This window comes from Phyllobates terribilis, unplaced genomic scaffold (genome assembly GCF_046119375.1).
Source record: "Phyllobates terribilis strain yellow unplaced genomic scaffold, ASM4611937v1 Scaffold_5__5_contigs__length_657084704, whole genome shotgun sequence".
NCBI lineage: Eukaryota > Metazoa > Chordata > Amphibia > Anura > Dendrobatidae > Phyllobates > Phyllobates terribilis.
The window spans coordinates 344,173,794-344,317,972 of record NW_027362765.1 but is presented as its reverse complement, the minus strand read 5'-3'; the positions used below and the strand labels follow the sequence as shown (position 1 = coordinate 344,317,972).

The window sequence follows — 144,179 nt, the reverse complement described above, 5'->3', positions numbered from 1 at the left end:
ACAATGTATCACTACTCCCATCATCCCTGACCCCAGAGCTCATAATCTAATCTCCTATCACACAGTGTATCACTACTCCCATCATCCATGACCCCAGAGCTCACAATCTAATCTCCTATCACACAATGTATCACTACTCCCATCATCCCTGACCCCAGAGCTCACAATCTAATCTCCTATCACACAGTGTATCACTACTCCCATCATCACTGACCCCAGAGCTCACAATCTAATCTCCTATCACACAGTATCACTACTCCCATCATCCCTGACCCCAGAGCTCACAATCTAATCTCCTATCACACAGTGTATTACTACTCCCATCATCCCTGACCCTGGAGCTCACAATCTAATCTCCTATCACACAATGTATCACTACTCCCATCATCCCTGACCCCGGAGCTCACAATCTAACCTCCTATCACACAGTGTATCACTACTCCCATCATCCCTGACCCCAGAGCTCACAATCTAATCTCCTATCACACAGTGTATCACTACTCCCATCATCCCTGACCCCGGAGCTCACAATCTAATCTCCTATCACACAGTGTATCACTACTCCCATCATCCAAGACCCCAGAGCTCACAATCTAATCTCCTATCACACAATGTATCACTACTCCCATCATCCATGACCCCAGAGCTCACAATCTAATCTCGTATCACTACTCCCATCATCCCTGACCCCAGAGCTCACAATCTAATCTCCTATCACACAGTGTATCACTACTCCCATCATCACTGACCCCAGAGCTCACAATCTAATCTCCTATCACACAATGTATCACTACTCCCATCATCCCTGACCCCAGAGCTCACAATCTAATCTCCTATCACACAGTGTATCACAACTCCCATCATCCCTGACCCCAGAGCTCACAATCTAATCTCCTATCACACAATGTATCACTACTCCCATCATCCATGACCCCGGAGCTCACAATCTAATCTCTTATCACACAATGTATCACTACTCCCATCATCCCTGACCCCAGAGCTCACAATCTAATCTCCTATCACACAATGTATCACTACTCCCATCATCCATGACCCCGGAGCTCACAATCTAATCTCTTATCACACAATGTATCACAACTCCCATCATCCCTGACCCCAGAGCTCACAATCTAATCTCCTATCACACAGTGTATCACTACTCCCATCATCCCCGACCCCAGAGCTCACAATCTAATCTCCTATCACACAGTGTATCCCTATTCCCATCATCCATAACCCCAGAGCTCACAATCTAATCTCGTATCACTACTCCCATCATCCCTGACCCCAGAGCTCACAATCTAAACTCCTATCACACAATGTATCACTACTCCCATCATCCATGACCCCAGAGCTCACAATCTAATCTCGTATCACTACTCCCATCATCCCCGACCCCGGAGCTCACAATCTAATCTACTATCACACAGTGTATCCCTACTCCCATCATCCCTGACCCCAGAGCTCACAATCTAAACTCCTATCACACAATGTATCACTACTCCCATCGTCCATGACCCCAGAGCTCACAATCTAATCTCCTATCACACAATGTATCACTACTCCCATCATCCCTGACCCCGGAGCTCACAATCTAATCTCCTATCACACAATGTATCACTACTCCCATCATCCATGACCCCAGAGCTCACAATCTAATCTCCTATCACACAATGTATCACTACTCCCATCATCACTGACCCCGGAGCTCACAATCTAATCTCCTATCACACAGTGTATCACTACTCCCATCATCCCTGACCCCGGAGCTCATAATCTAATCTCCTATCACACAATGTATCACTACTCCCATCATCCCTGACCCCGGAGCTCACAATCTAATCTCCTATCACACAGTGTATCACTACTCCCATCATCCCTGACCACAGAGCTCACAATCTAATCTCCTATCATACAATGTATCACTACTCCCATCATCCCTGACCACAGAGCTCATAATCTAATCTCCTATCACACAGTGTATCACTACTCCCATCATCCCTGACCACAGAGCTCATAATCTAATCTCCTATCACACAGTGTATCACTACTCCCATCATCCCTGACCCCGGAGCTCACAATCTAATCTCCTATCACACAGTGTATCACTACTCCCATCATCCCTGACCCCGGAGCTCACAATCTAATCTCCTATCACACAATGTATCACTACTCCCATCATCCCTGACCACAGAGCTCATAATCTAATCTCCTATCACACAGTGTATCACTACTCCCATCATCCCTGACCCCGGAGCTCACAATCTAATCTCCTATCACACAGTGTATCACTACTCCCATCATCCCTGACCCCGGAGCTCACAATCTAAACTCCTATCACACAATGTATCACTACTCCCATCATCCCTGACCCCAGAGCTCACAATCTAATCTCCTATCACACAATGTATCACTACTCCCATCATCCCTGACCCCGGAGCTCACAATCTAATCTCCTATCACACAGTGTATCACTACTCCCATCATCCCTGACCCCAGAGCTCATAATCTAATCTCCTATCACACAGTATATCACTACTTCCATCATCCCTGACCCCGGAGCTCACAATCTAATCTCCTATCACACAGTGTATCACTACTCCCATCATCCCTGACCCCGGAGCTCACAATCTAATCTCCTATCACACAGTGTATCACTACTCCCATCATCCCTGACCCCAGAGCTCACAATCTAATCTCCTATCACACAGTGTATCACTACTCCCATCATCCATGACCCCAGAGCTCACAATCTAATCTCCTATCACACAGTGTATCACTACTCCCATCATCCCTGACCCCAGAGCTCACAATCTAATCTCCTATCACACAGTGTATCACTACTCCCATCATCCATGACCCCAGAGCTCACAATCTAATCTCCTATCACACAGTGTATCACTACTCCCATCATCCATGACCCCAGAGCTCACAATCTAATCTCCTATCACACAGTGTATCACTACTCCCATCATCCATGACCCCAGAGCTCACAATCTAATCTCCTATCACACAATGTATCACTACTCCCATCATCCCTGACCCCGGAGCTCATAATCTAATCTCCTATCACACAGTGTATCACTACTCCCATCATCCCTGACCCCAGAGCTCACAATCTAATCTCCTATCACACAGTGTATCACTACGCCCATCATCACTGACCCCAGAGCTCACAATCTAATCTCCTATCACACAGTGTATCACTACTCCCATCATCCCTGACCCCAGAGCTCACAATCTAATCTCCTATCACACAATGTATCACTACTCCCATCATCACTGACCCCAGAGCTCACAATCTAATCTCCTATCACACAGTGTATTACTACTCCCATCATCCCTGACCCTGGAGCTCACAATCTAATCTCCTATCACACAATGTATCACTACTCCCATCATCCCTGACCCCGGAGCTCACAATCTAATCTCCTATCACACAATGTATCACTACTCCCATCATCCCTGACCCCGGAGCTCACAATCTAATCTCCTATCACACAGTGTATCACTACTCCCATCATCCCTGACCCCAGAGCTCACAATCTAATCTCCTATCACACAATGTATCACTACTCCCATCATCCCTGACCCTGGAGCTCACAATCTAATCTCCTATCACACAATGTATCACTACTCCCATCATCCCTGACCCCGGAGCTCACAATCTAATCTCCTATCATACAATGTATCACTACTCCCATCATCCCTGACCCCAGAGCTCATAATCTAATCTCCTATCACACAGTGTATCACTACTCCCATCATCCATGACCCCAGAGCTCACAATCTAATCTCCTATCATACAATGTATCACTACTCCCATCATCCCTGACCCCGGAGCTCACAATCTAATCTCCTATCACACAGTGTATCACTACTCCCATCATCCCTGACCACAGAGCTCATAATCTAATCTCCTATCACACAGTGTATCACTACTCCCATCATCCCTGACCCCGGAGCTCACAATCTAATCTCCTATCACACAGTGTATCACTACTCCCATCATCCCTGACCCCGGAGCTCACAATCTAAACTCCTATCACACAATGTATCACTACTCCCATCATCCCTGACCCCGGAGCTCACAATCTAATCTCCTAACACACAGTGTATCACTACTCCCATCATCCCTGACCCCGGAGCTCACAATCTAATCTCCTATCACACAGTGTATCACTACTCCCATCATCCCTGACCCCAGAGCTCACAATCTAATCTCCTATCACACAGTATATCACTACTCCCATCATCCATGACCCCAGAGCTCACAATCTAATCTCCTATCACACAGTGTATCACTACTCCCATCATCCCTGACCCCAGAGCTCACAATCTAATCTCCTATCACACAGTGTATCACTACTCCCATCATCCATGACCCCAGAGCTCACAATCTAATCTCCTATCACACAATGTATCACTACTCCCATCATCCCTGACCCCGGAGCTCATAATCTAATCTCCTATCACACAGTGTATCACTACTCCCATCATCCCTGACCCCAGAGCTCACAATCTAATCTCCTATCACACAGTGTATCACTACTCCCATCATCCCTGACCCCAGAGCTCACAATCTAATCTCCTATCACACAGTGTATCACTACTCCCATCATCCATGACCCCAGAGCTCACAATCTAATCTCCTATCACACAGTGTATCACTACTCCCATCATCCATGACCCCAGAGCTCACAATCTAATCTCCTATCACACAGTGTATCACTACTCCCATCATCCATGACCCCAGAGCTCACAATCTAATCTCCTATCACACAATGTATCACTACTCCCATCATCCCTGACCCCGGAGCTCATAATCTAATCTCCTATCACACAGTATATCACTACTCCCATCATCACTGACCCCAGAGCTCACAATCTAATCTCCTATCACACAGTGTATCACTACTCCCATCATCCCTGACCCCAGAGCTCACAATCTAATCTCCTATCACACAATGTATCACTACTCCCATCATCACTGACCCCAGAGCTCACAATCTAATCTCCTATCACACAGTGTATTACTACTCCCATCATCCCTGACCCTGGAGCTCACAATCTAATCTCCTATCACACAATGTATCACTACTCCCATCATCCCTGACCCCGGAGCTCACAATCTAATCTCCTATCATACAATGTATCACTACTCCCATCATCCCTGACCCCGGAGCTCACAATCTAATCTCCTATCACACAGTGTATCACTACTCCCATCATCCCTGACCACAGAGCTCATAATCTAATCTCCTATCACACAGTGTATCACTACTCCCATCATCCCTGACCCCGGAGCTCACAATCTAATCTCCTATCACACAGTGTATCACTACTCCCATCATCCCTGACCCCGGAGCTCACAATCTAAACTCCTATCACACAATGTATCACTACTCCCATCATCCCTGACCCCGGAGCTCACAATCTAATCTCCTAACACACAGTGTATCACTACTCCCATCATCCCTGACCCCGGAGCTCACAATCTAATCTCCTATCACACAGTGTATCACTACTCCCATCATCCCTGACCCCAGAGCTCACAATCTAATCTCCTATCACACAGTATATCACTACTCCCATCATCCATGACCCCAGAGCTCACAATCTAATCTCCTATCACACAGTGTATCACTACTCCCATCATCCCTGACCCCAGAGCTCACAATCTAATCTCCTATCACACAGTGTATCACTACTCCCATCATCCATGACCCCAGAGCTCACAATCTAATCTCCTATCACACAATGTATCACTACTCCCATCATCCCTGACCCCGGAGCTCATAATCTAATCTCCTATCACACAGTGTATCACTACTCCCATCATCCCTGACCCCAGAGCTCACAATCTAATCTCCTATCACACAGTGTATCACTACTCCCATCATCCCTGACCCCAGAGCTCACAATCTAATCTCCTATCACACAGTGTATCACTACTCCCATCATCCATGACCCCAGAGCTCACAATCTAATCTCCTATCACACAGTGTATCACTACTCCCATCATCCATGACCCCAGAGCTCACAATCTAATCTCCTATCACACAGTGTATCACTACTCCCATCATCCATGACCCCAGAGCTCACAATCTAATCTCCTATCACACAATGTATCACTACTCCCATCATCCCTGACCCCGGAGCTCATAATCTAATCTCCTATCACACAGTATATCACTACTCCCATCATCACTGACCCCAGAGCTCACAATCTAATCTCCTATCACACAGTGTATCACTACTCCCATCATCCCTGACCCCAGAGCTCACAATCTAATCTCCTATCACACAATGTATCACTACTCCCATCATCACTGACCCCAGAGCTCACAATCTAATCTCCTATCACACAGTGTATTACTACTCCCATCATCCCTGACCCTGGAGCTCACAATCTAATCTCCTATCACACAATGTATCACTACTCCCATCATCCCTGACCCCGGAGCTCACAATCTAATCTCCTATCACACAATGTATCACTACTCCCATCATCCCTGACCCCGGAGCTCACAATCTAATCTCCTATCACACAGTGTATCACTACTCCCATCATCCCTGACCCCAGAGCTCACAATCTAATCTCCTATCACACAATGTATCACTACTCCCATCATCCCTGACCCTGGAGCTCACAATCTAATCTCCTATCACACAATGTATCACTACTCCCATCATCCCTGACCCCGGAGCTCACAATCTAATCTCCTATCATACAATGTATCACTACTCCCATCATCCCTGACCCCAGAGCTCATAATCTAATCTCCTATCACACAGTGTATCACTACTCCCATCATCCATGACCCCAGAGCTCACAATCTAATCTCCTATCACACAATGTATCACTACTCCCATCATCCCTGACCCCAGAGCTCACAATCTAATCTCCTATCACACAGTGTATCACTACTCCCATCATCCCTGACCCCAGAGCTCACAATCTAATCTCCTATCACACAATGTATCACTACTCCCATCATCCATGACCCCAGAGCTCACAATCTAATCTCCTATCACACAATGTATCACTACTCCCATCATCCCTGACCCCAGAGCTCACAATCTAATCTCCTATCACACAGTGTATCACTACTCCCATCATCACTGACCCCAGAGCTCACAATCTAATCTCCTATCACACAGTATCACTACTCCCATCATCCCTGACCCCAGAGCTCACAATCTAATCTCCTATCACACAGTGTATTACTACTCCCATCATCCCTGACCCTGGAGCTCACAATCTAATCTCCTATCACACAGTGTATCACTACTCCCATCATCCATGACCCCAGAGCTCACAATCTAATCTCCTATCACACAATGTATCACTACTCCCATCATCCCTGACCCCAGAGCTCACAATCTAATCTCCTATCACACAGTGTATCACTACTCCCATCATCCCTGACCCCGGAGCTCACAATCTAATCTCCTATCACACAGTGTATTACTACTCCCATCATCCCTGACCCTGGAGCTCACAATCTAATCTCCTATCACACAATGTATCACTACTACCATCATCCCTGACCCTGGAGCTCACAATCTAATCTCCTATCACACAATGTATCACTACTCCCATCATCCCTGACCCCGGAGCTCACAAGCTCACAATCTAATCTCCTATCACACAGTGTATCACTACTCCCATCATCCCTGACCCTGGAACTCACAATCTAATCTCCTATCACACAATGTATCACTACTCCCATCATCCCTGACCCCGGGGAGCTCACAATCTAATCTCCTATCACACAGTGTATCACTACTCCCATCATCCCTGACCCCAGAGCTCACAATCTAATCTCCTATCACACAGTGTATCACTACTCCCATCATCCCTGACCCCGGAGCTCACAATCTAATCTCCTATCACACAATGTATCACTACTCCCATCATCCCTGACCCCAGAGCTCACAATCTAATCTCCTATCACACAATATATCACTACTCCCATCATCCCTGACCCCAGAGCTCACAATCTAATCTCCTATCACACAATGTATCACTACTCCCATCATCCATGACCCCAGAGTTCACAATCTAATCTCCTATCACACCGTGTATCACTACTCCCATCATCCCTGACCCCTGAGTTCACAATCTAATCTCCTATCACACAATGTATCACTACTCCCATCATCCCTGACCCCAGAGCTCACAATCTAATCTCCTATCACACAATGTATCACTACTCCCATCATCCCTGACCCCGGAGCTCACAATCTAATCTCCTATCACACAGTGTATCACTACTCCCATCATCCCTGACCCCAGAGCTCACAATCTAATCTCCTATCACACAATGTATCACTACTCCCATCATCCCTGACCCCAGAGCTCACAATCTAATCTCCTATCACACAATGTATCACTACTCCCATCATCCCTGACCCCGGAGCTCACAATCTAATCTCCTATCACACAATGTATCACTACTCCCATCATCCCTGACCCCGGAGTTCACAATCTAATCTCCTATCACACAATGTATCACTACTCCCATCATCCCTGACCCCTGAGTTCACAATCTAATCTCCTATCACACAATGTATCACTACTCCCATCATCCCTGACCCCGGAGCTCACAATCTAATCTCCTATCACACAATGTATCACTACTCCCATCATCCCTGACCCCGGAGCTCACAATCTAATCTCCTATCACACAATGTATCACTACTCCCATCATCCCTGACCCCTGAGTTCACAATCTAATCTCCTATCACACCGTGTATCACTACTCCCATCATCCCTGACCCCGGAGCTCACAATCTAATCTCCTATCACACAGTGTATCACTACTCCCATCATCCCTGACCCCAGAGCTCACAATCTAATCTCCTATCACACAATGTATCACTACTCCCATCATCCCTGACCCCAGAGCTCACAATCTAATCTCCTATCACAAAGTGTATCACTACTCCCATCATCCCTGACCCCGGAGCTCACAATCTAATCTCCTATCACACAGTGTATCACTACTCCCATCATCCCTGACCCCAGAGCTCACAATCTAATCTCCAATCACACAATGTATCACTACTCCCATCATCCCTGACCCCGGAGCTCACAATCTAATCTCCTATCACACAGTGTATCACTACTCCCATCATCCCTGACCCCGGAGCTCACAATCTAATCTCCTATCACACAGTGTATCACTACTCCCATGATCCCTGACCCCGGAGCTCACAATCTAATCTCCTATCACACAGTGTATCACTACTCCCATCATCCCTGACCCCAGAGCTCACAATCTAATCTCCTATCACACAGTGTATCACTACTCCCATCATCCCTGACCCCAGGAGCTCACAATCTAATCTCCTATCACACAGTGTATCACTACTCCCATCATCCCTGACCCCGGAGCTCACAATCTAATCTCCTATCACACAATGTATCACTACTCCCATCATCCCTGACCCCAGAGCTCACAATCTAATCTCCTATCACACAATGTATCACTACTCCCATCATCACTAACCCCAGAGCTCACAATCTAATCTCCTATCACACAATGTATCACTACTCCCATCATCCCTGACCCCAGAGCTCACAATCTAATCTCCTATCACACAATGTATCACTACTCCCATCATCCATGACCCCAGAGCTCACAATCTAATCTCCTATCACACAGTATCACTACTCCCATCATCCCTGACCCCAGAGCTCACAATCTAATCTCCTATCATACAATGTATCACTACTCCCATCATCCCTGACCCCAGAGCTCACAATCTAATCTCCTATCACACAATGTATCACTACTCCCATCATCCCTGACCCCAGAGCTCACAATCTAATCTCCTATCATACAATGTATCACTACTCCCATCATCCCTGACCCCAGAGCTCACAATCTAATCTCCTATCACACAATGTATCACTACTCCCATCATCCCTGACCCCGGAGCTCACAATCTAATCTCCTATTACACAGTGTATCACTACTCCCATCATCCCTGACCCCAGAGCTCACAATCTAATCTCCTATCACACAGTGTATCACTACTCCCATCATCCATGACCCCAGAGCTCACAATCTAATCTCCTATCACACAATGTATCACTACTCCCATCATCCCTGACCCCAGAGCTCACAATCTAATCTCCTATCACACAGTGTATCACTACTCCCATCATCCCTGACCCCAGAGCTCACAATCTAATCTCCTATCACACAATGTATCACTACTCCCATCATCCCTGACCCCGGAGCTCACAATCTAATCTCCAATCACACAATGTATCACTACTCCCATCATCCCTGACCCCGGAGCTCACAATCTAATCTCCAATCACACAATGTATCACTACTCCCATCATCCCTGACCCCGGAGCTCACAATCTAATCTCCTATCACACAGTGTATCACTACTCCCATCATCCCTGACCCCGGAGCTCACAATCTAATCTCCTATCACACAGTGTATCACTACTCCCATCATCCCTGACCCCAGAGCTCACAATCTAATCTCCTATCACACATTGTATCACTACTCCCATCATCCCTGACCCCAGAGCTTACAATCTAATCTCCTATCACACAATGTATCACTACTCCCATCATCCCTGACCCCGGAGCTCACAATCTAATCTCCTATCACACAGTGTATCACTACTCCCATCATCACTGACCCCAGAGCTCACAATCTAATCTCCTATCACACAGTGTATCACTACTTCCATCATCCCTGACCCCAGAGCTCACAATCTAATCTCCTATCACACAATGTATCACTACTCCCATCATCCATGACCCCAGAGCTCACAATCTAATCTCCTATCACACAGTGTATCACTACTCCCATCATCCCCTGACCCCGGAGCTCACAATCTAATCTCCTATCACACAGTGTATCACTACTTCCATCATCCCTGACCCCAGAGCTCACAATCTAATCTCCTATCACACAATGTATCACTACTCCCATTATCCCTGACCCCAGAGCTCACAATCTAATCTCCTATCACACAGTGTATCACTACTCCCATCATCCATGACCCCAGAGCTCACAATCTAATCTCCTATCACACAATGTATCACTACTCCCATCATCCATGACCCCAGAGCTCACAATCTAATCTCCTATCACACAGTGTATCACTACTCCCATCATCCCCTGACCCCGGAGCTCACAATCTAATCTCTTATCACACAATGTATCACAACTCCCATCATCCCCTGACCCCAGGAGCTCACAATCTAATCTCCTATCACACAGTGTATCACTACTCCCATCATCCCTGACCCCGGAGCTCACAATCTAATCTCCTATCACACAGTGTATCACTACTCCCATCATCCCTAACCCCTGAGCTCACAATCTAATCTCCTATCACACAATGTATCACTACTCCCATCATCCCTGACCCCGGAGCTCACAATCTAATCTCCTATCACACAATGTATCCCTACTCTCATCATCCTTGACCCCAGAGCTCACAGTCTAATCTCCTATCACACAGTGTATCACTACTCCCATCATCCCTGACCCCAGAGCTCACAATCTAATCTCCTATCACACAATGTATCACTACTTCCATCATCCATGACCCCAGAGCTCACAATCTAATCTCCTATCACACAATGTATCACTACTCCCATCATCCCTGACCCCAGAGCTCACAATCTAATCTCCTATCACACAATGTATCACTACTCCCATCATCCCTGACCCTGGAGCTCACAATCTAATCTCCAATCACACAATGTATCACTACTCCCATCATCCCTGACCTCGGAGCTCACAATCTAATCTCCAATCACACAATGTATCACTACTCCCATCATCCCTGACCCCGGAGCTCACAATCTAATCTCCAATCACACAATGTATCACTACTCCCATCATCCCTGACCTCGGAGCTCACAATCTAATCTCCTATCACACAGTGTATCACTACTCCCATCATCCCTGACCCCAGAGCTTACAATCCAATCTCCTATCACACAATGTATCACTACTCCCATCATCCCTGACCCCGGAGCTCACAATCTAATCTCCTATCACACAATGTATCACTACTCCCATCATCCCTGACCCCAGAGCTCACAATCTAATCTCCTATCACACAATGTATCACTACTCCCATCATCCCTGACCCTGGAGCTCACAATCTAATCTCCTATCACACAGTGTATCACTACTCCCATCATCCCCTGACCCCGGAGCTCACAATCTAATCTCCTATCACACAATGTATCCCTACTCTCATCATCCTTGACCCCAGAGCTCACAGTCTAATCTCCTATCACACAGTGTATCACTAATCCCATCATCCCTGATCCCGGAGCTCACAATCTAATCTCCAATCACACAATGTATCACTACTCCCATCATCCCTGACCCCGGAGCTCACAATCTAATCTCCTATCACACAGTGTATCACTACTCCCATCATCCCTGACCCCAGAGCTCACAATCTAATCTCCTATCACACAATGTATCACTACTCCCATCATCACTGACCCCAGAGCTCACAATCTAATCTCCTATTACACAGTGTATCACTACTCCCATCATCCCTGACCCCAGAGCTCACAATCTAATCTCCTATCACACAGTGTATCACTACTCCCATCATCCATGACCCCAGAGCTCACAATCTAATCTCCTATCACACAATGTATCACTACTCCCATCATCCCTGACCCTGGAACTCACAATCTAATCTCCTATCACACAATGTATCACTACTCCCATCATCCCTGACCCCAGAGCTCACAGTCTAATCTCCTATCACACAGTGTATCACTACTCCCATCATCCCTGACCCCAGAGCTCACAATCTAATCTCCTATCACACAATGTATCACTACTCCCATCATCCCTGACCCCGGAGCTCACAATCTAATCTCCAATCACACAATGTATCACTACTCCCATCATCCCTGACCCCGGAGCTCACAATCTAATCTCCAATCACACAATGTATCACTACTCCCATCATCCCTGACCCCGGAGCTCACAATCTAATCTCCTATCACACAGTGTATCACTACTCCCATCATCCCTGACCCCGGAGCTCACAATCTAATCTCCTATCACACATTGTATCACTACTCCCATCATCCCTGACCCCAGAGCTTACAATCTAATCTCCTATCACACAATCTATCACTACTCCCATCATCCCTGACCCCGGAGCTCACAATCTAATCTCCTATCACACAGTGTATCACTACTTCCATCATCCCTGACCCCGGAGCTCACAATCTAATCTCCTATCACACAGTGTATCACTACTCCCATCATCCCTGACCCCGGAGCTCACAATCTAATCTCCTATCACACAGTGTATCACTACTCCCATCATCCCTGACCCCAGAGCTTACAATCTAATCTCCTATCACACAATGTATCACTACTCCCATCATCCCTGACCCCGGAGCTCACAATCTAATCTCCTATCACACAGTGTATCACTACTCCCATCATCCCTGACCCTGGAGCTCACAATCTAATCTCCTATCACACAATGTATCACTACTCCCATCATCCCTGACCCCAGAGCTCACAATCTAATGTCCTATCACACAATGTATCACTACTCCCATCATCCCTGACCCTGGAGCTCACAATCTAATCTCCTATCACACAGTGTATCACTACTCCCATCATCCCCTGACCCCGGAGCTCACAATCTAATCTCTTATCACACAATGTATCACAACTCCCATCATCCCCTGACCCCAGGAGCTCACAATCTAATCTCCTATCACACAGTGTATCACTACTCCCATCATCCCTGACCCCGGAGCTCACAATCTAATCTCCTATCACACAATGTATCACTACTCCCATCATCCCTGACCCCAGAGCTCACAATCTAATCTCCTATCACACAGTGTATCACTACTCCCATCATCCCTAACCCCTGAGCTCACAATCTAATCTCCTATCACACAATGTATCACTACTCCCATCATCCCTGACCCCGGAGCTCACAATCTAATCTCCTATCACACAATGTATCCCTACTCTCATCATCCTTGACCCCAGAGCTCACAGTCTAATCTCCTATCACACAGTGTATCACTAATCCCATCATCCCTGATCCCGGAGCTCACAATCTAATCTCCAATCACACAATGTATCACTACTCCCATCATCCCTGACCCCGGAGCTCACAATCTAATCTCCTATCACACAGTGTATCACTACTCCCATCATCCCTGACCCCAGAGCTCACAATCTAATCTCCTATCACACAATGTATCACTACTCCCATCATCACTGACCCCAGAGCTCACAATCTAATCTCCTATTACACAGTGTATCACTACTCCCATCATCCCTGACCCCAGAGCTCACAATCTAATCTCCTATCACACAGTGTATCACTACTCCCATCATCCATGACCCCAGAGCTCACAATCTAATCTCCTATCACACAATGTATCACTACTCCCATCATCCCTGACCCTGGAACTCACAATCTAATCTCCTATCACACAGTGTATCACTACTCCCATCATCCCCTGACCCCGGAGCTCACAATCTAATCTCCTATCACACAGTGTATCACTACTCCCATCATCCCCTGACCCCGGAGCTCACAATCTAATCTCTTATCACACAATGTATCACAACTCCCATCATCCCCTGACCCCAGGAGCTCACAATCTAATCTCCTATCACACAGTGTATCACTACTCCCATCATCCCTGACCCCGGAGCTCACAATCTAATCTCCTATCACACAATGTATCACTACTCCCATCATCCCTGACCCCAGAGCTCACAATCTAATCTCCTATCACACAGTGTATCACTACTCCCATCATCCCTAACCCCTGAGCTCACAATCTAATCTCCTATCACACAATGTATCACTACTCCCATCATCCCTGACCCCGGAGCTCACAATCTAATCTCCTATCACACAATGTATCCCTACTCTCATCATCCTTGACCCCAGAGCTCACAGTCTAATCTCCTATCACACAGTGTATCACTAATCCCATCATCCCTGATCCCGGAGCTCACAATCTAATCTCCAATCACACAATGTATCACTACTCCCATCATCCCTGACCCCGGAGCTCACAATCTAATCTCCTATCACACAGTGTATCACTACTCCCATCATCCCTGACCCCAGAGCTCACAATCTAATCTCCTATCACACAATGTATCACTACTCCCATCATCACTGACCCCAGAGCTCACAATCTAATCTCCTATTACACAGTGTATCACTACTCCCATCATCCCTGACCCCAGAGCTCACAATCTAATCTCCTATCACACAGTGTATCACTACTCTCATCATCCATGACCCCAGAGCTCACAATCTAATCTCCTATCACACAATGTATCACTACTCCCATCATCCCTGACCCTGGAACTCACAATCTAATCTCCTATCACACAATGTATCACTACTCCCATCATCCCTGACCCCAGAGCTCACAGTCTAATCTCCTATCACACAGTGTATCACTACTCCCATCATCCCTGACCCCAGAGCTCACAATCTAATCTCCTATCACACAATGTATCACTACTCCCATCATCCCTGACCCCGGAGCTCACAATCTAATCTCCAATCACACAATGTATCACTACTCCCATCATCCCTGACCCCGGAGCTCACAATCTAATCTCCAATCACACAATGTATCACTACTCCCATCATCCCTGACCCCGGAGCTCACAATCTAATCTCCTATCACACAGTGTATCACTACTCCCATCATCCCTGACCCCGGAGCTCACAATCTAATCTCCTATCACACATTGTATCACTACTCCCATCATCCCTGACCCCAGAGCTTACAATCTAATCTCCTATCACACAATCTATCACTACTCCCATCATCCCTGACCCCGGAGCTCACAATCTAATCTCCTATCACACAGTGTATCACTACTTCCATCATCCCTGACCCCGGAGCTCACAATCTAATCTCCTATCACACAGTGTATCACTACTCCCATCATCCCTGACCCCGGAGCTCACAATCTAATCTCCTATCACACAGTGTATCACTACTCCCATCATCCCTGACCCCAGAGCTCACAATCTAATCTCCTATCACACAATGTATCACTACCCCCATCATCCATGACCCCAGAGCTCACAATCTAATCTCCTATCACACAGTGTATCACTACTCCCATTATCCCTGACCCCAGAGCTCACAATCTAATCTCCTATCACACAGTGTATCACTACTCCCATCATCCATGACCCCAGAGCTCACAATCTAATCTCCTATCACACAGTGTATCACTACTCCCATCATCCCTGACCCCGGAGCTCACAATCTAATCTCCTATCACACAATGTATCACTACTCCCATCATCCCTGACCCCAGAGCTCACAATCTAATCTCCTATCACACAATGTATCACTACTCCCATCATCCCTGACCCCAGAGCTCACAATCTAATCTCCTATCACACAATGTATCACTACTCCCATCATCCCTGACCCCAGAGCTCACAATCTAATCTCCTATCACACAATGTATCACTACTCCCATCATCCCTGACCCCAGAGCTCACAATCTAATCTCCTATCACACAATGTATCACTACTCCCATCATCCCTAACCCCAGAGCTCACAATCTAATCTCCTATCACACAATGTATCACTACTCCCATCATCCCTGACCCCAGAGCTCACAATCTAATCTCCTATCACACAATGTATCACTACTCCCATCATCCATGACACCAGAGCTCACAATCTAATCTCCTATCACACAGTGTATCACTACTCCCATCATCCCTGACCCCAGAGCTCACAATCTAATCTCCTATCATACAATGTATCACTACTCCCATCATCCCGGACCCCAGAGCTCACAATCTAATCTCGTATCACACAATGTATCACTACTCCCATCATCACTGACCCCAGAGCTCACAATCTAATCTCCTATTACACAGTGTATCACTACTCCCATCATCCCTGACCCCAGAGCTCACAATCGAATCTCCTATCACACAATGTATCACTACTCCCATCATCCCTGACCCCAGAGCTCACAATCTAATCTCGTATCACACAATGTATCACTACTCCCATCATCACTGACCCCAGAGCTCACAATCTAATCTCCTATCACACAATGTATCACTACTCCCATCATCCCTGACCCTGGAACTCACAATCTAATCTCCTATCACACAATGTATCACTACTCCCATCATCCCTGACCCCAGAGCTCACAATCTAATCTCCTATCACACAGTGTATCACTACTCCCATCATCCCTGACCCCAGAGCTCACAATCTAATCTCCTATCACACAATGTATCACTACTCCCATCATCCCTGACCCCGGAACTCACAATCTAATCTCCAATCACACAATGTATCACTACTCCCATCATCCCTGACCCCGGAGCTCACAATCTAATCTCCAATCACACAATGTATCACTACTCCCATCATCCCTGACCCCAGAGCTCACAATCTAATCTCCTATCACACAATGTATCACTACTCCCATCATCCCTGACCCCGGAGCTCACAATCTAATCTCCAATCACACAATGTATCACTACTCCCATCATCACTGACCCCAGAGCTCACAATCCAATCTCCTATCACACAGTGTATCACTACTCCCATCATCCCTGACCCCAGAGCTCACAATCTAATCTCCTATCACACAATGTATCACTACTCCCATCATCCATGACCCCAGAGCTCACAATCTAATCTCCTATCACACAATGTATCACTACTCCCATCATCCATGACCCCAGAGCTCACAATCTAATCTCCTATCACACAGTGTATCACTACTCCCATCATCCCTGACCCCGGAGCTCACAATCTAATCTCCTATCACACAGTGTATCACTACTCCCATCATCCCTAACCCCTGAGCTCACAATCTAATCTCCTATCACACAGTGTATCACTACTCCCATCATCCCTGACCCCAGAGCTCACAATCTAATCTCCTATCACACAATGTATCACTACTCCCATCATCCCTGACCCCAGAGCTCACTCTAATATCCTATCACACAGTGTATCACTACTCCCATCATCCCTGACCCCGGAGCTCACAATCTAATCTCCTATCACACAATGTATCCCTACTCTCATCATCCTTGACCCCAGAGCTCACAGTCTAATCTCCTATCACACAGTGTATCACTACTCCCATCATCCCTGACCCCGGAGCTCACAATCTAATCTCCTATCACACAGTGTATCACTACTCCCATCATCCCTGACCCCAGAGCTCACAATCTAATCTCCTATCACACAATGTATCACTACTCCCATCATCCCTGACCCCAGAGCTCACAATCTAATCTCCTATCACACAGTGTATCACTACTCCCATCATCCCTGACCCCTGAGTTCACAATCTAATCTCCTATCACACAGTGTATCACTACTCCCATCATCCCTGACACCGGAGCTCACAATCTAATCTCCTATCACACAATGTATCACTACTCCCATCATCCCTGACCCCAGAGCTCACAATCTAATCTCCTATCACACAGTGTATCACTACTCCCATCATCCCTGACCCCTGAGTTCACAATCTAATCTCCTATCACACAGTGTATCACTACTCCCATCATCCCTGACCCCGGAGCTCACAATCTAATCTACTATCACACAGTGTATCACTACTCCCATCATCCCTGACCCCAGAGCTCACAATCTAATCTCCTATCACACAATGTATCACTACTCCCATCATCCCTGACCCCAGAGCTCACAATCTAATCTCCTATCACACAATGTATCACTACTCCCATCATCCATGACCCCAGAGCTCACAATCTAATCTCGTATCACTACTCCCATCATCCCTGACCCCAGAGCTCACAATCTAATCTCCTATCACACAGTGTATCACTACTCCCATCATCCCTGACCCCGGGGAGCTCACAATCTAATTTCCTATCACACAATGTATCACTACTCCCATCATCCCTGACCCCGGAGCTCACAATCTAATCTCCTATCACACAATGTATCACTACTCCCATCATCCCTGACCCCAGAGCTCACAATCTAATCTCCTATCACACAATGTATCACTACTCCCATCATCCATGACCCCAGAGCTCACAATCTAATCTCCTATCACACAATGTATCACTACTCCCATCATCCCTGACCCCAGAGCTCACAATCTAATCTCCTATCACACAGTGTATCACTACTCCCATCATCCCCTGACCCCGGAGCTCACAATCTAATCTCTTATCACACAATGTATCACAAATCCCATCATCCCCTGACCCCAGGAGCTCACAATCTAATCTCCTATCACACAATGTATCACTACTTCCATCATCCCTGACCCCGGAGCTCACAATCTAATCTCTTATCACACAATGTATCACAACTCCCATCATCCCCTGACCCCAGGAGCTCACAATCTAATCTCCTATCACACAGTGTATCACTACTCCCATCATCCCTGACCCCGGAGCTCACAATCTAATCTCCTATCACACAATGTATCACTACTTCCATCATCCCTGACCCCGGAGCTCACAATCTAATCTCTTATCACACAATGTATCACAACTCCCATCATCCCCTGACCCCAGGAGCTCACAATCTAATCTCCTATCACACAATGTATCACTACTCCCATCATCCCTGACCCCGGAGCTCACAATCTAATCTCCTATCACACAATGTGTCACTACTCCCATCATCCCTGACCCCGGAGCTCACAATCTAATCTCCTATCACACAGTGTATCACTACTCCCATCATCTCTGACCCCGGAGCTCACAATCTAATCTCCTATCACACAATGTATCACTACTCCCATCATCCCTGACCCCGGAGCTCACAATCTAATCTCCTATCACACAATGTATCACTACTCCCATCATCCCTGACCCCGGAGCTCACAATCTAATCTCCTATCACACAGTGTATCACTACTCCCATCATCCCTGACCCCAGAGCTCACAATCTAATCTCCTATCACACAATGTATCACTACTCCCATCATCCCTGACCCCAGAGCTCACAATCTAATCTCCTATCACACAATGTATCACTACTCCCATCATCCCTGACCCTGGAGCTCACAATCTAATCTCCTATCACACAATGTATCACTACTCCCATCATCCCTGACCCCGGAGCTCACAATCTAATCTCCTATCACACAGTGTATCACTACTCCCATCATCTCTGACCCCAGAGTTCACAATCTAATGTCTTATCACACAATGTATCACTACTCCCATCATCCCTGACCCCGGAGCTCACAATCTAATCTCCTATCACACAGTGTATCACTACTCCCATCATCCCTGACCCCAAATCTCACAATCTAATCTCCTATCACACAGTGTATCACTACTCCCATCATCCCTGACCCCAGAGCTCACAATCTAATCTCCTATCACACAATGTATCACTACTCCCATCATCCCTGACCCCAGAGCTCACAATCTAATCTCCTATCACACAGTGTATCACTACTCCCATCATCCCTGACCCCAGAGCTCACAATCTAATCTCCTATCACACAATGTATCACTACTCCCATCATCCCTGACCCCAGAGTTCACAATCTAATCTCCTATCACACAGTGTATCACTACTCCCATCATCCCTGAGCCCAGAGCTCACAATCTAATCTCCTATCACACAATGTATCACTACTCCCATCATCCCCTGACCCCGGAGCTCACAATCTAATCTCCTATCACACAGTGTATCACTACTCCCATCATCCCTGACCCCAGAGCTCACAATCTAATCTCCTATCACACAATGTATCACTACTCCCATCATCCCTGACCCCAGAGCTCACAATCTAATCTCCTATCACACAGTGTATCACTACTCCCATCATCCCCTGACCCCGGAGCTCACAATCTAATCTATCACACAGTGTATCACTACTCCCATCATCCCTGACCCCAGGAGCTCATAATCTAATCTATCACACAGTGTATCACTACTCCCATCATCCCTGACCCCGGAGCTCACAATCTAATCTCCTATCACACAATGTATCACTACTCCCATCATCCCTGACCCCAGAGCTCACAATCTAATCTCCTATCACACAGTGTATCACTACTCCCATCATCCCTGAGCCCAGAGCTCACAATCTAATCTCCTATCACACAATGTATCACTACTCCCATCATCCCTGACCCCGGAGCTCACAATCTAATCTCCTATCACACAGTGTATCACTACTCCCATCATCCCCTGACCCCGGAGCTCACAATCTAATCTCCTATCACACAATGTATCACTACTCCCATCATCCCCTGACCCCGGAGCTCACAATCTAATCTCTTATCACACAATGTATCACTACTCCCATCATCCCCTGACCCCGGAGCTCACAATCTAATCTCCTATCACACAGTGTATCACTACTCCCATCATCCCTGACCCCAGAGCTCACAATCTAATCTCCTATCACACAATGTATCACTACTCCCATCATCCCCTGACCCCGGAGCTCACAATCTAATCTCCTATCACACAGTGTATCACTACTCCCATCATCCCTGACCCCAGAGCTCACAATCTAATCTCCTATCACACAGTGTATCACTACTCCCATCATCCCTGACCCCAGAGCTCACAATCTAATCTCCTATCACACAGTGTATCACTACTCCCATCATCCCTGACCCCAGAGCTCACAATCTAATCTCCTATCACACAATGTATCACTACTCCCATCATCCCTGACCCCAGAGCTCACAATCTAATCTATCACACAGTGTATCACTACTCCCATCATTCCTGCCCCCGTAGCTCACAATCTAATCTCCTATCACACAGTGTATCACTACTCCCATCATCCCTGACCCCAGAGCTCACAATCTAATCTCCTATCACACAGTGTATCACTACTCCCATCATCCCTGACCCCAGAGCTCACAATCTAATCTCCTATCACACAGTGTATCACTACTCCCATCATCCCTGACCCCAGAGCTCACAATCTAATCTCCTATCACACAGTGTATCACTACTCCCATCATCCCTGACCCCAGAGCTCACAATCTAATCTCCTATCACACAATGTATCACTACTCCCATCATCCCTGACCCCAGAGCTCACAATCTAATCTATCACACAGTGTATCACTACTCCCATCATTCCTGCCCCCGTAGCTCACAATCTAATCTCCTATCACACAGTGTATCACTACTCCCATCATCCCTGACCCCAGAGCTCACAATCTAATCTATCACACAGTGTATCACTACTCCCATCATCCCTGACCCCGGAGCTCACAATCTAATCTCCTATCACACAATGTATCACTACTCCCATCATCCATGACCCCGGAGCTCACAATCTAATCTCCTATCACACAATGTATCACTACTCCCATCATCCCTGACCCCAGAGCTCACAATCTAATCTCCTATCACACAATGTATCACTACTCCCATCATCCCTGACCCCAGAGCTCACAATCTAATCTCCTATCACACAGTGTATCACTACTCCCATCATCCCTGACCCTGGAGCTCACAATCTAATCTCCTATCACACAGTGTATCACTACTCCCATCATCCCTGACCCCGGAGCTCACAATCTAATCTCCTATCACACAATGTATCACTACTCCCATCATCCCTGACCCCGGAGCTCACAATCTAATCTCCTATCACACAATGTATCACTACTCCCATCATCCATGACCCCAGAGCTCACAATCTAATCTCCTATCACACAGTGTATCACTACTCCCATCATCCCTGACCCCGGAGCTCACAATCTAATCTCCTATCACACAATATATCACTACTCCCATCATCCCTGACCCCAGAGCTCACAATCTAATCTCCTACCACACAATGTATCACTACTCCCATCATCCCTGAGCCTGGAGCTCACAATCTAATCTCCTATCACACAATATATCACTACTCCCATCATCCCTGACCCCGGAGCTCACAATCTAATCTCCTATCACACAATGTATCACTACTCCCATCATCCATGACCCCAGAGCTCACAATCTAATCTCCTATCACACAGTGTATCACTACTCCCATCATCCCTGACCCCGGAGCTCACAATCTAATCTCCTATCACACAATATATCACTACTCCCATCATCCCTGACCCCAGAGCTCACAATCTAATCTCCTATCACACAATGTATCACTACTCCCATCATCCCTGACCCCGGGGAGCTCACAATCTAATCTCCTATCCAGGGGCGGACACAGACTGTAGTGTGCCCCTGTGCAAGAAATTTTGGGGGCCCCCCCCCTGCCCTTCATAAGGCAACAAAGTTATGTAAACATAACCCCCCATGTGCATCTCTCATCCCCCCCATGTGCATCTCTCATCCCCCCCATGTGCATCTCTCATCCCCCCCATGTGCATCTCTCATCCCCCCCATGTGCATCTCTCATCCCCCCCATGTGCATCTCTCATCCCCCCCATGTGCATCTCTCATCCCCCCCATGTGCATCTCTCATCCCCCCCATGTGCATCTCTCATCCCCCCCATGTGCATCTCTCATCCCCCCCATGTGCATCTCTCACCCCCCCATGTGCATCTCTCATCCCCCCCATGTGCATCTCTCATCCCCCCCATGTGCATCTCTCATCCCCCCCATGTGCATCTCTCATCCCCCCCATGTGCATCTCTCATCCCCCCCATGTGCATCTCTCACCCCCCCCATGTGCATCTCTCATCCCCCCCATGTGCATCTCTCACCCCCCCATGTGCATCTCTCATCACCCCCCCGTGCATCTCTCATCCCCCCCATGTGCATCTCTCACCCCCCCATGTGCATCTCTCATCACCCCCCCGTGCATCTCTCACCACCCCATGCATCCCTGATTCCCCCCACTCCTAGTTAATTAATTGTATTTAAAAAAAATAAAACTTGTTATACTTACCCCCATGCAATCCCTGCAGAATCCTGGCGCTCGTCCACGTCGCTGCCACCAGGCTCTCCTGACGTTCGGCCATGTGACGGCGCCACATACATAGCCATCAGCTTTGTTTTGGCCAAAAGATTTTTAAAGCCGCCACCACGATAAGGTAGACTCTTCTGGGCGGGCCCTACTCTAACCTATTAAAATTTTCTTAAAATATCCAATACTCTTTTTAGATATATTTTTATTTAGTTTTCTTTAAGGGAATGTGTCATATACATTTTTTTTTTAAATGACCAATAATACCACATACAGGGAATACCGCCACACCATGACCAGACCACATATTACCACAACATAGTGACCGAATAATACCACACAGAAGGGAGAAAAACTGCCACACCATGACCAGACCACATATTACCACTACATTACTAATATTACCACCACATTACTAATATTACCATAAGTGTCATTATACACGGGAGCTCTATACATGGTATGTATAACGTAAGTGTCCAGGTAATCTAGTGATCACCAGTGAAATTATACACAGGAGCTCTGTATATAGTGTCAGTGTACAGGTAATACAGTGACATTATACACAGGAGCTCTGTATATAGTGTACAGGTAATACAGTGATCATCAGTGACATTATACACAGGAGCTCTGTATATAGTGTCAGTGTACAGGTAATACAGTGATCACCAGTGATATTATACACAGGAGCTCTGTATATAGTGTCAGTGTACAGGTAATACAGGGATCACCAGTGACATTATACACAGGAGCTCTGTACATAGTGTCAGTGTACAGGTAATACAGTGATCACCAGTGAAATTATACACAGGAGCTCTGTATATAGTGTCAGTGTACAGGTAATACAGTGATCACCAGTGACATTATACACAGGAGCTCTGTATATAGTGTCAGTGTACAGGTAATACAGTGATCACCAGTGACATTATACACAGTGTACATGTAATAGACTGACTCACCGGTGACGTCTCTAGGTGAAGTCCTTCATCTTCGCTTTTCTCCTTCATCCAGCACAGACCGCCATCACGTCTTCCAGCCAGGACTCGTCTCTGCATAAAATAACACAGTTATCTAGAGCACATTCCCCAACTTCTACATTACGCAGCTGAATACAGACGTGCATCCACCATCAATATATGGTTAGTTATTAGTCAACCCACCATTCCAAATATAAATTGTAATCCACCACTGTGCCCCCATTAACTGTAAATAGGCACTTAATATATAATTTAATTAGAACCTCTACTCTTTCCGCCAATTTGTTACCAGTCACACTCCTGCATCCGCAACGCCCCCTACTCTATACTTCCTGCTCCCCGCATTCAATATTTACATGCACCCCCTGCCCCAATTCATTATATCAGGTCCGTGCTCTCCCCACCCCATCATCATTTATCATTTACTCTCCCCCACCCCACATTCGTTATGTGCAGCTCATTATCCCCCTACTCCCAATTCCCCCATGTGCAGCTCTCAAACCCCCCCATGTGCAGCTCTCATCCCCCTCCATGTGCCCCTCTCTCACCCCCTCCCCCCCACATGTGCCCCTCTCTCATCCCCCTCCCCCACATGTGCCCCTCTCTCATCCCCCTCCCCCACATGTGTCCCTCTCTCATCCCCCTCCCCCACATGTGCCCCTCTCTCATCCCCCTCCCCCACATGTGCCCCTCTCTCATCCCCCTCCCCCACATGTGCCCCTCTCTCATCTCCCCCCACATGTGCATCTCCCACCCCCCCCCCCCACACATGTGCATCTCCCATCTCCCCCACACACGTGCATCTCCCATCTCCCCCCCCCACATGTGCATCTCCCACCCCCCCCCACATGTGCATCTCCCACCCCCCCACACACACACATGTGCATCTCCCATCTCCCCCCCCTACACACATGTGCATCTCCCATCTCCCCCCCCACACACATGTGCATCTCCCATCTCCCCCCCACATACATGTGCATCTCCCATCTCCCCCCCCACATACATGTGCATCTCCCATCTCCCCCCCCACATACATGTGCATCTCCCATCTCCCCCCCCACACACATGTGCATCTCCCATCCCCCCCCCACACATGTGCATCTCCCATCCCCCCCCCACATACATGTGCATCTCCCATCTCCCCCCCCCCACACACATGTGCATCTCCCATCTCCCCCCCCACACACGTGCATCTCCCATCTCCCCCCCCCACACACATGTGCATCTCCCATCTCCCCCCCCACACACATGTGCATCTCCCATCTCCCCCCCCACACACACACATGTGCATCTCCCATCTCCCCCCCCACACACACATACATACACACATACACACACATGTGCATCTCCCATCTCCCCCCCCACACACACACATGTGCATCTCCCATCTCCCCCCCCACACACACACATGTGCATCTCCCATCTCCCCCCCCAAACACACACATGTGCTTCTCCCATCTCTCCACTCCTAGTTAATTGTATTTTAAAAAAAATAAAACTTGTTATACTTCCCCCCATGCGATCCCTGCAGAATCCTGGCGCTCGTCCAAATCGCTGACAGCAGGTTCTCCTGACTTCCGGCCATGTGACGGCACCGTCACATGACCGGAAGTCAGGGGAATCATGAAGGCGCTGCTGCAACAGCGCAGCTCAGCGCTGAAATGTCCCGGACCCGGCGCATAGCATGGGGCCGGGGGCCCCATGAGGAGAGAGACGCACAAGAGGGGGGCCCCCGAGGGGGCCCCTACCGGCCGGGCCCCATACTAGAGTCAGGGCAGTCATGCCCTGATGGCGGCCCTGCTGGAGGCTGGAGGGGCCCCCTCTCCCTCGGGGCCCCCGTTCAATGAACCGGCTGCACGGGCGGTAGTTCCGCCCCTGCTCCTATCACACAATGTATCACTACTCCCATCATCCCTGACCCCAGAGCTCACAATCTAATCTCCTATCACACAGTGTATCACTACTCCCATCATCCCTGACCCCAGAGCTCACAATCTAATCTCCTATCACACAGTGTATCACTACTCCCATCATCACTGACCCCAGAGCTCACAATCTAATCTCCTATCACACAGTGTATCACTACTCCCATCATCCCTGACCCCGGAGCTCACAATCTAATCTCCTATCACACAGTGTATCACTACTCCCATCATCCTCAACCCCCGGAGCTCACAATCTAATCTCCTATCACACAGTGTATCACTACTCCCATCATCCCTGACCCCGGAGCTCACAATCTAATCTCCTATCACACAATGTATCACTACTCCCATCATCCCTGACCCCGGAGCTCACAATCTAATCTCCTATCACACAGTGTATCACTACTCCCATCATCCCTGACCCCAGAGCTTACAATCTAATCTCCTATCACACAATGCATCACTACTCCCATCATCCCTGACCCCAGAGCTCACAATCTAATCTCCTATCACACAGTGTACCACTACTCCCATCATCCCTGACCCCGGAGCTCACAATCTAATCTCTTATCACACAATGTATCACTACTCCCATCATCCCTGACCCCAGAGCTCACAATCTAATCTCCTATCACACAGTGTATCACTACTCCCATCATCCCTGACCCCAGATCTCACAATCTAATCTCCTATCACACAGTGTATCACTACTCCCATCATCCCTGACACCAGAGCTCACAATCTAATCTCCTATCACACAGTGTATCACTACTCCCATCATCCCTGACACCAGAGCTCACAATCTAATCTCCTATCACACAGTGTATCACTACTCCCATCATCCCTGACCCCGGAGCTCACAATCTACTCTCCTATCACACAGTGTATCACTACTCCCATCATCCCTTACCCCGGAGCTCACAATCTAATCTCCTATCACACAGTGTATCACTACTCCCATCATCCCTGACCCCAGAGCTCACAATCTAATCTCCTATCACACAGTGTATCACTACTCCCATCATCGCTGACCCCGGAGCGCACAATCTAATCTCCTATCACACAGTGTATCACTACTCCCATCATCCCTGACCCCAGAGCTCACAATCTAATCTCCTATCACACAATGTATCACTACTCCCATCATCCATGACCCCGGAGCTCACAATCTAATCTCCTATCACACAATGTATCACTACTCCCATCATCCCTGACCCCAGAGCTCACAATCTAATCTCCTATCACACAATGTATCACTACTCCCATCATCCCTGACCCCGGAGCTCACAATCTAATCTCCTATCACACAGTGTATTACTACTCCCATCATCCCTGACCCCGGAGCTCACAATCTAATCTCCTATCACACAGTGTATCACTACTCCCATCATCCCTTACCCCAGAGCTCACAATCTAATCTCCTATCACACAGTGTATCACTACTCCCATCATCCCTGACCCCAGATCTCACAATCTAATCTCCTATCACACAGTGTATCACTACTCCCATCATCCCTGACACCAGAGCTCACAATCTAATCTGCTATCACACAGTGTATCACTACTCCCATCATCCCTGACCCCGGAGCTCACAATCTAATCTCCTATCACACAATGTATCACTACTCCCATCATCCCTGACCCTAGAGCTCACAATCTAATCTCCTATCACACAGTGTATAACTACTCCCATCATCCCTGACCGCAGAGCTCACAATCTAATCTCCTATCACACAGTGTATCACTACTCCCATCATCGCTGACCCCGGAGCTCACAATCTAATCTCCTATCACACAGTGTATTACTACTCCCATCATCCCTGACCCCGGAGCTCACAATCTAATCTCCTATCACACAGTGTATCACTACTCCCATCATCCCTTACCCCAGAGCTCACAATCTAATCTCCTATCACACAGTGTATCACTACTCCCATCATCCCTGACCCCAGATCTCACAATCTAATCTCCTATCACACAGTGTATCACTACTCCCATCATCCCTGACACCAGAGCTCACAATCTAATCTGCTATCACACAGTGTATCACTACTCCCATCATCCCTGACCCCGGAGCTCACAATCTAATCTCCTATCACACAATGTATCACTACTCCCATCATCCCCTGACCCCAGAGCTCACAATCTAATCTCCTATCACACAATGTATCACTATTCCCATCATCCCTGACCGCAGAGCTCACAATCTAATCTCCTATCACACAGTGTATCACTACTCCCATCATCGCTGACCCCGGAGCTCACAATCTAATCTCCTATCACACAGTGTATCACTACTCCCATCATCCCTGACCCCAGAGCTCACAATCTAATCTCCTATCACACAATGTATCACTACTCCCATCATCCCTGACCCCAGAGCTCACAATCTAATCTCCTATCACACAATGTATCACTACTCCCATCATCCATGACCCCGGAGCTCACAATCTAATCTCCTATCACACAATGTATCACTACTCCCATCATCCCTGACCCCAGAGCTCACAATCTAATCTCCTATCACACAATGTATCAATACTCCCATCATCCCTGACCCCGGAGCTCACAATCTAATCTCCTATCACACAGTGTATTACTACTCCCATCATCCCTGACCCCGGAGCTCACAATATAATCTCCTATCACACAGTGTATCACTACTCCCATCATCCCTGACCCCAGAGCTCACAATCTAATCTCCTATCACACAGTGTATCACTACTCCCATCATCCCTGACCCCAGAGCTCACAATCTAATCTCCTATCACACCATGTATCACTACTCCCATCATCACTGAGCCCAGAGCTCACAATCTAATCTATCACACAGTGTATCACTACTCCCATCATCCCTGACCCCGGAGTTCACAATCTAATCTCCTATCACACAGTGTATCACTACTCCCATCATCCCTGACACCAGAGCTCACAATCTAATCTCCTATCACACAGTGTATCACTACTCCCATCATCCCTGACCCCAGAGCTCACAATCTAATCTCCTATCACACAGTGTATCACTACTCCCATCATCCCTGACCCCAGAGCTCACAATCTAATCTCCTATCACACAATGTATCACTACTCCCATCATCCCTGACCCCGGAGCTCACAATCTAATCTCCTATCACACAATGTATCACTACTCCCATCATCCCTGACCTCGGAGCTCACAATCTAATCTCCTATCACACAGTGTATCACTACTCCCATCATCCCTGACCCCAGAGCTCATAATCTAATCTCCTATCACACAGTGTATCACTACTCCCATCATCCCTGACCCCAGAGCTCACAATCTAATCTCCTATCACACAGTGTATCACTACTCCCATCATCCCTGACCCCAGAGCTCACAATCTAATCTCCTATCACACAGTGTATCACTACTCCCATCATCCCTGACCCCAGAGCTCACAATCTAATCTCCTATCACACCATGTATCACTACTCCCATCATCACTGAGCCCAGAGCTCACAATCTAATCTATCACACAGTGTATCACTACTCCCATCATCCCTGACCCCGGAGCTCACAATCTAATCTCCTATCACACAGTGTATCACTACTCCCATCATCCCTGACCCCAGAGCTCACAATCTAATCTCCTATCACACAGTGTATCACTACTCCCATCATCCCTGACCCCAGAGCTCACAATCTAATCTCCTATCACACAGTGTATCACTACTCCCATCATCCCTGACCCCAGAGCTCACAATCTAATCTCCTATCACACAGTGTATCACTACTCCCATCATCCCTGACCCCGGAGCTCACAATCTAATCTCCTATCACACAGTGCATCACTACTCCCATCATCCTCAACCCCCGGAGCTCACAATCTAATCTCCTATCACACAGTGTATCACTACTCCCATCATCCCTGACCCCGGAGCTCACAATCTAATCTCCTATCACACAATGTATCACTACTCCCATCATCCCTGACCCCGGAGCTCACAATCTAATCTCCTATCACACAATGTATCACTACTCCCATCATCCCTGACCCCAGAGCTCACAATCTAATCTCCTATCACACAGTGTATCACTACTCCCATCATCCCTGACCCCAGAGCTCACAATCTAATCTCCTATCACACAATGTATCACTACTCCCATCATCCCTGACCCCGGAGCTCACAATCTAATCTCCTATCACACAATGTATCACTACTCCCATCATCCCTGACCCCAGAGCTCACAATCTAATCTCCTATCACACAATGTATCACTACTCCCATCATCCCTGACCCCAGAGCTCACAATCTAATCTCCTATCACACAATGTATCACTACTCCCATCATCCCTGAACCCGGAGCTCACAATCTAATCTCCTATCACACAGTGTATCACTACTCCCATCATCCCTGACCCCGGAGCTCACAATCTAATCTCTTATCACACAATGTATCACTACTCCCATCATCCCTGACCCCAGAGCTCACAATCTAATCTCCTATCACACAATGTATCACTACTCCCATCATCCCTGACCCCAGAGCTCACAATCTAATCTCCTATCACACAGTGTATCACTACTCCCATCATCCCTGACCCCAGAGCTCACAATCTAATCTCCTATCACACAGTGTATCACTACTCCCATCATCCCTGACCCCAGAGCTCACAATCTAATCTTCTATCACACAGTGTATCACTACTCCCATCATCCCTGACCCCAGAGCTCACAATCTAATCTCCTATCACACAGTGTATCACTACTCCCATCATCCCTGACCCCGGAGCTCACAATCTAATCTCCTATCACACAGTGTATCACTACTCCCATCATCCCTGACCCAGAGCTCACAATCTAATCTCCTATCACACAGTGTACCACTACTCCCATCATCCCTGACCCCAGAGCTCACAATCTAATCTCCTATCACACAGTGTATCACTACTCCCATCATCCCTGACCCCAGAGCTCACAATCTAATCTCCTATCACACAGTGTATCACTACTCCCATCATCCCCTGACCCCAGAGCTCACAATCTAACCTCCTATCACACAATGTTTCACTACTCCCATCATCCCTGACCCCAGAGCTCACAATCTAATCTCCTATCACACAGTGTATCACTACTCCCATCATCCCTGACCCCGGAGCTCACAATCTAATCTCCTATCACACAGTGTATCACTACTCCCATCATCCCTGACCCCAGAGCTCACAATCTAATCTCCTATCACACAGTGTACCACTACTCCCATCATCCCTGACCCCAGAGCTCACAATCTAATCTCCTATCACACAGTGTATTACTACTCCCATCATCCCTGACCCCAGAGCTCACAATCTAATCTCCTATCACACAGTGTATCACTACTCCCATCATCCCTGACCCCGGAGCTCACAATCTAATCTCCTATCACACAATGTATCACTACTCCCATCATCCCTGACCCCAGAGCCCACAATCTAATCTCCTATCACACAATGTATCACTACTCCCATCATCCCTGACCCCAGAGCTCACAATCTAATCTCCTATCTCACAGTGTATCACTACTCCCATCATCCCTGACCCCGGAGGTCACAATCTAATCTCCTATCACACAATGTATCACTACTCCCATCATCCCTGACCCCAGGGCTCACAATCTAATCACCTATCACACAATGTATCACTACTCCCATCATCCCTGACCCCGGAGCTCACAATCTAATCTCCTATCACACAATGTATCACTACTCCCATCATCCCTGACCCCAGAGCTCACAATCTAATCTCCTATCACACAATGTATCACTACTCCCATCATCCCTGACCCCGGAGCTCACAATCTAATCTCCTATCACACAATGTATCACTACTCCCATCATCCCTGACCACAGAGCTCACAATCTAATCTCCTATCACACAGTGTATCACTACTCCCATCATCCCTGACCCCGGAGCTCACAATCTAATCTCCTATCACACAATGTATCACTACTCCCATCATCCCTGACCCCGGAGCTCACAATCAAATCTCCTATCACACAATGTATCACTACTCCCATCATCCCTGACCCCAGAGCTCACAATCTAATCTCCTATCACACAGTGTATCACTACTCCCATCATCCCTGACCCCGGAGCTCACAATCTAATCTCCAATCACACAATGTATCACTACTCCCATCATCCCTGACCCCGGAGCTCACAATCTAATCTCCTATCACACAATGTATCACTACTCCCATCATCCCTGACCCCAGAGCTCACAATCTAATCTCCTATCACACAGTGTATCACTACTCCCATCATCCCTGACCCCAGAGCTCACAATCTAATCTCCTATCACACAATGTATCACTACTCCCATCATCCCTGACCCCGGAGCTCACAATCTAATCTCCTATCACACAATGTATCACTACTCCCATCATCCCTGACCCCAGAGCTCACAATCTAATCTCCTATCACACAATGTATCACTACTCCCATCATCCCTGACCCCAGAGCTCACAATCTAATCTCCTATCACACAATGTGTCACTACTCCCATCATCCCTGACCCCGGAGCTCACAATCTAATCTCCTATCACACAGTGTATCACTACTCCCATCATCCCTGACCCCGGAGCTCACAATCTAATCTCTTATCACACAATGTATCACTACTCCCATCATCCCTGACCCCAGAGCTCACAATCTAATCTCCTATCACACAGTGTATCACTACTCCCATCATCCCTGACCCCAGAGCTCACAATCTAATCTCCTATCATACAGTGTATCACTACTCCCATCATCCCTGACCCCAGAGCTCACAATCTAATCTTCTATCACACAGTGTATCACTACTCCCATCATCCCTGACCCCAGAGCTCACAATCTAATCTCCTATCACACAGTGTATCACTACTCCCATCATCCCTGACCCCGGAGCTCACAATCTAATCTCCTATCACACAGTGTATCACTACTCCCATCATCCCTGACCCCAGAGCTCACAATCTAATCTCCTATCACACAGTGTATCACTACTCCCATCATCCCTGACCCCGGAGCTCACAATCTAATCTCCTATCACACAATGTTTCACTACTCCCATCATCCCCTGACCCCAGAGCTCACAATCTAATCTCCTATCACACAATGTATCACTACTCCCATCATCCCTGACCCCAGAGCTCACAATCTAATCTCCTATCACACAGTGTATCACTACTCCCATCATCGCTGACCCCGGAGCTCACAATCTAATCTCCTATCACACAGTGTATCACTACTCCCATCATCCCTGACCCTAGAGCTCACAATCTAATCTCCTATCACACAGTGTACCACTACTCCCATCATCCCTGACCCCAGAGCTCACAATCTAATCTCCTATCACACAGTGTATCACTACTCCCATCATCCCTGACCCCAGAGCTCACAATCTAATCTCCTATCACACAGTGTATCACTACTCCCATCATCCCTGACCCTGGAACTCACAATCTAATCTCCTATCACACAATGTATCACTACTCCCATCATCCATGACCCCGGAGCTCACAATCTAATCTCCTATCACACAATGTTTCACTACTCCCATCATCCCCTGACCCCAGAGCTCACAATCTAATCTCCTATCACACAATGTATCACTACTCCCATCATCCCTGACCCCAGAGCCCACAATCTAATCTCCTATCACACAGTGTATCACTACTCCCATCATCCCTGACCCCAGAGCTCACAATCTAATCTCCTATCTCACAGTGTATCACTACTCCCATCATCCCTGACCCCGGAGGTCACAATCTAATCTCCTATCACACAATGTATCACTACTCCCATCATCCATGACCCCAGAGCTCACAATCTAATCTCCTATCTCACAGTGTATCACTACTCCCATCATCCCTGACCCCAGACCTCACAATCTAATCTCCTATCACACAGTATCACTACTCCCATCATCCCTGACTCCGGAGCTCACAATCTAATCTCCTATCACACAATGTATCACTACTCCCATCATCCCTGACCCTGGAGCTCACAATCTAATCTCCTATCACACAGTGTATCACTACTCCCATCATCCCTGACCCCGGAGCTCACAATCTAATCTCCTATAACACAATGTATCACTACTCCCATCATCCCTGACCCCAGAGCTCACAATCTAATCTCCTATCACACAATGTATCACTACTCCCATCATCCCTGACCCCAGAGCTCACAATCTAATCTCCTATCACACAATGTATCACTACTCCCATCATCCCTGACCCCGGAGCTCACAATCTAATCTCCTATCACACAATGTATCACTACTCCCATCATCCCTGACCCCCGAGCTCACAATCTAATCTACTATCACACAATGTATCACTACTCCCATCATCCCTGACCTCAGAGCTCACAATCTAATCTCCTATCACACAATGTATCACTACTCCCATCATCCATGACCCCAGAGCTCACAATCTAATCTCCTATCACACAATGTATCACTACTCCCATCATCCCTGACCCCGGAGCTCACAATCTAATCTCCTATCACACAGTGTATCACTACTCCCATCATCCCTGACCCCAGAGCTCACAATCTAATCTCCTATCACACAATGTATCACTACTCCCATCATCCCTGACCCCGGAGCTCACAATCTAATCTCCTATCACACAGTGTATCACTACTCCCATCATCTCTGACCCCGGAGCTCACAATCTAATCTCCTATCACACAGTGTATCACTACTCCCATCATCCCTGACCCCAGAGCTCACAATCTAATCTCCTATCACACAGTGTATCACTACTCCCATCATCCCTGACCCCAGAGCTCACAATCTAATCTTCTATCACACAATGTATCACTACTCCCATCATCCCTAACCCCAGAGCTCACAATCTAATCTCCTATCACACAGTGTATCACTACTCCCATCATCCCTGACCCCGGAGCTCACAATCTAATCTCCTATCACACAATGTATCACTACTCCCATCATCCCTGACCCCAGAGCTCACAATCTAATCTCCTATCACACAGTGTATCACTACTCCCATCATCCCTGACCTCGGAGCTCACAATCTAATCTTCTATCACACAATGTATCACTACTCCCATCATCCCTAACCCCAGAGCTCACAATCTAATCTCCTATCACACAAAGTATCACTACTCCCATCATCCCTGACCCCAGAGCTCACAATCTAATCTCCTATCACACAAAGCATCACTACTCCCATCATCCCTGACCCCAGAGCTCACAATCTAATCTCCTATCACACAGTGTATCACTACTCCCATCATCCCTGACCTCGGAGCTCACAATCTAATCTTCTATCACACAATGTATCACTACTCCCATCATCCCTAACCCCAGAGCTCACAATCTAATCTCCTATCACACAAAGTATCACTACTCCCATCATCCCTGACCCCAGAGCTCACAATCTAATCTCCTATCACACAATGTATCACTACTCCCATCATCCCTGAGCCCAGAGCTCACAATCTAATCTCCTATCACACAATGTATCACTACTCCCATCATCCCTGACCACAGAGCTCACAATCTAATCTCCTATCACACAATGTATCACTACTCCCATCATCCCTGACCCCGGAGCTCACAATCTAATCTCTTATCACACAATGTATCACTACTCCCATCATCCCTGACCCCAGGGAGCTCACAATCTAATCTCCTATCACACAATGTATCACTACTCCCATCATCCCTGACCCCAGAGCTCACAATCTAATCTCCTATCACACAGTGTATCACTACTCCCATCATCCCTGACCCCAGAGCTCACAATCTAATCTCCTATCACACAGTGTATCACTACTCCCATCATCCCTGACCCCAGAGCTCACAATCTAATCTCCTATCACACAATGTATCACTACTCCCATCATCCATGACCCCAGAGCTCACAATCTAATCTCCTATCACACAATGTATCACTACTCACATCATCCCTGACCCCAGAGCTCACAATCTAATCTCCTATCACACAGTGTATTACTACTCCCATCATCCCTGACCCCGGAGCTCACAATCTAATCTCCTATCACACAATGTATCACTATTCCCATCATCCCTGACCCCAGAGCTCACAATCTAATCTCCTATCACACAGTGTATCACTACTCCCATCATCCCTGACCCCAGAGCTCACAATCTAATCTCCTATCACACAGTGTATCACTACTCCCATCATCCCTGACCCCGGAGCTCACAATCTAATCTCCTATCACACAGTGTATTACTACTCCCATCATCCCTGACCCCAGAGCTCACAATCTAATCTCCTATCACACCATGTATCACTACTCCCATCATCCATGACCCTAGAGCTCACAATCTAATCTCCTATCACACAGTGTATCACTACTCCCATCATCCCTGACCCCAGAGCTCACAATCTAATCTCCTATCACACAGTGTATCACTACTCCCATCATCCATGAACCCAGAGCTCACAATCTAATTTCCTATCACACAATGTATCACTACTCCCATCATCCCTGACCCCAGAGCTCACAATCTAATCTCCTATCACACAGTGTATCAGTACTCCCATCATCCATGACCCCAGAGCTCACAATCTAATCTCCTATCACACAGTGTATCACTACTCCCATCATCCCTGACCCCGGAGCTCACAATCTAATCTCCTATCACACAGTGTATCACTACTCCCATCATCCCTGAACCCAGAGCTCACAATCTAATCTCCTATCACACAATGTATCACTACTCCCATCATCCCTGACCCCAGAGCTCACAATCTAATCTCCTATCACACAGTGTATCACTACTCCCATCATCCCTGACCCCAGAGCTCACAATCTAATCTCCTATCACACAATGTATCACTACTCCCATCATCACTGTCCCCAGAGCTCACAATCTAATCTCCTATCACACAGTGTATCACTACTCCCATCATCCCTGACCCCAGAGCTCACAATCTAATCTCCTATCACACAATGTATCACTACTCCCATCATCCCTGACCACAGAGCTCACAATCTAATCTCCTATCACACAATGTATCACTACTCCCATCATCACTGACCCCAGAGCTCACAATCTAATCTCCTATCACAGTGTATCACTACTCCCATCATCCCTGACCCCAGAGCTCACAATCTAATCTCCTATCACACAATGTATCACTACTCCCATCATCCCTGACCCCGGGGAGCTCACAATCTAATCTCCTATCACACAATGTATCACTACTCCCATAATCCCTGACCCCAGAGCTCACAATCTAATCTCCTATCACACAGTGTATCACTACTCCCATCATCCCTGACCCCGGAGCTCACAATCTAATCTCCTATCACACAGTGTATCACTACTCCCTTCATCCCTGACCCCAGAGCTCACAATCTAATCTCCTATCACACAGTGTATCACTACTCCCATCATCCCTGACCCCAGAGCTCACAATCTAATCTCCTATCACACAATGTATCACTACTCCCATCATCCCTGACCCCAGAGCTCACAATCTAATCTCCTATCACACAATGTATCACTACTCCCATCATCCCTGACCCCAGAGCTCACAATCTAATCTCCTATCACACAGTGTATCACTACTCCCATCATCCCTGACCCCGGAGCTCACAATCTAATCTCCTATCACACAGTGTATCACTACTCCCATCATCCCTGACCCCAGAGCTCACAATCTAATCTCCTATCACACAGTGTATCACTACTCCCATCATCCCTGACCCCGGAGCTCACAATCTAATCTCCTATCACACAGTGTATCACTACTCCCATCATCCCTGACCCCAGAGCTCACAATCTAATCTCCTATCACACAATGTATCACTACTCCCATCATCCCTGACCCCAGAGCTCACAATCTAATCTCCTATCACACAATGTATCACTACTCCCATCATCCCTGACCCCAGAGCTCACAATCTAATCTCCTATCACACAATGTATCACTACTCCCATCATCCCTGACCCCAGAGCTCACAATCTAATCTCCTATCACACAGTGTATCACTACTCCCATCATCCCTGACCCCTGAGCTCACAATCTAATCTCCTATCACACAGTGTATCACTACTCCCATCATCCCTGACCCTGGAGCTCACAATCTAATCTCCTATCACACAATGTATCACTACTCCCATCATCCCTGACCCCGGAGCTCAGAATCTAATCTCCTATCACACAGTGTATCACTACTCCCATCATCCCTGACCCCGGAGCTCACAATCTAATCTCCTATCACACAGTGTATCACTACTCCCATCATCCCTGACCCCGGAGCTCACAATCTAATCTCCTATCACACAGTGTATCACTACTCCCATCATCCCTGACCCCGGAGCTCACAATCTAATCTCCTATCACACAATGTATCACTACTCCCATCATCCCTGACCCCAGAGCTCACAATCTAATCTCCTATCACACAATGTATCACTACTCCCATCATCCCTGACCCCGGAGCTCACAATCTAATCTCCTATCACACAGTGTATCACTACTCCCATCATCCCTGACCCCGGAGCTCACAATCTAATCTCCTATCACACAGTGTATCACTACTCCCATCATCCCTGACCCCAGAGCTCACAATCTAATCTCTTATCACACAGTGTATCACTACTCCCATCATCCATGACCCCAGAGCTCACAATCTAACCTCCTATCACACAGTGTATCACTACTCTCATCATCCCTGACCCCGGAGCTCACAATCTAATCTCCTATCACACCATGTATCACTACTCCCATCATCCATGACCCTAGAGCTCACAATCTAATCTCCTATCACACAGTGTATCACTACTCCCATCATCCCTGACCCCAGAGCTCACAATCTAATCTCCTATCACACAGTGTATCACTACTCCCATCATCCATGACCCAGGAGCTCACAATCTAATTTCCTATCACACAATGTATCACTACTCCCATCATCCCTGACCCCGGAGCTCACAATCTAATCTCCTATCACATAGTGTATCACTACTCCCATCATCCCTGACCCCAGAGCTCACAATCTAATCTCCTATCACACAGTGTATCAGTACTCCCATCATCCATGACCCCAGAGCTCACAATCTAATCTCCTATCACACAGTGTATCACTACTCCCATCATCCCTGACCCCGGAGCTCACAATCTAATCTCCTATCACACAGTGTATCACTACTCCCATCATCCCTGACCCCAGAGCTCACAATTTAATCTCCTATCACACAATGTATCACTACTCCCATCATCCCTGACCCCAGAGCTCACAATCTAATCTCCTATCACACAGTGTATCACTACTCCCATCATCCCTGACCCCAGATCTCACAATCTAATCTCCTATCACACAATGTATCACTACTCCCATCATCACTGACCCCAGAGCTCACAATCTAATCTCCTATCACACAGTGTATCACTACTCCCATCATCCCTGACCCCAGAGCTCACAATCTAATCTCCTATCACACAATGTATCACTACTCCCATCATCCCTGACCACAGAGCTCACAATCTAATCTCCTATCACACAATGTATCACTACTCCCATCATCACTGACCCCAGAGCTCACAATCTAATCTCCTATCACACAGTGTATCACTACTCCCATCATCCCTGACCCCAGAGCTCACAATCTAATCTCCTATCACACAGTGTATCACTACTCCCATCATCCCTGACCCCGGAGCTCACAATCTAATCTCCTATCACACAATGTATCACTATCCCCATCATCCCTGACCCCGGAGCTCACAATCTAATCTCCTATCACACAATGTATCACTACTCCCATCATCCCTGACCCCAGGAGCTCACAATCTAATCTCCTATCACACAATGTATCACTACTCCCATCATCCCTGACCCCGGAGCTCACAATCTAATCTCCTATCACACAATGTATCACTACTCCCATCATCCCTGACCCCAGGAGCTCACAATCTAATCTCCTATCACACAATGTATCACTACTCCCATCATCCCTGACCCCAGAGCTCACAATCTAATCTCCTATCACACAATGTATCAGTACTCCCATCATCCATGACCCCAGAGCTCACAATCTAATCTCCTATCACACAATGTATCACTACTCCCATCATCCCTGACCCCAGAGCTCACAATCTAATCTCCTATCACACAGTGTATCACTACTCCCATCATCCCTGACCCCGGAGCTCACAATCTAATCTCCTATCACATAGTGTATCACTACTCCCATCATCCCTGACCCCAGAGCTCACAATCTAATCTCCTATCACACAGTGTATCACTGCTCCCATCATCCCTGACCCCAGAGCTCACAATCTAATCTCCTATCACACAGTGTATCACTACTCCCATCATCCCTGACCCCAGATCTCACAATCTAATCTCCTATCACACAATGTATCACTACTCCCATCATCCCTGACCCCAGATCTCACAATCTAATCTCCTATCACACAATGTATCACTACTCCCATCATCACTGACCCCAGAGCTCACAATCTAATCTCCTATCACACAGTGTATCACTACTCCCATCATCCCTGACCCCAGAGCTCACAATCTAATCTCCTATCACACAATGTATCACTACTCCCATCATCCCTGACCACAGAGCTCACAATCTAATCTCCTATCACACAGTGTATCACTACTCCCATCATCACTGACCCCAGAGCTCACAATCTAATCTCCTATCACACAGTGTATCACTACTCCCATCATCCCTGACCCCAGATCTCACAATCTAATCTCCTATCACACAATGTATCACTACTCCCATCATCCCTGACCACAGAGCTCACAATCTAATCTCCTATCACACAATGTATCACTATCCCCATCATCCCTGACCCCGGAGCTCACAATCTAATCTCCTATCACACAATGTATCACTATCCCCATCATCCCTGACCCCAGAGCTCACAATCTAATCTCCTATCACACAATGTATCACTATCCCCATCATCCCTGACCCCAGAGCTCACAATCTAATCTCCTATCACACAATGTATCACTACTCCCATCATCCCTGACCCCGGAGCTCACAATCTAATCTCCTATCACACAATGTATCACTACTCCCATCATCCCTGACCCCGGAGCTCACAATCTAATCTCCTATCACACAATGTATCACTACTCCCATCATCCCTGACCCCGGAGCTCACAATCTAATCTCCTATCACACAATGTATCACTACTCCCATCATCCCTGACCCCGGAGCTCACAATCTAATCTCCTATCACACAATGTATCACTATCCCCATCATCCCTGACCCCGGAGCTCACAATCTAATCTCCTATCGCACAATGTATCACTACTCCCATCATCCCTGACCCCGGAGCTCACAATCTAATCTCCTATCACACAATGTATCACTACTCCCATCATCCCTGACCCCGGAGCTCACAATCTAATCTCCTATCACACAATGTATCACTATCCCCATCATCCCTGACCCCGGAGCTCACAATCTAATCTCCTATCACACAATGTATCACTACTCCCATCATCCCTGACCCCGGAGCTCACAATCTAATCTCCTATCACACAATGTATCACTACTCCCATCATCCCTGACCCCGGAGCTCACAATCTAATATCCTATCACACAATGTATCACTACTCCCATCATCCCTGACCCCGGAGCTCACAATCTAATCTCCTATCACACAGTGTATCACTACTCCCATCATCCCTGACCCCAGAGCTCACAATCTAATCTCCTATCACACAGTGTATCACTACTCCCATCATCCCTGACCCCAGAGCTCACAATCTAATCTCCTATCACACAGTGTATCACTACTCCCATCATCCCTGACCACAGAGCTCACAATCTAATCTCCTATCACACATGTATCACTATCCCCATCATCCCTGACCCCGGAGCTCACAATCTAATCTCCTATCACACAGTGTATCACTACTCCCATCATCCCTGACCCCAGTGCTCACAATCTAATCTCCCATCACACAATGTATCACTACTCCCATCATCCCTGACCCCGGAGCTCACAATCTAATCTCCTATCACACAGTGTATCACTACTCCCATCATCCCTGACCGCAGAGCTCGCAATCTAATCTCCTAAGTGCTGGATCACTACGCCGGAGGACACAGGACGACGTGGGTGGTTACACGTCGGTAACTGTAACTTGGAGATCTTAATAACTGTGAGTAAAGCCTGAAGACAGCACCCAACTGTGTCCTTGACTCATTACTGCGTCACCTGCCCTGCACTACACTGTCCCTGCCGACAACATCTACCTCATCAAATCCCCATATACTGCCCTGGATTCTAGCTCTGCCTGTGGAGAGCTGAACCAACTCTGCTGCCTCACCATCAGCTTCAGTGGATCTGCACCGCAGCGGCAGCTCCATATAGCCGCATACCACAGGTGGCGTCATGAACATTATCCCCAAAAACTTTTGTTCCCCTTCTCTCTTTTCGTATTTGACTGCCATGGGCAACAGACCGGGTCACTGCACCGTGACTACCCCAATACAGGACCAGCCCGGCTACCGAGTACCCCACGGCCCAGGGGGCGCGTCAAACTTGGCGTCACGAACAGGATGAACCGACCCGTTACACCAGGTCCCATGCGCCTATAGACTGTGTTTAATACTGAATGCGGCGCCCACTCCAGAAGAATGGGCGCCATTATGTGTGTGATAAAGGACGACAAGAAGCCTCCCATCGTGGCGCCAAAAGCGGAGCCCGCACCATGCACCTGCGGCCATATACATAGACTTGGCAATCAGTCTGGGGGGCCGTCCCCTGGTGTGCCCGACAGCAAGCTGGAGTGGAACCACACCAGAAAGGGGAGAGAAGAAAAAACCTTACAGACAGGGCGGGGTCACCAGCAGTGGAGACAGAACACACCCGGCAGGTACCATGGACTCCCGCCCGTGGTCTGTAGCCAACAGATTCCTCCCTCAACCTGGAGGGAGTCCTGGGCAAGCTACCCCTGGAAGATATGGGGTTCCTGCGTGCCGAGGTACAGGAGCTGGGCCGGGGGATGGAAGAAGCCCAGCAGGCCGCCATCGCGCAGTGGAAGGACGAACTGCTGGTAAAGTTAGCCCGGCAGTGGATCACACCCAGCCCTATCACTGGCACCCCAGCCCCGGTGGAGCCTGTCCTGGACCTGGAGGCGACGCGCAGTACCAGAGCGGCCGCGAGAGCAGGTAATGACAACACCCCTGCCCCGGGAGCCTACACTCTCCTAGGGCCCCTGAAGGAACCACCTTCCCCTACACCCGGCTGGGTATAGGGGCGTACCGATTGGGACTGATCCGCGAGGATCGACGACCAGCAGGGAGCCCCTCTACTGCCCAGGCCCGCGCCACTGATTGCCTGTAAAGGAGAATGAGAGGGGTACAGGTGGGACAACCCGGAGGGCGATCTTACAGGATTCCCGGGGGAGACCCAAACCGAGGCCTTCAGGAGGGAGGAGTACTGCCAGCCGTTAGCTCTGAAAACTGGCAGCGGAGCGGCAGGAGCGTCAAGAGTGGTGGGAGGCAATGGAGGCCCGCAATATGCAGGCAAAGACCCGGGTCCACAAAGTCAATCCGGCCAAACCCAGTCCCCGCGCTGAGGGAACCGTGGTCAAGTTTGACCTGGAAGGAGGATGGGGCTTCATCTGGGAGCCTCAGCTAGCCACTGACCTCTTCGTCAACAGGCGTGATGTGGAGTCCCACCTACAGCAGGGACACCCAGGATGGGATCTTTACCCTGGTGATAAAGTCACTTATACCCGCCACCGCGGAGAACGTGGGTGGTACGCCCTCCATGTTCACAGGATGGTGGAGGAGGAGAGCATGCCCCTGCCATTTAGAGCTGATGACCCGGCTGGGCCATCTAGTGGTGGACCAATGCTTCCCCGGGGGGAGCACCACTACTAAATTGAACTGCACCAGTTAAAAGTTAAAGACTGTATATAGTTACCCGGAAGGGTATTGCAATGATTGTATGTGTTTAAAAAGTTTTTGTTTGTTTAGTATACCCGGTTAAGGAAAAAGACGGTTGTGGACGGTGAGCTGCCAAAAACTTTTATTGCAAAAAGTTAGCACTTCTTAAGGTGCTTCTTGTTGGTTTTAAAAGACCACTGAACAAAAACCCGTTTGGTGTGGCCGAAGACGTGGTCCAACAAGTGGATCAGCTATGCCCTGCAGCCACGCCCAGGGCCTACATTGGGGGTTTGTTGAGAACGGGTCCCCCCACTTTGTACTTTCACCAGTGAGATGGACACCCTGTTAAGGAACTCACTACGGCCTACTGAACTTGTTGAAAGAATGTTATTAAAAGTAGTCTTATAATGTTTTATATAATGGTAGTAACATGTAACGTTCAAGAAAAGTGCCTCCCATAAAGGGAAGAAAAGTTATGGTTGGTCTTGTTCTTCTATGTGAATGCATTCTAAAAATTTTGCATGTCCTAAAATACCTGTGTTTTTACTCTGTTCCAGCCAGCGGACGTGCTGTGTTTAAAGGTGTCAGGAGAACTTGGTCAGACCTTGCAGCCCTCTGGCGCCCCCTTATCCTGCTGGTCAAACATGGTATTGACCGAGGATAAGCAACATGGCGCAGCTGTTCTCATTTATGTCGACTATTGTGGCACGTGATGTGACAGGACGCATATATACTACCAGTTCCTTCCAGGGACGTATATATACCTCAATCCAGCCACCCTCAAACATAATATCACATAAATACACCGTATGCTGCCACCACCTGTCAGGCAAAATGTATTTTTGTCCTAGTTTTAAAAATGAGAGATGTCTTAAATCTCCGCCCCCATGGATACATCATGTTTGCCGTCACCAATATTCACGAAGATTGATATCAAATATGATATTTCTATGACGTTCAGAAGCTCAGAACCCATTTCCCAGGTTTCTGGTGGTTTCCCAGTTATGAAAGATACACCATCATAACTGGAAAAAGGTGAGCATCTCAAAAATGTGGTCCATGTGTTTGTGACAGTCATGTGCATTATTAAACTCGACATTAAAAGTTTGTACATTTACACAATAGGACTTTGGAGGGGAAATCCAGTGTAGACCAGAATGCTTGCTCTTGGCTGAGGTTTATGGCGGTTATAAAAATTCCTTGTTTGGGGGAAGCAAGAGTACAGTTCTATGGAGGTCCCTTCCAAGTGAACAGGGGGCGGAGATTTAAGACATCTCTGGCTGTCCTTTCAACATTTTTAAAACTAGGACAAAAATACATTTTGCTGACACCGTGTAATATAGGAGAGGCCTCTATCCAGTGTAATATAGGAGAAGCCTTCATCCCGTGTAATGTAGGAGAGGCCTCTATCCAGTGTAATATAGGAGAAGCCTTCATCCCGTGTAATGTAGGAGAGGCCTCCATCCTGTGTAATATAGGAGAGGCATCCATTCCGTGTAATATAGGAGAAGCTTCCATCCTGTGTAATATAAGAGAGGCCTCCATCCTGTGTAATATAGGAGAGGCCTCCATTTTGTATAATATAGGAGAGGCCTCTATCCCGTGTAATAGAGGAGATGTCTCCATCCCGTGTAATATAGGAGAGACCTCCATCTCGTGTAATATAGTAGAGGCCTCCATCCCATGTAATATAGGAGAGGCCTTCATCCCTTGTAGTATAGTTGAGGCCTCCATCCCTTGTAAAATAGCAGAGGCCTCCATCCTGTGTAATATAGTAGAGGCCTCCATACCGTGTAACATAGTAGAGGCCTCCATCCCTGTGTAATATAGGAGAGGCCTCCATCCCGTATAATAGAGGAGATGTCTCCATTACATGTAATAAGGGTGAGGCCTCCATCCCGTGTAATATAGGAGAGGCCTCCATCCCGTGTAATATAGGAGAGGCCTCCATCCCGTGTAATATAGGAGAGGCCTCCATCCCGTGTAATATAGGAGAGGCCTCCATCCCGTGTAATATAGGAGAGGCCTCCATCCCGTGTAATTTAGGAGAGGCCTCCATCATGTGTAAAATAGGAGAGGCCTCCATCTCATGTAATATAGGAGAGGTCTGCATCCCATGTAATATAGGAGAGGTCTGCATCGCGTGTAATATAGGAGAGGCCTCCATCCCATGTAATATAGGAGAGGTCTGCATCCCATGTAATATAGGAGAGGCCTCCATCCTGTGTAATGTAGGAGAGGCTTCCATCCCCTGTAATATAGGAGGGCCTCCATCCCGTGTAATATAGGAGAAGCCTCCATTAAGTGTAATATAGGAGAGGCCTCCATCACTATGTAATGTAGGAGAGGCCTCCAACCCCTCTAATACTGGAGAGTCCTCCATCCCGTGTAATATAAGACGGGCCTCCATCCCATGTAATATAAGAGAAGCCTCCATCCCATGTAATATAAGAGAAGCCTCCATCCCATGTAATGTAGGAGAGGCCTCCATCCCATGTAATATAGAAGAGGCCTCCATCCCGTGTAATATAGGAGAGGCCTCTATCCCGTGTAATATAGGAGAAGCCTCCATCCCATGTAATGTAGGAGAGGCCTCCATCCCATGTAATATAGAAGAGGCCTCCATCCCGTGTAATATAGGAGAGGCCTCTATCCCGTGTAATATAGGAGAAGCCTCCATCACGTGTAATGTAGGAGAGGCCTCCATCCCGTGCAATATAGGAGATGCCTCCATCTCGTGTAATATAAGAGAGGTCTCCATCCCGTGCAATATAGGAGAGGCCTCCATCCCATGTAATATAGAAGAGGCCTCCATTCCATGTGATATAGGAGAGGCCTCCATCCTGTGTAATATAGTAGAGGCTTCCATCCCGTGTAATAGAGGAGAGGCCTCCATCCTGTGTAATATAGGAGAGGCCTCCATTCCGTGTAATAGAGGAGAGGCCTCCATCCCATGTAATATAGGAGAAGACTCAATCCTGTGTAATATAGGAGAGGCCTCCATCCCCTTTAATATAGGAGAGGCCTCCATCCCATGTAATAGAGGAGAGGCCTCCATCTCGTGTAATGTAGGAGAGGCCTCCATCCTGTGTAATATAGTAGAGGTCTCCATCCCCTTTAATATAGGAGAGGCCTCCATCCCATGTAATATAGGAGAGGACTCCATCCTGTATAATATAGGAGAGGCCTCTATCCCATGTAATATAGGAGAGGCCTCCATCCTGTGTAATATAGGAGATGCCTCCATCTCGTGTAATATAGGAGAGGTCTTCATCCCGTGTAATATAGGGGAGGCCTCCAACCCGTGTAATGTAGGGGAGGCTTCTAACCCGTGTAATAGCGGAGAGGCCTTCATCCCTTGTAAAATAGCAGAGGCCTCCATCCCATGTAATATAGAAGAGGCCTCCATCCCGTGTAATATAGAAGCCTCCATCCCGTGTAATATAGGAGAGGCCTCCATCCTGTGTAATATAAGAGAGGCATCCATTCCGTGTAATATAGGAGAGGCCTCTATCCCGTGTAATAGAGAAGAGGTCTCCATCCCGTGCAATATAGGAGATGCCTCCATCCCGTGTAATATAGGAGAGGCCTCCATCCCTTGTAAAATAGCAGAGGCCTCCATCCTGTGTAATATAGTAGAGGCCCCCATCCAGTGTAATAGAGGAGAGGCCTCCATCTTGTGTAATATAAGAGAGGTCTCCATCCCTTGTAATATAGGAGAGGCCTCCATCTCATGTGATATAGGAGAGGCCTCCATCCTGTGTAATGTAGGAGAGGCCTCCATCCCATGTAATATAGGAGAGGCCTCCATCCCATGTAATATAGGAGAGGCCCCCATCCTGTGCAATAGAGGAGAGGCTTCCATCCCGTGTAATAGAGGAGAGGCCTCCATCCTGTGTAATATAGGAGAGGCCTCCATTCCGTGTAATAGAGGAGAGGCCTCCATCCTGTGTAATATAGGAGAAGCCTCAATCCTGTGTAATATAGGAGAGGCTTCCATCCCCTTTAATATAGGAGAGGCCTCCATCCCGTGTAATATAGGAGAGGCCTCCATCCTGTGTAATATAGGAGAGGCCCCCATCCTGTGTAATATAGGAGAGGCTTCCATCCCGTGTAATAGAGGAGAGGCCTCCATCCTGTGTAATATAGGAGAGGCCTCCATTCCGTGTAATAGAGGAGAGGCCTCCATCCCATGTAATATAGGAGAAGCCTCAATCCTGTGTAATATAGTAGAGGCCTCCATCCCCTTTAATATAGGAGAGGCCTCCATCCCATGTAATATAGGAGAGGCCTCCATCCTGTATAATATAGAAGAGGCCTCTATCCCATGTAATATAGGAGAGGCCTCCATCCCTTGTAAAATAGCAGAGGCCTCCACTCTGTGTAATATAGTAGAGGCCTCCATCTTGTGTAATATAAGAGAGGCTTCCATCCCGTGTAATATAGGAGAGGCCTCCATCCTGTGTAATGTAGGAGAGGCCTCCATCCCGTGTAATAGAGGAGAGGCCTCCATCCCATGTAATATAGGAGAGGCCTCCATTCCATGTGATATAGGAGAGGCCCCCATCCTGTGTAATATAGGAGAGGCCTCCATCCCGTGTAATGTAGGAGAGGCCTCCATCCCGTGTAATGTAGGAGAGGCCTCCATTCCATGTGATATAGGAGAGGCCCCCATCCTGTGTAATATAGGAGAGGCTTCCATCCCGTGTAATAGAGGAGAGGCCTCCATCCTGTGTAATATAGGAGAGGCCTCCATTCCGTGTAATAGAGGAGAGGCCTCCATCCCATGTAATATAGGAGAAGCCTTAATCCTGTGTAATATAGGAGAGGCCTCCGTCCATTGTAATGTAGGAGAGGCCTCAACCCCATGTAATGTAAGAGAGGCCTCCATCCCGTGTAATATAGGAGAGGCCTCCATCCCATGTAATATAGGAGAGGCCCCCATCCCATGTAATATAGGAGAGGCCTCCATCATGTGTAATATAGGAGAGGCCTCTATCCTGTGTAAAATAGGAGAGGCCTCCATCCCTTGTAAAATAGCAGAGGCCTCCATCCTGTGTAATATAGTAGAGGCCCCCATCCAGTGTAATAGAGGAGAGGCCTCCATCTTGTGTAATATAAGAGAGGTCTCCATCCCTTGTAATATAGGAGAGGCCTCCATCCCATGTAATATAGGAGAGGCCTCCATTCCATGTGATATAGGAGAGGCCTCCATCCTGTGTAATGTAGGAGAGGCCTCCATCCCATGTAATATAGGAGAGGCCTCCATCCCGTGTAATGTAGGAGAGGCCTCCATCCTGTGTAATGTAGGAGAGGCTTCCATCCCGTGTAATAGAGGAGAGGCCTCCATCCTGTGTAATATAGGAGAGGCCTCCATCCCCTTTAATATAGGAGAGGCCTCCATCCCATGTAATATAGGAGAGGCCTCCATCCTGTATAATATAGAAGAGGCCTCTATCCCATGTAATATAGGAGAGGCCTCCATCCCTTGTAAAATAGCAGAGGCCTCCATTCTGTGTAATATAGTAGAGGCCTCCATCTTGTGTAATATAAGAGAGGCTTCCATCCCGTGTAATATAGGAGAGGCCTCCATCCCATGTAATATAGGAGAGGCCTCCATTCCATGTGATATAGGAGAGGCCTCCATCCTGTGTAATGTAGGAGAGGCTTCCATCCTGTGTAATAGAGGAGAGGCTTCCATTCCGTGTAATGTAGGAGAGGCCTCCATTCCATGTGATATAGGCGAGGCCCCCATCCTGTGTAATATAGGAGAGGCCTCCATCCCGTGTAATGTAGGAGAGGCCTCCATTCCATGTGATATAGGAGAGGCCCCCATCCTGTGTAATATAGGAGAGGCTTCCATTCCGTGTAATAGAGGAGAGGCCTCCATCCTGTGTAATATAGGAGAGGCCTCCATTCCGTGTAATAGAGGAGAGGCCTCCATCCCATGTAATATAGGAGAAGCCTTAATCCTGTGTAATATAGTAGAGGCCTCTATCCCATGTAATATAGGAGAGGCCTCCGTCCATTGTAATGTAGGAGAGGCCTCAACCCCATGTAATGTAAGAGAGGCCTCCATCCCGTGTAATATAGGAGAGGCCTCCATCCCATGTAATGTAGGAGAGGCCTCCATCCCGTGTAATATAGGAGAGGCTCTATCCCGTGTAATATAGGAGAAGCCTCCATCCCGTGTAATGTAGGAGAGGCCTCCATCCCGTGTAATATAGGAGAGGCCTCTATCCCATGTAATATAGGCGAGGCTTCCATCCTGTGTAATATAGGAGAGGCCTCCATCCCATGTAATATAGGAGAGGCCTCTATCCCGTGTAATATAGGAGAAGCCTCCATCCCGTGTAATGTAGGAGAGGCCTCTATCCCGTGTAATATAGGAGAAGCCTCCATTCCGCGTAAAATAGGAGAGGCCTCCATCCCGTGTAATATATGAGAGGCCTCCAATCCGTGTAATAGAGGAGATGCCTCCATTCCATGTAATATAGGAGAGGCCTCCATCCCGTGTAATATATGAGAGGCCTCCATCCCGTGTAATATATGAGAGGCCTCCATTCCGTGTAAAAGAGGAGATGCCTCCATTCCATGTAATATAGGAGAGGCCTCCATCCCGTGTAACATAGGAGATGCCTCCATCCCATGTAATATAGGAGAGGCCTCCATCATGTGTAATATAGGAGAGGCCTCTATCCTGTGTAATATAGGAGAGGCCTCCATCCCTTGTAATATAGGAGAGGCCTCCATCTCTTATAATATAGGAGAGGCCTCCAACCCCTCTAATATAGGAGAGGCCTCCATACCGTGTATTATAGGAGAGGTCTTCATCCCGTGTAATAGAGTTGAGGCCTACATCCCATGTAATATAGGACAGGCCTTCATCTTGTGTAATATAGTAGAGGCCTCTATCCCGTGTAATATAGGAGAAGCCTCCATCCCGTGTAATATAGGAGAGGCCTCTATCCCGTGTAATATAGGAGAGGCTTCCATCCTGTATAATATAGGAGAGGCCTCCATCCCGTGTAATATAGGAGAGGCCTCCATCCCGTGTAATGTAGGAGAGGCCTCTATCCCGTGTAATATAGGAGAGGCCTCCATCTTGTGTAATATAGAAGAGGCCTCCATCCTGTGTAATATAGGAGAGGCCTCCATCTTGTGTAATATAGTAGAGGCCTCTATCCCGTGTAATATAGGAGAAGCCTCCATCCCGTGTAATATAGTAGAGGCCTCTATCCCGTGTAATATAGGAGAAGCCTCCATCCCGTGTAATGTAGGAGAGGCCTCTATCCCATGTAATATAGGAGAGGCTTCCATCCTGTGTAATATAGGAGAGGCCTCCATCCCATGTAATATAGGAGAGGCCTCTATCCCGTGTAATATAGGAGAGGCCTCCATCCTGTATAATATAGGAGAGGCCTCTATCCCGAGTAATATAGGAGAGGCCTCCATCCCGTGTAATGTAGGAGAGGCCTCTATCCCGTGTAATATAGGAGAGGCCTCCATCCTGTATAATATAGGAGAGGCCTCTATCCCGAGTAATATAGGAGAGGCCTCCATCCCGTGTAATGTAGGAGAGGCCTCTATCCCGTGTAATATAGGAGAGGCCTCCATCCTGTATTATATAGGAGAGGCCTCCATCCTGTGTAATATAGGAGAGGCCTCCATCCCTTGTAAAATAGCAGAGGCCTCCATCCTGTGTAATATAGTAGAGGCCCCCATCTTGTGTAATATAAGAGAGGTCTCCATCCCATGTAATATAGGAGAGGCCTCCATTCCATGTGATATAGGAGAGGCCTCCATCCTGTGTAATGTAGGAGAGGCCTCCATCCTGTGTAATGTAGGAGAGGCCTCCATCCCATGTAATATAGGAGAGGCCTCCATCCCATGTAATGTAGGAGAGGCCCCCATCCTGTGTAATGTAGGAGAGGCTTCCATCCCGTGTAATAGAGGAGAGGCCTCCATCCTGTGTAATATAGGAGAGGCCTCCATTCCGTGTAATAGAGGAGAGGCCTCCATCCCATGTAATATAGGAGAAGCCTCAATCCTGTGTAATATAGTAGAGGCCTCCATCCCCTTTAATATAGGAGAGGCCTCCATCCCATGTAATATAGGAGAGGCCTCCATCCTGTATAATATAGAAGAGGCCTCTATCCCACGTAATATAGGAGAGGCCTCCATCCCTTGTAAAATAGCAGAGGCCTCCATTCTGTGTAATATAGTAGAGGCCTCCATCTTGTGTAATATAAGAGAGGCTTCCATCCCATGTAATATAGGAGAGGCCTCCATCCCATGTAATATAGGAGAGGCCTCCATTCCATGTGATATAGGAGAGGCCTCCATTCCATGTGATATAGGAGAGGCCTCCATCCTGTGTAATATATGAGAGGCCTCCATTCCGTGTAAAAGAGGAGATGCCTCCATTCCATGTAATATAGGAGAGGCCTCCATCCCGTGTAACATAGGAGATGCCTCCATCCCATGTAATATAGGAGAGGCCTCCATCATGTGTAATATAGGAGAGGCCTCTATCCTGTGTAATATAGGAGAGGCCTCCATCCCTTGTAATATAGGAGAGGCCTCCATCTCTTATAATATAGGAGAGGCCTCCAACCCCTCTAATATAGGAGAGGCCTCCATCCCGTTTAATATAGGAGAGGCCTCCATACCGTGTATTATAGGAGAGGTCTTCATCCCGTGTAATAGAGTTGAGGCCTACATCCCATGTAATATAGGACAGGCCTCCATCTTGTGTAATATAGTAGAGGCCTCTATCCCGTGTAATATAGGAGAAGCCTCCATCCCGTGTAATATAGGAGAGGCCTCTATCCCGTGTAATATAGGAGAGGCTTCCATCCTGTATAATATAGGAGAGGCCTCCATCCCGTGTAATATAGGAGAGGCCTCCATCCCGTGTAATGTAGGAGAGGCCTCTATCCCGTGTAATATAGGAGAGGCCTCCATCTTGTGTAATATAGGAGAGGCCTCCATCCTGTGTAATATAGGAGAGGCCTCCATCTTGTGTAATATAGTAGAGGCCTCTATCCCGTGTAATATAGGAGAAGCCTCCATCCCGTGTAATATAGTAGAGGCCTCTATCCCGTGTAATATAGGAGAAGCCTCCATCCCGTGTAATGTAGGAGAGGCCTCTATCCCATGTAATATAGGAGAGGCTTCCATCCTGTGTAATATAGGAGAGGCCTCCATCCCATGTAATATAGGAGAGGCCTCTATCCCGTGTAATATAGGAGAGGCCTCCATCCTGTATAATATAGGAGAGGCCTCTATCCCGAGTAATATAGGAGAGGCCTCCATCCCGTGTAATGTAGGAGAGGCCTCTATCCCGTGTAATATAGGAGAGGCCTCCATCCTGTATAATATAGGAGAGGCCTCTATCCCGAGTAATATAGGAGAGGCCTCCATCCCGTGTAATGTAGGAGAGGCCTCTATCCCGTGTAATATAGGAGAGGCCTCCATCCTGTATTATATAGGAGAGGCCTCCATCCTGTGTAATATAGGAGAGGCCTCCATCCCTTGTAAAATAGCAGAGGCCTCCATCCTGTGTAATATAGTAGAGGCCCCCATCTTGTGTAATATAAGAGAGGTCTCCATCCCATGTAATATAGGAGAGGCCTCCATTCCATGTGATATAGGAGAGGCCTCCATCCTGTGTAATGTAGGAGAGGCCTCCATCCCATGTAATATAGGAGAGGCCTCCATCCCATGTAATGTAGGAGAGGCCCCCATCCTGTGTAATGTAGGAGAGGCTTCCATCCCGTGTAATAGAGGAGAGGCCTCCATCCTGTGTAATATAGGAGAGGCCTCCATTCCGTGTAATAGAGGAGAGGCCTCCATCCCATGTAATATAGGAGAAGCCTCAATCCTGTGTAATATAGTAGAGGCCTCCATCCCCTTTAATATAGGAGAGGCCTCCATCCCATGTAATATAGGAGAGGCCTCCATCCTGTATAATATAGAAGAGGCCTCTATCCCACGTAATATAGGAGAGGCCTCCATCCCTTGTAAAATAGCAGAGGCCTCCATTCTGTGTAATATAGTAGAGGCCTCCATCTTGTGTAATATAAGAGAGGCTTCCATCCCATGTAATATAGGAGAGGCCTCCATCCCATGTAATATAGGAGAGGCCTCCATTCCATGTGATATAGGAGAGGCCTCCATCCTGTGTAATGTAGGAGAGGCCTCCATCCCGTGTAATAGAGGAGAGGCCTCCATCCCATATGATATAGGAGAGGCCTCCATTCCATGTGATATAGGAGAGGCCCCCATCCTGTGTAATATAGGAGAGGCCTCCATCCCGTGTAATGTAGGAGAGGCTTCCATCCCGTGTAATAGAGGAGAGGCCTCCATCCTGTGTAATATAGGAGAGGCCTCCATCCCGTGTAATGTAGGAGAGGCTTCCATCCCGTGTAATAGAGGAGAGGCCTCCATCCTGTGTAATATAGGAGAGGCCTCCATTCCATGTGATATAGGAGAGGCCTCCATCCTGTGTAATATAGGAGAGGCTTCCATCCTGTGTAATATAGGAGAGGCTTCCATCCCGTGTAATAGAGGAGAGGCTTCCATCCCGTGTAATAGAGGAGAGGCCTCCATCCTGTGTAATATAGGAGAGGCCTCCATTCCGTGTAATAGAGGCGAGGCCTCCATCCCATGTAATATAGGAGAAGCCTTAATCCTGTGTAATATAGTAGAGGCCTCTATCCCATGTAATATAGGAGAGGCCTCCGTCCATTGTAATGTAGGAGAGGCCTCAACCCCATGTAATGTAAGAGAGGCCTCCATCCCGTGTAATATAGGAGAGGCCTCCATCCCATGTAATGTAGGAGAGGCCTCCATCCCGTGTAATATAGGAGAGGCTCTATCCCGTGTAATATAGGAGAAGCCTCCATCCCGTGTAATGTAGGAGAGGCCTCTATCCCATGTAATATAGGAGAGGTTTCCATCCTGTGTAATATAGGAGAGGCCTCCATCCCATGTAATATAGGAGAGGCCTCTATCCCGTGTAATATAGGAGAAGCCTCCATCCCGTGTAATGTAGGAGAGGCTTCTATCCCGTGTAATATAGGAGAAGCCTCCATTCCGCGTAATATAGGAGAGGCCTCCATCCCGTATAATATATGAGAGGCCTCCAATCCGTGTAATAGAGGAGATGCCTCCATTCCATGTAATATAGGAGAGGCCTCCATCCCGTGTAATATATGAGAGGCCTCCATCCCGTGTAATATATGAGAGGCCTCCATTTCGTGTAATAGAGGAGATGCCTCCATTCCATGTAATATAGGAGAGGCCTCCATCCCGTGTAACATAGGAGATGCCTCCATCCCATGTAATATAGGAGAGGCCTCCATCATGTGTAATATAGGAGAGGCCTCTATCCTGTGTAATATAGGAGAGGCCTCCATCCCTTGTAATATAGGAGAGGCCTCCATCTCTTATAATATAGGAGAGGCCTCCAACCCCTCTAATATAGGAGAGGCCTCCATCCCGTGTAATATAGGAGAGGCCTCCATACCGTGTATTATAGGAGAGGCCTTCATCCCGTGTAATAGAGTTGAGGCCTCCATCCCATGTAATATAGGAGAGGCCTCCATCTTGTGTAATATAGTAGAGGCCTCTATCCCGTGTAATATAGGAGAAGCCTCCATCCCGTGTAATGTAGGAGAGGCCTCTATCCCGTGTAATATAGGAAAGGCTTCCATCCTGTATAATATAGGAGAGGCCTCCATCCCGTGTAATATAGGAGAGGCCTCCATTCCATGTAATATAGGAGAGGCCTCCATCTTGTGTAATATAGGAGAGGCCTCCATCCTGTGTAATATAGGAGAGGCCTCCATCTTGTGTAATATAGTAGAGGCCTCTATCCCGTGTAATATAGGAGAAGTCTCCATCCCGTGTAATGTAGGAGAGGCCTCTATCCCATGTAATATAGGAGAGGCCTCCATTCCGTGCAATAGAGGAGAGGCCTCCATCCCTCATAATATAGGAGAGGCCTCCATCCCGTGTAATATATGAAAGGCCTCCATCCCGTGTAATATATGAGAGGTCGCCATCCCGTGTAATAGAGGAGATGGCTCCATTCCATGTAATATAGGAGAGGCCTCCATCCCGTGTAACATAGGAGAGGCCTCCATCCCGTGTAATATATGAGAGGCTTCCATCCCGTGTAATAGAGGAGAGGCCTCCATCCTGTGTAATATAGGAGAGGCCTCCATTCCGTGTAATAGAGGCGAGGCCTCCATCCCATGTAATATAGGAGAAGCCTTAATCCTGTGTAATATAGTAGAGGCCTCTATCCCATGTAATATAGGAGAGGCCTCCGTCCATTGTAATGTAGGAGAGGCCTCAACCCCATGTAATGTAAGAGAGGCCTCCATCCCGTGTAATATAGGAGAGGCCTCCATCCCATGTAATGTAGGAGAGGCCTCCATCCCGTGTAATATAGGAGAGGCTCTATCCCGTGTAATATAGGAGAAGCCTCCATCCCGTGTAATGTAGGAGAGGCCTCTATCCCATGTAATATAGGAGAGGCTTCCATCCTGTGTAATATAGGAGAGGCCTCCATCCCATGTAATATAGGAGAGGCCTCTATCCCGTGTAATATAGGAGAAGCCTCCATCCCGTGTAATGTAGGAGAGGCTTCTATCCCGTGTAATATAGGAGAAGCCTCCATTCCGCGTAATATAGGAGAGGCCTCCATCCCGTATAATATATGAGGCCTCCAATCCGTGTAATAGAGGAGATGCCTCCATTCCATGTAATATAGGAGAGGCCTCCATCCCGTGTAATATATGAGAGGCCTCCATCCCGTGTAATATATGAGAGGCCTCCATTTCGTGTAATAGAGGAGATGCCTCCATTCCATGTAATATAGGAGAGGCCTCCATCCCGTGTAACATAGGAGATGCCTCCATCCCATGTAATATAGGAGAGGCCTCCATCATGTGTAATATAGGAGAGGCCTCTATCCTGTGTAATATAGGAGAGGCCTCCATCCCTTGTAATATAGGAGAGGCCTCCATCTCTTATAATATAGGAGAGGCCTCCAACCCCTCTAATATAGGAGAGGCCTCCATCATGTGTAATATAGGAGAGGCCTCTATCCTGTGTAATATAGGAGAGGCCTCCATCCCTTGTAATATAGGAGAGGCCTCCATCTCTTATAATATAGGAGAGGCCTCCAACCCCTCTAATATAGGAGAGGCCTCCAACCCCTCTAATATAGGAGAGGCCTCCATCCCTTGTAATATAGGAGAGGCCTCCATCTCTTATAATATAGGAGAGGCCTCCAACCCCTCTAATATAGGAGAGGTCTCCATACCGTGTATTATAGGAGAGGCCTCCATCCCGTGTGTCAGGAAAACTTGGTCAGACCTTGCAGCCCTCTGTCGCCCCCTTATCCTGCTGCTCAAACACGGTATTGACCGAGGATAAGCAACAGGGCGCAGCTGCTCTCATTTATGTCAACTATTGTGGCACGTGATGTGACAGGATGTATATATACCACCAGTTCCTTCCTGGAACGTATATATACCTCAATCCAGCCACCCTCAACCACAATATCACACAAATACACTGTATGCTGCCACCACCGATCCCTTAACAGGTGGATCGGGTACCCGTTAGGTAACGTGAATTAGCGGGTGAGGAACGTGTTTGCTCGACATAGGACAAGAAGAACGAAGCTGGTAAATAATAATAATTTACTCCCGAAAGTTGGCAGTGTTTACAAAAGATATACACCCATGTTGTTTACCTCACACGGGGGCTCGGTTTTGTGAACCCACTCAGCTGCACAAGACATAAAAATCCTTCATCTTTCATATCTTGGTATGGGGGGGGGCCCACATCCAAGATGGATACATCATGTTTGCCGTTACCAATATTCACGAAGATTGATATCAAATATGATATTTCTATGACGTTCAGAAGCTCAGAACCCATTTCCTAGGTTTCTGGTGGTTTCCCAGTTATGAAAGATACACCATCATAACTGGAAAAAGGTGAGCATCCCAAAAATGTGGTACATGAGTTTGTGACAATCATGTGCATTATTAAACTCAACATTAAAAGTTTGTACGTTTAAACAATAGGACTTTGGAGGGGAAATCCAGTGTAGACCAGTATGCTTGCTCTTGGCTGAGGTTTATGGCGGTTATAAAAATTCCTTGTTTGGGGGAAGCAAGAGTAGAGTTCTATGGAGGTCCCTTCCAAGTGAACAGGGGGCGGAGATTTAAGACATCTCTGGCTGTCCTTTCAACATTTTTAAAACTAGGACAAAAATACATTTTGCCTGACACCTCCCCCTTTTTAGACTGCGCTATGGAGGTAGGACCTTCTGGTACTCCTCCAGGCGTATCTCTGGAGGCTCCCCTCGCCGGGACAACCCATCGGCATTGCCATGCTCGCTGCCTTGGCGGTGTTGAACGGTAAAGTCGTACTGCTGGACGGTGAGGCTCCAGCGTAATAACCTTCCGTTGGCACCGGACATGGTGTGCAGCCAACTCAGGGGGTTGTGTTCAGTCACAACAGTGAAGGGGCGCCCATACAAGTAAGGCTGTAAGCGGGCCCATACAATGGCCAGGCATTCCTTCTCTATGGTGGAATAGACCACTTACCTCGGCAGCAGTTTCCGGCTTAGGTACAACACAGGATGTTCTTGGTTCCCCGAGTCGACCTAGTTGAGCACAGCACTGAGGCCAAACTCACTGGCGTCGGTCTGTACGAAGAAAAGCCGTGTGCCGTCGACCGCCTTTAGCACAGGGGAGCTGCTCAGGGCAGCCTTCAAAGCCCGAAAGGCCACCTCGCATTCATCTGTCCATTTGACTGGATGTGGTAGGCTCCTCTTGGTGAGGTCTGTCAAGGGCTTTGCAAGGCTACTATAGTCATGTACAAAGCGTCTATAGTACCCTGCGGTGCCCAAGAAGGACTGCACCTGCTTCTTGGTCCTGGGGGTGGGCCAAGACACGATAGCGTTCACCTTCCCAGGCTCTGGATTCAGAGTACCCCCACCTACCCGGTGCCCCAGGTAGTGGACCTTGTTCATGCCCATCTGGCACTTTCCTGGCTTGATGGTCAAGCCCGCCTGGTGAATGCGCCTGAGCACCTGCCGCAGATGCCCAAGGTGATCCTCCCAGGTGGGACTGAAGACGGAAATGTCATCCAGGTACGCCACTGAGTACCTCTCCAGTCCCTGGAGCAGGTGGTTGACTGGAAAGTGGCAGGGGCATTTTTCATGCCAAAAGGCATGACCGTGGATTCATACAATCCGAAGGGGGTGATAAAGGCGGACTTCTCCTGGGCCTTGGGGCTCAAGGGAATCTGCCAATATCCCTGACTCAGATCCATAATGGAGAGATAGCTCGCGCTGGCTAACCGCTCAAGCAGCTCCTCAATGCGTGGCATTGGTTGTGCATCAGAGACTGTGATAGCGTTGAGCCCCCTGTAGTCCACACAGAACCGGGTGGTCCGGCCCTTCTTTGGCACCAGGACTACAGGTGAGGCCCACGCGCTCTTGGACCGCTTAATCACCCCCAACTTCAGCATCTCCTCGACCTCCTGGCGCATGACATGCTGCACCTCGTCGGAGATTCGATAGGCTGTCCGCCGGAGTGGGGCATGATTCCCGGTGTCCACTTCATGGACCGCCGCCTCAGTGCTGCCAGGCATGTTAGTGAACACTGCTTGGAAGGGTTTCAGCACTGCCCGCATCTGAGACCTCTGGGGTGCGGATAGCAAGGCGCTTATCTCTACATCCTCTAGGGACCCGCTGGCCTTCGCTTGGGCCAGCATGTCCAAGAGGGGGTCGTCCTCCCCATCCTCGGGCAGGCTGCAGACCGGTAGGACGCAGGCTCCACGCGCGTGGTCAAGAGTGATCATGTAGGTAACCGGGTTGAGCTGTTGGCGAATGACGTATGGGCCTTCCCAGGCCGCCGGAAGCTTGTCCTTTGGTACGGGGACCAGCACCCACACCTTCTGACCCACCTGGTAGGCCCGCTCTCGGGCGTTCTGGTCGTACCAATGCTTCTGGTCAGCCTGGGCTTGCGCCATGTTGTCATGCACCAACTGCGTCAAGGTCTGCATCTTGTCACGGAAGCACATGACATACTCCACGATGGACACTCCTGGGAGCTCGGCTCTTCTTCCCAGGATTCCCTTATCAACCTAAGGGGTCCTTGGACACGCCTGCCATACAGGAGCTCAAAGGGTGAGAACCCCGTTGAGGCCTTTGGAACCTCTCTGTAAGCAAATAGCAGGTGTTGGTCTCAACCAGCATTTTTAACATCTGTTTGAGGGTACCGTTGAATCGCTCACCCAAACCATTGGTTTGGGGATGATACGCGATCGATACCAGATGCTGCACCTGCATTTTCTTACATAGGGCCTCCATTAAGCCAGACATGAACTGGGTCCCCTGGTCGGTAAGCATCTCTCTGGGGAAGCCTACTTGCAAAAAGATGGCAAAGAGGGCTACTGCCTCCGGATACCGGGTAGCATAGTCTACCACAGTAAGGATGAAACGTTTTCCAGAGCTGCTGGGTATGGCCAGTGGTCCCAATATGTCCACAGCAATCCTCTGGAAAGGCTCCTCTATCACTGGCAAAGAGATCAGGGGGGCTTTGGGAGCCGGCCCTGACTTTCCCACTCTTTGACACGTGGTACAGGAGCGACAGTAGTTCACCACATCCGTCCCCATTTTGGGCCAATAAAAGTGGTGAGACAGCCGGGCCTTGGTTTTGCTGACCCCCAAGTGTCCAGCGAGTGGAATGTCATGGGCGATCCGCAACAACTCATCCCTGAATTGGTAGGGGACGACCAGCTGTCTTTCCCTCAGCCACTCCTGTTGGGGTGTACATGGAATTGTCTCCCGGTACAACCTCCCGTGGTCCCAGAATACCCTCTCCTTATCCGACTCGGAGGTGGGTTTCTCAGCGAGGCTCCTTAACGTCTCTAGGCTAGCATCTGAGTGCAGAGCAGCCAGAAACTCCTGGCTGGAGGAAGCCAGAAGTGAGGTTAAGGCCACGTCCTCACTGGGACCCTCTGGGACCGGCTCTGGGTCCATAACTGATTCCGTTATTCCTCTGTCCGAGGAGGGTCCAGAAGGCAGGGCGTTACTTGCATTTTTGGCACTCTGACCGCGGGTAACAGCGGCTATATAGGCCGTCTCCCCGGGGAATAACACCATCCCATCAGCCTGCTCGGCTATGAGTACTACTTCCCCATCGTCCCCCATTACCTCAGGCGCAGTGCTACTTATGGGGCAGCTACCATCAGCCAGATCACCGTCTGTTGTGACACTGGTCGCTGGCACAGCACCACCTGCTTCATGGTCCCCGTGCCTCTCCCCATTACCCTTAGCACCGACACTTGCTCCTGCTAGGGGATCCTCAGCAATATCACCCCGCAGTGTGACATGGCTGAGTTCTCCTGTACCCTCAAATACATCATCATCATCATCATCAGGTAAAGCTTTAACATTCACATGATCAGCATTAACCTTACCAACCGTATCAGATCAGGGAGGGGTGTCAGGGACATAATAAGCAAACATCATCCCCAAATCAGTTCCCAACAAAACATTTGCAGATAGGTTTTCAGCTACTCCCACTTTCTTCACCCCACTCCCCGCACCCCAATGAATAAAAACCCGGGCCATGGGCAAGGGGCATCGGACGCCCCCAATCCCGGTGACAGTCAGGGTCTTTCCCGGAATAAGCTCTTCAGCGGACACCAGTTCGGGTCGGATGAGGGTTCGTTCGGCCCCAGTGTCCTTGAGGCCTACAGTGACAGTGTCCCCCACCCTGACAGACTGAAAGTTTTCACAGGCCCTCCCAAAAGGCCCACCCACCAAAAGAACTGATGCATTAGGCCCTGGGGCCTTGGATGGTGGGTTCTTCCTCAGCTTCTCTGGGCAAGTGGCGCTGAGATGACCAGTCTGGTTGCAGAAATAACACCTGCGGGCATCAGATGCAGGCCGGGCGTTGGTAACGGGAAAAAGGCCTCCGGAAGGTCGGCTGGCAGGGGCAGGGATGGTGGTTGATGGCTTACCCCCTTTCCAGCTGGTGACGACCATCTTCCGCACCTCCGGTCTCCGGTTGGCCTCGTAGGTGTCTGCGATCTGCGCTGCTTTATTGGCATCTGGTGGCTCCCGATCCATCATGAACTGCCGTACCTCAGTCGGACACAGATGCAGGAACTGGTCCTTCACCATCAGGTCCTTTAGCTGCTCAAAGGTGGTCACTGACAGTCCTTGGATCCACTGCTCAAAGTTGGTTCTGAGCCCATGCACCACATCGCTGTAACTGTCGTGCGGTCCACGTTGGAGGTTCCGGAACTTTTTACGGTACACCTCAGGGGTCAGTTGGAACCTCTGGATTAGGGCCTCCTTAATGGCATCATAGTTCCCATCGAGGCTCGGAGGAAGAGCCACAGACACATCCAGAGCTTTGTCTCGCAGCCCTGCAGTTAAGTATCGCGCCCACTGGCCCTCGGGCAGTTGGTACTGTCTGCAAGTCTTTTCAAAACTCCTCAGAAAGGTGTCGAGGTCGCCGTCCTTCTCCATCACAGGAAAATGCTCCGGACGGGGTTTAAACAGGGTCGCATTGTTGGTCTCACTGCTCCGTGAAGTGGATGGTGAGATCCCGAGTTGGGCCATCTGCAGTTCATGGGCCCTCTGAGCTTGGGCCTCCGCTCGCCGCTCTCTCTGGGGTACCACACTCTTAGTGGAGGGCCACCTGCTCACTGGAGGGCCATGCTCTCTCTGGGTACCACGCTCTTAGTGAAGGGCTACCTGCTCACTGGAGGACCACGCTCTCTCTGGGGTATCACGCTCTTAGTGGGGTGCCACGCTCTCTCTGGTGTACCACGCTCTTAGTGGAGGGTCATCCGCTCACTGGAGGGCTGCACTCTCAGTGGAGGGCCACCCGCTCACTGGAGGACCACGGTCTCTCTGGGGTGCCATGCTCTTAGTGGAGGGCCACCGGCTCACTGGAGGGACACGCTCTCTCTGGTATACCACGCTCTTAGTGGAGGGCCGCATGCTCACTGGAGATCCTTGTTCTCACTGGAGTGCCACGCTCTAAGTGGAGGGTCACCCGCTCACTGGAGGTTCAGGCTCTCGCTGGGGTGCTGCACTCTTAGTGGAGGGCCACCTGCTCACTGGAGTGCCACGCTCTCTCTGGGGTGCCACGCTCTAAGTGGAGGGCCACCTGCTCACTGGAGGGCCACTCTCTCTGGGATATCATGCGCTTAGTGGAGGGCCACCTGCTCACTGGGGGACCCACGCTCTCTCTGGGGTATCACGCTATTAGTGGAGGGCCACGCTCTCTGGGGTATCACGCTCTTAGTGGAGGGCCACCTGCTCACTGGGCAACCACGCGCTCTCTGGGGTACCACGCTATTAGTGGAGGGCCGCGCTCTCTGGGGTATCACGCTGTTAGTGGAGGGCCACCTGCTCACTGGAGGGCCACATGCTCACTGGAGGGCCACGCTCTTTGGGGTACCACACTCTTAGTGGAGGGCCACCTGCTCACTGGAGGGCTACGCTCTCTGGGGTACCACACTCTTACTGGAGGGCCACGCTCTCCTTGGGGTACCACGCTCTTAGTGGATGGCCACCTGCTCACTGGAGGCCCACGCTCTCTCTGGGGTATCATGCTCTTAGTGGAGGGCCACCAGCTCACTGGAGGGCCACGCTCTCTGGGGTACCACGCTTTTAGTGGAGGGCCATGCTCTCTCTGGGGTATCATGCTCTTAGTGGAGGGCCGCGCTCTCTGGGGTATCACGCTGTTAGTGGAGGGCCACCTGCTCACTGAAGGGCTACATACTCACTGGAGGGCCACGCTCTTTGGGGTACCACACTCTTAGTGGAGGACCACCTGCTCACTGGAGGGCCACGCTCTCTCTGGGGTATCACGCTCTTAGTGGAGGGCCACGCTCTCTCTGGGGTATCACGCTTAGTAGAGGGCCACCTGCTCACTGGAGGGCCACGCTCTCTCTGGGGTATCACGCTCTTAGTGGAGGGCCACACTCTCTCTGGGGTATCACGCTCTTAGTGGAGGGCCAACTGCTCACTGGAGGGCCACGCTCTCTCTTGGGTATCACGCTCTTAGTGGAGGGCCACGCTCTCTCTGGGGTATCACGGTCTTAGTGGAGGGCCACCTGCTCACTGGAGGGCCACGCTCTCTCTGGGGTATCACGCTCTTAGTGGAGGGCCACCTGCTCACTGGGCGACCACGCGCTCTCTGGGGTATCACGCTCTTAGTGGAGGGCCGCGCTGTCTGGGGTATCACGCTGTTAGTGGAGGGCCACCTGCTCACTGGAGGGCCACGCTCTTTGGGGTACCACACTCTTAGTGGAGGGCCACCTGCTCACTGGAGGGCCACGCTCTCTGGGGTACCACGCTCTTAGTGGTGGGCCACGCTCTCTTTGGGGTACCACACTCTTAGTGGAGGGCCACCTGCTCACTGGAGGGCCACGCTCTCTCTGGGGTATCACGCTCTTAGTGGAGGGCCTCCTGCTCACTGGAGGGCCACGCTCTCTGGGGTATCACGCTCTTAGTGGAGGGCCACCTGCTCACTGGGTGACCATGCGCTCTCTGGGGTATCACGCTCTTAGTGGAGGGCCGCGCTGTCTGGGGTATCACGCTGTTAGTGGAGGGCCACCTGCCTACTGGAGGGCCACCTGCTCACTGGAGGGCCACCTGCTCACTGGAGGGCCACGCTCTTTGGGGTACCACACTCTTAGTGGAGGGCAACGCTCTCTTTGGGGTACCACACTCTTATTGGAGGGCCACCTGCTCACTGGAGGGCCACGCTCTCTCTGGGGTATCACGCTCTTAGTGGAGGGCCACCTGCTCACTGGAGGGCCACGCTCTCTCTGGGGTATCACGCTCTTAGTGGAGGGCCACGCTCTCTCTGGGGTATCACGCTCTTAGTGGAGGGCCACCAGCTCACTGGGCGACCACGTGCTCTCTGGGGTATCACGCTCTTAGTGGAGGGCCGCGCTGTCTGGGGTATCACGCTGTTAGTGGAGGGCCACCTGCTCACTGGAGGGCCACCTGCTCATTGGAGGGCCACGCTCTTTGGGGTACCACACTTTTAGTGGAGGGCCACCTGCTCACTGGAGGGCCACGCTCTCTCTGGGGTATCACGCTCTTAGTGGAGGGCCACATGCTCACTGGAGGGCCACGCTCTTTGGGGTATCACGCTCTTAGTGGAGGGCCACGCTCTTTGGGGTATCACGCTCTTAGTGGAGGGCCATCTGCTCACTGGAGGGCCACGCTCTCCCTGGGGTATCACGCTCTTAGTGGAGGGCCACGCTCTCTCTGGGGTATCACGCTCTTAGAGGAGGGCCACGCTCTATCTGGGGTACCACGCTCTTAGTGGAGGGCCACCTGCTCACTGGAGGGCCACGCTCTCTCTGGGGTATCACGCTCTTAGTGGAGGGCCACATGCTCACTAGAGGGCCACGCTCTTTGGGGTACCACACTCTTAGTGGAGGGCCACCTGCTCACTGGAGGGCCACGCTCTCTGGGGTAACACGCTCTTAGTGGAGGGCCACGCTCTTTGGGGTATCACGCTCTTAGTGGAGGGCCACGCTCTTTGGGGTATCACGCTCTTAGTGGAGTGCCACGCTCTCTCTGGGGTATCACGCTCTTAGTGGAGGGCCACGCTCTCTCTGGGGTATCACGCTCTTAGTGGAGGGCCACGCTCTCTCTGGGGTATCACGCTCTTAGTGGAGGGCGACGCTCTCTCTGGGGTATCACGCTCTTAGTGGAGGGCCACGCTCTCTCTGGGGTATCACGCTCTTAGTGGAGGGCCACGCTTTCTCTGGGGTATCACGCTCTTAGTGGAGGGCCACCTGCTCACTGGAGGGCCACGCTCTCTCTGGGGTATCACGCTCTTAGTGGAGGGCCACGCTCTCTCTGGGGTATCACGCTCTTAGTGAAGGGCCACGCTCTCTCAGGGGTATCACGCTCTTAGTGGAGGGCCACGCTCTCTCTGGGGTATCACGCTCTTAGTGAAGGGCCACCTGCTCACTGGAGGGTCATGCTCTCTCTGGGGTATCACGCTCTTAGTGGAGGGCCACGCTCTCTCTGGGGTATCACGCTCTTAGTGGAGGGCCACGCTCTCTCTGGGGTATCACGCTCTTAGTGGAGGGTCACGCTCTCTCTGGGGTATCACGCTCTTAGTGGAGGGCCACGCTCTCTCTGGGGTATCACGCTCTTAGTGGAGGGTCACGCTCTCTCTGGGGTATCACGCTCTTAGTGGAGGGCCACGCTCTCTCTGGGGTATCACGCTCTTAGTGGAGGGCCACGCTCTCTCTGGGGTATCACGCTCTTAGTGGAGGGCCACGCTCTCTCTGGGGTATCACGCTCTTAGTGGAGGGCCACGCTCTCTCTGGGGTATCACGCTCTTAGTGGAGGGCCACGCTCTCTCTGGGGTATCACGCTCTTAGTGGAGGGCCACGCTCTCTCTGGGGTATCACGCTCTTAGTGGAGGGCCACGCTCTCTCTGGGGTATCACGCTCTTAGTGGAGGGCCACGCTCTCTCTGGGGTATCACGCTCTTAGTGGAGGGTCACGCTCTCTCTGGGGTATCACGCTCTTAGTGGAGGGCCACGCTCTCTCTGGGGTATAACGCTCTTAATGCAGGGCCACGCTCTCTCTGGGGTATCACGCTCTTAGTGGAGGGCCACGCTCTCTCTGGGATATCACGCTCTTAGTGGAGGGCCACGCTCTCTCTGGGGTATCACGCTCTTAGTGGAGGGCCACGCTCTCTCTGGGGTATCACGCTCTTAGTGGAGGGCCACGCTCTCTCTGGGGTATCACGCTCTAAGTGGAGGGCCACGCTCTCTTTGGGGTATCACGCTCTTAGTGGAGGGTCACGCTCTCTCTGGGGTACCACGCTCTTAGTGGAGGGCCACGCTCTCTCTGGAGTATCACGCTCTTAGTTGAGGGCCACGCTCTCTCTGGGGTACCACGCTCTTAGTGGAGGGCCACGCTCTCTCTGGGGTATCACGCTCTTAGTGGAGGGCCACGCTCTCTCTGGGGTATCACGCTCTTAGTGGAGGGCCACGCTCTCTCTGGGGTATCACGCTCTTAGTGGAGGGCCACGCTCTCTCTGGGGTATCACGCTCTTAGTGGAGGGCCACGCTCTCTCTGGGGTATCACGCTCTTAGTGGAGGGCCACGCTCTCTCTGGGGTATCACGCTCTTAGTGGAGGGCCACGCTCTCTCTGGGGTATCACGCTCTTAGTGGAGGGTCACGCTCTCTCTGGGGTATCACGCTCTTAGTGGAGGGCCACGCTCTCTCTGGGGTATCACGCTCTTAGTGGAGGGCCACGCTCTCTCTGGGGTATCACGCTCTTAGTGGAGGGCCACGCTTTCTCTGGGGTATCACGCTCTTAGTGGAGGGCCACGCTCTCTCTGGGGTATCACGCTCTTAGTGGAGGGCCACGCTCTCTGGGGTATCACGCTCTTAGTGGAGGGCCACGCTCTCTCTGGGGTATCACGCTCTTAGTGGAGGGCCACGCTCTCTCTGGGGTATCACGCTCTTAGTGGAGGGTCACGCTCTCTCTGGGATACCACGCTCTTAGTGGAGGGCCACGCTCTCTCTGGAGTATCACGCTCTTAGTTGAGGGCCACGCTCTCTCTGGGGTATCACGCTCTTAGTGGAGGGCCACGCTCTCTCTGGGGTATCACGCTCTTAGTGGAGGGCCACGCTCTCTCTGGAGTATCACGCTCTTAGTTGAGGGCCACGCTCTCTCTGGGGTATCACGCTCTTAGTGGAGGGCCACGCTCTCTCTGGGGTATAACGCTCTTAGTGGAGGGCCACGCTCTCTCTGGGGTATCACGCTCTTAGTGGAGGGCCACGCTCTCTCTGGGGTATCACGCTCTTAGTGGAGGGCCACGCTCTCTCTGGGGTATCACGCTCTTAGTGGAGGGCCACGCTCTCTCTGGGGTATCACGCTCTTAGTGGAGGGCCACGCTCTCTCTGGGGTATCACGCTCTTAGTGGAGGGCCACGCTCTCTCTGGGGTATCACGCTCTTAGTGGAGGGCCACGCTCTCTCTGGGGTATCACGCTCTTAGTGGAGGGTCACGCTCTCTCTGGGGTATCACGCTCTTAGTGGAGGGCCACGCTCTCTCTGGGGTATCACGCTCTTAGTGGAGGGCCACGCTCTCTCTGGGGTATCACGCTCTTAGTGGAGGGCCACGCTCTCTCTGGGGTATCACGCTCTTAGTGGAGGGCCACGCTCTCTCTGGGGTATCACGCTCTTAGTGGAGGGCCACGCTCTCTCTGGGGTATCACGCTCTTAGTGGAGGGCCACGCTCTCTCTGGGGTATCACGCTCTTAGTGGAGGGCCACGCTCTCTCTGGGGTATCACGCTCTTAGTGGAGGGCCACGCTCTCTCTGGGGTATCACGCTCTTAGTGGAGGGCCACGCTCTCTCTGGGGTATCACGCTCTTAGTGGAGGGCCACGCTCTCTCTGGGGTATCACGCTCTTAGTTGAGGGCCACGCTCTCTCTGGGGTATCACGCTCTTAGTGAAGGGCCACGCTCTCTCTGGGGTATCACGCTCTTAGTGGAGGGCCACGCTCTCTCTGGGGTATCACGCTCTTAGTGGAGGGTCACGCTCTCTCTGGGGTATCACGCTCTTAGTGGAGGGTCACGCTCTCTCTGGGGTATCACGCTCTTAGTGGAGGGCCACGCTCTCTCTGGGGTATCACGCTCTTAGTGGAGGGCCGCGCCTCTGCCCATGTTTCTGGATCGTCTGTAGATGATTATCGGGACTGTGAGCTGTCAGTCTTCATTTACATCAGGTGGGATATGAGGCACGGCCATCTACAAGCCTGGACTCGTCATCAAGGAGAAGTGCAAGAAGAGACGGCCGAGGCTGTGATAACGCTGATGGCGCAGCTCCGCGACATCTTCCATATTCATACATGGCTTGTAGCAGCGTGTCCTGCTGGAACATTTCCATATCGCCATCTGCCAACCGCTCATCGGGGGCCGCCGCACACGAGACAAACATGGTCACCTCAGCAAGGGCGCGACCTCTCCTCATGAGCGCCCCCGGAGGCTCCTGAGTGTCAGAGAGATACACAGCATATGCAGGAGTGTCCCTGGGCCAGCAGCAGTCACGGCACCCCGCCATGAGAGACATCGGTCCTGTGCGCTGCCAGCATCAACTTGCCGCCTGTGCGAGGTCCGTCATAACAGGCGAATTATGGGAGGACCCCAGCAGAGACGGCTCCTCCGGGACAGGTGCATGATGGGAGGAGCCGGAGGACTTTACAAGAGACAGCTCCTCCAGGTGCATGATGGGAGGAGTGTGAGGACCCCACCAGAGACCGCTCCACCAGAATAGGCGCATTATGGGAGAATCCCACCAGAGACAGCACCTTCAGAACAGGTTCATAATGTGAGAAGCGTGAAGACCCCACCGGTTGCTCCTCCAGGACAAGTGCATGATGGGAGGAGCGATGGGAGGAGCGAAAGGACCCACCAGAGACTGCTCCTGCAGCACAGGTGAATGATGGAAGGAGCCCACCAGAGACCACTCCTCCAAGACAGGTGCATGATGGGGAGAGCGAGAGAACCCCACCAGAGACCGCTCCTCCAGGACAGGTGCATGATGGGAGGACCTCACCAGAGACCACTCCTCCAAGACAGGTGCATGATAGGAGCGGGAGGACTCCACCAGAGACTGCTCCTGCAGGACAGGTGCATGATGGAAGGAGCCCACCAGAGACCACTCCTCCAGGACAGGTGCATGATGGGAGGAGCCCACCAGAGACCACTCCTCCAGGACAGGTGCATGATAGGAGCCCTCCAGAGACTGCTCCTGCAGGACAGGTGCATGATGGAAGGAGCCCACCAGAGACCACTCCTCCAGGACAGGTGCATGATGGGAGGAGCCCACCAGAGACCACTCCTCCAGGACAGGTGCATGATAGAAGCCCTCCAGAGACTGCTCCTGCAGGACAGGTGCATGATGGAAGGAGCCCACCAGAGACCACTCCTCCAGGACAGGTGCATGATGGGAGGAGCCCACCAGAGACCTCTCCTCCAGGACAGGTGCATGATAGGAGCGGGAGGACTCCACCAGAGACTGCTCCTGCAGGACCGGTGCATGATGGAAGGAGCCCACCAGAGACCACTCCTCCAGGACAGGTGCATGATGGGAGGAGCCCACCAGAGACCTCTCCTCCAGGACAGGTGCATGATAGGAGCCCTCCAGAGACTGCTCCTGCAGGACAGGTGCATGATGGAAGGAGCCCACCAGAGACCACTCCTCCAGGACAGGTGCATGATGGGAGGAGCCCACCAGAGACCTCTCCTCCAGGACAGGTGCATGATAGGAGCGGGAGGAGCCCACCAGAGACTGCTCCTGCAGGACAGGTGCATGATGGAAGGAGCCCACCAGAGACCACTCCTCCAGGACAGGTGCATGATGGGAGGAGCCCACCAGAGACCTCTCCTCCAGGACAGGTGCATGATAGGAGCCCTCCAGAGACTGCTCCTGCAGGACAGGTGCATGATAGAAGGAGCCCACCAGAGACCACTCCTCCAGGACAGGTGCATGATGGGAGGAGCCCACCAGAGACCTCTCCTCCAGGACAGGTGCATGATAGGAGCGGGAGGAGCCCACCAGAGACTGCTCCTGCAGGACAGGTGCATGATGGAAGGAGCCCACCAGAGACCACTCCTCCAGGACAGGTGCATGATGGGAGAACCCCACCAGAGACGACTCCTCCAAGACAGGTGCATGATGGGGGGGGGAGTGAGAGGACCCCACCAGAGACCGCTCCAAGACAAGTGCATGATGGGAGAACCCTACCTGAGACCGCTCCTACAGGACAGGTGCATAATAGAGCTGGAGGACTTCACCAGAGACTGCTCCTCCAGGACAGGTGAATGATGGGAGGACCCCACCAGAGATTGCCTCTCCTAGACAGGTGCATGATGGGAGGAGCAGGAGGACCCCACCAGAGTCCGCTCCTCCAAGACAGGTGCATGATGGGAGGAGCAGGACCCCACCAGAGACCGCTACTCCAAGACAGGTGCATGATGGGAGGAGCAGGAGGACCCACCAGAGACTGCTCCTCCAGGACAGATGCATGATGGGAGGAGGAGGACCCCACCAGGGAACACTACTTTAGAACAGGTACATGATGGGAAGAGGAGCTCACGGGAGACAGTTTCTCCAGGACAGGCGCATGATGGGAGGACCCCAACAGAGACCGCTCTTCCTGGACAGGTGCATGATGGGACGCACGGGAGGACCTCACCAGATACTGCTCTACCAGGACAGGTGCATGATAGGAGGAGCGGGAAGACCGGGAGGACCCCACCAGAGACTGCTCCTCCAGGACAGGTGCATGATAGAAGGAGCCCACCAGAGACCTCTCCTCCAGGACAGGTGCATGATAGGAGCGGGAGGACTCCACCAGAGACTGCTCCTGCAGGACAGGTGCATGATGGGAGGCGCCCACAAGAGACCACTCCTCCAGGACAGGTGCATGATGGGAGAACCCCACCAGAGACCGCTCCTCCAGGACAGGTGCATGATAGGAGCAGGAGGACTCCACCAGAGACCGCTCCTCCAGGACAGGTGCATGATAGAAGGAGCCCACCAGAGACCACTCCTTCAGGACAGGTGCATGATGGGAGGAGCCCACCAGAGACCTCTCCTCCAGGACAGGTGCATGATAGGAGCGGGAGGACTCCACCAGAGACTGCTCCTGCAGGACCGGTGCATGATGGGAGGCGCCCACAAGAGACCACTCCTCCAGGACAGGTGCATGATGGGAGAACCCCACCAGAGACCGCTCCTCCAGGACAGGTGCATGATAGGAGCAGGAGGACTCCACCAGAGACCGCTCCTCCAGGACAGGTGCATGATAGAAGGAGCCCACCAGAGACCACTCCTTCAGGACAGGTGCATGATGGGAGAACCCCACCAGAGATCACTCTTCCAAGACAGGTGCATGATGGGAAGAACGGGAGGACCCCGCCAGAGACTGCTCCTGCAGGACCGGTGCATGATGGGAGGCGCCCACAAGAGACCACTCCTCCAGGACAGGTGCATGATGGGAGAACCCCACCAGAGACCGCTCCTCCAGGACAGGTGCATGATAGGAGCAGGAGGACTCCACCAGAGACCGCTCCTCCAGGACAGGTGCATGATAGAAGGAGCCCACCAGAGACCACTCCTTCAGGACAGGTGCATGATGGGAGGAGCCCACCAGAGACCTCTCCTCCAGGACAGGTGCATGATAGGAGCAGGAGGACTCCACCAGAGACTGCTCCTGCAGGACCGGTGCATGATGGGAGGCGCCCACAAGAGACCACTCCTCCAGGACAGGTGCATGATGGGAGAACCCCACCAGAGACCGCTCCTCCAGGACAGGTGCATGATAGGAGCAGGAGGACTCCACCAGAGACCACTCCTCCAGGACAGGTGCATGATAGAAGGAGCCCACCAGAGACCACTCCTTTAGGACAGGTGCATGATGGGAGAACCCCACCAGAGATCACTCTTCCAAGACAGGTGCATGATGGGAAGAACGGGAGGACCCCGCCAGAGACTGCTCCTCCAGGACAGGTGCATGATGGGAGGACCCCACCTGAGACGGCTTCTTCAGGACTGGTGCATGATGAGAGAAGCAGGATGACCCCACCAGGGACTGCTCCTCCAGAACAGGTGCATGGTGGAAGGACCCCACCAGAGACCGCTCCTCCAGAAGAGGTGCATGATGGGAGGAGCAGGACAATCCCATCAGAGACTGTTCCTCCAGGAGAGGCGCATGATGGGAGGAGCCAAGAAACCCACCAGAGACCGCTCCTCTAGGACAGGTGCATTATGGGAGGAGTACCCCACCAGAGCCAGCTCTTCCAAGATAGGTGCATGATGAGAGGAAAAGGAGGACCCCACCGGTCGCTCCTCCAGGACAGGTGCATGATGGGAGGAGCGCGATGACCCCACCACAGATCACTACTCCAGGATAGGTGCATGATGGGAGGAGGACCACACCAGAGACTGCTCCTCCAGAATAGGCGCTTTATGGGAGGAGGATCACACCAGAGACCGCTCCTCCAGGACAGGTGCATGATGGGAGGCGTGGGAGGACCCCACCAGAGACCACTCCTCCAAGACAGGTGCATGATGGGAGCAGAATCCCACCAGAAACAGCTCATCCAGGACATATGCATGTCGAGAGGAGCGCGATGACCCCACCATCGATTACTTCTCCAGGATAGGTACATGATGGGAGGCTCGGGAGGACCCCACCAGAGACCGCTCCTCCAGAATAGGCGCTTTATGGGAGGAGGACCCCACCAGAGACCGCTCCTCCAGGTACAGCTGCGTCTCGGACTAATACCTTTTGTAGAATATTATATTATTACATTTCTTCAGCACATTATAAACAGTCATAACACTGATTACAGGAGGGTGAGCTGGCGTGAGAACAGGCGGACCACCGATGCCCGGCCGCAGTACCCGACCCCGCCACATAGCTGCAATGTCCGGCTCTCCACCCCTGCCTATGCGGGCGCCCCCCGCCCCAGCCTATGTGCACGCTCCCCCTCCAGCCTGTCCCTTGCTTGTGTGCTAGCTCTGCGGGAACTTTCCGGCTTTCCTGGAAGGCACGTAGGGCACCCGCAGGATGCTGGGAGTCTCCTCCATCACCCGCACCAGCAGGTTGTCGATGTAGTCCTCCAGCTCCCGGATGTGGCCATCCTTCTTCTTCAGCAGCTCCTTGTGCTTCACTAACTCCCGCTCCACCTCCGTGCGAGTCAGGTGAGTGTAGGGGCCCGGACCCTCGAAAGGATTCTAGAAGGAAAAGTGAACGTGGCGTCAGAAGCGGACTCATCCTCACACCCTCCTCCTCTGCAGACCCCTGAACAGCCGGGGCGCGAGGTGACCACAGGGAGGACGGAGAACAGCGCGGGAGGAGGAGAGCAGAGAAGGAACAGCGCGGGAGGAGGAGAGCAGAGAAGGAACAGCGCGGGAGGAGGAGAGCAGAGAAGGAACAGCGCGGGAGGAGGAGAGCAGAGAAGGAACAGCGCAGGAGGAGGAGAGCAGAGAAGAGCGCAGGAGGAGGAGAGCAGAGAAGAGCGCAGGAGAAGGAGAGCAGAGAAGAGCGCAGGAGAAGGAGAGCAGAGAAGAGCGCAGGAGAAGGAGAGCAGAGAAGAGCGCAGGAGAAGGAGAGCAGAGAAGAGCGCAGGAGGAGGAGAGCAGAGAAGAGCGCAGGAGAAGGAGAGCAGAGAAGAGCGCAGGAGAAGGAGAGCAGAGAAGAGCGCAGGAGAAGGAGAGCAGAGAAGAGCGCAGGAGAAGGAGGGAGAACAGCGCAGGAGGAGGAGGGAGGAGGAACAGCGCGGGAGGAGGAGGGAGGAGGAACAGCGCGGGAGGAGGGAGGAGGAACAGCGCGGGAGGAGGAGGGAGAACAGCGCGGGAGGAGGAGGGAGAACAGCGCAGGAGGAGGAGGGAGAACAGCGCAGGAGGAGGAGGGAGAACAGCGCAGGAGGAGGAGGGAGAACAGCGCAGGAGGAGGAGGGAGAACAGCGCAGGAGGAGGAGGGAGAACAGCGCAGGAGGAGGAGGGAGAACAGCGCAGGAGGAGGAGGGAGAACAGCGCAGGAGGAGGAACAGCGCGGGGGGAGGAGGGAGGAGGAACAGCGCGGGAGGAGGAGGGAGGAGGAACAGCGCGGGAGGAGGAGGGAGGAGGAACAACGCGGGAGGAGGAGGGAGGAGGAAGAGCGCAGGAGGAGAGCAGAGAAGAGCGCGGGAGGAGGAGAGCAGAGAAGAGCGCGGGAGGAGGAGAGCAGAGAAGAGCGCGGGAGGAGGAGAGCAGAGAAGAGCGCGGGAGGAGGAGAGCAGAGAAGAGCGCGGGAGGAGGAGAGCAGAGAAGAGCGCAGGAGGAGGAGGGAGAAGAGCGCAGGAGGAGGAGGGAGAAGAGCGCAGGAGGAGGAGGGAGAACAGCGCAGGAGGAGGAGGGAGAACAGCGCGGGAGGAGGAGGGAGGGAGAACAGCGCGGGAGGAGGAGGGAGGAGGAAGAGCGCGGGAGGAGGAGGGAGGAGGAAGAGCGCGGGAGGAGGAGGGAGGAGGAACAGCGCGGGAGGAGGGAGGAGGAACAGCGCGGGAGGAGGAGGGAGAACAGCGCGGGAGGAGGAGGGAGAACAGCGCAGGAGGAGGAGGGAGAACAGCGCAGGAGGAGGAGGGAGAACAGCGCAGGAGGAGGAGGGAGAACAGCGCAGGAGGAGGAGGGAGAACAGCGCAGGAGGAGGAGGGAGAACAGCGCAGGAGGAGGAGGGAGAACAGCGCAGGAGGAGGAGGGAGAACAGCGCGGGAGGAGGAGAGCAGAGAAGAGCGCAGGAGGAGGAGGGAGGGAGAACAGCGCGGGAGGAGGAGGGAGGAGGAAGAGCGCGGGAGGAGGAGGGAGGAGGAACAGCGCGGGAGGAGGAGGGAGGGAGAACAGCGCGGGAGGAGGAGGGAGGAGGAAGAGCGCGGGAGGAGGAGGGAGGAGGAACAGCGCGGGAGGAGGAGAGCAGAGAAGAGCGCGGGAGGAGGAGAGCAGAGAAGAGCGCGGGAGGAGGAGAGCAGAGAAGAGCGCGGGAGGAGGAGAGCAGAGAAGAGCGCGGGAGGAGGAGAGCAGAGAAGAGCGCGGGAGGAGGAGAGCAGAGAAGAGCGCGGGAGGAGGAGAGCAGAGAAGAGCGCGGGAGGAGGAGAGCAGAGAAGAGCGCGGGAGGAGGAGAGCAGAGAAGAGCGCGGGAGGAGGAGAGCAGAGAAGAGCGCGGGAGGAGGAGAGCAGAGAAGAGCACGGGAGGAGGAGGGAGAACAGCGCAGGAGGAGGAGGGAGAACAGCGCGGGAGGAGGAGAGCAGAGAACAGCGCGGGAGGAGGAGAGCAGAGAACAGCGCGGGAGGAGGAGAGCAGAGAACAGCGCGGGAGGAGGAGAGCAGAGAACAGCGCGGGAGGAGGAGAGCAGAGAACAGCGCGGGAGGAGGAGAGCAGAGAACAGCGCGGGAGGAGGAGAGCAGAGAAGAGCGCGGGAGGAGGAGGGAGAACAGCGCGGGAGGAGGAGGGAGGAGGAACAGCGCGGGAGGAGGAGGGAGGAGGAACAGCGCGGGAGGAGGGAGGAGGAACAGCGCAGGAGGAGGAGGGAGAACAGCGCAGGAGGAGGAGGGAGGAGGAACAGCGCGGGAGGAGGAGGGAGGAGGAACAGCGCGGGAGGAGGAGAGCAGAGAAGGAACAGCGCGGGAGGAGGAGAGCAGAGAAGGAACAGCGCGGGAGGAGGAGAGCAGAGAAGGAACAGCGCGGGAGGAGGAGAGCAGAGAAGGAACAGCGCGGGAGGAGGAGAGCAGAGAAGGAACAGCGCGGGAGGAGGAGAGCAGAGAAGGAACAGCGCGGGAGGAGGAGAGCAGAGAAGGAACAGCGCGGGAGGAGGAGAGCAGAGAAGGAACAGCGCGGGAGGAGGAGAGCAGAGAAGGAACAGCGCGGGAGGAGGAGAGCAGAGAAGGAACAGCGCGGGAGGAGGAGAGCAGAGAAGGAACAGCGCGGGAGGAGGAGAGCAGAGAAGGAACAGCGCGGGAGGAGGAGAGCAGAGAAGGAACAGCGCGGGAGGAGGAGAGCAGAGAAGGAACAGCGCGGGAGGAGGAGAGCAGAGAAGGAACAGCGCGGGAGGAGGAGAGCAGAGAAGAGCGCGGGAGGAGGAGAGCAGAGAAGAGCGCGGGAGGAGGAGAGCAGAGAAGAGCGCGGGAGAAGGAGAGCAGAGAAGAGCGCGGGAGGAGGAGAGCAGAGAAGAGCGCGGGAGGAGGAGAGCAGAGAAGAGCGCAGGAGGAGGAGGGAGAACAGCGCAGGAGGAGGAGGGAGAACAGCGCAGGAGGAGGAGGGAGAACAGCGCAGGAGGAGGAGGGAGGAGGAACAGCGCGGGAGGAGGAGGGAGGAGGAACAGCGCGGGAGGAGGGAGGAGGAACAGCGCAGGAGGAGGAGGGAGAACAGCGCGGGAGGAGGAACAGCGCGGGAGGAGGAGGGAGGAGGAAGAGCGCGGGAGGAGGAGGGAGGAGGAAGAGCGCGGGAGGAGGAGGGAGGAGGAAGAGCGCGGGAGGAGGAGGGAGGAGGAAGAGCGCGGGAGGAGGAGGGAGGAGGAAGAGCGCGGGAGGAGGAGGGAGGAGGAAGAGCGCGGGAGGAGGAGGGAGGAGGAAGAGCGCGGGAGGAGGAGGGAGGAGGAAGAGCGCGGGAGGAGGAGGGAGGAGGAAGAGCGCGGGAGGAGGAGGGAGGAGGAAGAGCGCGGGAGGAGGAGGGAGGAGGAAGAGCGCGGGAGGAGGAGGGAGGAGGAAGAGCGCGGGAGGAGGAGGGAGGAGGAAGAGCGCGGGAGGAGGAGAGCAGAGAAGAGCGCGGGAGGAGGAGAGCAGAGAAGAGCGCGGGAGGAGGAGAGCAGAGAAGAGCGCGGGAGGAGGAGAGCAGAGAAGAGCGCGGGAGGAGGAGAGCAGAGAAGAGCGCGGGAGGAGGAGAGCAGAGAAGAGCGCGGGAGGAGGAGAGCAGAGAAGAGCGCGGGAGGAGGAGAGCAGAGAAGAGCGCGGGAGGAGGAGAGCAGAGAAGAGCGCGGGAGGAGGAGAGCAGAGAAGAGCGCGGGAGGAGGAGAGCAGAGAAGAGCGCGGGAGGAGGAGAGCAGAGAAGAGCGCGGGAGGAGGAGAGCAGAGAAGAGCGCGGGAGGAGGAGAGCAGAGAACAGCGCAGGAGGAGGAGGGAGAACAGCGCAGGAGAAGGGAGAACAGCGCGGGAGGAGGAGGGAGGGAGAACAGCGCGGGAGGAGGAGGGAGGAGGAACAGCGCGGGAGGAGGGAGGAGGAACAGCGCGGGAGGAGGAGGGAGGAGGAACAACGCGGGAGGAGGAAGAGCGCGGGAGGAGGAGGGAGGAGGAAGAGCGCGGGAGGAGGAGGGAGGAGGAAGAGCGCGGGAGGAGGAGGGAGGAGGAAGAGCGCGGGAGGAGGAGGGAGGAGGAAGAGCGCGGGAGGAGGAGAGCAGAGAAGAGCGCGGGAGGAGGAGAGCAGAGAAGAGCGCGGGAGGAGGAGAGCAGAGAAGAGCGCGGGAGGAGGAGAGCAGAGAAGAGCGCGGGAGGAGGAGAGCAGAGAAGAGCGCGGGAGGAGGAGAGCAGAGAAGAGCGCGGGAGGAGGAGAGCAGAGAAGAGCGCGGGAGGAGGAGAGCAGAGAAGAGCGCGGGAGGAGGAGAGCAGAGAAGAGCGCGGGAGGAGGAGAGCAGAGAAGAGCGCGGGAGGAGGAGAGCAGAGAAGAGCGCGGGAGGAGGAGAGCAGAGAAGAGCGCGGGAGGAGGAGAGCAGAGAAGAGCGCGGGAGGAGGAGAGCAGAGAAGAGCGCGGGAGGAGGAGAGCAGAGAAGAGCGCGGGAGGAGGAGAGCAGAGAAGAGCGCGGGAGGAGGAGGGAGAACAGCGCAGGAGGAGGAGGGAGAACAGCGCGGGAGGAGGAGAGCAGAGAACAGCGCGGGAGGAGGAGAGCAGAGAACAGCGCGGGAGGAGGAGAGCAGAGAACAGCGCGGGAGGAGGAGAGCAGAGAAGAGCGCGGGAGGAGGAGAGCAGAGAAGAGCGCGGGAGGAGGAGAGCAGAGAAGAGCGCGGGAGGAGGAGGGAGAACAGCGCAGGAGGAGGAGAGCAGAGAACAGCGCGGGAGGAGGAGAGCAGAGAACAGCGCGGGAGGAGGAGAGCAGAGAACAGCGCGGGAGGAGGAGAGCAGAGAACAGCGCGGGAGGAGGAGAGCAGAGAACAGCGCGGGAGGAGGAGAGCAGAGAACAGCGCGGGAGGAGGAGAGCAGAGAACAGCGCGGGAGGAGGAGAGCAGAGAACAGCGCGGGAGGAGGAGAGCAGAGAACAGCGCGGGAGGAGGAGAGCAGAGAACAGCGCGGGAGGAGGAGAGCAGAGAACAGTGCGGGAGGAGGAGAGCAGCGCAGGAGGGCGGAGAACAGCACAGCAGGAGGGCGGAGAACAGCGCAGCAGGAGGGCAGAGAACAGCGCAGGAGGACGGCGGAGAACAGCGCAAGAGAAGGAGGAGGGAGGAGAACGGTGCAGGAGAAGGAGGAGGGCGGAGAACGGCGCAGGAGGAGGAGGGCGGAGAACAGCGCAGGAGAAGGAGGGCAGAGAACAGCGCGGGAGGAGAAGGGCGGAGAACAGCGCAGGAGGAGGAGGACGGAGAACAGCACAAGAGGAAGAGGAGGGCGGAGAACAGCGCAGGGGTAGGGCGGAGAACAGCGCAGGGGGAGGGCGGAGAACAGCGCAGGAGGATGGGCGGAGAACAGCGCAGGGGGAGGAGGACAGAGAACAGCACAAGAGGAAGAGGAGGGCGGAGAACAGCGCAGGGGGAGGGCGGAGAACAGCGCAGGGGGAGGGCGGAGAACAGCGCAGGGGGAGGGCGGAGAACAGCGCAGGGGGAGGGCGGAGAACAGCGCAGGGGGAGGGCGGAGAACAGCGCAGGGGGAGGGCGGAGAACAGCGCAGGGGGAGGGCGGAGAACAGCGCAGGGGGAGGGCGGAGAACAGCGCAGGGGGAGGGCGGAGAACAGCGCAGGGGGAGGGCGGAGAACAGCGCAGGGGGAGGGCGGAGAACAGCGCAGGGGGAGGGCGGAGAACAGCGCAGGGGGAGGGCGGAGAACAGCGCAGGGGGAGGGCGGAGAACAGCGCAGGGGGAGGGCGGAGAACAGCGCAGGGGAAGGGCGGAGAACAGCGCAGGGGAAGGGCGGAGAACAGCGCAGGGGGAGGGCGGAGAACAGCGCAGGGGGAGGGCGGAGAACAGCGCAGGGGGAGGGCGGAGAACAGCGCAGGGGGAGGGCGGAGAACAGCGCAGGGGGAGGGCGGAGAACAGCGCAGGGGGAGGGCGGAGAACAGCGCAGGGGGAGGGCGGAGAACAGCGCAGGGGGAGGGCGGAGAACAGCGCAGGAGAAGGAGGGCGGAGAACAGCGCGGGAGGAGAAGGGCGGAGAACAGCGCAGGGGGAGGGCGGAGAACAGCGCAGGGGGAGGGCGGAGAACAGCGCAGGGGGAGGGCGGAGAACAGCGCAGGGGGAGGGCGGAGAACAGCGCAGGGGGAGGGCGGAGAACAGCGCAGGGGGAGGGCGGAGAACAGCGCAGGGGGAGGGCGGAGAACAGCGCAGGGGGAGGGCGGAGAACAGCGCAGGGGGAGGGCGGAGAACAGCGCAGGGGGAGGGCGGAGAACAGCGCAGGGGGAGGGCGGAGAACAGCGCAGGGGGAGGGCGGAGAACAGCGCAGGGGGAGGGCGGAGAACAGCGCAGGGGGAGGGCGGAGAACAGCGCAGGGGGAGGGCGGAGAACAGCGCAGGGGGAGGGCGGAGAACAGCGCAGGAGGAGGGCGGAGAACAGCGCAGGAGGAGGGCGGAGAACAGCGCAGGAGGAGGGCGGAGAACAGCGCAGGAGGAGGGCGGAGAACAGCGCAGGAGGAGGGCGGAGAACAGCGCAGGAGGAGGGCGGAGAACAGCGCAGGGGGAGGGCGGAGAACAGCGCAGGGGGAGGGCGGAGAACAGCGCAGGGGGAGGGCGGAGAACAGCGCAGGGGGAGGGCGGAGAACAGCGCAGGGGGAGGGCGGAGAACAGCGCAGGGGGAGGGCGGAGAACAGCGCAGGGGGAGGGCGGAGAACAGCGCAGGGGGAGGGCGGAGAACAGCGCAGGGGGAGGGCGGAGAACAGCGCAGGAGGAGGGCGGAGAACAGCGCAGGAGGAGGGCGGAGAACAGCGCAGGAGGAGGGCGGAGAACAGCGCAGGAGGAGGGCGGAGAACAGCGCAGGAGGAGGGCGGAGAACAGAGCAGGAGGAGGGCGGAGAGCAGCGCAGCAGGACAGAACAGCGCAGGAGGATGGTGGAGCAGAATGACAGTGCACAGTGGCAGCGGAGCACAGTGTGGGAGCACGGCAGCGGCAATGTAGGGTGGCGGAGCACGGTGGCAGCAGTATAGTGCAGTGGCGGAGGGACTGCAGCAGAGGATAGCTGTAGTGGGATATCTGGGAGCGGAGTTATAGCTGCGGTGCAGACGATGTCAGGGTACGTTGATGCGGGGGTTTGTTGTACAGTCGGGGGATGTGTAATTACAGCTCTAACGAAGGGACATTCCTGACTGTGGAGGATGGAAGCAGATAGCGGCACAGCACTGCCCTCTCGCCCACTGTGCCCTCTCGCCCACTGCGCCCTCTCTCCCGCACATCATTAACAGCTGCAGGTGTCAGACCCAATTATAGGTGATGGCTCCCACTGATACCGGCCAGAAACACCGCGCTGCCCATCAAACCTCCACCCTCTGCGCCAACATCAGGAGCCGGAGTATCAGACACCCCGTATATCAGCTGCTCCGTGCTCTCATCCGTATACAGGACCATATCCCCGGCGGGGGGCTCTCACCGGTGGGCCGCACAGTGGGGGGAACATCTCGACTCCTCCGCTCGCCCGTTCTATTTGTGCTGTTGCATCAGATGACGAAATCCTGAAATATAAAGTGACATTAAATGTCAGGACGAGCAGAGGAAGGGGTGACAGAGCGAGAGGAGGGGTGACAGAGCGAGAGGGGGGTGACAGAGCGAGAGGGGGGTGACAGAGCGAGAGGGGGGTGACAGAGCGAGAGGGGGGTGACAGAGCGAGAGGAGGGGTGACAGAGCGAGAGGGGGGGTGACAGAGCGAGAGGGGGGTCACAGAGCGAGAGGGGGGTCACAGAGCGAGAGGGGGGTCACAGAGCGAGAGGGGGGTCACAGAGCGAGAGGGGGGTCACAGAGCGAGAGGGGGGTGACAGAGCGAGAGGAGGGGTGACAGAGCGAGAGGGGGGGTGACAGAGCGAGAGGGGGGGTGACAGAGCGAGAGGGGGGTGACAGAGCGAGAGGAGGGGTGACAGAGCGAGAGGAGGGGTGACAGAGCGAGAGGGGGGGTGACAGAGCGAGAGGGGGGGTGACAGAGCGAGAGGGGGGTCACAGAGCGAGAGGGGGGTCACAGAGCGAGAGGGGGGTCACAGAGCGAGAGGGGGGTCACAGAGCGAGAGGGGGGTGACAGAGCGGGAGGGGGGTGACAGAGCGGGAGGGGGGTGACAGAGCGGGAGGGGGGTCACAGAGCGCGGGGAGGAGCAGCCTGTGCACAGAGCTGTGGGAGAGGGGGCGGGTCTGTGCAGAGCGGGGGAGGGGCAGGTCCATGCACAGAGTGGGGGAGGGGCGGGTCCATGCGCAGAGCGGGGGAGAGGGGGCGGGTCTGTGCAGAGCGGGGGAGGGGCAGGCCCGTGCACAGGGCGGGGGAGGGGCAGGCCCGTGCACAGGGCGGGGGAGGGGCAGGCCCGTGCACAGGGCGGGGGAGGGGTAGGCCCGTGCACAGGGCGGGGGAGGGGCAGGCCCGTGCACAGAGCGGGGGAGGGGCAGGCCCGTGCACAGAGCTGGGGAGGGGCAGGCCCGTGCACAGAGCTGGGGAGGGGCAGGCCCGTGCACAGAGCTGGGGAGGGGCAGGCCCGTGCACAGAGCTGGGGAGGGGCAGGCCCGTGCACAGAGCTGGGGAGGGGCAGGCCCGTGCACAGAGCTGGGGAGGGGCAGGCCCGTGCACAGAGCTGGGGAGGGGCAGGCCCGTGCACAGAGCTGGGGAGGGGCAGGCCCGTGCACAGAGCTGGGGAGGGGCAGGCCCGTGCACAGAGCGGGGGAGGGGCAGGCCCGTGCACAGAGCGGGGGAGGGGCAGGCCGGTGCACAGAGCGGGGGAGGGGCGACCCGTGCACAGAGCGGGGGAGGGGCAGGCCCGTGCACAGAGCGGGGGAGGGGCAGGCCCGTGCACAGAGCTGGGGAGGGGCAGGCCCGTGCACAGAGCTGGGGAGGGGCAGGCCCGTGCACAGAGCTGGGGAGGGGCAGGCCCGTGCACAGAGCTGGGGAGGGGCAGGCCCGTGCACAGAGCTGGGGAGGGGCAGGCCCGTGCACAGAGCTGGGGAGGGGCAGGCCCGTGCACAGAGCTGGGGAGGGGCAGGCCCGTGCACAGAGCTGGGGAGGGGCAGGCCCGTGCAGAGCGGGGGAGGGGCAGGCCCGTGCACAGAGCTGGGGAGGGGCAGGTCCGTGCACAGAGCTGGGGAGGGGCAGGCCCGTGCACAGAGCTGGGGAGGGGCAGGTCCGTGCACAGAGCTGGGGAGGGGCAGGCCCGTGCACAGAGCGGGGGAGGGGCGACCCGTGCACAGAGCGGGGGAGGGGCAGGCCGGTGCACAGAGCGGGGGAGGGGCGACCCGTGCACAGAGCGGGGGAGGGGCAGGCCCGTGCACAGAGCGGGGGAGGGGCGAGTCTGCACAGATGTGGGGGCATCAGTTATAGCCGCACCGTCTGTTTCAGCATCTGAGAGCCGGGTGATATGTGGACTTCCATGTACAGGGGGTGGGGGACACAGATGGGCGATGACCCCCTGGGCGCTGGTCGGCCTCTCAGCATTATCAGCAGCCCCCCACGTCCATCACCGCACATCTCTGTAATGTCTCCCTCTCCAGGGTCCGGCTAATTACCCCTTCCCCGCCCTGGTGACCTCGCTAATAACGTCCCCGGGTCTCGGCGGTTCTGACGACATGTTCCACATTCTCACCTGTCGCCGCTGCAAATTGAGAAATTTTCACATCTGCTGATTAGAGAAACTTCTTCTCCTGATAACGGAGCGCTGCTCCGGAGGACACGCAGTCCTGCCATGGACACGTCGCCCCCTGAATAAGCCACAGTCATAATCCCACCCAGCCGCCGGCTCACACCTCAGGCACCAGGGCTCTGCTTGTAGGGTATAGGAGCCCCCCGCGTCTGACAGCCGCCAACAGCAGACGAGACCACCATGTGTCGACACTACACAGCCACGACGGCGGCACAATCTGTCCCTATACACCTGGACCTAAGGGAAAGTCAGTATGGCGTCCCCATGGGGAGCAGTGTTTCCACCTGTGCCATGTGATAGGGCACTCTGCGGGGCACCCCGTGGGGCTCTCTGTGGAGCTCTCTGCGGGGCACCCCGTGGGGCTCTCTGTGGAGCTCTCTGCGGGGCACCCCGTGGGGCTCTCTGTGGGGCTCTCTGTGGGGCACCCCGTGGGGCGCTCTGTGGGGCTCTCTGTGGGGCTCTCTGCGGGGCACCCCGTGGGTCTCTCTGAAGGGCTCTCTGCAGGGCACCCCCTGGGTCTCTCTGAAGGGCTCTCTGTGGAGCTGTCTGTGGGGCACCCAGTGAGTCTCTGAGGGACTCTCTGTGGGGCTCTCCGCAGGGCATCCCATGGGGCTCTCTGTGGAGCTCTCTGGTGGAGCTTTCTGCGGGGCACCCCCTGGGTCTCTCTGAAGGGCTCTCTGTGGAGCTGTCTGTGGGTCTCTGTGAGGGGCTCTCTGTGGAGCTCTCCGCAGGGCATCCCATGGGGCTCTCTGTGGAGCTCTCTGCGGGGCACTCCGTGGGTCTCTCTGTGGAGCTCTCTGCGGGGCACCCCGTGGGTCTCTCTGTGGAGCTCTCTGCAGGGCACCCCGTGGGTCTCTCTGTGGAGGTCTCTGCGGGGCACCCCGTGGGTCTCTCTGCGGGGCACCCCATAGGGCATCTCTGTGGAGCTCTCTGCAGAGCTTTCTGCGGGGCACCCCATGGAGCTCTCTGCGGGGCACCCCGTGGGTCTCTCTGAAGGGCTCTCTGTGGAGCTGTCTGTGGGGCACCTCCTGGGTCTCTCTGAGGAGCTGTCTGTAGGGCTCTAAGCGGGGCACCCCATGGGGCTCTCTGTGGAGCTCTCTGCGGGGCACCCCGTGGGTCTCTCTGTGGAGCTCTCTGCGGGGCACCCCGTGGGTCTCTCTGTGGAGCTCTCTGCGGGGCACCCCGTGGGTCTCTCTGCGGGGCACCCCATAGGGCATCTCTGTGGAGCGCTCTGCAGAGCTTTCTGCGGGGCACCCCATGGAGCTCTCTGCGGGGCACCCCGTGGGGCTCTCTGTGAAGTTCTCTGCGGGGCACCCCGTGGGTCTCTCTGAAGGGCTCTCTGTGGAGCTGTCTGTGGGGCACCTCCTGGGTCTCTCTGAGGAGCTCTCTGTAGGGCTCTAAGTGGGGCACCCCATGGGGCTCTCTGTGGAGCTCTATGCGGGGCACCCCGTGGGGCTCTCTGTGGAGCTTTCTGCGGGGCACCCCATGGAGCTCTCTGCGGGGCACCCCGTGGGGCTCTCTGTGAAGTTCTCTGCGGGGCACCCCATGGGTCTCTCTGAAGGGCTCTCTGTGGAGCTGTCTGTGGGGCACCTCCTGGGTCTCTCTGAGGGTCTCTCTGAGGAGCTGTCTGTAGGGCTCTAAGCGGGGCACCCCATGGGGCTCTCTGTGGAGCTCTATGCGGGGCACCCCGTGGGGCTCTCTGTGGAGCTCTATGCGGGGCACCCCGTGGGGCTTTCTGCGGGGCACCCCGTGGGGCTCTCTGCGGAGCTTTCTGCGGGGCACCCCGTGGGGCTCTCTGCGGAGCTTTCTGCGGGGCACCCCGTGGGGCTCTCTGCGGAGCTCCATGTAAGATCATACACACATGGAGGGGCCATATGGTCTCAGAACTTGACAGGTCTGTGTCTTGGATATACAGCAGTGTTCAAAATATTATCAGTCCAGTATGGCTAACCAGATTAATCTCTATTTTTGGTATAAATTCTATCTCCACGTCAGACAATTTCCCAGTTGGTGCAGTAGATTCTAAGAAAACCAACAGACTCCACATTCATGGTCTCTATGTTTCTGACTCTGTGTATGTGAATAATTAATTGTACCGGGAGTGTTCAATATAATAGCAGTGTGGAGTTCAATCAGTGAGGTCAATCATTCTGTGAGGAAACAGGTGTGAATCAGATGGCCCTTATTTAAGGGTGAAGCAGCACATGTTGTACATGCATTTCTCCTTGAAAGCCTGAGAAATATGGGTCGTTCAAGACATTGTTCAGAAGAACAGCGGACTTTGATTGGAGAGGGTAAAACTTATAAAGAAGTGCAGACAATGAACGGCTGTCCTGCTAAAATGACCTCCAATGCTTTATAATGGAAACCAAAACCACGTGGAAGAAAATGGAAGACTACCATTCGAATGGATGGAAGAATAGCCAGAATGGCAAAGGCTCAGCCAGTGATCAGCTCCAGGATGATCACAGACAGTCTCCAGTCACCTGTGAGGACTGTGACAGTGAGAAGACGCCGGTGTGAAGATAATCTCTTACCAAGAAGTCCCCGCAAAGCTCCACTGTTAAAAAAAAGACCTGTACTGAAGAAGATACAATTTGCCAAAGAACAAATCAACCGGCCTAAAGAGAAACGGAGAAACATTTTGTGGACTCTTAAAAGTAAAATAGTTCTTTCTGGGTCCCAGGGCCGCAGACAGTTCGTCAAACAATCCCCAAACTCTGCATTCAGCCACAGTACACCCTGCAGACAGTGAAGCATGGTGGAAGCATCATGATATGGGCATGTTTCTCATACTATGGAGCCGGACCTATTTACCGCATACCAGGAATCATGGACCAGTTTGCAGATATTAATATATTTGATGAGGTCATGTTGCCTTACACTGAAGAGGACATGCCCTTGAAATGGGTGTTTCACCAAGACAATGACCCTAAACACACCAGTGAACGAGCACAATCTTGGCTCCAATCCAACAAAATAGAGGTTATGGAGCGACCAGCCCAATCCCCGGACCTTAATCCGATAGATCACTTGTGGGGTGACATCAAAAATGCCGTTTCTGAGACAAAACCAACAAATGCCAAAAATTGTGGGATGTAGTGAAAGCCTCCTGGGCTGGAATAACAGCTGACAGGGGCCAGAAGATGGTTGACTCTATGCAACATAGATGTGAAGCAGTTCTAAAAAAACTATGGATAACAACTAAATATTAGGTTAGTGATTCCCAGGAATGCTGATTCCTCAAAAAAAAAAAAGAGACAAATGCCGACACTGCTGTTTATTAGAACAGAACAATGGTCATTTTTTGTGACTTTCTGTAAAGTAGTAAAAATTATCTACATTTCTCTTCATGTTTGTGAACACACTGCTATTATTTTGAACACTACTGTATATTGCACAGCTGTGCATGCGCTCCTGTGTATCAGCCGCTCTTCATTAGACACGTGTGCTCTGATTACCGTTGCTCCTGAGCTCGGCTCCCCACCCAGAAGGGATTTGTGGTCTCATAGTTGGTGCCACCCTCTGGCGTCCAGTCGGAGATGTCTGGGCTGGGCCGCTCAGGCCTCTTCCCATCCTTCTTGCCGGTCACTCTCTCGAATAGGCTGACTTTCTCCTTCTTCTTACCATTCTTCTTGACATTGGCAGCTCTGGAGAAGTTCTCGGGGGCAGCAGACCTCTCCCACCGCTCAGTGCGCTCATCTCCAGGTGCCCACTGTCTGGGCAATGTGGCAAATTTCTGAGGCAATGAAGCAATGGGACCTGGGAGTTTGTGGATCCCACCACTCCAGCTCACCTCGGGGTCCCGGTTTTCCGAGGGCTTGTCTTTCGAAGCATCAATGCTCATGGTTCTTCTGTGGGGAGAGTGGAGGCTTCCTAGAAGACAAAGATGGGATTGTTAGAGCGCAGAGATGGATGGGGTGAAATAGTAATAAGAGAAGACGTGAGAAATGCCAAGACATGGCCAACGGCATCACAGCCCACGAGGATCGGACCCCTCACATGGAGCTATGGTACCCACCAGGGCTGTGAAGTCAGTGTCCATTTTGGTGGAGTTGGTATAAAATGGACAGATCTCGGTTTTTAGTTGAGATGAATCTGGGCTGCACTTTACGTACACGCTCAGTAGTGACCGGGGATGCACTTTACGTACACGCTCAGTAGTGACCGGGGATGCACTTTACGTACACGCTCAGTAGTGACCGGGGATTCACTTTACGTACACGCTCAGTAGTGACCGGGGATTCACTTTACGTACACGCTCAGTAGTGACCGGGGATGCACTTTACGTACACGCTCAGTAGTGACCGGGGATGCACTTTACGTACACGCTCAGTAGTGACCGGGGATGCACTTTACGTACACGCTCAGTAGTGACCGGGGATGCACTTTACGTACACGCTCAGTAGTGACCGGGGCTGCACTTTACGTACACGCTCAGTAGTGACCGGGGCTGTGGAGTCTGGAAGTCAGGGAAATTAAGGAGTCGGGAGGTTCGCCCTTACCGACTCCACAGCTCTGGTGCCCAATGCCAACATGAATTGTCCCTGGTCACACTGGTATGGATGCCAGGTGTCTGCAGTCAGTCAATGGTCCATAGGGATATCGTGGACCAATGGAGAACAGTATCTACAGCTTCCGAAATAACATGGGGTGTAGCTGTACCAAGACCATCACAAGTGTGAGAACAGTCAATGAGCAGCAATGAGCACGGGACGTGGAGGCATCTAGGACCTGCTTAGAAACTCCATTACATGAACTGGGTAATGAAGGTGGAAAGCAGCCACATCGTCATCATCTCATGATATTTAGAACGTGACCAGAACTGTACTAAGATTATACACAATGGGGAGGAGTTAACCGGGATTTAGGGGCACCGAAAATGTGGTGACATTTAGGCTGGACATGCCGGATACCTAGAACATGTCAGTGATTACATCCAAAACATGGACGTCCCAGGGATCCAGACAAACCGGGGAAGTTAAAGAGCCGGGAATCGTGGCATACCGCCCCTAATATGGGGGAGCCCAGTGTTGAACAGCAGTGATAAACCCCAACTAGCGCCACATTTGTCATTCTTTCCATTCTCAGGATGCAGATGCCCCAGAATAGAGAAGAGGAGGAAGGAGCCATTAGCCCACGCTCCACCATTCAGCCTGTGCGGCTGAGACTCGGCCCAGCAGGTGGGAGGACATCACTAGAACTGCGCTTGCAGTGCTGAGCCTTTCTTAATTGCAACGTCAGTCACCCGTGGAGACATCATACTGTGTGTGGAGGAATGTACTGTGGAGACATCATACTGTGTGTGGAGGGAATGTACTGTGAGGACATCATACTGTGTGTGGAGGGAATGTACTGTGAGGACATCATACTGTGTGTGGAGGAATGTACTGTGAGGACATCATACTGTGTGTGGAGGGAATGTACTGTGGAGACATCATACTGTGTGTGGAGGGAATGTACTGTGAGGACATCATACTGTGTGTGGAGGAATGTACTGTGAGGACATCATACTGTGTGTGGGGAATGTACTGTGGGGACATCATACTGTGTGTGGAGGGAATGTACTGTGGGGACATCATACTGTGTGTGGAGGGAATGTACTGTGAGGACATCATACTGTGTGTGGAGGAATGTACTGTGAGGACATCATACTGTGTGTGGGGGAATGTACTGTGAGGACATCATACTGTGTGTGGAGGAATGTACTGTGAGGACATCATACTGTGTGTGGAGGGAATGTACTGTGGGGACATCATACTGTGTGTGGGGGGAATGTACTGTGAGGACATCATACTGTGTGTGGGGGAATGTACTGTGAGGACATCATACTGTGTGTGGGGGGAATGTACTGTGGAGACATCATACTGTGTGTGGGGGAATGTACTGTGAGGACATCATACTGTGTGTGGAGGGAATGTACTGTGAGGACATCATACTGTGTGTGGGGGGAATGTACTGTGGGGACATCATACTATGTGTGTGGGGGGATGTACTGTGGGGACATCATACTGTGTGTGGAGGGAATGTACTGTGGGGACATCATACTGTGTGTGGAGGGAATGTACTGTGGAGACATCATACTGTGTGTGGGGGGAATGTACTGTGAGGACATCATACTGTGTGTGGGGGGAATGTACTGTGAGGACATCATACTGTGTGTGGAGGAATGTACTGTGAGGACATCATACTATGTGTGTGGGGGGATGTACTGTGGGGACATCATACTGTGTGTGGGGGGAATGTACTGTGAGGACATCATACTGTGTGTGGAGGGAATGTACTGTGAGGACATCATACTGTGTGTGGGGGAATGTACTGTGAGGACATCATACTGTGTGTGGAGGGAATGTACTGTGGAGACATCATACTGTGTGTGGGGGGAATGTACTGTGAGGACATCATACTGTGTGTGGAGGGAATGTACTGTGAGGACATCATACTGTGTGTGGGGGAATGTACTGTGAGGACATTATACTGTGTGTGGAGGAATGTACTGTGGAGACATCATACTGTGTGGGGGGAATGTACTGTGAGGACATCATACTGTGTGTGGAGGGAATGTACTGTGAGGACATTATACTGTGTGTGGAGGAATGTACTGTGGAGACATCATACTGTGTGGGGGGAATGTACTGTGAGGACATCATACTGTGTGTGGAGGGAATGTACTGTGAGGACATTATACTGTGTGTGGGGGAATGTACTGTGAGGACATTATACTGTGTGTGGGGGAATGTACTGTGGGGACATCATACTGTGTGTGGAGGAATGTACTGTGAGGACATCATACTGTGTGTGGGGGGAATGTACTGTGGAGACATCATACTGTGTGTGGGGGGAATGTACTGTGGAGACATCATACTGTGTGTGGGGGAATGTACTGTGAGGACATCATACTGTGTGTGGAGGAATGTACTGTGGGGACATCATACTGTGTGTGGGGGAATGTACTGTGGGGACATCATACTGTGTGTGGAGGAATGTACTGTGAGGACATCATACTGTGTGAGGGGGAATGTACTGTGAGGACATCATACTGTGTGTGGGGGAATGTACTGTGAGGACATCATACTGTGTGTGGAGGGAATGTACTGTGAGGACATCATACTGTGTGTGGGGGAATGTACTGTGGAGACATCATACTGTGTGTGGAGGAATGTACTGTGGAGACATCATACTGTGTGTGGGGGAATGTACTGTGGAGACATCATACTGTGTGTGGAGGAATGTACTGTGGAGACATCATACTGTGTGTGGAGGAATGTACTGTGGAGACATCATACTGTGTGTGGGGGAATGTACTGTGGGGACATCATACTGTGTGTGGGAATGTACTGTGGAGACATCATACTGTGTGTGGAGGAATGTACTGTGGGGACATCATACTGTGTGTGGAGGAATGTACTGTGGAGACATCATACTGTGTGTGGGGGAATGTACTGTGAGGACATCATACTGTGTGTGGGGGGAATGTACTGTGAGGACATCATACTGTGTGTGGAGGGAATGTACTGTGAGGACATCATACTGTGTGTGGAGGGAATGTACTGTGGGGACATCATACTGTGTGTGGAGGGAATGTACTGTGGAGACATCATACTGTGTGTGGAGGAATGTACTGTGGAGACATCATACTGTGTGTGGAGGAATGTACTGTGAGGACATCATACTGTGTGTGGGGGGAATGTACTGTGAGGACATCATACTGTGTGTGGGGGGAATGTACTGTGAGGACATCATACTGTGTGTGGGGGAATGTACTGTGAGGACATCATACTGTGTGTGGAGGAATGTACTGTGAGGACATCATACTGTGTGTGGAGGGAATGTACTGTGGAGACATCATACTGTGTGTGGAGGAATGTACTGTGGGGACATCATACTGTGTGTGGAGGGAATGTACTGTGGGGACATCATACTGTGTGTGGAGGGAATGTACTGTGGGGACATCATACTGTGTGTGGAGGAATGTACTGTGGGGACATCATACTGTGTGTGGGAATGTACTGTGGAGACATCATACTGTGTGTGGAGGAATGTACTGTGGGGACATCATACTGTGTGTGGAGGAATGTACTGTGGAGACATCATACTGTGTGTGTGGGGAATGTCCTGTGAGGACATCATACTGTGTGTGGGGGCAATGTTCTGTGAGGACATCATACTGTGTGTGGGGGGAATGTACTGTGAGGACATCATACTGTGTGTGGGGGAATGTACTGTGAGGACATCATACTGTGTGTGGAGGAATGTACTGTGAGGACATCATACTGTGTGTGGAGGGAATGTACTGTGGAGACATCATACTGTGTGTGGAGGAATGTACTGTGGGGACATCATACTGTGTGTGGAGGGAATGTACTGTGGGGACATCATACTGTGTGTGGAGGGAATGTACTGTGGGGACATCATACTGTGTGTGGAGGAATGTACTGTGAGGACATCATACTGTGTGTGGGGGAATGTACTGTGGAGACATCATACTGTGTGTGGAGGAATGTACTGTGAGGACATCATACTGTGTGTGGGGGAATGTACTGTGAGGACATCATACTGTGTGTGGAGGAATGTACTGTGGAGACATCATACTGTGTGTGGAGGAATGTACTGTGAGGACATCATACTGTGTGTGGAGGAATGTACTGTGGAGACATCATACTGTGTGTGGGGGAATGTACTGTGGAGACATCATACTGTGTGTGGGGGAATGTACTGTGGAGACATCATACTGTGTGTGGAGGAATGTACTGTGAGGACATCATACTGTGTGTGGGGGGAATGTACTGTGAGGACATCATACTGTGTGTGGGGGGAATGTACTGTGAGGACATCATACTGTGTGTGGAGGAATGTACTGTGAGGACATCATACTGTGTGTGGAGGAATGTACTGTGAGGACATCATACTGTGTGTGGGGGGAATGTACTGTGAGGACATCATACTGTGTGTGGAGGAATGTACTGTGAGGACATCATACTGTGTGTGGGGGGAATGTACTGTGAGGACATCATACTGTGTGTGGAGGGAATGTACTGTGGGGACATCATACTGTGTGTGGAGGGAATGTACTGTGGAGACATCATACTGTGTGTGGGGGGAATGTACTGTGGGGACATCATACTGTGTGTGGGGGGAATGTACTGTGAGGACATCATACTGTGTGTGGAGGAATGTACTGTGAGGACATCATACTGTGTGTGGAGGGAATGTACTGTGGGGACATCATACTGTGTGGAGGAATGTACTGTGGGGACATCATACTGTGTGTGGGGGGAATGTACTGTGGGGACATCATACTGTGTGTGGAGGGAATGTACTGTGGGGACATCATACTGTGTGTGGAGGGAATGTACTGTGGAGACATCATACTGTGTGTGGGGGAATGTACTGTGAGGACATCATACTGTGTGTGGAGGAATGTACTGTGGAGACATCATACTGTGTGTGGAGGAATGTACTGTGAGGACATCATACTGTGTGTGGAGGAATGTACTGTGGAGACATCATACTGTGTGTGGAGGAATGTACTGTGGAGACATCATACTGTGTGAGGAGGGAATGTACTGTGGGGACATCATACTGTGTGTGGGGGAATGTACTGTGGAGACATCATACTGTGTGTGGAGGAATGTACTGTGGAGACATCATACTGTGTGTGGGGAATGTACTGTGAGGACATCATACTGTGTGTGGAGGAATGTACTGTGAGGACATCATACTGTGTGTGGGGGAATGTACTGTGAGGACATCATACTGTGTGAGGAGGGAATGTACTGTGGAGACATCATACTGTGTGTGGGGGAATGTACTGTGGGGACATCATACTGTGTGTGGAGGAATGTACTGTGAGGACATCATACTGTGTGTGGAGGAATGTACTGTGGAGACATCATACTGTGTGAGGAGGGAATGTACTGTGGGGACATCATACTGTGTGTGGGGGAATGTACTGTGGAGACATCATACTGTGTGTGGAGGAATGTACTGTGGTGACATCATACTGTGTGTGGAGGAATGTACTGTGAGGACATCATACTGTGTGTGGGGGAATGTACTGTGGAGACATCATACTGTGTGTGGAGGAATGTACTGTGAGGACATCATACTGTGTGTGGAGGAATGTACTGTGAGGACATCATACTGTGTGTGGGGGGAATGTACTGTGAGGACATCATACTGTGTGTGGAGGAATGTACTGTGAGGACATCATACTGTGTGTGGAGGAATGTACTGTGAGGACATCATACTGTGTGTGGGGGAATGTACTGTGAGGACATCATACTGTGTGTGGGGGGAATGTCCTGTGAGGACATCATACTGTGTGTGGAGGGAATGTACTGTGGGGACATCATACTGTGTGTGGAGGGAATGTACTGTGGGGACATCATACTGTGTGTGGAGGGAATGTACTGTGGAGACATCATACTGTGTGTGGGGGGAATGTACTGTGGGGACATCATACTGTGTGTGGGGGGAATGTACTGTGAGGACATCATACTGTGTGTGGGGGGAATGTCCTGTGAGGACATCATACTGTGTGTGGAGGGAATGTACTGTGGGGACATCATACTGTGTGTGGAGGGAATGTACTGTGGAGACATCATACTGTGTGTGGGGGGAATGTACTGTGGGGACATCATACTGTGTGTGGGGGGAATGTACTGTGAGGACATCATACTGTGTGTGGAGGAATGTACTGTGAGGACATCATACTGTGTGTGGGGGAATGTACTGTGAGGACATCATACTGTGTGTGGAGGGAATGTACTGTGGGGACATCATACTGTGTGTGGAGGAATGTACTGTGGAGACATCATACTGTGTGTGGAGGAATGTACTGTGGAGACATCATACTGTGTGTGGAGGAATGTACTGTGGAGACATCATACTGTGTGTGGGGGAATGTACTGTGGAGACATCATACTGTGTGTGGAGGAATGTACTGTGAGGACATCATACTGTGTGTGGGGGAATGTACTGTGGAGACATCATACTGTGTGTGGAGGAATGTACTGTGGAGACATCATACTGTGTGTGGGGGAATGTACTGTGGAGACATCATACTGTGTGTGGAGGAATGTACTGTGGAGACATCATACTGTGTGTGGGGAATGTACTGTGAGGACATCATACTGTGTGTGGAGGAATGTACTGTGAGGACATCATACTGTGTGTGGGGGGAATGTACTGTGGAGACATCATACTGTGTGTGGGGGGAATGTACTGTGAGGACATCATACTGTGTGTGGAGGGAATGTACTGTGAGGACATCATACTGTGTGTGGAGGAATGTACTGTGAGGACATCATACTGTGTGTGGAGGAATGTACTGTGAGGACATCATACTGTGTGTGGAGGGAATGTACTGTGAGGACATCATACTGTGTGTGGAGGAATGTACTGTGGAGACATCATACTGTGTGTGGGGGGAATGTACTGTGAGGACATCATACTGTGTGTGGAGGAATGTACTGTGGAGACATCATACTGTGTGTGGAGGAATGTACTGTGGAGACATCATACTGTGTGTGGAGGAATGTACTGTGAGGACATCATACTGTGTGTGGAGGAATGTACTGTGAGGACATCATACTGTGTGTGGAGGAATGTACTGTGGAGACATCATACTGTGTGTGGAGGAATGTACTGTGGAGACATCATACTGTGTGTGGGGGAATGTACTGTGGAGACATCATACTGTGTGTGGAGGAATGTACTGTGAGGACATCATACTGTGTGTGGAGGAATGTACTGTGGAGACATCATACTGTGTGTGGGGAATGTACTGTGAGGACATCATACTGTGTGTGGAGGGAATGTACTGTGAGGACATCATACTGTGTGTGGAGGGAATGTACTGTGAGGACATCATACTGTGTGTGGAGGGAATGTACTGTGAGGACATCATACTGTGTGTGGAGGGAATGTACTGTGAGGACATCATACTGTGTGTGGAGGAATGTACTGTGAGGACATCATACTGTGTGTGGAGGGAATGTACTGTGAGGACATCATACTGTGTGTGGAGGAATGTACTGTGAGGACATCATACTGTGTGTGGAGGGAATGTACTGTGGGGACATCATACTGTGTGTGGGGAATGTACTGTGAGGACATCATACTGTGTGTGGGGAATGTACTGTGGAGACATCATACTGTGTGTGGGGGAATGTACTGTGGAGACATCATACTGTGTGTGGAGGAATGTACTGTGGGGACATCATACTGTGTGTGGGGGAATGTACTGTGGAGACATCATACTGTGTGTGGAGGAATGTACTGTGAGGACATCATACTGTGTGTGGAGGGAATGTACTGTGGGGACATCATACTGTGTGTGGGGGAATGTACTGTGGAGACATCATACTGTGTGTGGAGGGAATGTACTGTGGGGACATCATACTGTGTGTGGGGGAATGTACTGTGGAGACATCATACTGTGTGTGGGGGAATGTACTGTGGAGACATCATACTGTGTGTGGAGGGAATGTACTGTGGAGACATCATACTGTGTGTGGAGGGAATGTACTGTGAGGACATCATACTGTGTGTGGAGGAATGTACTGTGGAGACATCATACTGTGTGTGGGGGGAATGTACTGTGAGGACATCATACTGTGTGTGGAGGAATGTACTGTGGAGACATCATACTGTGTGTGGGGGGAATGTACTGTGAGGACATCATACTGTGTGTGGAGGGAATGTACTGTGAGGACATCATACTGTGTGTGGAGGAATGTACTGTGGAGACATCATACTGTGTGTGGAGGAATGTACTGTGGAGACATCATACTGTGTGTGGGGGAATGTACTGTGGAGACATCATACTGTGTGTGGAGGAATGTACTGTGAGGACATCATACTGTGTGTGGGGGAATGTACTGTGGGGACATCATACTGTGTGTGGAGGGAATGTACTGTGGGGACATCATACTGTGTGTGGAGGGAATGTACTGTGAGGACATCATACTGTGTGTGGAGGGAATGTACTGTGAGGACATCATACTGTGTGTGGAGGGAATGTACTGTGGGGACATCATACTGTGTGTGGAGGGAATGTACTGTGAGGACATCATACTGTGTGTGGAGGAATGTACTGTGAGGACATCATACTGTGTGTGGAGGAATGTACTGTGGAGACATCATACTGTGTGTGGGGAATGTACTGTGAGGACATCATACTGTGTGTGGAGGGAATGTACTGTGAGGACATCATACTGTGTGTGGAGGAATGTACTGTGAGGACATCATACTGTGTGTGGAGGAATGTACTGTGGGGACATCATACTGTGTGTGGGGAATGTACTGTGGAGACATCATACTGTGTGTGAAGGAATGTACTGTGGGGACATCATACTGTGTGTGGAGGAATGTACTGTGGAGACATCATACTGTGTGTGGGGGGAATGTACTGTGAGGACATCATACTGTGTGTGGAGGAATGTACTGTGGAGACATCATACTGTGTGTGGAGGGAATGTACTGTGAGGACATCATACTGTGTGTGGAGGGAATGTACTGTGAGGACATCATACTGTGTGTGGAGGAATGTACTGTGGAGACATCATACTGTGTGTGGAGGAATGTACTGTGGAGACATCATACTGTGTGTGGGGGAATGTACTGTGGAGACATCATACTGTGTGTGGAGGAATGTACTGTGAGGACATCATACTGTGTGTGGGGGAATGTACTGTGGGGACATCATACTGTGTGTGGAGGGAATGTACTGTGGGGACATCATACTGTGTGTGGAGGGAATGTACTGTGAGGACATCATACTGTGTGTGGAGGGAATGTACTGTGAGGACATCATACTGTGTGTGGAGGGAATGTACTGTGGGGACATCATACTGTGTGTGGAGGGAATGTACTGTGAGGACATCATACTGTGTGTGGAGGAATGTACTGTGAGGACATCATACTGTGTGTGGAGGAATGTACTGTGGAGACATCATACTGTGTGTGGAGGAATGTACTGTGAGGACATCATACTGTGTGTGGAGGGAATGTACTGTGAGGACATCATACTGTGTGTGGAGGAATGTACTGTGAGGACATCATACTGTGTGTGGAGGAATGTACTGTGGGGACATCATACTGTGTGTGGAGGAATGTACTGTGGAGACATCATACTGTGTGTGGAGGAATGTACTGTGGGGACATCATACTGTGTGTGGAGGGAATGTACTGTGGGGACATCATGCTGTGTGTGGGGGGAATGTACTGTGGAGACATCATACTGTGTGTGGAGGAATGTACTGTGGGGACATCATACTGTGTGTGGAGGAATGTACTGTGGAGACATCATACTGTGTGTGGGAGGGAATGTACTGTGGAGACATCATACTGTGTGTGGGGAATGTACTGTGGGGACATCATACTGTGTGTGGGGGAATGTACTGTGAGGACATCATACTGTGTGTGTGAGGGAATGTACTGTGGAGACATCATGCTGTGTGTGGAGGGAATGTACTGTGGAGACATCATACTGTGTGTGGAGGAATGTACTGTGGAGACATCATACTGTGTGTGGGGGAATGTACTGTGGAGACATCATACTGTGTGTGGAGGAATGTACTGTGAGGACATCATACTGTGTGTGGGGAATGTACTGTGGAGACATCATACTGTGTGTGGAGGAATGTACTGTGGAGACATCATACTGTGTGTGGGGGAATGTACTGTGGAGACATCATACTGTGTGTGGAGGAATGTACTGTGGAGACATCATACTGTGTGTGGGGAATGTACTGTGAGGACATCATACTGTGTGTGGAGGAATGTACTGTGAGGACATCATACTGTGTGTGGGGGAATGTACTGTGGAGACATCATACTGTGTGTGGGGGGAATGTACTGTGAGACATCATACTGTGTGTGGAGGGAATGTACTGTGAGGACATCATACTGTGTGTGGAGGAATGTACTGTGAGGACATCATACTGTGTGTGGAGGAATGTACTGTGAGGACATCATACTGTGTGTGGAGGGAATGTACTGTGAGGACATCATACTGTGTGTGGAGGAATGTACTGTGGAGACATCATACTGTGTGTGGGGGTAATGTACTGTGAGGACATCATACTGTGTGTGGAGGAATGTACTGTGGAGACATCATACTGTGTGTGGAGGAATGTACTGTGGAGACATCATACTGTGTGTGGGGAATGTACTGTGAGGACATCATACTGTGTGTGGAGGAATGTACTGTGAGGACATCATACTGTGTGTGGAGGAATGTACTGTGGAGACATCATACTGTGTGTGGAGGAATGTACTGTGGAGACATCATACTGTGTGTGGGGGAATGTACTGTGGAGACATCATACTGTGTGTGGAGGAATGTACTGTGAGGACATCATACTGTGTGTGGAGGAATGTACTGTGGAGACATCATACTGTGTGTGGGGAATGTACTGTGAGGACATCATACTGTGTGTGGAGGGAATGTACTGTGAGGACATCATACTGTGTGTGGAGGGAATGTACTGTGAGGACATCATACTGTGTGTGGAGGGAATGTACTGTGAGGACATCATACTGTGTGTGGAGGGAATGTACTGTGAGGACATCATACTGTGTGTGGAGGAATGTACTGTGAGGACATCATACTGTGTGTGGAGGGAATGTACTGTGAGGACATCATACTGTGTGTGGAGGAATGTACTGTGGAGACATCATACTGTGTGTGGAGGAATGTACTGTGGAGACATCATACTGTGTGTGGGGGAATGTACTGTGGAGACATCATACTGTGTGTGGAGGAATGTACTGTGGAGACATCATACTGTGTGTGGAGGAATGTACTGTGAGGACATCATACTGTGTGTGGAGGGAATGTACTGTGGGGACATCATACTGTGTGTGGGGGAATGTACTGTGGAGGACATCATACTGTGTGTGGAGGGAATGTACTGTGGGGACATCATACTGTGTGTGGGGGAATGTACTGTGGAGACATCATACTGTGTGTGGGGGAATGTACTGTGGAGACATCATACTGTGTGTGGAGGGAATGTACTGTGGAGACATCATACTGTGTGTGGAGGGAATGTACTGTGAGGACATCATACTGTGTGTGGAGGAATGTACTGTGGAGACATCATACTGTGTGTGGGGGAATGTACTGTGAGGACATCATACTGTGTGTGGAGGAATGTACTGTGGAGACATCATACTGTGTGTGGGGGAATGTACTGTGAGGACATCATACTGTGTGTGGAGGGAATGTACTGTGAGGACATCATACTGTGTGTGGAGGAATGTACTGTGGAGACATCATACTGTGTGTGGAGGAATGTACTGTGGAGACATCATACTGTGTGTGGGGGAATGTACTGTGGAGACATCATACTGTGTGTGGAGGAATGTACTGTGAGGACATCATACTGTGTGTGGGGGAATGTACTGTGGGGACATCATACTGTGTGTGGAGGGAATGTACTGTGGGGACATCATACTGTGTGTGGAGGGAATGTACTGTGAGGACATCATACTGTGTGTGGAGGAATGTACTGTGAGGACATCATACTGTGTGTGGAGGGAATGTACTGTGGGGACATCATACTGTGTGTGGAGGGAATGTACTGTGAGGACATCATACTGTGTGTGGAGGAATGTACTGTGAGGACATCATACTGTGTGTGGAGGAATGTACTGTGGAGACATCATACTGTGTGTGGGGAATGTACTGTGAGGACATCATACTGTGTGTGGAGGGAATGTACTGTGGAGACATCATACTGTGTGTGGGGAATGTACTGTGGAGACATCATACTGTGTGTGGAGGGAATGTACTGTGGGGACATCATACTGTGTGTGGAGGAATGTACTGTGGGACATCATACTGTGTGTGGGGGGAATGTACTGTGAGGACATCATACTGTGTGTGGAGGGAATGTACTGTGGGGACATCATACTGTGTGTGGGGGAATGTACTGTGGAGACATCATACTGTGTGTGGAGGAATGTACTGTGGGGACATCATACTGTGTGTGGGGGAATGTACTGTGGAGACATCATACTGTGTGTGGAGGAATGTACTGTGAGGACATCATACTGTGTGTGGAGGGAATGTACTGTGGGGACATCATACTGTGTGTGGGGGAATGTACTGTGGAGACATCATACTGTGTGTGGAGGGAATGTACTGTGGGGACATCATACTGTGTGTGGGGGAATGTACTGTGGAGACATCATACTGTGTGTGGGGGAATGTACTGTGGAGACATCATACTGTGTGTGGAGGGAATGTACTGTGGAGACATCATACTGTGTGTGGAGGGAATGTACTGTGAGGACATCATACTGTGTGTGGAGGAATGTACTGTGGGAGACATCATACTGTGTGTGGGGGAATGTACTGTGAGGACATCATACTGTGTGTGGAGGAATGTACTGTGGAGACATCATACTGTGTGTGGGGGGAATGTACTGTGGAGGACATCATACTGTGTGTGGAGGGAATGTACTGTGAGGACATCATACTGTGTGTGGAGGAATGTACTGTGGAGACATCATACTGTGTGTGGAGGGAATGTACTGTGAGGACATCATACTGTGTGTGGAGGGAATGTACTGTGAGGACATCATACTGTGTGTGGAGGAATGTACTGTGGAGGACATCATACTGTGTGTGGGGGAATGTACTGTGGAGACATCATACTGTGTGTGAGGGAATGTACTGTGGAGGACATCATACTGTGTGTGGAGGAATGTACTGTGAGGACATCATACTGTGTGTGGAGGGAATGTACTGTGGGGACATCATACTGTGTGTGGAGGAATGTACTGTGGAGACATCATACTGTGTGTGGGGAATGTACTGTGGAGACATCATACTGTGTGTGGGGAATGTACTGTGAGGACATCATACTGTGTGTGGAGGGAATGTACTGTGGGGACATCATACTGTGTGTGGAGGGAATGTACTGTGAGGACATCATACTGTGTGTGGAGGAATGTACTGTGAGGACATCATACTGTGTGTGGAGGAATGTACTGTGAGGACATCATACTGTGTGTGGAGGAATGTACTGTGGGGACATCATACTGTGTGTGGAGGAATGTACTGTGGAGGACATCATACTGTGTGTGAAGGAATGTACTGTGGGGACATCATACTGTGTGTGGAGGAATGTACTGTGGAGACATCATACTGTGTGTGGAGGGAATGTACTGTGAGGACATCATACTGTGTGTGGAGGAATGTACTGTGGAGACATCATACTGTGTGTGGGGGGAATGTACTGTGAGGACATCATACTGTGTGTGGAGGAATGTACTGTGAGGACATCATACTGTGTGTGGAGGAATGTACTGTGGAGACATCATACTGTGTGTGGAGGAATGTACTGTGGAGACATCATACTGTGTGTGGGGAATGTACTGTGGAGACATCATACTGTGTGTGGAGGAATGTACTGTGAGGACATCATACTGTGTGTGGAGGGAATGTACTGTGGGGACATCATACTGTGTGTGGGGGAATGTACTGTGGAGACATCATACTGTGTGTGGAGGGAATGTACTGTGAGGACATCATACTGTGTGTGGAGGGAATGTACTGTGAGGACATCATACTGTGTGTGGAGGGAATGTACTGTGGAGACATCATACTGTGTGTGGAGGAATGTACTGTGAGGACATCATACTGTGTGTGGAGGGAATGTACTGTGAGGACATCATACTGTGTGTGGGAGAGGACATCATACTGTGTGTGGAGGAATGTACTGTGGAGGACATCATACTGTGTGTGGGGAATGTGGGGAATGTACTGTGAGGACATCATACTGTGTGTGGAGGGAATGTACTGTGAGGACATCATACTGTGTGTGGAGGAATGTACTGTGAGGACATCATACTGTGTGTGGAGGAATGTACTGTGGGGACATCATACTGTGTGTGGGGAATGTACTGTGGAGACATCATACTGTGTGTGAAGGAATGTACTGTGGGGACATCATACTGTGTGTGGAGGAATGTACTGTGGGGACATCATGCTGTGTGTGTGGGGAATGTACTGTGGAGACATCATACTGTGTGTGGAGGAATGTACTGTGGGGACATCATACTGTGTGTGGAGGAATGTACTGTGGGGACATCATACTGTGTGTGGGGGGAATGTACTGTGGAGACATCATACTGTGTGTGGGGAATGTACTGTGGGGACATCATACTGTGTGTGTGGGGAATGTACTGTGAGGACATCATACTGTGTGTGTGGGGAATGTACTGTGGAGACATCATGCTGTGTGTGGGGGAATGTACTGTGGGGACATCATACTGTGTGTGGGGGAATGTACTGTGGAGACATCATACTGTATGTGGGGGAATGTACTGTGGGGACATCATACTGTGTGTGGGGGAATGTACTGTGGAGACATCATACTGTGTGTGGAGGAATGTACTGTGGAGACATCATACTGTGTGTGGGGAATGTACTGTGGAGACATCATACTGTGTGTGGGGAATGTACTGTGGAGACATCATACTGTGTGTGGAGGGAATGTACTGTGGAGACATCATACTGTGTGTGGGGGAATGTACTGTGGGGACATCATACTGTGTGTGTGGGGAATGTACTGTGGAGACATCATACTGTGTGTGGAGGAATGTACTGTGGGGACATCATACTGTGTGTGGAGGAATGTACTGTGGAGACATCATGCTGTGTGTGGGGGGAATGTACTGTGGAGACATCATACTGTGTGTGGGGAATGTACTGTGGGGACATCATACTGTGTGTGGAGGAATGTACTGTGGAGACATCATACTGTGTGTGGGGGAATGTACTGTGGGGACATCATACTGTGTGTGGAGGAATGTACTGTGGAGACATCATACTGTGTGTGGGGGAATGTACTGTGGGGACATCATACTGTGTGTGGAGGGAATGTACTGTGAGGACATCATACTGTGTGTGGAGGAATGTACTGTGAGGACATCATACTGTGTGTGGGGGGAATGTACTGTGGGGACATCATACTGTGTGTGGGGAATGTACTGTGAGGACATCATACTGTGTGTGGAGGAATGTACTGTGAGGACATCATACTGTGTGTGGGGGGAATGTACTGTGGAGACATCATACTGTGTGTGGAGGAATGTACTGTGAGGACATCATACTGTGTGTGGAGGAATGTACTGTGAGGACATCATACTGTGTGTGGGGGGAATGTACTGTGGAGACATCATACTGTGTGTGGAGGGAATGTACTGTGAGGACATCATACTGTGTGTGGGGAATGTACTGTGAGGACATCATACTGTGTGTGGGGGAATGTACTGTGAGGACATCATACTGTGTGTGGGGAATGTACTGTGAGGACATCATACTGTGTGTGGAGGAATGTACTGTGGTGACATCATACTGTGTGTGGAGGAATGTACTGTGGAGACATCATACTGTGTGTGGGGGAATGTACTGTGAGGACATCATACTGTGTGAGGGAATGTACTGTGAGGACATCATACTGTGTGTGAGGGAATGTACTGTGAGGACATCATACTGTGTGTGGAGGAATGTACTGTGAGGACATCATACTGTGTGTGGAGGGAATGTACTGTGGGGACATCATACTGTGTGTGGGGAATGTACTGTGGAGACATCATACTGTGTGTGGAGGAATGTACTGTGAGGACATCATACTGTGTGTGGGGGAATGTACTGTGGGGACATCATACTGTGTGTGGGGGGAATGTACTGTGGGGACATCATACTGTGTGTGGAGGGAATGTACTGTGGAGACATCATACTGTGTGTGGAGGGAATGTACTGTGGGGACATCATACTGTGTGTGGAGGGAATGTACTGTGGGGACATCATACTGTGTGTGGAGGGAATGTACTGTGGAGACATCATACTGTGTGTGGAGGGAATGTACTGTGGGGACATCATACTGTGTGTGGGGGAATGTACTGTGGGGACATCATACTGTGTGTGGAGGGAATGTACTGTGGAGACATCATACTGTGTGTGGAGGGAATGTACTGTGGGGACATCATACTGTGTGTGGAGGGAATGTACTGTGGAGACATCATACTGTGTGTGGAGGAATGTACTGTGGGGACATCATACTGTGTGTGGGGGAATGTACTGTGGGGACATCATACTGTGTGTGGAGGGAATGTACTGTGGAGACATCATACTGTGTGTGGAGGGAATATACTGTGGGGACATCATACTGTGTGTGGAGGGAATGTACTGTGGGGACATCATACTGTGTGTGGAGGAATGTACTGTGAGGACATCATACTGTGTGTGGAGGGAATGTACTGTGAGGCCATCATACTGTGTGTGGAGGGAATGTACTGTGGGGACATCATACTGTGTGTGGAGGGAATGTACTGTGAGGACATCATACTGTGTGTGGAGGGAATGTACTGTGAGGACATCATACTGTGTGTGGAGGGAATGTATTGTGGGGACATCATACTGTGTGTGGGGAATGTACTGTGGAGACATCATACTGTGTGTGGAGGGAATGTACTGTGAGGACATCATACTGTGTGTGGGGGGAAAGTACTGTGAGGACATCATACTGTGTGTGGGGGAATGTACTGTGAGGACATCATACTGTGTGTGGAGGAATGTACTGTGAGGACATCATACTGTGTGTGTGGGGAATGTACTGTGAGGACATCATACTGTGTGTGGGGGAATGTACAGTGGAGACATCATACTGTGTGTGGGGGGAAAGTACTGTGAGGACATCATACTGTGTGTGGGGGAATGTACTGTGAGGACATCATACTGTGTGTGGAGGAATGTACTGTGAGGACATCATACTGTGTGTGTGGGGGAATGTACTGTGGAGACATCATACTGTGTGTGGGGAATGTACTGTGAGGACATCATACTGTGTGTGGGGGGAATGTACTGTGGAGACATCATACTGTGTGTGGGGGGAATGTACTGTGAGGACATCATACTGTGTGTGGAGGGAATGTACTGTGGAGACATCATACTGTGTGTGGAGGGAATGTACTGTGGGGACATCATACTGTGTGTGTGGGGAATGTACTGTGGGGACATCATACTGTGTGTGTGGGGAATGTACTGTGAGGACATCATACTGTGTGTGGGGAATGTACTGTGAGGACATCATACTGTGTGTGGGGGAATGTACTGTGGGGACATCATACTGTGTGTGTGGGGAATGTACTGTGAGGACATCATACTGTGTGTGGGGAATGTACTGTGGGGACATCATACTGTGTGTGAGGGGAATGTACTGTGGAGACATCATACTGTGTGTGTGTGGGGAATGTACTGTGGAGACATCATACTGTGTGTGTGGGGAATGTACTGTGAGGACATCATACTGTGTGTGGGGAATGTACTGTGAGGACATCATACTGTGTGTGGGGGGAATGTACTGTGAGGACATCATACTGTGTGTGGGGAATGTACTGTGGGGACATCATACTGTGTGTGGAGGGAATGTACTGTGGAGACATCATACTGTGTGTGGGGGGAATGTACTGTGAGGACATCATACTGTGTGTGGGGGGAATGTACTGTGGGGACATCATACTGTGTGTGGGGGGAATGTACTGTGGGGACATCATACTATGTGCGGGGGGAATGTACTGTGAGGACATCATACTGTGTGCAGGGGGAATGTACATTGGGGACATCATACTGTGTGCGGGGGGAATGTACTGTGGGGACATCATACTGTGTGCGGGGGGAATGTACTGTGCGGACATCATACTGTATGCAGGGGGAATGTACATTGGGGACATCATACTGTGTGTGGGGGGAATGTACTGTGGGGACATCATACTGTGTGCAGGGGGAATGTACTGTGCGGACATCATACTGTGTGCAGGGGGAATGTACTGTGCGGACATCATACTGTGTGCAGGGGGAATGTACTGTGCGGACATCAAACCGTGTGTGGGGGGAATGTACCATATGTGGAGGGAATGTACTGTGGGGGCATCATACTGTGTGGAGATGAAATCATAGAATGTCAAAATTGGAAGGAACCTCCAGGATCATCTAACCCTAACCCGGCTTAGTGCAGGATTCACTAAATCATCTCAGACAGATGTCTGTCCAGCCTCTGAAGACGTCCAGTGAAGGAGAACTCACCACCTCTCGTGGCAGCCTGTTCCTCTCATTGATCTCCTCACTGTCATACAGTGTCTTCTAATATCTAATCTGTGTCTCCTCCCATTCAGTTTCATCCCATTGCTTCTAGTCTTTCCTTGTGCAAATGAGAATAAAGATGATCCTTCTACAATGTGACAGCCCTTGAGATATTTGTAGACAGCTATTAAGTCTCCTCTCAGTCTTCTTTTTTGCAGCTAAACATTCCCAGATCCTGTAACCGTTCCTCGTAGGACATGGTTTGCAGTCCGGTCACCATTCTGGTCGCTCTTCTCTGAACTTGCTCCAGTTTGTCGATGTCTTTTTTAAAATGTGCCCAAAACTGCACACAGTATCCAGATGAGGTCTGACCAAGGAGGAGTAAAGACCGATAATGACTTCACGTGATCTAGACTCTATGCTTCTCCTAATACCTCCCAGAACTGGACACAGTATTCCAGATGAGGTCTGACCAAGGAGGAGTAGAGGGGATAATGACTTCACGTGATCTAGACTGTATGCTTCTCCTAATACCTCCCAGAACTGGACACAGTATCCAGATGAGGTCTGACCAAGGAGGAGTAGAGGGGATAATGACTTCACGTGATCTAGACTGTATGCTTCTCCTAATACCTCCCAGAACTGGACACAGTATCCAGATGAGATCTGACCAAGGAGGAGTAGAGGGGATAATTACTTCACGTGATCTAGACTGTATGCTTCTCCTAATACCTCCCAGAACTGGACACAGTATCCAGATGAGATCTGACCAAGGAGGAGTAGAGGGGATAATTACTACACGTGATCTAGACTCTATGCTTCTCCTAATACCTCCCAGAACTGGACACAGTATCCAGATGAGGTCTGACCAAGGAGGAGTAGAGGAGGATTATTACTTCACGTGATCTAGACTGTATGCTTCTCCTAATACCTCCCAGAACTGGACACAGTATCCAGATGAGGTCTGACCAAGGAGGAGTAGAGGGGATAATTACTTCACGTGATCTAGACTCTATGCTTCTCCTAATACCTCCCAGAACTGGACACAGCATCCAGATGAGGTCTGACCAAGGAAGAGTAGAGGGGATAATTACTTCACGTGATCTAGACTCTATGCTTCTCCTAATACCTCCCAGAACTGGACACAGCATCCAGATGAGGTCTGACCAAGGAGGAGTAGAGGGGGATAATTACTTCATGAGATCTAGACTCTATGCTTCTCCTAATACCTCCCAGAACTGGACACAGTATCCAGATGAGGTCTGACCAAGGAGGAGTAGAGGGGGATAATTACTTCACGTGATCTAGACTCTATGCTTCTCCTAATACCTCCCAGAACTGGACACAGTATCCAGATGAGGTCTGACCAAGGAGGAGTAGAGGGGATAATTACTTCACGTGATCTAGACTCTATGCTTCTCCTAATACCTCCCAGAACTGGACACAGTATCCAGATGAGGTCTGACCAAGGAGGAGTAGAGGGGGATAATTACTTCACGTGATCTAGACTCTCTGCTTCTCCTAAGGTTATGTGCCCACGTAGTGTTTTTGCGGTTGCGAAAACGCTTGTAAAACAGTCTGCCATGCAAAGCAATGTGAATTCGGATCTGCTGTGCACATGATGCGCTAATTTGCGCACCGAATTCTCATTGCTTTGCAAAACGCAGCATGACCATTTCTACCGCGATTAAGCTGCAGCGTAATCGCGGTGCGTGTGGTACCCGGGATGAAGACGAGACTACAACTCCTCTTCATCCCGGCTACCACGCGGTGAAAAAAAGAAATAAAAAAGTTAAAAATAAAAAAACTTGTATATTCACCTCTCCGGTCGCTCGGGGGGAATGTACTGCGTGGGACATCATACTGTGTGTGGAGGAATGTACTGTGAGGACATCATACTGTGTGTGGAGGAATGTACTGTGAGGACATCATACTGTGTGTGGAGGGAATGTACTGTGAGGACATCATACTGTGTGTGGGGGGAATGTACTGCGTGGGACATCATACTGTGTGTGGAGGAATGTACTGTGAGGACATCATACTGTGTGTGGGGAATGTACTGTGGAGACATCATACTGTGTGTGGGGAATGTACTGTGGAGACATCATACTGTGTGTGGGGAATGTACTGTGGAGACATCATACTGTGTGTGGGGAATGTACTGTGGAGACATCATACTGTGTGTGGGGGATGTACTGTGAGGACATCATACTGTGTGTGGAGGAATGTACTGTGAGGACATCATACTGTGTGTGGGGAATGTACTGTGGAGACATCATACTGTGTGTGGGGAATGTACTGTGGAGACATCATACTGTGTGTGGGGAATGTACTGTGGAGACATCATACTGTGTGTGGGGGATGTACTGTGAGGACATCATACTGTGTGTGGAGGAATGTACTGTGGAGACATCATACTGTGTGTGGGGAATGTACTGTGGAGACATCATACTGTGTGTGGGGAATGTACTGTGGAGACATCATACTGTGTGTGGGGAATGTACTGTGGAGACATCATACTGTGTGTGGGGAATGTACTGTGGAGACATCATACTGTGTGTGGAGGGAATGTACTGTGAGGACATCATACTGTGTGTGGAGGGAATGTACTGTGGGGACATCATACTGTGTGTGGAGGAAATGTACTGTGGGGACATCATACTGTGTGTGGAGGAATGTACTGTGGGGACATCATACTGTGTGTGGGGGAATGTACTGTGGGGACATCATACTGTGTGTGGGGGAATGTACTGTGGGGACATCATACTGTGTGTGGGGGGAATGTACTGTGGGGACATCATACTGTGTGTGGGGGGAATGTACTGTGAGGACATCATACTGTGTGTGGAGGGAATGTACTGTGAGGACATCATACTGTGTGTGGAGGAATGTACTGTGAGGACATCATACTGTGTGGGGGAATGTACTGTGAGGACATCATACTGTGTGTGGGGGAATGTACTGTGGGGACATCATACTGTGTGTGGGGAATGTACTGTGGGGACATCATACTGTGTGTGGGGGAATGTACTGTGGGGACATCATACTGTGTGTGGGGGAATGTACTGTGAGGACATCATACTGTGTGTGGGGGAATGTACTGTGAGGACATCATACTGTGTGTGGGGGGAATGTACTGTGAGGACATCATACTGTGTGTGGGGGGAATGTACTGTGGGGACATCATACTGTGTGTGGAGGGAATGTACTGTGGGGACATCATACTGTGTGTGGGGGAATGTACTGTGGGGACATCATACTGTGTGTGGGGGAATGTACTGTGGGGACATCATACTGTGTGTGGGGGAATGTACTGTGGGGACATCATACTGTGTGTGGGGGAATGTACTGTGGGGACATCATACTGTGTGTGGGGGAATGTACTGTGGGGACATCATACTGTGTGTGGGGAATGTACTGTGGGGACATCATACTGTGTGTGGGGGAATGTACTGTGGGGACATCATACTGTGTGTGGGGGAATGTACTGTGGGGACATCATACTGTGTGTGGGGGAATGTACTGTGGGGACATCATACTGTGTGTGGGGGAATGTACTGTGGGGACATCATACTGTGTGTGGGGGAATGTACTGTGGGAACATCATACTGTGTGTGGGGGAATGTACTGTGGGAACATCATACTGTGTGTGGAGGAATGTACTGTGGGGACATCATACTGTGTGTGGAGGAATGTACTGTGGGGACATCATACTGTGTGTGGAGGAATGTACTGTGAGGACATCATACTGTGTGTGGAGGGAATGTACTGTGAGGACATCATACTGTGTGTGGGGGGAATGTACTGTGAGGACATCATACTGTGTGTGGAGGAATGTACTGTGAGGACATCATACTGTGTGTGGGGGAATGTACTGTGAGGACATCATACTGTGTGTGGGGGGAATGTACTGTGAGGACATCACACTGTGTGTGGAGGAATGTACTGTGAGGACATCACACTGTGTGTGGGGGAATGTACTGTGGGGACATCATACTGTGTGTGGAGGGAATGTACTGTGAGGACATCATACTGTGTGTGGAGGAATGTACTGTGAGGACATCATACTGTGTGTGGGGGAATGTACTGTGAGGACATCATACTGTGTGTGGGGGGAATGTACTGTGAGGACATCATACTGTGTGTGGGGGGAATGTACTGTGGGGACATCATACTGTGTGTGGGGGGAATGTACTGTGGGGACATCATACTGTGTGTGGGGGAATGTACTGTGGAGACATCATACTGTGTGTGGAGGAATGTACTGTGAGGACATCATACTGTGTGGAGGAATGTACTGTGGAGACATCATACTGTGTGTGGGGGAATGTTCTGTGAGGACATCATACTGTGTGTGGGGGAATGTACTGTGGGGACATCATACTGTGTGTGGAGGGAATGTACTGTGAGGACATCATACTGTGTGTGGAGGAATGTACTGTGAGGACATCATACTGTGTGTGGAGGAATGTACTGTGAGGACATCATACTGTGTGTGGGGAATGTACTGTGGAGACATCATACTGTGTGTGGAGGAATGTACTGTGAGGACATCATACTGTGTGTGGAGGAATGTACTGTGAGGACATCATACTGTGTGTGGAGGGAATGTACTGTGGAGACATCATACTGTGTGTGGAGGAATGTACTGTGAGGACATCATACTGTGTGTGGAGGAATGTACTGTGAGGACATCATACTGTGTGTGGGGAATGTACTGTGGAGACATCATACTGTGTGTGGAGGAATGTACTGTGAGGACATCATACTGTGTGTGGGGGAATGTACTGTGGAGACATCATACTGTGTGTGGAGGAATGTACTGTGAGGACATCATACTGTGTGTGGAGGAATGTACTGTGAGGACATCATACTGTGTGTGGGGAATGTACTGTGGAGACATCATACTGTGTGTGGGGGAATGTACTGTGGGGACATCATACTGTGTGTGGAGGAATGTACTGTGAGGACATCATACTGTGTGTGGAGGAATGTACTGTGAGGACATCATACTGTGTGTGGAGGGAATGTACTGTGGAGACATCATACTGTGTGTGGAGGGAATGTACTGTGAGGACATCATACTGTGTGTGGGGAATGTACTGTGGAGACATCATACTGTGTGTGGGGAATGTACTGTGGAGACATCATACTGTGTGTGGAGGAATGTACTGTGAGGACATCATACTGTGTGTGGGGAATGTACTGTGGAGACATCATACTGTGTGTGGAGGAATGTACTGTGAGGACATCATACTGTGTGTGGGGGAATGTACTGTGAGGACATCATACTGTGTGTGGGGAATGTACTGTGAGGACATCATACTGTGTGTGGGGGGAATGTACTGTGAGGACATCATACTGTGTGTGGAGGAATGTACTGTGAGGACATCATACTGTGTTTGGAGGAATGTACTGTGAGGACATCATACTGTGTGTGGGGGAATGTACTGTGAGGACATCATACTGTGTGTGGAGGGAATGTACTGTGAGGACATCATACTGTGTGTGGAGGAATGTACTGTGGAGACATCATACTGTGTTTGGAGGAATGTACTGTGAGGACATCATACTGTGTGTGGAGGAATGTACTGTGGAGACATCATACTGTGTGTGGAGGGAATGTACTGTGAGGACATCATACTGTGTGTGGAGGAATGTACTGTGGAGACATCATACTGTGTTTGGAGGAATGTACTGTGAGGACATCATACTGTGTGTGGAGGAATGTACTGTGGAGACATCATACTGTGTGTGTGGAGGGAATGTACTGTGAGGACATCATACTGTGTTTGGAGGAATGTACTGTGAGGACATCATACTGTGTGTGGGGGAATGTACTGTGAGGACATCATACTGTGTGTGGAGGAATGTACTGTGAGGACATCATACTGTGTTTGGAGGAATGTACTGTGAGGACATCATACTGTGTGTGGGGGAATGTACTGTGAGGACATCATACTGTGTGTGGAGGGAATGTACTGTGAGGACATCATACTGTGTGTGGAGGAATGTACTGTGGAGACATCATACTGTGTTTGGAGGAATGTACTGTGAGGACATCATACTGTGTGTGTGGAGGAATGTACTGTGGGGACATCATACTGTGTGTGGAGGGAATGTACTGTGAGGACATCATACTGTGTGTGGAGGAATGTACTGTGGAGACATCATACTGTGTTTGGAGGAATGTACTGTGAGGACATCATACTGTGTGTGGAGGAATGTACTGTGAGGACATCATACTGTGTGTGGGGAATGTACTGTGGAGACATCATACTGTGTGTGTGGAGGGAATGTACTGTGGGGACATCATACTGTGTGTGGGGGAATGTACTGTGAGGACATCATACTGTGTGTGGGGGAATGTACTGTGGGGACATCATACTGTGTGTGGGGGAATGTACTGTGAGGACATCATACTGTGTGTGGGGGAATGTACTGTGGGGACATCATACTGTGTGTGTGGAGGAATGTACTGTGGGGACATCATACTGTGTGTGGGGGAATGTACTGTGGAGACATCATACTGTGTGTGGAGGAATGTACTGTGGAGACATCATACTGTGTGTGGAGGAATGTACTGTGGAGACATCATACTGTGTGTGGAGGAATGTACTGTGGAGACATCATACTGTGTGTGGAGGAATGTACTGTGAGGACATCATACTGTGTGTGGGGGAATGTACTGTGAGGACATCATACTGTGTGTGGGGGAATGTACTGTGGGGACATCATACTGTGTGTGGGGGAATGTACTGTGGGGACATCATACTGTGTGTGGAGGGAATGTACTGTGAGGACATCATACTGTGTGTGTGGAGGAATGTACTGTGAGGACATCATACTGTGTGTGGAGGGAATGTACTGTGAGGACATCATACTGTGTGTGGAGGGAATGTACTGTGAGGACATCATACTGTGTGTGGAGGAATGTACTGTGGAGACATCATACTGTGTGTGGAGGAATGTACTGTGAGGACATCATACTGTGTGTGGAGGAATGTACTGTGGAGACATCATACTGTGTGTGGAGGAATGTACTGTGAGGACATCATACTGTGTGTGGGGGAATGTACTGTGGAGACATCATACTGTGTGAGGAGGGAATGTACTGTGGGGACATCATACTGTGTGTGGGGGAATGTACTGTGGAGACATCATACTGTGTGTGGAGGAATGTACTGTGGAGACATCATACTGTGTGTGGGGAATGTACTGTGAGGACATCATACTGTGTGTGGAGGGAATGTACTGTGAGGACATCATACTGTGTGTGGAGGATGTACTGTGGAGACATCATGCTGTGTGGGGGGAATGTACTGTGAGGACATCATACTGTGTGTGGGGGAATGTACTGTGGAGACATCATGCTGTGTGTGGGGAATGTACTGTGGAGACATCATACTGTGTGTGGGGGAATGTACTGTGGAGACATCATACTGTGTGTGGAGGAATGTACTGTGGAGACATCATACTGTGTGTGGAGGAATGTACTGTGAGGACATCATACTGTGTGTGGGGGAATGTACTGTGGAGACATCATACTGTGTGTGGAGGAAGGTACTGTGGAGACATCATACTGTGTGTGGAGGGAATGTACTGTGGAGACATCATACTGTGTGTGGAGGAATGTACTGTGGAGACATCATACTGTGTGTGGGGGGAATGTACTGTGGGGACATCATACTGTGTGTGGGGGGAATGTACTGTGGGGACATCATACTGTGTGTGGAGGGAATGTACTGTGGAGACATCATACTGTGTGTGGAGGAATGTACCGTGAGGACATCATACTGTGTGTGGGGGGAATGTACCGTGAGGACATCATACTGTGTGTGGAGGAATGTACCGTGGGGACATCATACTGTGTGTGGAGGGAATGTACTGTGAGGACATCATACTGTGTGTGGAGGAATGTACTGTGAGGACATCATACTGTGTGTGGAGGGAATGTACTGTGGAGACATCATACTGTGTGTGGAGGAATGTACTGTGAGGACATCATACTGTGTGTGGAGGAATGTACTGTGAGGACATCATACTGTGTGTGGAGGAATGTACTGTGAGGACATCATACTGTGTGTGGGGGGAATGTACTGTGAGGACATCATACTGTGTGTGGAGGGAATGTACTGTGGGGACATCATACTGTGTGTGGAGGAATGTACTGTGAGGACATCATACTGTGTGTGGGGAATGTACTGTGGAGACATCATACTGTGTGTGGGGGAATGTACTGTGGAGACATCATACTGTGTGTGGGGGAATGTACTGTGAGGACATCATACTGTGTGTGGAGGAATGTACTGTGGGGACATCATACTGTGTGTGGGGAATGTACTGTGGGGACATCATACTGTGTGTGGAGGAATGTACTGTGGAGACATCATACTGTGTGTGTGGAGGAATGTACTGTGGGGACATCATACTGTGTGTGGGGAATGTACTGTGGGGACATCATACTGTGTGTGGAGGAATGTACTGTGGAGACATCATACTGTGTGTGGGGAATGTACTGTGGGGACATCATACTGTGTGTGGAGGAATGTACTGTGGAGACATCATACTGTGTGTGGGGAATGTACTGTGGGGACATCATACTGTGTGTGGAGGAATGTACTGTGGGGACATCATACTGTGTGTGGAGGGAATGTACTGTGGAGACATCATACTGTGTGTGGAGGAATGTACTGTGGAGACATCATACTGTGTGTGGGGAATGTACTGTGGGGACATCATACTGTGTGTGGAGGAATGTACTGTGGGGACATCATACTGTGTGTGGAGGAATGTACTGTGGGGACATCATACTGTGTGTGGAGGGAATGTACTGTGGAGACATCATACTGTGTGTGGAGGAATGTACTGTGGAGACATCATACTGTGTGTGGAGGAATGTACTGTGGAGACATCATACTGTGTGTGGGGAATGTACTGTGAGGACATCATACTGTGTGTGGAGGAATGTACTGTGGAGACATCATACTGTGTGTGGAGGGAATGTACTGTGGAGACATCATACTGTGTGTGGAGGAATGTACTGTGGAGACATCATACTGTGTGTGGGGAATGTACTGTGGAGACATCATACTGTGTGTGGGGAATGTACTGTGGGGACATCATACTGTGTGTGGAGGGAATGTACTGTGGAGACATCATACTGTGTGTGGAGGAATGTACTGTGGAGACATCATACTGTGTGTGGAGGAATGTACTGTGGAGACATCATACTGTGTGTGGGGAATGTACTGTGAGGACATCATACTGTGTGTGGGGAATGTACTGTGGGGACATCATACTGTGTGTGGAGGGAATGTACTGTGGAGACATCATACTGTGTGTGGAGGAATGTACTGTGGAGACATCATACTGTGTGTGGGGAATGTACTGTGGGGACATCATACTGTGTGTGGAGGAATGTACTGTGGAGACATCATACTGTGTGTGGGGAATGTACTGTGGGGACATCATACTGTGTGTGGGGAATGTACTGTGGGGACATCATACTGTGTGTGGGGAATGTACTGTGGGGACATCATACTGTGTGTGGAGGAATGTACTGTGGAGACATCATACTGTGTGTGGAGGAATGTACTGTGGAGACATCATACTGTGTGTGGAGGAATGTACTGTGGAGACATCATACTGTGTGTGGAGGAATGTACTGTGGAGACATCATACTGTGTGTGGAGGAATGTACTGTGGGGACATCATACTGTGTGTGGAGGAATGTACTGTGGAGACATCATACTGTGTGTGGAGGAATGTACTGTGGGGACATCATACTGTGTGTGGAGGAATGTACTGTGGGGACATCATACTGTGTGTGGGGGAATGTACTGTGGAGACATCATACTGTGTGTGGAGGAATGTACTGTGGAGACATCATACTGTGTGTGGAGGAATGTACTGTGAGGACATCATACTGTGTGTGGAGGAATGTACTGTGGAGACATCATACTGTGTGTGGAGGAATGTACTGTGAGGACATCATACTGTGTGTGGAGGGAATGTACTGTGGGGACATCATACTGTGTGTGGAGGAATGTACTGTGAGGACATCATACTGTGTGTGGGGGGAATGTACTGTGAGGACATCATACTGTGTGTGGAGGAATGTACTGTGGAGACATCATACTGTGTGTGGGGGGAATGTACTGTGAGGACATCATACTGTGTGTGGGGGGAATGTACTGTGGGGACATCATACTGTGTGTGGGGGGAATGTACTGTGGGGACATCATACTGTGTGTGGAGGGAATGTACTGTGGGGACATCATACTGTGTGTGGGGGGGAATGTACTGTGAGGACATCATACTGTGTGTGGAGGGAATGTACTGTGAGGACATCATACTGTGTGTGGGGGGAATGTACTGTGAGGACATCATACTGTGTGTGGAGGAATGTACTGTGGGGACATCATACTGTGTGGAGGAATGTACTGTGAGGACATCATACTGTGTGTGGAGGAATGTACTGTGGAGACATCATACTGTGTGTGGAGGAATGTACTGTGGAGACATCATACTGTGTGTGGAGGAATGTACTGTGAGGACATCATACTGTATGTGGAGGAATGTACTGTGGAGATATCATACTGTGCTCGGGGGTGGAATGTACTGCGTGGGACATCATACTGTGCTCGGGGGGGGAATGTACTGCGTGGGACATCATACTGTGCTCGGGGGGGGGGGGGGTGCTGCGTGGGACATCATACTGTGCTCGGGGGGAAATGTAATGCGTGGCACATCATACTGTGCTCGGGGGAGAATGTACTGCGTGAGACATCATACTGTGCTCGGGGGGGGGGGGGGGGGATGTACTGCGCGGGACATCATACTGTGCTCGGGGTGGGGGGGGGGGATGTACTGCGTGGGACATCATACTGTGCTCGGGGGAGAATGTACTGCGCGGGACATCATACTGTGCTCGGGGGGGAATGTACTGCGTGGGACATCATACTGTGCTCGGGGGAGAATGTACTGCGCGGGACATCATACTGTGCTCGGGGGGGAATGTACTGCGTGGGACATCATACTGTGGTCGGGGGGGGGGGATGTACTGCGCGGGACATCATACTGTGGTCGGGGGGGGGGGGATGTACTGCGTGGGACATCATACTGTGCTCGGGGGGGAATGTACTGCGCGGGATATCATATTGTGCTCGGGGGGGAATGTACTGCGTGGGACATCATACTGTGCTCGGGGGGGGGATGTACTGCGTGGGACATCATACTGTGCTCGGGGGGGGGATGTACTGCGTGGGACATCATACTGTGCTCGGGGGGGGGGGGGATGTACTGCGTGGGACATCATACTGTGCTCGGGGGAGAATGTACTGCGTGAGACATCATACTGTGCTCGGGGGAGAATGTACTGCGTGAGACATCATACTGTGCTCGGGGGAGAATGTACTGCGTGAGACATCATACTGTACTAGGGGGAGAATGTACTGCGTGGGACATCATACTGTGCTCGGGGGAGAATGTACTGCGTGAGACATCATACTGTGCTCGGGGGAGAATGTACTGCGTGAGACATCACACTGTGCTCGGGGGAGAATGTACTGCGTGAGACATCACACTGTGCTCGGGGGAGAATGTACTGCGTGAGACATCATACTGTGCTCGGGGGAGAATGTACTGCGTGAGACATCATACTGTGCTCGGGGGAGAATGTACTGTGGGGACATCATACTGTGTGTGGGGAATGTACTGTGAGGACATCATACTGTGCTCGGGGGTGGAATGTAATGCGTGGGGCATCATACTGTGCTCGGGGGGGGGGGGATGTACTGCGCGGGACATCATACTGTGCTCGCGGGGAAATGTAATGCGTGGGGCATCATACTGTGCTCGGGGGGGCGGGGAATGTACTGCGTGGGACATCATACTGTGTGTGGGGAATGTACTGTGAGGACATCATACTGTGCTCGGGGGTGGAATGTAATGCGTGGGGCATCATACTGTGCTCGGGGGGGGGGGGGGATGTACTGCGCGGGACATCATACTGTGCTCGCGGGGAAATGTAATGCGTGGGGCATCATACTGTGCTCGGGGGGGCGGGGAATGTACTGCGTGGGACATCATACTGTGCTCGGGGGGGGGAATGTACTGCGTGGAACATCATACTGTGCTCAGGGGGGGGGAATGTACTGCGTGGGACATCATACTGTGCTCGGGGGGGGGGGATGTACTGCGCGGGATATCATACTGTGCTCGGGGGGGGGGGGGGAATGTACTGCGTGAGACATCATACTGTGCTCGGGGGGGGGGGGGGGATGTACTGCGTGGGACATCATACTGTGCCCGGGGGGAATGTACTGCGTGGGACATCATACTGTGCTCGGGGGGAATGTACTGCGTGGCACATCATACTGTGCTCGGGGGAGAATGTACTGCGTGGGACATCATACTGTGCTCGGGGGGGGGGGGGGGGGATGTGCTGCGTGGGACATCATACTGTGCTCGGGGGGGGGGGATGTGCTGCGTGGGACATCATACTGTGCTCGGGGGGGGGGGATGTGCTGCGTGGGACATCATACTGTGCTCGGGGGAGAATGTACTGCGTGAGACATCATACTGTGCTCGGGGGAGAATGTACTGCGTGGGACATCATACTGTGCTCGGGGGAGAATGTACTGCGTGAGACATCATACTGTGCTCGGGGGAGAATGTACTGCGTGGGACATCATACTGTGCTCGGCGGGGAATGTACTGCGTGGGACATCATACTGTGCTCGGGGGGGAATGTACTGCGTGGGACATCATACTGTGCTCGGGGGGGGGGGATGTACTGCGTGGGACATCATACTGTGCTCGGGGGGGGGGGATGTACTGCGCGGGACATCATACTGTGCTCGGGGGGGGGGGGGGATGTACTGCGCGGGACATCATACTGTGCTCGGGGGTGGAATGTACTCCGTGGGACATCATACTGTGCTCGGGGGGGAATGTACTGCGTGGGACATCATACTGTGCTCGGGGGGGGGGGGGGATGTACTGCGCGGGATATCATACTGTGCTCGGGGGGGGGGGGATGTGCTGCGTGGGACATCATACTGTGCTCGGGGGAGGAATGTACTGCGTGGGACATCATACTGTGCTCGGGGGGGGAATGTGCTGCGTGGGACATCATACTGTGCCCGGGGGGAATGTACTGCGTGAGACATCATACTGTGCTCGGGGGGAAATGTAATGCGTGGCACATCATACTGTGCTCGGGGGAGAATGTACTGCGTGGGACATCATACTGTGCTCGGGGGAGAATGTACTGCGTGAGACATCATACTGTGCTCGGGGGGGGGGGTTGTGCTGCGTGGGACATCATACTGTGCTCGGGGGAGAATGTACTGCGTGGGACATCATATTGTGCTCGGGCGAGAATGTACTGCGTGGGACATCATACTGTGCTCGGGGGAGAATGTACTGCGTGGGACATCATACTGTGCTCGGGGGAGAATGTACTGCGTGGGACATCATACTGTGCTCGGGGGAGAATGTACTGCGTGGGACATCATACTGTGCTCGGGGGGGGGGGGATGTGCTGCGTGGGACATCATACTGTGCTCGGGGGAGAATGTACTGCGTGAGACATCATACTGTGCTCGGGGGAGAATGTACTGCGTGAGACATCATACTGTGCTCGGGGGGGGGGGGGATGTGCTGCGTGGGACATCATACTGTGCTCGGGGGAGAATGTACTGCGTGAGACATCATACTGTGCTCGGGGGAGAATGTACTGCGTGGGACATCATACTGTGCTCGGGGGGGGGAATGTACTGCGTGAGACATCATACTGTGCTCGGGGGAGAATGTACTGCGTGGGACATCATACTGTGCTCGAGGGTGGAATGTACTGCGTGGGACATCATACTGTGCTCGGGGGGGGGAATGTACTGCGTGGGAAATCATACTGTGCCCGGGGGAGAATGTACTGCGTGGGACATCATACTGTGCTCGGGGGAGAATGTACTGCGTGGGACATCATACTGTGCTCGGGGGGGAATGTACTGCGTGGGACATCATACTGTGCTCGGGGGTGGAATGTACTGCGTGGGACATCATACTGTGCTCGGGGGGGGGAATGTACTGCGTGGGAAATCATACTGTGCCCGGGGGAGAATGTACTGCGTGGGACATCATACTGTGCTCGGGGGAGAATGTACTGCGTGGGACATCATACTGTGCTCGGGGGAGAATGTACTGCGTGGGACATCATACTGTGCTCGGGGGAGAATGTACTGCGTGAGACATCATACTGTGCTCGGGGGAGAATGTACTGCGTGAGACATCATACTGTGCTCGGGGGAGAATGTACTGCGTGAGACATCATACTGTGCTCGGGGGGGAATGTACTGCGTGGGACATCATACTGTGCCCAAAGTCCCCTCCCGCCACCTACGAGGCCCGGGCTCTCCCGCCACCTACGAGGCCCGGGCTCTCCCCAGTGCTGATGGAGAAATGTCACCATGTTGCTTCTTACCGTTCTCGTCTGCAGAGCTGATGGGCTCTAGAGCCCCGTTAGCCGGGGGTCCGCTCTGCCGAGAGGTCGGGGGTCCATACAGATCTGACATGGAATGAGCTGACGACAGGCGCTGGGGTCCCAGGAGAAGCGGCTTCTTGGTCTTGATGTCGGGGCCTTGGGGGCTGCAGACGCTCTGCCCATCGCTGACACTGCTGGGAACAATGGCCGACGAGGTGTCCGACCCGTCCGGCTTCCTGCCTTTCATCTTGTCCTTCAGACGGGCAAATGGCGAGCGGCTCTTGTCCTTCATGGAGAGGTCGAACATGCTGGCCGTCATGTTATTCCGCATGAACTGGACGCTGACCCGCAGCTCGCCCCGCGCCTTCTGCCTCTTCCCCGGCTTCGATTCCAGCTTATACCACCTGTGATAACACAGAGGGTTAAAGGCCGCCCGGACCTCCGACCGCACCGCTGTATACGGCCCGCCTGGACCGAGCATACCTAACCCTGAGTCCGTACAGACCCCCCATAGTGTGCCCCCTCACAGTCACAGCAGAGTCTATACAGACCCTCTATAGTGTACCCCTTACAGGCAAAGCAGAGTCCATACAGACCCCCTATAGTGTGCCCCATCAGTCACAGCAGAATTCATAGACCCCCTATAGTGTGCCCCATCAGTCACAGCAGAATTCATACAGACCCCTATAGTGTGCCCCCTCAGTCACAGCAGTCTATACAGACCCCCTATAGTGTGCCCCTAAGTCACAGCAGAGTCTATACAGACCCCCTATGGTGTGCCCCCTCAGTCACAGCAGAGACCATACAGACCCTCTATAGTGTGCCCCCTCACAGTCACAGCAGTCCTTACAGACCCCCTATAGTGTGCCCCCTCAGTCACAGCAGAGTCCATACAGACCCTCTATAGTGTGCCCCTCAGTCACAGCAGAGTCCATACAAACCCCCTATAGTGTACCCCTTACAGGCACAGCAGAGTCCATACAGACCCCCTATAGTGTGCCCCTTCAGTCACAATAAGAGTCCATACAGACCCTCTGTAGTATGCCCCTCAGTCACAGCAGTCTATACAGACCCCCTATAGTGTGCCCCCTCAGTCACAGCAGAGTCCATACAGACCCCCTATAGTGTGCCTCATCAGTCACAGCAGAATTCATACAGACCCTCTATAGTGTGCCCCCTCACAGTCACAGCAGAATTCATACAGACCCTCTATAGTGTACACCCTCAGTCACAGTAGAATCCATAGACCCCTTATAGTGTGCCCCCTCAGTCACAATAAGAGTCCATACAGACCCTCTATAGTGTGCCCCTTCAGTTACAATAAGAGTCCATACAGACCCCCTATAGTGTGCCCCCTCAGTCACACCAGTCCATACAGACCCCATATAGTGTGCCCCCTCAGTCACAGCAGTCCATACAGACCCCCTATAGTGTGCCCCCTCAGTCACAGTAGTCTATACAGACCCCCTATAGTGTGCCCCCTCAGTCACAGCAGTCTATACAGACCCCCTATAGTGTGCCCCCTCAGTCACAGCAGAGTCCATACAGACCCCCCTATACTGTGCCCCATCAGTCACAGCCGAGTCCATACAGACCCCCTATAGTGTGCCCCGCTCAGTCACAGCCGAGTCCATACAGACCCCCTATAGTGTGCCCCCCCCCCAGTCACAGCAGAGTCCATACAGACCCCTATAGTGTAACCGCCTCACAGTCACAGCAGAGTCTATACAGACCCCCTATAGTGTGCCCTGCTCAGTCACAGCCGAGTCCATACAGACCCCCTATAGTGTACCCCCCTCACAGTCACAGCAGAGTCTATAGACCCTCTATAGTGTGCCCCCAGTCACAAGAGTCCATATAGACCCTCTATAGTGTACCCCCCTCACAGTCACAGCAGAGTCCATACAGACCCCTATAGTGTGACCCCCTCACAGTCACAGCAGAGTCCATTCAGACCCCCTATAGTGCCCCCAAGTCACAGCAGTCCATATAGACCCCCTATAGTGTGCCCCCTCAGTCACAGCAGAATTCATACAGACCCCTATAGTGTGCCCCTAAGTCACAGCAGAGTCCATACAGACCCCCTATAGTGTGCCCCTAAGTCACAGCAGAGTCCATATAGACCCCCTATAGTGTGCCCCTAAGTCACAGCAGAGTCTATACAGACCCCCTATAGTGTGTCCCCTCAGTCACAGCAGTCCATACAGACCCCCTAGTGTGGCCCTCACAGTCACAGCAGAGTCCATACAGACCCCCTATAGTGTGCCCCCTCACAGTCACAATGTCTATTACCACCCTGAGACGCCAGGCACCGCCCTGAGCCTCTCTGAGATGCCACGCACCACCCTGAGATGCCCTGAGACGTCCCGCTCCGCCCTGAGCCTCTCTGACACGCCCTGCACCGCCCTGAACCTCTCTGAGACGCCCCGCACCGCCCTGAGACGCCACGCGCCACCATGAGACACCCTGAGATGCCCCACACCACGCTGAGACGCCCTGCACCACCCTGAGATGACCTGCACCACCCTGAGATGACCTGCACCACCCTGAGATGACCCGCGACGCCCTGAGATGACCCGTGCCACCCTGAGACGCCACGCACCACTATGAGACACCCTGCACCGCCTTGAGACGCTCCGCACCATCCTGAGATGCCCTGCACCGCCACACACTACCATGAGACACCCTGCACCGCCCTGAGACGCTCCGCACCATCCTGAGATGCCCTGCACCGCCACACACTACCATGAGACACCCCGCACCGCCCTGAGACGCTCCGCACCATCCTGAGATGCCCTGCACCGCCACACACTACCATGAGACACCCTGCACCGCCCTGAGACGCTCCGCACCATCCTGAGATGCCCTGCACCGCCACACACTACCATGAGACACCCTGCACCGCCCTGAGACGCTCCGCACCATCCTGAGATGCCCTGCACCGCCACACACTACCATGAGACACCCTGCACCGCCCTGAGACGCTCCGCACCATCCTGAGATGCCCTGCACCGCCACACACTACCATGAGACACCCTGCACCGCCCTGAGACGCTCCGCACCATCCTGAGACGCCCTGCACCGCCACACACTACCATGAGACACCCTGCACCGCCCTGAGACGCTCCGCACCATCCTGAGATGCCCTGCACCGCCACACACTACCATGAGACACCCCGCACCGCCCTGAGACGCTTCGCACCATCCTGAGATGCCCTGCACCGCCACACACTACCATGAGACACCCTGCACCGCCCTGAGACGCTCCGCACCATCCTGAGATGCCCTGCACCGCCACACACTACCATGAGACACCCTGCACCGCCCTGAGACGCTCCGCACCGCCACACACTACCATGAGACGCCCTGCACCGCCACACACTATCATGAGACGCTCCGCACCACCATGAGACGCCCAGGCATTACAGCTGCTGCGGCTCCCACACTTACTCCGTCTTGCTCGGCGTCCTCTCCTCGTACAGGCCGCTCAGGTTGATGGACACCTGGCCCAGGAACTTGTCCAGGCCGACCAGGGAGCGGTGCATGGCGGTCAGCAGCAGCCTCTGCTCCGGCCTCTGCGGCTCCATCAGGCCGGGCAGCTCGAACGAGGCCTCTTCCTTCCACACCGGGCTCAGGCTCTTCTCCACCACGGACGTGCAGTACTTCTCCCGGCCCAGCTGCATGATGCTGTACGCGTCGTTGGCGCCGTGTTTGCCCTTAGGCTGCAGCTCCCGGGCCTGCAGCACCGTCACCTGCACATGGGTGGGCAGCCAGCGCTCCTCCATGCTGCCGCCGAGCACCACCGGCTCTACCGGAGGCGGACCACCATCCTGTCACCCGCTGTCTGCGCCCGCCATGGCGACCCCCGCACCCCGCTGTACGGCCGCAGCGCGACAACACAACCGGGAATGGCCGCTCCCAGCGCTGTCACCGGCGCCTCAGCCAACCAGCTGCAACCTCCTCCTCCTCACCTGCCCGACACACCGAGTATATATATATATATATCCCCCCTGTATATATACACAGGATGATAGCAGTGTTCCTGTACAGTATATATATATATCCCCCCCTGTATATATACACAGGATGATAGCAGTGTTCCTGTACAGTGTATATATATATATCCCCCTGTATATATACACAGGATGATAGCAGTGTTCCTGTACAGTGTATATATATATATCCCCCTGTATATATACACAGGATGATAGCAGTGTTCCTGTACAGTATATATATATATATATCCTCCCTGTATATATACACAGGATGATAGCAGTGTTCCTGTACAGTATATATATATATCCCCCCCCCTGTATATATACACAGGATGATAGCAGTGTTCCTGTACAGTGTATATATATATATCCCCCCTGTATATATACACAGGATGATAGCAGTGTTCCTGTACAGTGTATATATATATATCCCCCCTGTATATATACACAGGATGATAGCAGTGTTCCTGTACAGTGTATATATATATATCCCCCCTGTATATATACACAGGATGATAGCAGTGTTCCTGTACAGTGTATATATATATATCCCCCTCTGTATATATACACAGGATGATAGCAGTGTTCCTGTACAGTGTATATATATATATCCCCCTGTATATATACACAGGATGATAGCAGTGTTCCTGTACAGTGTATATATATATATCCCCCTCTGTATATATACACAGGATGATAGCAGTGTTCCTGTACAGTGTATATATATATATATCCCCCTGTATATATACACAGGATGATAGCAGTGTTCCTGTACAGTGTATATATATATATCCCCCTGTATATATACACAGGATGATAGCAGTGTTCCTGTACAGTGTATATATATATATATATATATATATATATATATATATATATCCCCCTGTATATATACACAGGATGATAGCAGTGTTCCTGTACAGTGTATATATATATATATACCCCCCTGTATATATACACAGGATGATAGCAGTGTTCCTGTACAGTGTATATATATATATCCCCCCCTGTATATATACACAGGATGATAGCAGTGTTCCTGTACAGTGTATATATATATATCCCCCTGTATATATACACAGGATGATAGCAGTGTTCCTGTACAGTGTATATATATATATCCCCCCCTGTATATATACACAGGATGATAGCAGTGTTCCTGTACAGTGTATATATATATATATCCCCCTGTATATATACACAGGATGATAGCAGTGTTCCTGTACAGTGTATATATATATATCCCCCCCTGTATATATACACAGGATGATAGCAGTGTTCCTGTACAGTGTATATATATATATCCCCCTGTATATATACACAGGATGATAGCAGTGTTCCTGTACAGTGTATATATATATATATATATATATATCCCCCTGTATATATACACAGGATGATAGCAGTGTTCCTGTACAGTGTATATATATATATATACCCCCCTGTATATATACACAGGATGATAGCAGTGTTCCTGTACAGTGTATATATATATATACCCCCCTGTATATATACACAGGATGATAGCAGTGTTCCTGTACAGTGTATATATATATATATCCCCCCTGTATATATACACAGGATGATAGCAGTGTTCCTGTACAGTGTATATATATATATCCCCCCTGTATATATACACAGGATGATAGCAGTGTTCCTGTACAGTGTATATATATATATATACCCCCCTGTATATATATACAGGATGATAGCAGTGTTCCTGTACAGTGTATATATATATATACCCCCCTGTATATATACACAGGATGATAGCAGTGTTCCTGTACAGTGTATATATATATATATCCCCCCTGTATATATACACAGGATGATAGCAGTGTTCCTGTACAGTGTATATATATATATCCCCCCTGTATATATACACAGGATGATAGCAGTGTTCCTGTACAGTGTATATATATATATCCCCCCTGTATATATACACAGGATGATAGCAGTGTTCCTGTACAGTGTATATATATATATATATCCCCCCCTGTATATATACACAGGATGATAGCAGTGTTCCTGTACAGTATATATATATATATCCCCCCTGTATATATACACAGGATGATAGCAGTGTTCCTGTACAGTGTATATATATATATATATATCCCCCTGTATATATACACAGGATGATAGCAGTGTTCCTGTACAGTGTATATATATATATCCCCCCCTGTATATATACACAGGATGATAGCAGTGTTCCTGTACAGTATATATATATATATCCCCCCTGTATATATACACAGGATGATAGCAGTGTTCCTGTACAGTGTATATATATATATATATATCCCCCTGTATATATACACAGGATGATAGCAGTGTTCCTGTACAGTGTATATATATATATCCCCCTGTATATATACACAGGATGATAGCAGTGTTCCTGTACAGTGTATATATATATATCCCCCCTGTATATATACACAGGATGATAGCAGTGTTCCTGTACAGTGTATATATATATATATATATCCCCCCTGTATATATACACAGGATGATGGCAGTGTTCCTGTACAGTGTATATATATATATCCCCCTGTATATATACACAGGATGATAGCAGTGTTCCTGTACAGTGTATATATATATATCCCCCCCTGTATATATACACAGGATGATAGCAGTGTTCCTGTACAGTGTATATATATATATCCCCCCCTGTATATATACACAGGATGATAGCAGTGTTCCTGTACAGTGTATATATATATATCCCCCCTGTATATATACACAGGATGATAGCAGTGTTCCTGTACAGTGTATATATATATATCCCCCCTGTATATATACACAGGATGATAGCAGTGTTCCTGTACAGTGTATATATATATATCCCCCCTGTATATATACACAGGATGATAGCAGTGTTCCTGTACAGTGTATATATATATATCCCCCCCTGTATATATACACAGGATGATAGCAGTGTTCCTGTACAGTATATATATATATATATATATCCTCCCTGTATATATACACAGGATGATAGCAGTGTTCCTGTACAGTGTATATATATATATATCCCCCCCTGTATATATACACAGGATGATAGCAGTGTTCCTGTACAGTGTATATATATATATATCCCCCCCTGTATATATACACAGGATGATAGCAGTGTTCCTGTACAGTGTATATATATATATCCCCCCTGTATATATACACAGGATGATAGCAGTGTTCCTGTACAGTGTATATATATATATCCCCCCTGTATATATACACAGGATGATAGCAGTGTTCCTGTACAGTGTATATATATATATCCTCCCCTGTATATATACACAGGATGATAGCAGTGTTCCTGTACAGTATATATATATATATCCCCCCTGTATATATACACAGGATGATGGCAGTGTTCCTGTACAGTGTATATATATATATCCCCCTGTATATATACACAGGATGATAGCAGTGTTCCTGTACAGTGTATATATATATATCCCCCCCTGTATATATACACAGGATGATAGCAGTGTTCCTGTACAGTGTATATATATACCCCCCCTGTATATATACACAGGATGATAGCAGTGTTCCTGTACAGTGTATATATATATATATCCCCCCCTGTATATATACACAGGATGATAGCAGTGTTCCTGTACAGTGTATATATATACCCCCCCTGTATATATACACAGGATGATAGCAGTGTTCCTGTACAGTGTATATATATATATATCCCCCCCTGTATATATACACAGGATGATAGCAGTGTTCCTGTACAGTGTATATATATATATCCCCCCCCTGTATATATACACAGGATGATAGCAGTGTTCCTGTACAGTGTATATATATATATATCCCCCCTGTATATATACACAGGATGATAGCAGTGTTCCTGTACAGTGTATATATATATATATCCCCCTGTATATATACACAGGATGATAGCAGTGTTCCTGTACAGTGTATATATATATATATATCCCCCCCTGTATATATACACAGGATGATAGCAGTGTTCCTGTACAGTGTATATATATATATCCCCCTGTATATATACACAGGATGATAGCAGTGTTCCTGTACAGTGTATATATATATATATCCCCCCTGTATATATACACAGGATGATAGCAGTGTTCCTGTACAGTGTATATATATATATCCCCCCCTGTATATATACACAGGATGATAGCAGTGTTCCTGTACAGTGTATATATATATATACCCCCCCTGTATATATACACAGGATGATAGCAGTGTTCCTGTACAGTGTATATATATATATATCCCCCCTGTATATATACACAGGATGATAGCAGTGTTCCTGTACAGTGTATATATATACCCCCCCTGTATATATACACAGGATGATAGCAGTGTTCCTGTACAGTGTATATATATATATATATATCCCCCCCTGTATATATACACAGGATGATAGCAGTGTTCCTGTACAGTGTATATATATACCCCCCCTGTATATATACACAGGATGATAGCAGTGTTCCTGTACAGTGTATATATATATATATATATATCCCCCCCTGTATATATACACAGGATGATAGCAGTGTTCCTGTACAGTGTATATATATATATCCCCCCTGTATATATACACAGGATGATAGCAGTGTTCCTGTACAGTGTATATATATATACCCCCCCTGTATATATACACAGGATGATAGCAGTGTTCCTGTACAGTGTATATATATATATATCCCCCCCTGTATATATACACAGGATGATAGCAGTGTTCCTGTACAGTGTATATATATATATCCCCCCCCCTGTATATATACACAGGATGATAGCAGTGTTCCTGTACAGTGTATATATATATATATCCCCCCTGTATATATACACAGGATGATAGCAGTGTTCCTGTACAGTGTATATATATATATCCCCCCCCTGTATATATACACAGGATGATAGCAGTGTTCCTGTACAGTGTATATATATATATACCCCCCCTGTATATATACACAGGATGATAGCAGTGTTCCTGTACAGTGTATATATATATATATCCCCCCTGTATATATACACAGGATGATAGCAGTGTTCCTGTACAGTGTATATATATACCCCCCCTGTATATATACACAGGATGATAGCAGTGTTCCTGTACAGTGTATATATATATATATCCCCCCTGTATATATACACAGGATGATAGCAGTGTTCCTGTACAGTGTATATATATATATCCCCCCCTGTATATATACACAGGATGATAGCAGTGTTCCTGTACAGTGTATATATATATCCCCCCCCCTGTATATATACACAGGATGATAGCAGTGTTCCTGTACAGTGTATATATATACCCCCCCTGTATATATACACAGGATGATAGCAGTGTTCCTGTACAGTGTATATATATATATCCCCCCCTGTATATATACACAGGATGATAGCAGTGTTCCTGTACAGTGTATATATATATATCCCCCCCTGTATATATACACAGGATGATAGCAGTGTTCCTGTACAGTGTATATATATATACCCCCCCTGTATATATACACAGGATGATAGCAGTGTTCCTGTACAGTGTATATATATATATCCCCCCCTGTATATATACACAGGATGATAGCAGTGTTCCTGTACAGTGTATATATATATATCCCCCTGTATATATACACAGGATGATAGCAGTGTTCCTGTACAGTGTATATATATACCCCCCCTGTATATATACACAGGATGATAGCAGTGTTCCTGTACAGTGTATATATATATCCCCCCCCTGTATATATACACAGGATGATAGCAGTGTTCCTGTACAGTGTATATATATACCCCCCCTGTATATATACACAGGATGATAGCAGTGTTCCTGTACAGTGTATATATATACCCCCCCTGTATATATACACAGGATGATAGCAGTGTTCCTGTACAGTGTGTATATATATATCCCCCCCCCTGTATATATACACAGGATGATAGCAGTGTTCCTGTACAGTGTATATATATACCCCCCCTGTATATATACACAGGATGATAGCAGTGTTCCTGTACAGTGTATATATATATACCCCCCCTGTATATATACACAGGATGATAGCAGTGTTCCTGTACAGTGTATATATATATATATCCCCCTGTATATATACACAGGATGATAGCAGTGTTCCTGTACAGTGTATATATATATATCCCCCCTGTATATATACACAGGATGATAGCAGTGTTCCTGTACAGTGTATATATATATATCCCCCCCTGTATATATACACAGGATGATAGCAGTGTTCCTGTACAGTGTATATATATATATCCCCCTGTATATATACACAGGATGATAGCAGTGTTCCTGTACAGTGTATATATATATATATACCCCCCCTGTATATATACACAGGATGATAGCAGTGTTCCTGTACAGTGTATATATATATATCCCCCCTGTATATATACACAGGATGATAGCAGTGTTCCTGTACAGTGTATATATATATCCCCCCTGTATATATACACAGGATGATAGCAGTGTTCCTGTACAGTGTATATATATATATCCCCCTGTATATATACACAGGATGATAGCAGTGTTCCTGTACAGTGTATATATATATATATATCCCCCCTGTATACAGTACAGACCAAAAGTTTGGACACACCTTCTCATTTAAAGATTTTTCCGTATTTTCATGACTATGAAAATTGTACATTCACACTGAAGGCATCAAAACTATGAATTATCACATGTGGAATTATATACTTACCAAAAAAGTGTGAAACAACTGAAAATATGTCTTATATTCTAGGTTCTTCACAGTAGCCACCTTTTGCTTTGATGACTGCTTTGCACACTCTTGGCATTCTCTTGATGAGCTTCAAGAGGTAGTCACCGGAAATGGTCTTCCAACAATCTTGAAGGAGTTCCCGGAGATGCTTAGCACTTGTTGGCCCTTTTGCCTTCACTCTGTGGTCCAGCTCACCCCAAACCATCTCGATTGGGTTCAGGTCTGGTGACTGTGGAGGCCAGGTCATCTGGCGTAGCCCCCCATCACTCTCCTTCTTGGTCAAATAGCCCTTACACAGCCTGGAGGTGTTTGGGGTCATTGTCCTGTTGAAAAATAAATGATGGTCCAACTAAACGCAAACCGGATGGAATAGCATGCCGCTGCAAGATGCTGTGGTAGCCATGCTGGTTCAGTATGCCTGCAATTTTGAATAAATCCCCAACAATGTCACCAGCAAAGCCCCCCCACACCATCACACCTCCTCCTCCATGCTTCACGGTGGGAACCAGGCATGTAGAGTCCATCCGTTCACCTTTTCTGTGTCGCACAAAGACACGGTGGTTTGAACCAAAGATCTCAAATTTGGACTCATCAGACCAAAGCACAGATTTCCACTGGTCTAATGTCCATTCCTTGTGTTCTTTAGCCCAAACAAGTCTCTTCTGCTTGTTGCCTGTCCTTAGCAGTGGTTTCCTAGCAGCTATTTTACCATGAAGGCCTGCTGCACAAAGTCTCCTCTTAACAGTTGTTGTAGAGATGTGTCTGCTGCTAGAACTCTGTGTGGCATTGACCTGGTCTCTAATCTGAGCTGCTGTTAACCTGCGATTTCTGAGGCTGGTGACTCGGATAAACTTATCCTCAGAAGCAGAGGTGACTCTTGGTCTTCCTTTCCTGGGGCGGTCCTCATGTGAGCCAGTTTCTTTGTAGCGCTTGATGGTTTTTGCAACTGCACTTGGGGACACTTTCAAAGTTTTCCCAATTTTTCGGACTGACTGACCTTCATTTCTTAAAGTAATGATGGCCACTCGTTTTTCTTTACTTAGCTGCTTTTTTCTTGCCATAATACAAATTCTAACAGTCTATTCAGTAGGACTATCAGCTGTGTATCCACCAGACTTCTGCACAACACAACTGATGGTCCCAACCCCATTTATAAGGCAAGAAATCCCACTTATTAAACCTGACAGGGCACACCTGTGAAGTGAAGACCATTTCCGGTGACTACCTCTTAAAGCTCATCAAGAGAATGCCAAGAGTGTGCAAAGCAGTCATCAAAGCAAAAGGTGGCTACTGTGAAGAACCTAGAATATAAGACATATTTTCAGTTGTTTCACACTTTTTTGTTAAGTATATAATTCCACATGTGATAATTCATAGTTTTGATGCCTTCAGTGTGAATGTACAATTTTCATAGTCAAGAAAATACAGAAAAATCTTTAAATGAGAAGGTGTGTCCAAACTTTTGGTCTGTACTGTATATATATATATCCCCCCTGTATATATACAGGATGATAGCAGTGTTCCTGTACAGTGTATATATATATATCCCCCCTGTATATATACACAGGATGATAGCAGTGTACCTGTACAGTGTATATATATATATCCCCCCCTGTATATATACACAGGATGATAGCAGTGTTCCTGTACAGTGTATATATATATCCCCCCCTGTATATATACACAGGATGATAGCAGTGTTCCTGTACAGTGTATATATATATATCCCCCCTGTATATATACACAGGATGATAGCAGTGTTCCTGTACAGTGTATATATATATATCCCCCCCTGTATATATACACAGGATGATAGCAGTGTTCCTGTACAGTGTATATATATATATATCCCCCTGTATATATACACAGGATGATAGCAGTGTTCCTGTACAGTATATATATATATATCCCCCCTGTATATATACACAGGATGATAGCAGTGTTCCTGTACAGTGTATATATATATATATATATATATCCCCCCTGTATATATACACAGGATGATAGCAGTGTTCCTGTACAGTGTATATATATATATCCCCCTGTATATATACACAGGATGATAGCAGTGTTCCTGTACAGTGTATATATATATATATCCCCCCTGTATATATACACAGGATGATAGCAGTGTTCCTGTACAGTGTATATATATATATCCCCCCTGTATATATACACAGGATGATAGCAGTGTTCCTGTACAGTGTATATATATATATATCCCCCCTGTATATATACACAGGATGATAGCAGTGTTCCTGTACAGTGTATATATATATATCCCCCCTGTATATATACACAGGATGATAGCAGTGTTCCTGTACAGTGTATATATATATATCCCCCCTGTATATATACACAGGATGATAGCAGTGTTCCTGTACAGTATATATATATATATCCCCCCCTGTATATATACACAGGATGATAGCAGTGTTCCTGTACAGTGTATATATATATATCCCCCCCTGTATATATACACAGGATGATAGCAGTGTTCCTGTACAGTGTATATATATATATCCCCCCCTGTATATATACACAGGATGATAGCAGTGTACCTGTACAGTGTATATATATATATCCCCCCCTGTATATATACACAGGATGATAGCAGTGTTCCTGTACAGTGTATATATATATCCCCCCCTGTATATATACACAGGATGATAGCAGTGTTCCTGTACAGTGTATATATATATATCCCCCCTGTATATATACACAGGATGATAGCAGTGTTCCTGTACAGTGTATATATATATATCCCCCCTGTATATATACACAGGATGATAGCAGTGTTCCTGTACAGTGTATATATATATATCCCCCCTGTATATATACACAGGATGATAGCAGTGTTCCTGTACAGTGTATATATATATATATATCCCCCTGTATATATACACAGGATGATAGCAGTGTTCCTGTACAGTATATATATATATATCCCCCCTGTATATATACACAGGATGATAGCAGTGTTCCTGTACAGTGTATATATATATATATATAATATATATATCCCCCCTGTATATATACACAGGATGATAGCAGTGTTCCTGTACAGTGTATATATATATATATCCCCCCTGTATATATACACAGGATGATAGCAGTGTTCCTGTACAGTGTATATATATATATCCCCCCTGTATATATACACAGGATGATAGCAGTGTTCCTGTACAGTGTATATATATATATATCCCCCCTGTATATATACACAGGATGATAGCAGTGTTCCTGTACAGTGTATATATATATATCCCCCCTGTATATATACACAGGATGATAGCAGTGTTCCTGTACAGTGTATATATATATATCCCCCCCTGTATATATACACAGGATGATAGCAGTGTTCCTGTACAGTGTATATATATATATCCCCCCCTGTATATATACACAGGATGATAGCAGTGTTCCTGTACAGTGTATATATATATCCCCCCCTGTATATATACACAGGATGATAGCAGTGTTCCTGTACAGTGTATATATATATATCCCCCCTGTATATATACACAGGATGATAGCAGTGTACCTGTACAGTGTATATATATATATCCCCCCCTGTATATATACACAGGATGATAGCAGTGTTCCTGTACAGTGTATATATATATCCCCCCCTGTATATATACACAGGATGATAGCAGTGTTCCTGTACAGTGTATATATATATATCCCCCCTGTATATATACACAGGATGATAGCAGTGTTCCTGTACAGTGTATATATATATATCCCCCCTGTATATATACACAGGATGATAGCAGTGTTCCTGTACAGTGTATATATATATATCCCCCCCTGTATATATACACAGGATGATAGCAGTGTTCCTGTACAGTGTATATATATATCCCCCCCTGTATATATACACAGGATGATAGCAGTGTTCCTGTACAGTGTATATATATATATCCCCCCTGTATATATACACAGGATGATAGCAGTGTTCCTGTACAGTGTATATATATATATCCCCCCCTGTATATATACACAGGATGATAGCAGTGTTCCTGTACAGTGTATATATATATATCCCCCCTGTATATATACACAGGATGATAGCAGTGTTCCTGTACAGTGTATATATATATATCCCCCTACTGTATATATACACAGGATGATAGCAGTGTTCCTGTACGGTGTATATATATATATCCCCCCTGTATATATACACAGGATGATAGCAGTGTTCCTGTACAGTGTATATATATATATCCCCCCCTGTATATATACACAGGATGATAGCAGTGTTCCTGTACAGTGTATATATATATATATCCCCCCCTGTATATATACACAGGATGATAGCAGTGTTCCTGTACGGTGTGTATATATATATATCCCCCCCTGTATATACACAGGATGATAGCAGTGTTCCTGTACAGTGTATATATATATATATCCCCCCCTGTATATATACACAGGATGATAGCAGTGTTCCTGTACAGTGTATATATATATATCCCCCCTGTATATATATGACGCGCCCCTGGGCCTGCTGTGTCGCGCAGCGTCTCGCGCACGGGGGCTTACCCGGAACCGGATCAGATGAGGGTTGTAGTCTCCGAGTGGCGGGGACCCGGTCCGTGCCTAGGGGGTCAGACTCAGTGTGTGGCAGTCTTGATAGATGTTATTTGAGTGTCGACTACGCCACCCGTTGATTTGCAGCTATGGAGCTGCCGCTGCAGGGCAGACCGCTGAGGCCGGTGTAGAATTGTGCAGCGTGATAGTATAACCCCCAACGGGAGGGGTATGGCCTCAGGGCAGCCGACGTGGAAGATGGGGGTAGCAGGAACCACTCAGAGACGGTGCGGTGTAATTCAGGGTCTTTACTGGTAACAACGATAGACCCTCCCGGAGTACTTGCTAGCGAACGGGGCCTGGTCAGTCCTTGAGCAGATGGGATCTCCCCTGGCCAGGCGGAGTTGTAGGCCTCCCAAACTGACTGTACTCTTCTGGCTACCTTGCTAGAAGCGGATATAAGTAGCCCACGTCCCTGAGTGTACCGTGTGGTGCTCACCCGTATGGCCGGTGACTCGGGGCCTTCTAATGGCTTCCGCTCCACGATGGCGGTGCTGGTCCCACGCGTGTGACCGTGCCTTCGGGTTTCTGGGCCTGAGGACCTGAAATCCCCTGCCGGTCGGCTTCTGCTGCTGGGTAAGAGTTAGTACCCACAGCCTCAGACGCCGGGTCCGGTAAGAAAGCTTCTCAGTCAGGGCGAGCTCTGCAGCTGCCAGCCCCTGACTCGTAGTAGTATTGCTCCCACTGAGCTTCTGCTGTTTCTTCCTATGACTGTTTCTCTGTCTCTACTTCTTCTCTACTCACTAACCCTGCCTCAGCCCTAGGTTTATATAGGGGAAGTTCTTCCCCTCCCAGGACTGGGCAGGAGGTGTGGCATGCACAGGATCCCTGACCAAGAGACCTCCCACCTGCTCTCAGACATAACATTGCCGTTACTGTGGAAACCAGACCCCTGGGGTGCCACATTCCCCCCTAGTGAAATTTAGTACTCCGGGACTAAACATATTTTAGAAAAACATAACAAGGTAAAAACAATAATAATACAATAAGAAAAACATATAAGGATGGTTACGGCATGTCCGTAACCGGGTGCAGTCTTTGAAGAAAAGCAAGGTGTCCATTTCACCAAAACAGGGAGACGTAACCAGGTAGGGGTTTGTCCTGCCCCGAGTCCTTAACAGTCTTTAGTCCGTCCTGGGTTACGCTCCAACTATGTACAAGGATTCCCGGTAAATCCACCAAGGACTCCTACAAAGAACTAGAAACACAAAATTATACACAAGCAACAATACACAGGTAAACATAAATAAAACAATTTATACACTTCAAATCCTCCAACGTGCGGGTAACTGGCCCCTAGTGGACCTACGGAGCTGACTGTCTAGTCCTGAACTACAGGGTGTAGGAGCTGTCAAGGGTAAACTGGGCAGCTGTCTACCGGCTCTTTGGCTCACTAGGGATATGGCAGGCTCACTGCAAGCAGAGGGTTGATCCTCCTGGTCTGCTGGTGTGGGGTCTTCTGCCTCCTGGACCGGCTGTTCTTCCAGCTCTACCTGTTGCTCCGTAGGTACTTGGGATGCTGGTTGGAGGAAGGTGAGTACGGGTACCACAACTGCACCATTGACTTGAGTCCAAGACCGAGGGAAGTCCCCGAGCACAGTACTAACCATATCTTCCCTTTCCTCTACGGGTCGATGGTCTTCTTGTTCCTCTTCAGGGTTCCTCAGTTGTTCGGGACACTTCTTCAGGTGGTCCCGGGATACAATGGCTGTGGTTTCCCCTCCGTCTTTACTGATGGTACAAACCTTCGGGTTCTCGTGGCTTGAGGGCAGTACGGTGTACGGGTCCTTCTCCCACTGGTCGTCCAACTTGTGGAGCCGTCTCTTCCTCTTCAAGACCTGCTCTCCGGGTACCAGGGGAACAGCGGGAGCATACTGGTTGTAAGTTTTCTCTTGTCTTTCCCTAGCCTGAAAGAGACTTCGCTCCACGCTCTCCTGTACTCTCCGGTACTGCTGCTGCCTCTCTGTGTCCCAGTCTGCTTCTGGTGAAGTGTCCTCGGGTGTCAGGACTCCCATTTCCAGGTCAACAGGTAACTTACCAGGTCTTGCCCTCATTAGGTAAGCCGGGGTACAGTTGGTGGAACCTACCGGGATGTGGTTGTATAGGTCCACCAGATCGGGCAACTTCTCAGGCCACAGACTGCGTTCTTCCAGGGGCAACGTTTTTAGAAGATCCATTACCACCTGGTTCATTTTCTCACAAAGTCCATTAGTTTGCGGATGGTAGGGTGTCGTCCTTATCTTCCGGCAGCCATACAGATTGCAGAATTCCTGGAAGACCTCCGCTTCAAAGGCAGGTCCCTGGTCCGTCAGCACTTGGTCCGGGTACCCGTGTGGACGGCAGAAGTGCTGCTGGAAGGCTCTAGCTGCTGTTTGAGCCGTTAAGTCCTTGACGGGGACGACAACCAAGAACCGGGAGTAATGATCCACGATGGTTAATGCGTAGACGTAGCCACTTCTGCTTGGGGTCAGTTTTACATGATCCAAGGCTACCAGTTCCAACGGTTGCCGGGTGACGATGGACTGCGGGGGAGTCTTCTGGCTGGCACGGTCCTTCCTTCTCAGGTTGCACGGGCCACAGTCTCTGCACCACTTCTCAATGGTTCCCCTCATGCCTACCCAGTGGAATCGCTCGCGCAGCAGGAACTCCAGCTTCTTCCACCCGAAGTGTCCAGCTCCGTCGTGGTATGCCTCCATCACCATGGCTGCGTCTCTTCGTGGCACCACTACTTGCCAGAGTAGTTCATGCGTCCGGGAGTTAACCATTCTGCGGCACAACTTCCCCTTGTAAAGGAACAGTCGACTCTTCTCTGCCCATAGTTGTTTGGCTTCCTCCGGAGCGTCTGGTTCAAGGCAAGCCTCCGGGCGAGTCAGCATCTCCTTCACCAGTCGGACGGCAGGGTCGCTGTCTTGCGTTTCCGCCCAGTTGTAGTGAGGTAAGGGGTTCAACGTAGCAGCCTGTTTACTCCTTACCCGGTGGGAATACTGGATAGTCCCATGACGGTGGAACGCAGGGAGTTCAACTTCTTCCAGTCCCTCCGGATCTTCTCCTTCGTCCGGCAGGTTGGGCATCCTGGACAGGGCGTCCGCGTTGGTATTGGAGCGTCCGGCCCGGTATTTGATTGTGAACTCGTAGTTGGACAGACGGGCCATCCACCTCTGCTCCAGGGCACCGAGTCTTGCCGTGTCCAGGTGTGTCAACGGGTTGTTATCCGTGTACACGGTGAACCGGGAAGAAGCGAGGTAATGCTTAAAGCGCTCGGTGACTGCCCATACTACGGCCAGGAACTCTAGCTTAAATGAGCTGTAATTCTCGGGGTTCCTTTCGGTGGGTCGCAGTTTTCGGCTGGCGTAGGCGATTACTCGTTCCTTCCCCTGCTGGATCTGGGACAGTACGGCTCCTAGCCCGATGTTACTGGCGTCGGTGTAGAGGATAAAGGGCTGGCTATAATCCGGGTACGCCAGGATTTCGTCCCCCGTGAGGGCCATCTTCAGCTGGCGGAAGGACTCTTCTTCCAGCTCCTCCCATTTGAAGGGCGGCTTCTGGTTCTTGGCCTTCCGGGACTGGCCTATCAGGAGGTCCTGCATAGGTGCTGCCTTTTTGGTGAAACCGGGAATAAACCTTCGGTAGTAGCCTACCAACCCGAGGAACTGCCGCACTTCTTTTACGCTGGAGGGGCTTGGCCATTCCTTAATTGCGGTGATCTTATCAGGGTCGGGAGCCACTCCGTCAGCGCTCACCACGTGTCCCAGGTACTGCACCTTTGGTTTCAGGAGGTGACACTTGGAGGGTTTCACCTTTAGGCCGTAACTCGCCAGAGCTTCGAACACTTCCGCCAGGTGTTTCAGGTGGTCCTCATACGTCTTGGAATATACGATGACATCATCCAGGTACAACAGGACCGTCTCGAAGTTTCTGTGGCCCAGACAACACTCCATTAGTCGTTGGAAGGTTCCTGGTGCGTTGCAGAGTCCGAACGGCATGCAGGTGAACTCGCTAAGTCCCATCGGGGTGGTGAATGCGGTCTTCTCCCGGTCCGCCTCTGCTACAGGAACCTGCCAGTACCCGCTAGTGAGATCCAAGGTAGAGAAGAAGTTAGCAGATCTTAAAGCAGCCAATGACTCCTCTATCCTTGGTAAGGGGTACGCATCCTTGTGTGTGATACGGTTGATTTTCCGGTAATCTACACACATCCTCATGGTGTTGTCTTTTTTTCTGACTAAGACTAGTGGAGCTGCCCAGGGGCTACAGCTATCCCTGAGCACCCCAGCCTCCTTCATGTCTCTAAGCATCCCCTTGGCGTGTTGGTAGTGGGCAGGGGGTACGGGTCGATACCTCTCTTTTATAGGAGGATGGTCTCCCGTGGGGATGTGGTGTTCTACCCCCTTGACTCGCCCGAAGTCTAACGGGTGTTTACTGAACACTCTCTCGTACTCTTGAACCACCCGATAGACTCCTTGTGTCTGGTGTGCGGGAGTGGAGTCAGTACCCAGATGTAGTTGCTGACACCAGTCCTCCATGTTTTTCTTAGAGCCGTTACCTTCCTCCGGGTGAGATGGAGGCAAGGGTTCCACAGATTGTATAGAATTTTGGTTAATGGTATATAATTTGGCTAGCGTGGCATACCGGGGCAGGTACACTTCCCTCTCCCCGATATTTATTATGCGAACGGGCACCCTCCCATGGCGTACATCAACCACCCCCCGTGCTGTCAAAATGGTGGGCCTACTGTCCGAGTAAACTGGTTCTACCATTGCCTGGTAATCCCTACCTCTCAGACCAATAGCTGCCCGGCACCAAATCATCATTTCACTTTTTGGGGGCATGGCAATAGGAAAAGGGTCACACATTCTTACGCTACCAATCTCACCGCCGGAGAGTTCCACCTGATGCCGTCGCATCAGTGCCCGGATCTCTTTCTGGAGCACCCGCTGCTCGCCGGAGCTGGCGTTCTTGGCAACCTGTTGTAAAAGGAAAATCACCTCTGCAAGACAATTTTCAATTACATTAGTTCCTAGCGTTATCTTTGGGTGACTCTCGTGTTTGTCAATGTCTACAATAATCAGTCCCTGTGCTGCTAGTTCGACTCTACCAATTTTAATGGTCGCCTCTTTAAATCCGATCTGTGGCACGCTCTGACCATTGCTGGCGATGATACTCAAGTCGTCGTCAGGGTAGCGGGTTATATCCGAGTCATTCCAGTACTGCTTGAAGAGCACGTACGGGATGGTGGTGACCTGTGACCCGGTGTCTAGTAGGGCACTCATAGGGATGCCATCCAGTACCACAGGCAAGACTGGACGTCCTCCGACATATTTGTCGCGCCAGTTCGATGGGCCTGGTGATCTTTTTCCTGGGGGTTGGCCCTCTACCCCCAGGTTGTGCCAGTTTAAAGGACAGTACCTTGCCATATGTCCGGGTTGATTGCAGCGGCGGCAGATGGGTCGTCCGTCCTCGTTGTACCGGTCACTGGGTCTTCCTCTGGCCGGTGGGGTCCTCCTTGGTCGACGCCACGGGATGTTCTCCGGTCCGGATGCCAGCTGGATCTTCCCTGGAGTGGAAGCCTGTAAAGACTGCACAGTTCGGGTTAACGCAGCAACGCTTTTAGCTAGCTCTTGGACCTGATGGTGCAGGTCTGGAGCCGGGTCATTGTTCAAAGCCTGCGCATCAGCCCCTACAGGCCCTGCCGACAAGGGCGCCGCCTCCTGGTGGTAAGTGATAGCTGGGCGCCTGTGGGTCACAACGCCATCCGGTGCCGATTCTCGGAGCACCCGGATGGCTCTGTCCTTGAACTGTGCAAATCCCAGATGAGGGTCCTGTAGGGCCATTGCCCGCAACTGGGTTCGGTGGGCATTGCAATATAAACCCTCTATAAATTGTTCAGTCAACAGCCTGTCCTCGTCTCCCACGCCGTCAGGGTCGGTCTGCTTAACGGCTCTCAGGGCCTCTTGTAGGTTCAGGGCATAGTCCCTTATACTCTCATGGGCCCGCTGTTTGCACCCGTAGAATCTAAGCTTTATCTCGGCTGAGGTGCGGGTATCAAAGGTGTCCCTCAGCCGGGTTAGTATCCCTGCGACAGTCCTCCCCCCAGGTGGCCAGGACTTTACCTCCCTTCGGGCTGCTCCGGTTAATTGGGCCACCAGGATGCTCACTTTTTGCTCCTCTGTGAGGGGGTACACCTGGAAGAGGCTATCCAGCCTTTCTCTAAAGTCCTGCAGGGTATGTGACTCCCCTGAGTACTGGGGTAGCCAGGCTGCCCCCGGGATATAGGGCATGGTGAAAGGCATGACCGCGACAGCGGTGGCGCTGGCGGGGGTTGAAGAGGTGAAGCTCTCCTCCGTATCCGACATCCTTCTCCCCCCTAGTGGACCGTGGCCTACCTTGCGATGATCCTCTTCCGTAGGCCGCGGCTCCGCAGTGGATCGTCAGGGTTGAGGACCTTCCGTCGCGCTCCGGTGACGTCGGCGTCTGCTGGGCTCCTTCCAGGACCTTACGCAACGTCCGGACGTGAGGCGGGGCTTCAGTTCTCGCGGGCTTTTCGGAGTCCACGCCCCTCTAATTCCCGCGCGGCGTCCTCAAGATGGCGTCCAACGGCGGGAAAACTCCACGGATGGCGGGAAGAAGGCTGAAGATGGCGCCGGATGGCGGGAATCTTCACAGATGGCGGGAAGAAGGCTGAAAATGGCGCCGGATGGCGGGAATCTTCACCGATGGCGGGAAAACTTCACGGATGGTAAGTTTTAAAAGTCTCTTTTTCAGGCACGCAGTACCCGGTGGTTGCGGGCACGAAATCCTGCCGACTACGCCAAAGTTGACGCGCCCCTGGGCCTGCTGTGTCGCGCAGCGTCTCGCGCACGGGGGCTTACCCGGAACCGGATCAGATGAGGGTTGTAGTCT

At 50.6% G+C, this 144,179-nt stretch overlaps 1 protein-coding gene across 1 annotated transcript; it reads right to left on the bottom strand.

The window, feature by feature from the left end:
* Nucleotides 1-74,112: 74,112 nt before the first annotated feature.
* RAB11FIP2 (RAB11 family interacting protein 2) lies at nt 74,113-125,923 on the bottom strand. Its single transcript, XM_073684603.1, has 5 exons — nt 125,408-125,923; nt 121,958-122,361; nt 87,827-88,241; nt 82,130-82,211; nt 74,113-74,563 (listed from the first exon to the last, which is right to left on the bottom strand). Exons 1-5 carry the CDS (start codon nt 125,740-125,742, stop codon nt 74,342-74,344), a joined length of 1,458 nt encoding a protein of 485 aa, XP_073540704.1. The 5' UTR covers nt 125,743-125,923; the 3' UTR covers nt 74,113-74,341.
* Between the last annotated feature and the right edge of the window lie 18,256 nt (nt 125,924-144,179).

What these genes read in the sequence shown, in the direction of transcription:
- RAB11FIP2 (XM_073684603.1), bottom strand. Translation starts at nt 125,742, where the DNA reads ATGGAGGAGCGCTGGCTGCCCACCCATGTGCAGGTGACGGTGCTGCAG. An exon ending in AGGACGCCGAGCAAGACGGA is followed by an intron (nt 122,362 to 125,407) that starts GTAAGTGTGGGA and finishes GTGTTATCACAG; the next exon opens with GTGGTATAAGCTGGAATCGA. An exon ending in CCCCACTGTGCGGCCCACCG is followed by an intron (nt 74,564 to 82,129) that starts GTGAGAGCCCCC and finishes TTTTCCTTCTAG; the next exon opens with AATCCTTTCGAGGGTCCGGG.